Source organism: Tetrao urogallus, assembly GCF_951394365.1.
Source record: "Tetrao urogallus genome assembly, chromosome: 21".
In the NCBI taxonomy this organism is placed as follows: Eukaryota; Metazoa; Chordata; class Aves; order Galliformes; family Phasianidae; genus Tetrao; species Tetrao urogallus.
In genome coordinates, this window is record NC_136834.1 from 4,848,172 (window position 1) to 4,992,350 (window position 144,179).

The 144,179-nt window shown below is 41.6% G+C and overlaps 6 protein-coding genes across 13 annotated transcripts; 2 read left to right on the plus strand and 4 right to left on the minus strand.

Moving 5' to 3' along the window:
- Positions 1-1,094: 1,094 nt before the first annotated feature.
- Positions 1,095-22,417, plus strand: MIB2 (MIB E3 ubiquitin protein ligase 2; the record flags this gene model as incomplete). Its single annotated transcript, XM_079545427.1, has 18 exons — positions 1,095-1,341; positions 1,590-1,761; positions 7,178-7,284; positions 9,830-10,024; positions 10,781-10,923; positions 11,341-11,448; positions 12,496-12,600; positions 13,240-13,402; positions 13,518-13,651; positions 15,241-15,389; positions 15,876-16,032; positions 16,681-16,835; positions 18,100-18,226; positions 18,521-18,751; positions 19,687-19,865; positions 20,264-20,448; positions 21,173-21,238; positions 22,176-22,417. 18 exons carry the CDS (start codon positions 1,095-1,097, stop codon positions 22,415-22,417), a joined length of 2,865 nt encoding a protein of 954 aa, XP_079401553.1.
- Positions 22,418-30,510: 8,093 nt separating this feature from the next.
- Positions 30,511-37,401, plus strand: MMP23B (matrix metallopeptidase 23B; the record flags this gene model as incomplete). Its single annotated transcript, XM_079545428.1, has 8 exons — positions 30,511-30,681; positions 32,553-32,698; positions 32,898-33,037; positions 33,887-34,054; positions 35,052-35,216; positions 35,567-35,677; positions 36,405-36,531; positions 37,227-37,401. The coding sequence occupies 8 exons, from the start codon at positions 30,511-30,513 to the stop codon at positions 37,399-37,401; spliced, it is 1,203 nt and encodes a 400-aa protein (XP_079401554.1).
- Positions 37,402-40,941: 3,540 nt separating this feature from the next.
- CDK11B (cyclin dependent kinase 11B) lies at positions 40,942-53,019 on the minus strand (the record flags this gene model as incomplete). 8 transcript variants are annotated; one of them, XM_079545663.1, is made up of 19 exons in its annotated part: positions 40,942-41,034; positions 41,522-41,711; positions 41,884-42,032; positions 42,318-42,434; positions 42,844-42,951; positions 43,399-43,520; positions 44,123-44,228; positions 44,439-44,560; positions 46,526-46,616; positions 46,888-47,057; positions 47,537-47,602; positions 48,355-48,489; positions 48,593-48,688; positions 49,694-49,816; positions 50,872-51,002; positions 51,130-51,268; positions 51,880-52,004; positions 52,701-52,816; positions 52,909-53,019. In XM_079545663.1, the coding sequence occupies 19 exons, from the start codon at positions 53,017-53,019 to the stop codon at positions 40,942-40,944; spliced, it is 2,310 nt and encodes a 769-aa protein (XP_079401789.1). The 8 variants fall into 8 exon arrangements, with proteins under 8 accessions (XP_079401789.1, XP_079401788.1, XP_079401786.1 ...); XM_079545662.1 differs by having other exon boundaries at positions 46,888-47,063; XM_079545660.1 differs by having other exon boundaries at positions 46,888-47,063; positions 50,872-51,032.
- Positions 53,020-56,342: 3,323 nt separating this feature from the next.
- Positions 56,343-60,769, minus strand: SLC35E2B (solute carrier family 35 member E2B; the record flags this gene model as incomplete). Its single annotated transcript, XM_079545441.1, has 8 exons — positions 56,343-56,589; positions 57,414-57,559; positions 58,173-58,245; positions 58,626-58,679; positions 58,896-59,016; positions 59,407-59,534; positions 59,692-59,827; positions 60,445-60,769. The coding sequence occupies 8 exons, from the start codon at positions 60,767-60,769 to the stop codon at positions 56,343-56,345; spliced, it is 1,230 nt and encodes a 409-aa protein (XP_079401567.1).
- Positions 60,770-75,923: 15,154 nt separating this feature from the next.
- On the minus strand, positions 75,924-87,724 carry NADK (NAD kinase; the record flags this gene model as incomplete). Its single annotated transcript, XM_079545402.1, has 11 exons — positions 75,924-76,071; positions 76,918-77,000; positions 77,492-77,649; positions 78,270-78,369; positions 78,887-79,038; positions 79,810-79,912; positions 80,205-80,290; positions 80,511-80,619; positions 81,165-81,294; positions 84,220-84,303; positions 87,552-87,724. 11 exons carry the CDS (start codon positions 87,722-87,724, stop codon positions 75,924-75,926), a joined length of 1,326 nt encoding a protein of 441 aa, XP_079401528.1.
- An 18,638-nt stretch (positions 87,725-106,362) lies between these two features.
- Positions 106,363-116,876, minus strand: GNB1 (G protein subunit beta 1; the record flags this gene model as incomplete). Its single annotated transcript, XM_079545481.1, has 9 exons — positions 106,363-106,469; positions 108,278-108,494; positions 108,864-109,065; positions 110,225-110,291; positions 110,860-111,022; positions 111,600-111,663; positions 112,704-112,810; positions 114,144-114,182; positions 116,820-116,876. The coding sequence occupies 9 exons, from the start codon at positions 116,874-116,876 to the stop codon at positions 106,363-106,365; spliced, it is 1,023 nt and encodes a 340-aa protein (XP_079401607.1).
- Positions 116,877-144,179: the final 27,303 nt, after the last annotated feature.

Genomic DNA, 144,179 nt, shown 5'->3' on the forward strand with positions numbered 1-144,179 from the left:
TCAGGAAATTGGGGATGTTACACATGTCTTTGGGTCTCCCTCTCGAGCTAAAAGGTTGCTAGAGCAGATTGTTCCAGAAGTCTGAGCAGCAGCTCTGGCCTTCAATCTTGAAAGCTGTATTCTTCTGTTTTCTTCTAGTAAAGAGATCTGAGAAGCTATAAGCTGGGCTTTGACAATCAATTTGATTGACTTCAAAGTTGTGGATGTGCTGCATCCATGTGCTGTTCACCTCATTTACTGATTGTCATGGCAACAGTAGGGAAGGCTGTCCTGAGCTGCTAGTGATCCCTGTCTGCAGTGCACATCTGCTGCCCCCCCCTCTTGTTCCTGCTATAGGTAGTGCTGGTAAATGGCAGCACAGGTGCTCATACCCCTCACACCCAGTGCTCTGCAATGAATCTTCGGGCTTTTTATGCAGATGACTCTGTGTCTGAATGGTCTGGGTAGTTTACACATCCTTCCCATGTGTGTTGAAGCTGCAAGGTGCCTGTTAAAATAAAATGCAGATTTTTCTATTCAGCAGGTCAGACCTATTCTGGAGCCTGGGTCATTTGTGGGGCTGGGGGGGAGAATTTCTTGCATTTATGTATTGAATTACTTTTACAGGGTTGGTGTTAAGTTTACCCTAATACTATGAAGAAGCATGACTTCTGATTCGCTCACCAAATGCAGCTGTCATTTTAAAATCACCAGCTGAACTGCAGTTAATATAAATGGAAGGTAGTCAGATGTATCTCAGTAATGTCATTTCTTTACTCTGCGTTTCTTTTGATGGTGATTACAGCAGGGCGGGGTGGATACTTCAAGGTGGGGTTGGAGTTCTTTGCATTTAGGAAGTGGAATCTAGAAAACCTCCAGGCCTGCTAATTGAACTGCTAATGAGTTTGTGTACCGAGGGTAAGACCTGGCATAGCATCTGCTTGCCTTGGTACAAAAGTTGTTGCTGTGATGCATTGGATGACGTCACTTAATTTTATGTTGTCTTTGTAGGTGTGCTAAAAATGCAGCAGATGATGCTGGGTGCGTTGCTGTTGATGCTGTCCATCTCTAAGGCCCCTTCCATGAAGGAGTTCTGAGGGTTGTTGTGCCGAGCAATGGACTTGGACCCCTATGCCAGCATGCAGGTTGGGATGCGGGTAGTTCGTGGAGTGGACTGGAAGTGGGGCAGCCAGGACAGCGGTGAAGGGAACGTTGGGACTGTGGTTGAGATCGGTCGGACAGGCAGCCCCACCACCCCGGATAAGACTGTGGTCGTGCAGTGGGATCAAGGCAACAGAACCAACTATCGGACTGGGTTTCAAGGAGCTTACGACCTTCTTCTGTATGATAACGCACAAATAGGTAAGTGTGGCACAGAAATGGAGCACAAACTCTAGTGCTGTAAAGCCATCTGTAGCAGGTGTGACACTTGCCTCATGTGCTAGCTGGCATGTGAGCTTTTTGCCACTGTTTGTGGACTGATGTTGAGGAGCAGTGAGATGCAGAGTTGTTTTTCCCCTTAAAATATGCTCCTATGGTCCTAACAGCCTTGTCAGCCTGGTTTCTGTGAACTTCATGTCGAGTTACATTCCTTTATTTCTGTGTGCTAGGCGTCCGCCATCCCAACATCATCTGTGACTGCTGCAAGAAGCATGGCATACGAGGGATGCGCTGGAAGTGCAAGATGTGCTTCGACTATGACCTGTGCACACAGTGTTACATGAACAACAAGCACGATCTGTCGCATGCCTTTGAGCGCTATGAGACGGCGCACTCGCAGCCGTAAGTGATGCTTTAGGGGGAGGCCCACTGGCTGGGTGCTGTGCTGTCTCAGGAGATAGTCTCTGAGCTTTAAGGCTTCTGTTTATCCACCAGATTAGGCCGTTTCCTGAGCTTGTGTTAATATCACAATCCAGGCAGATCCTATTGTGAAATGAGCGTCATGATTTCCACTGTGTGTTTAGTGGAAATATGAGTACATTTTTGACTCAGTATTATAGCTAACTCTAGGTGGTTGCACAGGGGTGTCTGTTTGCTTCTGCTGTTTGAGTTCTAGACTCAAGAGAATCTGTGAGGTGCTGCAACTTTGGGCTGAACGGTGTTTAGGGATGAACACCTCAGCGTACTATTTTAATTTAAAAAAATTTTTTTTAGAGAGGGAAATTGCTGGGCAAGTTTGCTAGGTGATTTTTTTTTTTTTCTCAGAACTCATCCTTTGCTGAAATTATTTCATTTTCTGAGTAACTTGGATGGCAAAAGATGTAAATAAACCTTGAAAAGAAAACTTGCTTTGTATCTGACCTTATCCAGGATGCTGTTTAAATTAGGTAGTATGCTGCTTGCTGTCAGTGTGAGAAGAGAGTGTGGAAGGCTGCCAGTAAACTTGCCAGACCTAGTATTGTCCTGTGTGACTTGTCTGACTTTGCCAGTACACTGCAGCACCACTCTGGAATATTGGCTGTGAAACATCTAAGCACTGCTGGGCTCTCTGGAGGTATTTTTTTCACTAAAACATTGCTGTATGTTAGCAGGAACTATCAGGCAACTAATAAAAATAATTAAGAAAACAATCCCCATAGCTACAAAACACATGGGGGACACAGTGTGAGCCTGTCAGATGCTAAAATGGGTTCTGAGAGACTTGGTAAAGGGGAGAGCAAAAAGCAGAGGTGGGTGTAACTGTGTTAGGTGACATCTTTGCTGACTTTCTAAGTGGCAGGTGTTGAGTGTAGCTGTGCTGGGGGACAGAAATGAGAAATCCATGATGAGGAAGCTTCTGTTCATGGAAAGCTGCGGTTTCAAAGATGAATGAAAGGTGCAGGTTGTTACTCTTGGCAGTCACTAAGCTTTTGGAGAAACTGTTTGGGCAGAAGTGCTCTTTGTTACACGTATTTGACTGAGCTGGATGGTGGAACACTGCGCTATAACTGCAATGAGTGTGGGCTTTGTGCAGGAGCTTTCATACAGGGAGCTCCTCCTAAACCAGTTTTACTCAGAAATTACTCTGTGTGGAAGCAGGAAGGAAGAACACCTTTGTTTTAATGCAAATACAGTTCTGTGATTTGTTGGTCAGGTGTTCATAGATTGCATTAGGAATTGAGTGTTCTGGCTTAAAAAATATGCATATACATGAAACGAACAGCAGTGCTGGTAGGGATGATCACACTTGAGCAATGCTGTGAGGTCTGAGCTGCAAAGACACATTGCCCTAGGCAGTGCAGCATCCTTTTCGAAGAACAAAAATTGCTTGCTTATGAATCACTGAGGCCTCAGTGTTGTGAAGAGACTATCGCTTAGATCATTCATCTCTCTTGGGCTTTTTTTGCTCAATAAAGTAGAAGTGAGAACCTTTGGCAGCTCCCCAAGAGCTTAAAAAAAAAAAAAAGCTGCATATTGAAAAGCAAGGTAACTGCTGTATGGGTTTGGCTTTTCTTGTGGTGTTTTTGTCACCTGCAGTTGTTTGAATGACTCTGAAATACAGCACTGAGATCTCTTAGATCTCATGGCCCTCACCTCCTTTTTCCAGCAGAGAATGGCAATCTTATGGTTACTGAAATGAGGACATGAACAACCTCAAGCACAGTGATAGGAAGGCAAGAACTTTGGCAGAACAGCTGCAGGGTTGGCAGTGTGATGGCCTTGTGCACTGAGCTGCTGCCATCCCTGCCACATGACACCTGTGCAGCTAAACATAGGCATGACCAACAAGTACCTGTTTGTAGCAGCTCACTAATCCTAGGATGTTAAGAGGCCTTAAGTCCAGACGGACACTGCAGAGCATTGTCAATTAGTTTTCTAAAGAGGTTTTGAAGACACTTTTACCTGAAAGCTGTTTTGGGTCTTAAATGACCTACTTTGAACTGCTGGTGGCAGGAATTGGTTTTGTAGATTTTGCCATTTGAATTTCTTTTCCTGACGTCTGCCAATTGCTGGCATTCTTTATTGATCTTATTTGATTTGCAACTTATGACTGTTAATTCTGAGAGTGGCTCTCTTTCTTAATTTAAATGGCTGGATGACTCAATTTCACTGCTTTTTTAAAAATTATCTTTTATCCACTTGCTGAATTTTATATGCTTAATAATTGGAAGGTAAGTCAGGCTCTGTAAGCAAGATAGCAAAGCAAAACTCACCAGGTTTTGTCCTGTCTAGCTCACCACTTAGACTGCTAACTCAGACCCATTAAAAGAGCAAGTGTGTGCACTGAAGGCAGCTTTAGCAGCCCACTCTTCATTCCTTCTATGTTCATTTATAATGAAAGCCTGAGCTGAGTGACAGCTGTTGGGTATTTCATTACTAGACAGTCAAGGGGATGCATGTTTGTTTACTGTGGCATAATAAATAATGTATTATTTACATAAATAACACTTCAAGGTGTGTTATTTATGCCGTGTCACAGAGGACAAGAAACTTTGGCGCGTAACATTGAGCTGAATCTGACCATTGCTTGATCTGTTTGTTTCCTAATCTGTTTTTTAATGTTTAAGTATGATTTTATTTATATGAATTTATTTATAGTCTTATTAATGAATGAGTAGAATTTTAGCTTTAAAAAGAACAGGATTTAGCAGATAAACAGAGGCCTCAGACTTGCAGCTAGTTTTGTGCAGACTGTGCCTGGAGGTGGCAATAGGATTGGAAATGGAAAATGGAAATTTTTGGTGAAGACAGTTCTTGAAATAGGTTTGTGTGATCCTGATCCCTCAGACAGCATCCTTGTCTTAGCCTGATTCACGCAGGAGCAGTCGGCACCCGTTTGCCATCTGTCAGAGCATCCTTTATCCTTTGCTGGAAGTGCTTCAGGAAAGCTCTGTTAGGGAGGATTAGAGAATCTGCAATTTCTTATGCTGGTGTCAGTTTTACCTGTTGGTTCTGCAGGATCTTTCTGCTTTTTTTATACAGTCTAGAGGAAGTGTGGGTGTGCACCCTCTCTTTCTCTAAAGATATGGGATGGTCCAGTTAACACAGTACTAACGGCCTGCTGCCTCACAAAGTAACCATAAGCTGAGCCTGGTAGGAAGCAGCTGCAACTTCTGCAGGGTCTTAAATTGCTACTGCAGATTGAAAGCAGCCTGTTTAAATTTCTGTGAGTGAGTTGTTTAGGTCTTAAACTTCTATCTGTAAAGCCTGGATGATGCCATTTTCCTAGCATAGCTCTCAGTGATGTGGGAGGCTGTGTAAACACCTCAGTGGAAATTGAGCACAGGCAGAGTATCAGCAGGGGGTGGTTCCCAGCGAGCTGAAGAGATGAATAGCTTCATTCTGTACAGAGCACGTTCCCAAGTGTCTTCTGGACTCCACAGTAATTTAATATCATTGGAATTTGTAGGACAGAAATGACTGCAGACTTTGAATGGCTGTAATAATTAAAGTTGTTATTAAAGGCAGTATTGCAGTCATTAAATTTTGTCCCTTGGGTATTTCTGCAACACGCTAATAACTTTGGCTCTTGTCCAACATTTGGAGGAAAACATGCTGAATTTAATTAAAACTTAAGATGTGTTGGCTCAGGGCATCTGTATCTTGTATCATTCTTCTGAGCTGCTGGTCAGCAGCGTGGTTCAAGACACGGTCAGCATTGTAGTGGGACCAGGGGAGGCAGCAGTTATGGTGAGTTGCCTCTAACACTTAGGTGGAATTGGGAATGGTGCTTCTTGCATGAAGATGGTGTTGCCCTCCTGTCATTTGTTTTAGAGAGCTTCAGAGTAGCTGGGTTAAAGCTGGGGATCTCTTAGCACAAAAGATAGGCCCTGCTCAGGCAAGCTGAGTAGAAGCAGAGAAAATGGAAGAGTTCTTGTCCCTGTTTCAGGAGAGGGATGTAGAGGTATGGCATGATGTGGTCAAAGCTGGTGGCAGAACAGGAACTGCATTTAGCCCTTGTGCAGTGGTATTTTCTCTCTTGCTTCCTACTGTCATCATTTCAAGGCAGTGAAAACAGCATGTTGTACCTCAGCTGTTTCAGTCGTAATACACAAATCCATGCTGGTTTTGAAACCAGTCTGTAGCAATTTATCCCTTTTTAAGGCGCAGACCTGACACAACCATTCAAAAAAATGGTCTTTATCTTCCCCATGTAGAGCTACAGTCTGGACAATGTAAAATAAATTATTGGAAGAACATGTGGATATAATCTCCCTCTTTTTAATTACTCTAGGATGCAAAGGGTTGTAAAGCACAGGTAGGAGATATGTTAGCAAGTTAAGAAAGGTAAAAGACTTAGGCTTTTGATGGATGAGTAAACAACGAGTTCAAGCATAAGCTTTTTATCCTCCAGAGTCTCCACCTTCTCTCTGGAGGCATTAGATGGGAAATGAACACAGTATTCTGAGGCCAGCCCTATTCCTGGTAGGCTCCCCCCCTTGCCCTGCAGAGCAGCTGCTGTGGCTGGGAGTTGCTGGGAGCCTGTCAGGACGAGATGGAGAGTGAAGGGTATGGATTGCAGCACCTCTGCAGTCACCTAGAAAAGCAGATTGTATCCTAGGAGACCGAGCCAAGCAGGTCTGCGAGAGCTTTAGTGACTTGGTATCTTACAAAAAGCTTTCTGCTAAGGAACAGAAACTAGGAACAGCACGCAGAAAGACCAGCAGAGGAGTTGCTGTAACACTATGGGAATTGGAAGCTGCTTTAACAGGACGTCAGACCCCCTGTTTACTATCACGTAGGTAGTTCTGTTTTTTTCCTTAAGATCAGTGTGTATGCTTGAGATGCAGACTGCTGGGTAGGTAAAGGTCTTTGTTATCCTGGAAACAAAACAGTCTAGCCATAACACTACTCTAATCTGCTCTGCTTTTCAGAAAGTGAATTAGGCTGCGCAGTCTGCAGCTTAAGTTATGAAACGTGCTGAACTCCTCGCGACTGAGCTAAGAGACTGCTTGAGCCATTAAAGCTTTCATGCAGTGTACACTCCAGTAACACCCATAGACATTGCCCTAAAGTCACAGTGGGGTTTCGGGCTGCTGAAACTCAGTTTATTACTCACTGGTTGTCTTTCTGCTATCGATGCAACAGTACCTAAGAGTTCTGACCTTCCTGGTGAGACCAACTTGTAGCATCAAAGTCTCCATTATTTTTTTTTTAATTGCTTTCTTTCATGCTTTACATGTTTTTCAGAACTCAAGCTTTGTTGTAAGCATGGAACAGATCTTGATGAAGTCTAAGTAGTGATAATAAACTTGCTTTGTCTTATTTTATTTTTCAGAGTCCTAGTGAGTCCTCGACAGAATCTGACTCGCATCACGTTAAAAGGGACTTTCCAGGGGGCTAAAGTAGTCCGTGGCCCAGACTGGGAATGGGGTAACCAGGATGGTAAGCTGCTTTTGAGATGTCCTCTAAAAAGACTGTTAGACTTTTTTCCCCTTCTCTTTGTTTGTGCCATATTGCTAATTGAAAATGCGTGTGCTGAGCAGTAGCTCTTAGGGGAACTGTTCAGATGATGCAGGCCTCTGTTCTTTAGTAAATTAAATATTATTTATTGTATTTCTTTAGAAGTGCATCTGTGACATAGACTCTGTGCATTCACTCAGGGTGTGGGAGGGAAGTTTTGCTGTTCCCATTTTATAGATGTGAATACTCATGGGAGCCATCCTGGAAGATCTTATATAGAACTGTAAATGTACACCATGTTGCAAAGAAATAAAGACCTATCCTCTCCTGAAAAAGCTTCCACTCAGTGGAAATCAGGGTTTGTCTGACTTTGTGTATGGTGTTCCCTTTTCCCTTGGAAGGCTCTGGAATATTCTTATTTGGACACTACAGACTGTTTGTCGTCACTGTTCTTAAGTGTGATGTGGAGCACTAATGAAGAATTTCTGCTGTTGTTGCTGGAGAATGGTTTATATTTTTGTGTGTGAACTGTAACTTTGGGCTGAAAATGCTTGGTATAATGACTGTAACTCACTGATAGCAATTTCTGTGTAGTGCTTTAAGATTATGACAGTTGTACTGTGTGTTTCTGCTCTGAGTTTTGTGCATACTATCCTGTTGACAGCTTCTTTTTTCTCTTGATAATGAAGTTGTAAGTCCAAAGGTTCCGCTATTTATTGCAGCTCTGTGGTTCAGTGGAGGATGTGATTACTTGTGGAGTCTGAGAGCAAAAGAGGCTTATGCTCAGTCCAGCTTATCCATCATTTTGAGATCAGATCAACATTTACATGTCTGAGACTTGTGTTGGTTGCGATGGTCATGACCTGAAAGCAGTGCTGTGTGCAAAACAAGTGAGAGGAAATAGAAGGCCAGGTGCTCAGCTGTTCTCCATTGATGCTGCCTCTTCTTTGACCTGTCCCCATCCACATGCTGTTTGCTGTTCAGAACTTAGCTTCCTGATAGCAGAGCAGCTCTGTCTCCATTTAAGGAACATATAAGCGGTGATAATACGTGGCCTTGTAAACTCTAACACAGGGTCCTGCTAAGCATTTGTATTAATTACCATGGCCTTGTGTGTCTGTGCTAAAGACAGTAGCATCTAGTTGAGGACTCTGAATGAATGATCTTTTATTTGCATGTGGCTTTTAAATAATTCTGTTGCCTGAAGCTGATTGCAGAAATTAGTGTTGACTGCAAAACTTGCCAAATGATGAGAATTTTTGCTCAGCTCTTCTCAAAGTGGACATTTGCAACTCTTCAGTCATTTCAACCTTTTCCTTGCTGCCATTTCTGAATCCTAGCATCATGGAAATGGACACCAGTGCTCTTAAGAAACAGCTGTACAGGGAAGGGGAGATCACAGTAAAGCCCACGAGTTTGTCTGTATTACCCTCTTTAGATCAGTGTGCAGTTAGATGGGGAAGGCAGCTCCTTTGAGTTGAATTTGCAGACAACTAGAGGCAATTAGAACCTCACTGTCAACCCAGTGAGACATACAGATGTTGCTGACCCCATTTGGGGGACAGCACTGGACAAGTGCTGGGACTTGCCCAAGTTCATGCAGTGCCTTGGCAGCAGAATGAGGATGTGAATCTGCAAGTTTTGATTGCCTGTCACTAGATTTGGTGTTGCTAACAAGTTGTCTCTCCTGGTTGAGGGAATGGCCACATGCCTGGACAGATTTATTCTCTCACATATCTTCATGTTCTGAACTATTTCAGTGGTATTCTTCTCTGCTGTGCAGGTGAAGAGAAGCACCAGAACAAACTACATCGACCTCACAAGTGCTTCGCAAGGATTAAAGTTTTTGGGCAGATCTTAGAGCATTGTGTTGATGTTCTGCCACAGTGTGGTGCCATGATTCTGTGCTCCATAGCTAGGCAGTGTTTCTGTAGGCCAAGAGAACGACGTACACTTCTACAGGATTCAGCTTTTCCGTGTTTGTGTTCAAGAGCAAATGGCTGGCTGGCTTTCAGTGAGCTTCATGTGGAGATTCTCTCAGTTGGTCAAACTGAGTAGGTCGAGTTCCTTAATTAAGAAGGTGTGCCTTCTGCAGATCAAGGTGGGACACACCAGGTATGAGGAAGGTGTGTGAGCTGCTGAACGAGTTCTTGTTGGTTGGTTGTCTTGTGAAGAACGCTTGGTTGGAGGGCGCTGCTTCAGGCTGCAGGATGCTGCTGATGATGCAGATCTGTGTGCTTCAGTTCATCATGCAGAACAGGTCTGTGGCAGTGCCCTACAGAAATCCTTCCTGGCAGCAGCAACATCTGTCAGAATTTCATCCTCCCCAGCTACTGACTTCAGCTTTGGGCTACTGCTCCATGGTGAGAAGTTAAAGAATGGGCAGGTTTTCACCTTGCTGTTTTCTTAGGAAAAATGTAATTAAATTTTATCTCAGGAAGCATCTCAGAGTCAGCTGTCTTTTGGTCTCTGGGAAAATTCAAGCTGGACACTTCTTTTTTTCTTCTTCTTCTCTTCTTCCCACCAGGTGGTGAAGGTAAAACTGGACGTGTGGTTGATATTCGTGGCTGGGATGTGGAGACTGGACGTAGTGTGGCCAGTGTCACATGGTCTGATGGTACCACAAATGTCTACAGAGTTGGACACAAGGGAAAAGTGGACCTGAAATGTACTGTGGAGGCATCCGGTGGCTTTTACTACAAAGAGCATCTCCCAAAACTAGGTGTGTGGGTACGGGTCTTCTGTTGAGAAATTGTTACTTGCACTGCCATTTCCTGACAGTAAAGCCCTTTTTGCTTGGAAAACAGGATGTGAGCATGTGGTTTTAGGAAACTTCTGCATAGTGTGTGCTTTAGAAAATATGCATTTGTGAACGTATTGTTTTACTTTAGGGTGGTTAGCAAAGTTGTTTGTCCTCTCCATGGTAAGGTCACATAAGACCATCAGATGCCCAGAGCTGTATCCCACAGGGGAGCCCCAAAGGTCTTCTGTCAAGGCAGAGTCATGATAGTGAAGATTCATGAAATTCCTATGGGGATGTCAGCATCTGAGAGCAAAGAATTTGATTCAAATGTCAGCTTTTTCAATTCAAAGAGAAGAGAACTCGTTTTGAGCACTGTGTGAGTGCCCACTGAACAACAGTTTGGGTGACTGCGTTGCTGAGGACAGCCACTGATGTTTGACACAACAGGACAGGCATCATTCAAACACGCTCTCTTCTGGGAAGGGAGTAAATTGTCTTCATAGAAGTACCTCATGTTTAATTCATACCGTTATCAAGTAAGAACCAAGTCTTTTTGATCTGTCTACATCATGCTGCCCCATAAAGTGTACAGCGTGCTCCACAAGTGGAGAAAGGGTTTTACATTACCTTACACCCATTAGACCTTATGTTAATGTGCAAACCATGTTACAAAGGCATGCAAGACAAAGTTTATGACTGCATCTACACGTATGTGGGTGGTGTCATTCTCTTTAGGAAAACCAGCTGAACTGCAGAGGAAAGAAAGCACAGACAGGCATCCATTCCAGCATGGGGACAAAGTGAAATGCCTGCTGGACATCGACATCTTGCGGGAGATGCAGGAGGGCCATGGGGGCTGGAATCCTAAAATGGCTGAGGTATGCTACAGCTTGCTTTTATTTTCTCAGCACGTTATCAGTCACTGTCTCAGACTGCAGAAGTAACTGCTTGCTAGGAAGCAAGCAGACTATAGAAAGTCCCATGGTTCACAAATAGGAATTCTGTAGTGATAGGACACTGGAATCGCTGAATGTTAGATGTGAGCTTACATCCAAACAAAATGATAACAGCTTATTGAATAAATTTGCCAGTTACATTAATGGAGTATGCCTTGCTGGTGTCATACTGCACCATAGCAATCTTTCCCACCTTTATCATTTGCGAAGATGAGGGCAGTTTGTGCTGTATTCTGAAGCGTTTTTACCTTTTGCATTCTTACTGTCCTGCCTGCTTTCCTCACTGTTAAGCAGTGCAGTTTATGTAGGGATTTCCCTCTGTTTTTTTCTCCTCCAAAGTTCATTGGGCAGACAGGGACTGTGCACAGAATCACGGACAGAGGAGATGTGAGGGTCCAGTTCAACAGTGAAACCCGCTGGACTTTCCATCCTGGAGCTCTGACGAAGGTACGTACTGCTAGGTGAGCTTGGCCAGAGTTAAATACTGCAGGGAATAGCTGTCAGCTTGTCCTGCTGTGTTAGGACACAGTGCATCTCAAACAAGTGTCAAAGAAATATTCTGCTGTAATTTCCTTTGGTGAGAGTGGTAACAATTGATCTATGATAATTCAGCTTTCTGTAGCTACCTTTTTCATCTGAGATGAGCCTTTGTCCACTTCATTTCTATTTGATTTTTTTTTTTTCCCCTTATATCTTCAGGTTGTTCTATTTTTTCCATCTTTTTTTCTCTTGCCTCTCTCTAATTGTTCTGGATGACCTGAGTCTTTTAATCTATCTCTTCTAATTTTGTATCTGCATTTCTAAAGCTGATAGGCCTGGCCTTCCCCCAGGGGAATGAGAGTTTGCAATGTGGATTGTTAGAAGCAGGGCTGATAAGTATGAAGAGAGCTTCTGGAAGAATACAAAATTGTGAAAGTCCTGAATGAGGTCACAGTACAAAAAAACCAACAAACATCAAGCAAAAAGCTGTGCTGAGAGAACATCCCATGTTGGACAGTTTCTGCAGAATTAGTCTGTGAGTTCTGACAGTGGTCCCTTTTTAGTGAGCAGAGGCAGTGTCTGGGAAAGGATCGCTACAGAAAAGAGAAACCAGAGATTTTCTGTTTTAAACAACAGGTTGAACTTCTGTATTAAAGTCTCCTGTTGTGTCAGGTATGGTGGGGAACGGACCAAGGAAAATTCCAAGTACTTCATTCTAGTATTATTTATAAATGCTTTGAAGAAGAGAATTGTTCTGTCCCAAAATATTTCCCTACTTCAATGTGCACTTGGCTTAAAACAGAAATGCTCAAGCCCTTGGACTGTGTTTATTTTGCAGTGATTACAGATTTCTTGGTAGCTGTACTGAGGTTTTGAGATGCCTTATTTTGAAGTGGATGGACTTATTGTTCAGTAGGGATTTCTGGGAGTGGGGGCTGGTATATCATATATATATATGTATACATTTTTTTTGTTGTTGTTTTATCTCCCTTAAGTTTGACTTTTTTCTTGCAGCTCAACACCTTTTGGGTTGGTGATGTTGTCCGAGTGATTGATGATATGGAAACAGTGAAGCGATTCCAGCCTGGTCATGGGGAGTGGACAGATGAAATGGCACCTGTGAGTACGCAGCACTTCCAGGACAGTCCAGCAACTGCCTCAGTTTTTCTCAGCAGTTAGTAATGGTGACTGGGCTTACGCTGCCCTGCAGTATTCCTGACCTTTCTGGGACAGAAATATTGCTCTTAGCTATTGGCAATATAATCCTATCGAAAAGCCTGAAGCGGAGTGGGTAGATGGGGAATCTGACAAATGGTTTGGCTATCAATAAGTCAAATAAGAAGTTTCTTCAACCAAAATCCTCCTGAGCCCTTCCTGATTCTTGGGAATGAAGCAGTGCTTGAGTGTGGAAAATTGGTCAGAGCTGACCAGTATGGCTAAAGAACATGGATGTCCTCCAGGAGTAGTTAAAGGCACAGAGGAAACCTTTTCCTAATCCCAGTTTTATCAGTTCTTGGTTTGTTGTTTCATCAGCTTTTCCCAAACATTTGTAACGTGTCTGGGAAACCCCATTCAGTAACAGAGAAACTGCTGAGAACCTTGTGGTATCCTTGGCTGTCTGTGAGTGTTTGTTTAGTGTTTCTTTTCACACTGCAGGGGTGCTGCCTGCAAAACCTCTCTTAGAAGCATTGCGTTGGTTCTGAGATAAAAAGCATGCTGCATCTTTCCTTTTAAAAATCATTACTCTTTCAATTGCAGACCCTAGGGCACATTGGCAAAGTGATCAAAGTGTATGGGGATGGAGATCTGCGAGTGTCAGTTGGAGACCAGTCCTGGACATTTAACCCAGCTTGCCTGACAGCCTATCAGAGAGATGAAGAAGCAAATCTTATGACAACAGAGAATGCAAAGGAATCAAAAAGTGAGACAATGAGAATGGAAATGTCTGGATTGTCAGGGGTTGAGAAATGCAACATGAATATCCACACATACTCTTTGGTGCTGTTAAGCTGTGGCTGTTTCTTATTCCTACCCAGGCACTTTGATTACTGTGCTGGAGAAACTGTTGTCTCAGAAGACAGAATCAGACCATGCCGGGTGTTTGGTTATTTGGGCAGCACTCAACAATGCAGCCAAAGTTCGGGAGCTCCTTCAGAAGTACCCAGACAAGGCAAGTTTTGAAGGCATCCTGAATGTTTACTTTTTGACGTGCTTTAAAATGAGATCATAAAAATTTTGTATTTGTGTGAGGGGAGGAGCAGGAAAAAATGATAGATTTCTCAGACCTTGTATTAAATTATTCAATACCGTGCTGCAATTTAGGATTAAAAATGTGCATGTTGTATGATGTCAGAGTGTGGCATTAAAGCAGAACTGGAGCTACATCCTTATAACATATTCTCAGGTGTCCTGTATGGATGCTGCAGCTGTAGAATTAGTGCTTCATATATATGTATATGGAGACAATAGCAAGGTGCCAGGAATCTGACTCCTGTCTGAGAAGAAAGCAGCAGGTTGTGTGTGACTGAATGCATCTGTCCTTACATGACCTTGCTAAATAGAACTGTTGGAAACAGGAAAGAAAAGCTGCCCAGATTCTGATGCTGTGCATGTCTGTGCAGTGTCCTTATCTGGTGTCTGGCTGGAGAAGGGAACTGGACTTGACTTGCTGGAACAATTCATATGCTTGCAGTGTGCCAAACTGTTAGGATCCATCTACTCACACAGCTGCTTTTCCAAGCTGTCTATTGGAAGGTTCCATCTCCATCCTTATTTATGAGGTTAATGGGAGTTCTGGAGATAGGAGTAGCTTAACACCTGTGATTGTTTTCAGATAAGAAAGTGCCAAGAGTCGGGAATATTTTGTTACTATTAATTTCTGTTAGATTTCTATTTTATGTTCTATTTCTATTCTGATATTAATGCATTGTTATTTGTGTAAGAGACATGCACCAAGGAAAGGCTCACTTCATAGTGCAAGTTAGAATTGCTTGCCTAGGGCTTTCCAGTTTCAGCGTTGTCTTTCTTGTGTAAATGTAAGAATAACACAGTGGTCTCTAAAGCCTCCTTGTGGAGCAACTCACCCATAGTCACCAGTGAATCAAGGGGAGCCTAGCCTGTGCTGCTCTCCTGATTGCTGCATAGAACCAGCTGCAAGGAAAAAGAAAGCTGTTCTGCTTGCCAGTCAGCTGAGGTTTTGCCAGCTCCTTCATCTCTTCTCTTTAGCCTCCTGCTGATCTCAGTAGCTCCCTTTCCTTTTTTTGTCTTGCCTTTCATACAGCCTCTTTTTATTCTTCAGTCCCTTTAATTTTTGAGAAATCTCATTGCAGCACCTCAACACTGATTTACCCTCTAGCACAGTGCCCACTAAAGTACCTGGAGTAACACTAAGCAATGGGGACTTGGCATTTTCAAAGCCAATTTGATCTCCTCATGCATTTTCCAATTAGAAAAGGAATTGTTGGCTGCAATGTCAAGAAATATTCCGCTTGCAGGCATAGAGGGATTTGGCATCGGTGCTGCAATCAGAGCCCTGGCTTCCAGCTCTGTTTGCTTATTTCTCCCTTCTTGACTAAATGTGCTATCCTTTTCTCCTTTAAGAATAGTTAGGGAGAAAGTCAGCCTTGTAGTTGATTACGTAAAGCAGAGCCACCAGGACACAGATTCTGCTTAGTATTTGAGCACACCACTGTTGTGCAGTGACTGAACTCAAGGCAAGGTCTTTCCTTGCCGTTTGCTATGTCTCTGTCTTTCCTGCAGGTCGACAACAAGAATCAGGGCAGAACTGCACTCCAGATTGCCTCCTATCAGGGGCATCTGGATGTTGTGAAGATTTTGCTGCAGGCACATGCCACTGTCAATCTGAGGGATGAAGAAGGGGATACAGCACTGCACTACGCAGCTTTTGGGTAGGAGATCTTTTCTTGCCCTCTTTGGTACAAGACTGAAAGACTGAAAGGGCTAAAAAGAGGAAACTCATAGATACATGTGAACCATCTGTGTGCAGTGTGTGAGAGAAGGTAAAGAGGGAGACTTCTTTACGTCATTAGAAATTGGCACATGAGCTTCAGGACCACAGACACGCTAATTCAATCCACAGCTCAGTCAGTTTCTGTGCTACAAAACTTGTGAGGAATCAAAACATGTGATAAGGAGCTTTCAGTGATGTTTTCTGGGGTGTGAGGAAAAGTTGGTTGGGATTAGTTTGGTTTGCCTGTTGTAAGCCAAGAATTTACTATTGAGAGGGGGAGGTACCAGTTGATTTAAATTGGAGTGATTTAAGAGGAGATGGAGTGTGATTAAGAGGATGCAAATGCTAAGAAGGTTTGGCTTGCAAGAAGGGAGGATATATGTTTGCACAGCATTGACTGTTTTACTCCTTGCCTTTAAATCAGAAACCAAGCTGATGTTGCCCGTGTGCTTATTGCTAAAGGAGCTGGTGCAGACCTGTTAAACAATGCCAAGTGCACAGCTTTGTATGTTGCTGTCAGTCAAGGCTTCACAGAAGTGGTGCAGGCCCTCTGTGAACTCAACTGTGATGTCAACCTCCCAGTAAGTTTCGGGTCCCTTTTGGTGTTCCTTGTGTGATGATGTTTTTTATTTTGGGGGGAGAAATTGCTGCTTTTCTCTTCCATCATTTGTTGCTTAGAATTTGAAGACAGTTCTCTTTATAACACATTACTGTGTGCTGCACTGGGGAAGCATGCTTCTAAATTCACTGCTCAGAAATTCCAGTTTTGGGTCTACGACTTTGTCATTTTAAATCTGCTTAGCTCAGACCAGTAGTACTCTCTGCTGTGCTCACTTCCAGTGAGAGCTCATCTGCTCCTAACGTGTGATGCTGTGACTGTCCTGTTCCCAGGACTGATGAGGTTGTTAGAACTAACGCTGAGGAACTTGAAGGACAGTGGTGGTGAGTTGGATCCAGCCTGTTTTTTAGGGCTTGTTTCTATGCTCTTAGAACTGGACAGTGCTGGATCAGTCCCTCGAAGCCAGGAATATGAACATCTGTCTGCTGAGCTGCTGATATCAAGCTCTGAGAAACTGAGTTCACAAGAACTCTGAAACTGCTCAGCATGACAGTGCTTTTTGGTCTGGAGTTGATGTGACCTGGAAGACTGCATATGTTCCTGTCTTGCACAGTGTGCTTAATTGGACACTTCTAGGTAACCTATATTCTGTTTTGGTATTCTTTTATAGGATTCTTATGGAGACACCCCCCTGCATTATGCTATCACTGCAGATTACAAAGTCATCATTGAGATTCTCACTGAGGTACCCAACATCGATTTCACTGTCCAGAATTGTCAAGGCTTCAATCTGCTCCACTATTCTGCTCTAAAAGGCAACAAGCTGTAAGTGAATGAACAATAGCATGCGTTCCTGGGAAAAACACACAGATTGGTTAGGCACTCTGAGATTAGATGGTGATAAAATCTTGCCACATGCTTATTGAGACAGCTGTGAACCCCAGCTGGGCAGCACCTAATTGAGGTGGAGGAACTGACTGCCTATCAGGGACTTCATGTAGTGAATTCTTTGATCTAGCAGTAATTCTTTGGTGGATGTAAGCAGAGGCTATGTGCGTGTGGTGCCTGTGGTGGGGGGCAGGTGCCAATTTTTGTGTACGCTGCCTGCTTTTGCAAAAAAAAGAATGATCACCCAAGAACCTGAGACTTCTCTTTTTCCTCCCTTCTTTACTTTGCAGTTGTTCTGGTAATATGTTAATTCTCTGCAGAAATGGTTTCTTGGCAAAGAAGGGAAAGGCTGAGATCATCTTACTTGCTGCACCCAACCTGAGATATTTTAATTGATACAAGTGCAGTATTCTGTCCATTAAATTCCAGCTTCCTGCACTCCTCTGTTGTGTTTCTTGAAGCTAACTCTGCATAGAGCCTTATAGGTATTAAAGGCACATGAAACCAGAAACAGACTTAATGTTTCAAAAGAGTCAGACAAGAAATGAGCATTCCTCACTATTATCAGCATTGAAAGAAGATAACAGCAAGGTGTTTTGTTCTCTGCCCTCTGTGTAATGAGTAAGCTGTATCTGTAAAAAGAGAAAAGCAACCCATGTAACTACACAGTTTTTGGCAGACCTCAGAAGAACTGGAAGATCTGTGCAGGTATCTGCAGCTTGGTTTTCTGGCAGTGGCAAACAGTACAGACAGGCAGTGCCACTTCACTGCAGCAAGCTTCCTGACAGTGCGTGCAACATCTGAAGGCAGCTGAGAAACATAATGCTCTGCCTCATTAAAGCTGCTAGCAAAGACCTGTTATAAATAATCATCCAATAACTAAGAAAGACAAAGGCAGAATTTGCCCTGAAAATACGTGCAGGTGTAGCAGCACTGGAAAGGAGTGTGGTTCTCTGTGGTGATTGTGCTGACAAAAATGATCAATATACATATGTATTGTTTTATTCTTGTAACTGTCTGCAACATAGCAGGAGCGTTCTGCATTGCATCTGCTGGAGCAGATTTAACAAGCACAGTGCTGCTCATTTAAATTTAACGAACATTCATAACTGCTGATCAGAAGAGGCAGGCCTGTTTGTTCTGTATTGTTTTCCTTCTTGATAAAGTACCTTCCATCTCTGGTTTACCTCCAACACTGCAGAGCCATAAAGAAGATTCTAGCAAGAGCTCGACAGTTGGTTGACTCCAAAAAAGAAGATGGCTTCACTGCCCTGCACCTTGCTGCTCTCAATAATCACAAAGAAGTGGCAGAAATTCTCATCAAAGAGGTAAGAAGCAAAACAAAACTGCCAACAAATTTTCTAGCTTTTCCACCCTCAAAATCCCATACTTGCTCCTAAGCAGTGCTGAGTTAATGCTGTGTGTGGTGTGGAGGTGTGTTGGTCATACGGCCAAGGTGCAGGGGCTGATTCACACAGCGTTCTCTTGGAGGTGCTTACATTTCTGTCCTGAAGATGGAGTTGAGAGTTGGGGCATCAGCAAGCACAGCTGCAGCACTCTTCTTCAGTCAAACTCAGCAGCAGCAACAACTCCTCTTGTTTGATGCAATTCTTCTCTTCAAGGGTCGCTGTGATGTCAACGTCAAGAACAGCCGGAACCAAACACCTCTGCACCTCGCTATCATCCAGGGACATGTAGGGCTGGTGCAGCTGCTGGTCAGTGAAGGCAGCGATGTAAATGCTGAAGATGAGGATGGGGACACAGCCATGCACATTGCCTTGGAACGGCAGCAGCTGATGTCAGTCCTGATGGAGAAGCGTGAAGGGGAGATGGGGTCGTCCCTCTTCTCCAAGGTGAGCTGGGAATAGGAGAAATTCCAGCACCGAGGGCAGGAGAATGCTATATTGTGGAATGGACACTAAATGGGTGAAGGAAGGCAGTGAAATAGTGCAAAGTCTGTTCTGTTAAGGAGCATGGAAGCAAACAGTCTTGCTTATAGGAGAATAAATCTGTTGGGAGTATGCTCAGATTTGAAGCATGCAGCTTCCCATAGTCATGCACCAATTTTTCCTGTAACACGTTTTTGCTAGCATAGCGTGCTTCTTTCTTTGACATGGGAAAGGTCATGAATGTGCTCACAGAGCCAAGAGTCTTTGGGTTTAATTCATGCCCCAGAACCACAGAAATTCATTTCTGTCTGATGGCATGGAAAATGAGAGGCTAGCTAACCACAAGCACCCAGTTGCTGCTCTTCATCTGCAGATACGCAAAAGATGAGACATACCAATATATGATGAAAGCTGTGTTGTTGTAAAGCCTGAACTGGATTTAATTACATTGCACCATATTCACAGATATATGAGGAATACTAGGCCATGTCCTTCCTGTCAGCAGAAAATGGTTTTTGACTTCAGATGAGTTTGGACTGTGTGCACACAAGGTGTGTTTTAAATAGCTACCACTTCAGGTTCTGTATGCCAGCTGCCCATCAGCTGATATGTGCTGTTCTTTCAGTATACACTCTGTAGTTCTTGCCCGCTGACTGAAGAAGTGACTACCCCTTACCATGGTTAGTAATGATCAGTGCCAGTTAGGATCAGTTTTATCCCTGCTTGTTCCTGGAACACAAGGTTTGAATCTGCTGTTTATACACTGAAGGATCATCTTGCATTTCGTGAATGCAAAACTGTGCTCTCAGATTGTCAGTGTGATGATTACAATTTTAAATCTGATACAGCTATGTAACAGAACTCCTCCTATTAACAGAGTGTTTCTCAATGCATTTTAGCTGCAGGCTTCTGGCTTTCTTGGAAACGTAGAGCTGAATGTTGGAACTGCAATTGCATGTTACTTAGCACAGGAAGGAGCAGATATTAATTATGCAAACCATCGGGGAAAGTCTCCTTTAGACCTTATTACAGACGGAAGGATTGTCCAAATCATCAAAGACTTCTCACAGAAATTCAGGTAAACCATGCCCTCTGGAATAGCTACCATGTCTAGATACACTGCTGTGGTATCACTGCATGAAGCTGCCATTCCAGGAAGGATGAAGCATCCCTAAAACACTGGCATTAGATGTCAATCTGAGCACTTCTCATTTCACCTGGGTTAGTTGCTGGCACTGTAAATGTTAATCATGCCTGCCTTCTCCATTTCTTTGTAGAAAGATCAGTGATAATCCCAAGAGGAGGCTGAGTTGGTTCTCGTTAGCGCAATGAAGATTGACAACTTTGTGCTACCTGAGCATCTGCATCTTTGTCCTCACATGGAATGTTTGCCAGGGATCAATACGATTTTATCAGGTCACTGAAGAAGGGCCTGGAGTATATGGCTCAAATTTGATTACGTGTTTTTGGTTGCAGGGAACAGCAGGTTTCTTCAGACTGCTCAGCCATCACCTGCAGCCTTCGCCGCGTGCATACCACTCCCAATACGATGACCAATCTTAGTGTCTCAAGTGTGGCAGTCCCCACAGAGTGCCTGGTCTGCTCAGAGCTGGCCTTGCTCATCCATTTCTTCCCATGCCAGCACAGTATTGTTTGTGAGGGTAAGTCCGTTCTGCTTTCCTTTCCTGTTCTGCCACATAGCCTCCCTGTCTGGACTCATAAATCGAGGTCTGTTGGGATACAAAGCTGTATGTGACCTGGAACAATCCCAGCATGATTTCAGCACTGTCACTGTAGATGGAGTGTCCAGGCTTTCTGTGGTAGGCTCAGAGTGATCTGAGCAGTTGCTGATAGGCAGCCCAGGCATGAGCTTACAGATGCTGTGTGTAATTCAGAAGGCAGGTCAGATGTTTCAGTGGTAACTGGTGGTGCTTTCTCCATCAAAACCTCCTGAGAAAGATTTCCCCTTCTCCGGCTGTTGTGACCAATTTGTGTTTCAGATGTTTTAATGGCAGCTTGCTCAAACATAACAGCAAGCTTGTTACCTTGTTAAGGTGCCTTCAATCTGACCACAAGGAGTTTGATAAGAGCTGTAGAAGGACTGCATCCTTCCAAAGAACGAAGAGCTGCACTGCACCCATAGCTCAGCAGTTCTGGCAGCACAGAGCATTGGGAAGTTGTGTTGTGTTTGCTACTGCGTAGGAAAGACTGAAGCAGTGATAAGGGTGTAGCTCAAAAAAAGAAGGCAGTGTCCTCATTTCCATTTCTTAACCATCCAGGGAGTTCTCAGGCCATTTAAAAGCTGATGTTCTCAAGTGTATTTTCTCCCTATTGTTCTTGCACCACTGGGCTTAATTGTAATCACTCCTTCTATCGTTTTGGTAGAATGTTCCAGAAGAATGAAGAAGTGCATCAAATGTCAAGTGACAATAACCAAAAAACTCAAGCAAGGTATGTTTGTTGTACCTACTGTTCAGTGCAGTGAATTGGGAAAGGTGCTTCACAGCATTTGTTCAGCAGCAATCAGTGGTTCTCGGTGGAGGGAAAAAAACCCAAAAACATAAGAAATAGGGATAATTTTTTTTTTTTTTTTTTTTTGCAGTAAGAGTGAGGGAGAAAAGGGGATGTGGTACCTATAGCATCATTCCAGAGTGTTGAGGAAAGGGACAACTAAATTGAAATGTTGAGCTATCTAATCAAAGAGTAAGGAGCAGAAGATTCAACAGCAGCTATGTTAAGCTGAAACTGGAAGGAGTGTTTCCCAAAGCTGGCAGTTGTTAAGTATCTGGGGTTCTTTCACTTCATCTGGTCAAGAGCCAAGGATCTCTGTAAGGTTCACCAAACTGTGTATGTTGTGTTGACTCTGGGACTCTGCTTTGTGTAGCTGTTGATGTAAGCGATGTCAAATGGTTTCTTGTTTTATACCCTGTGTGTCCTGAAAGACTTAACAAATCCAAAGTGTAATCAAGGAGATTGAAAGAACATAGTACTGATAGCACAGTGAGGATTCCCAGACTGTATGGCAGAACATCACAACCAGCTTTGAAAGCTTCTACTTAAAGGTAATACCAACATATTGCAAAGCAGCAAGGCAGGAAGTATCAGACAGCATGGTTTCTTCTTAAAAAAGAAACATGCAGACTGAAAGAGGGAAAAAACAAAACAAAACAAAAAACAGTTGAGCAACAGAACAGAGGAAAGCACCACTGGCCAGTTCATAAAAAGCATCGTCTCGGGCTTTGTGTTGGCAGAATCTCTGGATAAGGCTCACTGAAGTGACTTTAATCTGAATGAATTTCTGCTCTTTGAGTGACAGTCTGGTTAAGGAGACACTGCATGAGACAGAGCACAATAGCAACTGACTCTTCCTGCTCTCCCTCCCCTGCAGACAGCACCGAGGTGGAGTGCAGCCCAAGCTCTGAGTCCACAGATCAGAGGAAGCTGATGGAGGAGCTGCAGAACCGCTACCGGCAGATGGAGGAGCGCATCACCTGCCCTATTTGCATCGATGACCAAATCAAACTGGTCTTCCAGTGCGGACATGGCTCTTGCCCAGACTGCAGCACAGCTCTTACTGTGTGCCCCATCTGCCGGCAGGCTATCCGGGAGAGGATTCAGATCTTTGTCTAAGGAAACACTTGCTTCCCTTCCCGTTCCCACCTCCTTTACATCCTTTTTGTTTGCATTACAGATGAAAAGCGCTGCTCGGTCTGGCTTCCTGCAAAGCCAGTGTGAAAGAGGGGGGGAAACGTGACTCGGGTGAAGGTGGAGGGGAGGGAGCGTCCTCCATTGCAGCGTCATAAGGGTGAGGAGCAGTGCTGGAGGGCAGCCACCTCACCTTGTGCTGCCTGTCCCTTGGAAAGACATAAAGTAACGAACGCTGAACTGTCTGAAGGCAGAAGAGGCTTTCAGACCAGAGACTTCCAAGTGCAGATGTTTGCAGAGGCCTCCTGCTCCAGTGACTGCATCGTGTCTGCTGCCCTGCAGTGTCAGATTTGCAGCCTTGGGATGCTGTAGAAGGATATGTGTGGTACCTCAGCAGGCACAGCAAATGCTTGCACTTTGTGCAAGGAGGTACCAGAGGAGATCAGTCGTGGCCATCAGTCCTTGATGCCTGTCAGTGGTAGGGAGGTAATGTCCTAAGACAGCATGCTCTCTGAACTGGTACTTCAAGGCTCAACGAGATTTGGACTGACAGACAAATCTGGCTGTGATGAGATCCTAGAGACTGTGTGTGTGTGCCTTAGAGATAAAGTAGTGAACACTGATCGGAGAAAACACGTTGTTACAACAAAAACTTCTCTAAGTGACATTCTTCCATATTTTATTTTTTGCACAACTGTGTTCAGAGACTCCTGAGCTTTCTAACCATAACGCCAAAGGCAGGTGTTAAATGCTCCAATCGAAGTGTAAAGTAAATAGAGTAATAATTAGGAAATGAGAAGGATTTCATTTTTCTTTGTTTTGCAGCAGAACTTAATAAAATAAAATTATATTTTCCTGAGCATTAAAATGAATGTACAAACAGTAGCTGAAATATGGATCTGGCTGTACTGTGTTTTCCAACTGTGTGACTGAAGAAATATTATCTGGTGAATCTGTCCTGTAAAGTAACTTGGCAGAAGTGGCATCCTGTAGGGCTAGTGTGCCGTGTGTGTATGTATACATATGTCTGTGTGTGTGGTGTATATCCTTGATGACACAATTATACACAAGTGATGCTGTTTGTTATACCTTGCAAGCACTATTTAAGAAAAAAAACCAACACCAATACTGTGTTCCTCTGCTATCTTTTTTCACTCATAAAGAGATGGCAAATATTGGAATGAATGAATGAAATCTTTGTGCAATATATGGTAGCTACAGACATGTCTGTTACTTCATCATGATTTCTTGGTGCTGTGAGAAAGCTTTGTCTCCTTGTCTCTGGTTCATATGCTCTTTCTCCAAATACTCATTTATAAGGTGTTGTCATTCATGGTGTTTCTGACATAGAGGTACAAAAATGGGTCAGATTTAGCCCTAAGTTGGGCAATGTTTAACACCCAAATAAGCTGGAGCTGAATTTCACAATCAGCTTTGGTGAAGTTTTGGTAAAGATCAGAGTTACAGCTGCTCACTGACTTCCTGCCTGGAAGTTGGTGTTGGAGTAACTTCCTCACCATTAAACAAGACCTGAAGTCTTTGCCGTGCTGTGATGGGGTATCAAGGGAAGAGGAGGGTACCAAGGCTGTTTGCTGCAAGTATGAGACTGAACCATCACTGTAACATAAGAGCTTTGCCACTGTTTGCTACAGATGAATAATTTTCCAGAATGTGTATTGCACACCACGTGCCAAGTATTTTCTGAAATACAGTTCTTTTATAAGCCTCTACTCCACGTCCAAATGTGATTTAATGAAGGTGAAACCAACTGATGCTTTATCGTGTATGTTAAATGCATGTGTGTGTTCTGGCACTTCAGGAGGAGGGCACAGAGGTGGACACTGTTCAGTGCTTGTTGTGTTATTCTCATCTATTATACTTCAGCTTATTCAGGAAAAAGCAGCAGGGAGCACTTCCTTGGGGATTTTTTTGTTACTTCTTTGGAAACTTGATGGAGTGTTTATTCCCCTTAAAAGAAAACTGTCTTAGGATGGTTCCCCTGTTTGACCACCCTCAGGATAACAAAGCTTTTCCTAATGTGCAGTTTGAGCCTCCTCTGGCACAGCTCTGTAGGAAGACTGCAGATTCCTCCTGAGTTGCACAGCTGTTGCAGTAAATTGAGTTGCTTTCTGAGTCTCTGTATTGCTAAATAAGAGTTTTGCAAAGCACGCTATGCCTGCTGAAAGAATACAGAAATTGTTTGCAAACATAACTTGGAGGTTAGGATTATATTCTTTTACTTTCCTGTTTTTGCTGTGATTGGTTTTGGTGCCCAAGGAACAGAAGTTGAGCTGTTAAGCAACATTTTGACCCTTCCCTCCTTCTCACTAGGAAGATGAAATTGCTGCACCGCAACAGAGAAAAAGCAAGATAGGCAGCGGATTTGCAGCAGCAAGAGAGAAGCAGAAGGCAAACAGGTGCCTCCACGTGCCAGGTATGTTTTGTAATGGCAGGTTCAGCCTGTGAGAGGATGAGGGTCTGGAGGGCAGGAGGGGATGCTGCTGCTTTGTCTTTCCTTGTAAGCCTGGCTGTGTGTAGGGCCAGGATCAAAGTGATGTGTGGCCAGCTGAGTGCCAAGCTGGGAGAAATGGTTACTGGATTTATTGCTAACTTGTGTAATCTGTACCATAATCCAGGTCTGAATAATAGTTCTGCTTCAGTACAGGCTTAAATCTGAGGCATGAGAAGAGAGATGTGTAGCAGGCAAGAAAGGAGCCAAGAATCTAGGCTGAGATGATGACAAGAGAGAAAGGGGCAAGATGGGAGAAGGCACTGCTGCCTTTTAGCCTCTTGCTACCAGTTGGTGTTGTTACTGGATGCAGGACAGCAGTGGGTTGGGAAGAGGTGTGGAGATGGCACAGCAGTAGGTAAATGCTCCTTTAAAAAGTAAAAGGCAAACAGAGCTATTAGCTATTCAGCACAGATGGCAAATAATTGTGTGTGGTGTTTCTTATTAATTGGTCTCTCACAAATAAGACTGAAAGGTCTTTGGGCAATCAGATGTGGAGCTCCATGTTTCCCGTGGGTCTTGTGCCACCTCCTAAAATGCAGCTCTGTTCCTCGCAGCAGGGCTGCTTTTGAAAGGGAAAGATTTTGCTTCTTTCTGGGATAAAACTTTAAACACGGGGCAGCAGCTGAGACAGGTTTATGCTAAAACTAATGGGCTTTATGTAATCCTCCTAACTGAAATGTCAGCTCGCATTTCTCAACTGACCTACAAAAGCAGGAGATGGTTTTTCTTTCCATTAAATGGGCTCTTCTGGTTGCAATTTTTCTGCAGTATTTATGGTTGATGTGAATGCTTCTCATGACACTGAAACTGGTAACAGTATTCCGAGGATTACTTGAATCCATTGCAGCATTTGCTGACCAGTTCTGAGAGCTCTGGCTGTGAGAATTACCAAATTTACAAAACGTTCTCTCACTTTGGGCAGTAGGGGAAAACTGTATGTTATAATCCAGTATTTTTGACTGTCTCAGAGTAAGGCGTGATGAACTGATGCCCAAGGTTTTCCATCGCAGTGCTGCAGCAGACTGTGCTCAGTGTCTTTTTGCTTTGACTCGGACTCCTGGTGTGGATGCTTTATAGAAAACGTCTACTGGCTTATGCAGCTTTGGCCATCATTTTCAAATGGACACAGTTTATTTCTTTGCTCTGGTCAGCCTCTAAATGAAGATGCTCTTTCTCGGTCAGTCTCCTATTATAGAGGAATTTATTTGCTTCCTTTACAATACAAAGGAGTTGATGTGCTTCTCTCCCTGTTTATTCCGTTTTAGCAAAGCCTCAGGAAACACTTTGTAACAAATTTGACCACTTTTACTTTGTTAGTTTTTTATGCATGCTGCCACTTAATTTTTTCCTGGCAGGTAGTGTGCTAATCCAGCTGGGAGACTGGTATTTGAGTTGGCAGCTGGTCTCATGAGCAGGCTTTTCATGCAGTTGGATTTTCATGGAAAATTGATTCTGTAAACCTGCCATTATTCTGGGCAAAGTAAGGACACGAGCTTGCAGGGAGCAGAAGCCCTTTACCCATTCTTAGGCCTTCTATAATCTGGAGGTTCTGCCCCATTTATCATCACTGCCGTGATACAACCAAGCAGAGCTGTATTTGCAGCATTTCCTTAGGCATGGGTTTAGTGTGTTCTGAATGAATACAAACAGCCACTGGGGACAGCTTCCATCTGAGCAGACAGAAGATTTATTCAGTGCAACTGGGTGACTTGGCTAAAACTGGAGCGAACTCTTAGTGCAGCCAGTGCTGGGGGACGCTTCCCATTTCATAAGTATTTTAATATCACCTTATTTTTGCAGTTAAAGGAAGATAGATGTATCCTTGCCATCCCTGAAATGAACTGCCCCTGGGTTATCCTGTCAAGCAGAACAATGAGGTTTGCGATTACTGCAGAAAAGAGCTCTGTTGTCCCTCAGAGGCTCCTTGCTGTGGCTGCGGTGGCCGTTAGGATGCCATGGAGGTGCTCTGCACTGCGTAAGGAATTCCACACCCCTCCCAGGGAGCTTCACAGAATGGAAAACTCACGGCATGGTCAGAAGGTTCCTTCTCTGGAAACGTCGTTAATATCGGCAGCACAATGTGAAGCACTGCATCTGAGCCTGGAAGACTGGATTCTCAGGCCTGTCTAGATAAGGAAAATTCCTTGCAGTAGAGCAAGGTTCTCTTTTTGGTCTTCAGTGTTCGTTAGCCTTCCCTTTGCAAACTCTTCCTTTACCCATGAAATAACACTGCTTTATTTCTTTTTTTCTGGTACAGATGCTCTTTCCTCCTCTTAATGTCAAAACCAAACTCGGTTCTGTGGATTTGTAGCCGTTTGGTTTTCTCAAGGCTGTTTGTTTTTAATTTACTTTTCCATTATGCTTTTCAGTCTTTGAGCGTCGTTTTCACCCCCGTCCAGGTTTTCATAGTATGCCTAGAGCTTTTTCCTCTGTTCCCTTCCCTGTACTGCTTCGGTATTGCAGTGCAGAAGTATCTCTTTCAGACAGAGTTTCTAAAGCGCATCTTTTGGAAGCATGGCCAAAACTCCACATTTTACAGACAGCATGAGACTGTGGGAGTGGAGAGAGCTTGTCTAAAGTCAAGAAAATAATCCATCACTCCTTTGATTTTCTTCCCACTAGTCTGTTCTGTTCCCATGTTTTGAGGAAGATGGGTTCATCCACAAATGGATTACAACTGATGAACATAGCCTAGCAAAGGGCAACAAGAGACATACCCCCAGAACCCAGGGAAGTGATTCTTATTCCTTCATGGACATATGCTATTATCTGTACATCAAGAAAAAATTCTCCTTCATTTCCTTCTTGAAGTCCTGATCACTGCCTGGCCAGGCGTGGGATGCTGAGCTCCTAGCTGGGGTCAGGACCACATCTCTTTGGTAACACGGGGTCAGGCCAGCAGAGGCAATTCTGTGAGCTGCAGCTTCAGATTGACACTTGAGCAAAGTATTCCATTTCCTTTGCCAGCTGGAGCAAGCCCTTGTTTTCAGCTCTTTTGCTATTCAGCAGACCATGGATTTTTCTAGGAATATCAGCTGATTGCAAGGGGCTGCACGATAGGAACAGGGTGAATATCTGGGGACTAGAAGGGCTTTCTCATTCTCCTCCTCCCTGGGGAGCGTTGCTTCCTGGTGCAGCAGTCACAGCTCTTTCTAGCGTGTGACCTACTGAAAAAGTACAACTTCTAACTGCCATTCCCACAGGAACCACGCAGGAATTTCTTTTTCCGAGTTGTGAGATGAAGGGATAAATATTTAAGTTCTTTTTAAAATAAGAGCTATACGAGGATTTGCTAATTCTTTTCACATGGGCCACCAAGGAGCCAATATGTGGTAAATCACATTCAGCTGTGTGCATTCCCCCTCCCCTGCCTGTGGCCTGGGTTTGGACCCGTGCCCTGGAGATGAAACACTGCAGCTCTCAGTCCAAGTCACCAGACATGATAAGGTCCTTCTTTCTGTCTTCCCCACCCCTGTGTAGGAGCTCTCTGTTTAGGATGGGGGAAGCTGGTGGGAGCAGTTTGTTCCAATGCTGAATAATATGCACTATCGCAGGAATTTAGATTGAAAAGAGCAAACTGAGACTGCGGTGCCTTAACAAGGGAAGCGTGGTGTGTTGTGCAAATTATCTGCTCCTTTATGTTCCCCAGGGTCTCCAGCTGACTGCTGTGGGTTTCGTGCAGCATTTGTTCCCTTCTGACAGCCATTTAGAAATAACTTTTTAGTGTGACATTCATTGCATGCAGAGATCTCAAGATAAGTCATCCGTGACTGCATAGAAAATCCCAGCTCTAAAAATGATATCCAGGTCCTTCTCACTGCTTCTGACAGCATGAAGATAAACCAAAGCCAGTTCTGCCCCTTGCCTTCCTCTCTTGTTCCCCATTACACCATATGGATTTCCTCAAACTGTAATGTGTTCCACTGCATTTAGACACTGTGCAGAAAATAAAGCCAGGAATGTTTTTTCTGACCAAATATAGTCAGGCTGACAGTTCTTGCCTGTAGTCCAAACCAAATATCCACATTTGAGGACCTGCGACTAGCGAAATTCAGGAGAACTCTGAAGTCACAGCAGTGCTTTTCCGCTCTTGAACAAAAGCAGTCGTTTCAGGGGTCAGGCTGCCTGATAAATCGCAGAGTATTTTCAGCTATTGGAAGAGCCAAAGGTAAAGCTGCAGTTTGGACTGCCCTTTGTGTGGAGCAGCAGTGGCTCCTAGGGAGCATCTGAAAGAGGCTTCAGAAACGGGACTCAAGAATGTACATCTATTCCAGTTCTAGCTCCTAACTTCTGGGGGAGATCCGAACTGAGGCATCTGCCTTTAAAAAATTCTGCTTCCTTTACAGTGAGACAAAGGAAATTCTTCGGTCCCTCAGGGTACTTGGTTGTGTGAGTTCTCAGTCTGGGTTTTAATCCCCAGGTGTGCCAGTCGTGTTCAGAAGCAGTAAGGCACTGACTGGGTGCTTGAGAGACCTGGCTTCACATTCCAGCTCTGCAAGATTCTGTGCTTGAACTCAGGGAAGTCCTCTTTCCTACACTGTGCTATGGTCTTAACCCATAAGATGCAGATAATAGCAGTATATAATAATAGCTGCATAATAATCTGCCCCCACTTCAAGGCAGATGTGAGGCAAAATGCTTGGACACTGGTGAGAGGAGAGGGCATATGGAACGGAACATAAGGTGAGATCACTTTCAAACAGCACTGACTCTTGCTAACCTTATGGAAGGCAGAGGCACTCACTGCGTGCTTCTGCAAGGGTCTGTCTGGGGTGCTGTAGCTGGGGTCCCCCAGATCAGCGTGATTCTGAAACATGTGTCTGTCTCAGCATCATAACCCCTCGTTAGGTAGCTCCCAGGTACATAAGGAATTTGCAGGAGTCAACTGCCAAGTTCCATGGATGGGGGAGTTGATGGCTGCTTTTATCTGAGTTTGTAAACTCCCTGACCAAAATTTCCTGACTGCAGAAAGCATGCCTGCTCTTGCACAGCATCTCATTTTTCATTCTGCTGCTGAGGACAGCCTCTGACAAATGACAGCTCCTCTACCATGAAGCATCCCTGATCAGGCATTCCACGGGTGTGATGCTGGCTTCTGGATTCCTTTCTCTGTCCCCCTCCCCCAATTTTTTCATTACATAAAGCTGACAACTGCAGATTTGTCCTCTGTTGATTATACAGTCAGTTAAAGAGGAGAGTTCATGGCCATCCCAGCTTGTTTCACTTTGCTGCTTTTCCTCTGCCAGCCCAACTTTCAGCTGCAGTAATCTGATACGGTTTGGCAGAGGCCGAGAGAATCTTTGGCACATTGGAAAGGAGCTTAATGTAAAGTCTGCTTGCTTTTTTTTTTTTTCTTCCCCCTTTTTTTTTTTTTTTTTTTTTTTGAGAGAGAGAGAGAGAGCGAGAGCTTTTTGAAACCAGTGATTCTGCACAGCTTTGGCAGTGATTGCAGGACTCCTCAGAAATGCTCCAGATGCATCTGTGAGCAAAAGGATTACCAATGCATTCTGCGAAGGGAATGTCTGAGTATCTGTCTCATCTCCTCTAGAAAGTGTTAAAGAACAACATGGATCAAATAGAACAACTTTCTGCTGACAGAAAGAAGAGCTTTCTCTCAGAGGACAATAAAAAGAGCAATGGCTATAGAACCGTTGTGGGATTCCTATGCATATTCCCCGTGGTGGCTTTGCTGGCTATTGCAGGAGATCCAGCTGGAGCTGCAGTTCAGGAAAGTCAGGTAGGGAAAGGATCTGATTCTCAGGACAGCTTGGGAGGGGGGTGGGGATATCAAATGTGTGTGCATGTGTTCGTTTTACAAGAGTGGTAAATTCAGGAAGCAATCTAATCAATATGTAAGTAACTGTCAAGGCAACCAGATACGTTTGTGTATGTTTGACTCCATTTTTGCAAGGGATCCTAAGGGGTACTGATTCATCTAAGTAAAATTGGATGTGCACACAGCTTGCAGAGATCAGAGCCACAGCTATCCTGAGTACCTCTGCTTTCCCAGCTTGCTGTGATGTGGCATGCATAGATTCTGCTTTCTGTGGCAGCTGAGATTCCTAGGAACTCCATATGCTGGGCTTGTGGTGTAAGATCTAAACTGGGAGTTAATGCTGGACTTACAGAGACTTAGATGGCTGTGACTTTCGTTAAGATATACTGGGACAGACTGGAATTCAGGTTGGAACTGGGATGCTTGGAAGCTGATCTTAATTTTCACTTTATCTTCATTTTAGCTTTCAATTTTATAAAAAGAAAAAATATTCTTTTAAATGCTTTCACCCCTTCCTGCTGTTTGTGTTTACGGTGATCCTGGCAAGCAGCATCCCTCGCTTGTATCACATATTCAGGGCTCTGTAAGTTGGTGCTAAGTCACAAAGTTACATTTCTGTTTAGTTTTGGAGGGGAACTGCATCAGAGAGAGAGAGAGAATTACATTTATTACAGTCAATGAAGTAAATTAATGGAGGCCTGACTGTACATGGTGAGTAGTTCAGAAGAGGGTTGCTGACTGTATCTGCCTGTGTGTGTCGGTGCTGTTGCAACTGTACAGCTCAGACGTGAGCAGAGGAGACTGGTTTCCTGTTGGAGTCTCCTGTTGGGATGCAGTCCCTCAGCCCTCTACCAGTCAGGACTGCAGTCATGGAGCACTTTGAGCAGCATCTGGCAGCTGTTGCTTCTTCTCCTTGCCATTGGTTTGCTGGGATGCTATTTTGCCTCTCAAAGCTTCAGCTGTTCCATCTGTGAAATGAAGACAACTTGCCTTCTGTAGAATATGCCGTGAGGCTGAGCTAACTCAGACTGGTGTTGCTTTTGTAACACTGCCACTGTACATCCTGCTTCGTGCTTGCCACGGTGCCTCTGGAGCAAAGATGAGCCAGAGATGGTCAGTGTTTTATTGCTGAAAGGGGGAAGCAAAATAGGTAAACTTCCAGAGGACCTTATTGGGTCCCATTCTTTTGCCTCTGCTACTCAGGACTAACAGACTGGTATAGTTTGAGTCAGGCGTGTCACCAAATGTGATGGCTTTAAACACACTCCAGGGTTTCCAGAGCTCCAGTTTACTTTGAAGGCATTTCAGATTCACAGTCCAGCTCCATAAAGTGCTCTCAGCACAAAGAGTTGCCTGTTTGACGCATTTATTCAGTATTTCATTTCTTCTGTGGTTAAGCTGGAGAGCAATAGCAAAGTGAAAAGGAAATGAGAGCTTTTCAGGAAGAGCTGCAGCTCTCGCTGTGGCCAGAAGCTGCCGAGCTCTCATTTCTGCTCTGCCTGCGCTGCGCTCCAGGAGGAGAGGAGTGGCAGCAGTGCCCCATGCTGGAGTTATGCAACAGCTCCAGGGAACCCGCAGGCTGATCTCTGATCCAGCACTCAGCAATGCCCCAGGAGCTGCTCACAGTACTGCCCTGCTTTTGCTCCGTCTTGATTTTGTTCGGCACACTCGGAGCAGGCATGCTTTGCAAAGTCTTCTGTCCTGGACGTCTCTCAGGGAGTACTGGTTGTGCTCCCCTGCCCCCAAATGCCCCATATTGGTTGGTTTGACTGCTACGTTCTTCAGTCCTGCACTCTCCCCCACCTTTTTCAACCTCTTCTTTTTCTTTTAAGGAAGATACCACATCACCTGGCCTCCGTGAAGTGAGTGCCTCTGCTTTGCACAGCCCAGCCTTTCCACCTCGGCCTCCAGCACGGAGAAAACGATACACGATCACACCTGGACACTTGAAATGGGACCACTTCAACCTGACCTACAAGTATGGACTTGCATTGATGTTTTTTTTTGTTTTGTTGAGGGCATGGATATCAATCATGATATTGCCAATCCTTTTGTCAGTGACTGGGTAGCTCCTAAAACCATTTTACAGCGGGTGGTAGTCTAATAAAGCCTAGAGAGCATCAGATGATGTTGGGGCAGGGACAGCATTTCCCTGATGTTATTCTGTGTTGTTACAGAATCCTGTCCTTCCCAAGAAACCTCATAAATGCCAGGGACACACGCAGGGGACTGGCAGCTGCGTTCCGAATGTGGAGTGAAGTTTCACCATTCAGCTTCAGAGAAGTGCCACGCCACGTACCCAGTGATCTGAAAATAGGTGAGGCTGTACGGCCTGCTGCACTGCAGGACTGCTGTGTGTGCTTGCTGGCTCCCTTCTGCTGGGTGGCTCAAGTACTGTCTTTTCTCCTCCTCTTCCTTTTGCCCTCCCCCATGACTGTACAGTAGTTACCTCCTGACTTTCTCAAGCCTAGAAATATGTTAGTGCTGAGGTCTTATCTGCTCATTCTCAAACCCAGATGTAAATTCTTCCTGGGATTTATGGCCTGTGTGCAATAATTATTTCTTGTGCAGATGGCCACAATATTGAAATAACGAGCAGACTTTCCATTGTTTCGCAATTTGCTCTTCAGTCTGCTACTTTCAAGCACATGATGTGCCGTCAGGGCCTGTCCTGCGGCCACTTGTGAGCTCCAGGTGGCCCCATTCCAGTGGCTGCAGTGTGAAGCTGTTGTGATGCTACAAGGACAGCAAGCAGCTGCAATTCTGTTGCTCTCCATTTATTTGTGTTTAAAATTGAGTGATTGCATTCTGGGGTTATCATCTCACTGTCCGATGATTATGCTCTGAGGTTATCATCTCAGGGTCCAACTTCACTCAAACAACACCCCAAAGTTTCCTTGTGATGTTGCAAGAAGTGCTCAGTGTTCCTTTCTGCGAAGTAGATTAGTTTGTGTGCATTGAAGACAGCTCCAAATCTGAGGTCTTTGCAGAGTTGGCTCCAGTTTGCATCACAACCCTTGTTCCATACAATTGCTTTGCACTGATTTTTCCTGTTGTGTGTGTAACTTGGAAAACATTTGGGATACAGCAAGAGATGTGTTAGTAAACCACAAGTTTACAGATGTCTGTCTTGCTAGATAGACTAAATCTGCTTCTCTTTTTGCAGGCTTCTACTCCATCAATCACACAGACTGTCTGGAGTCTCTCATTCACCACTGCTTTGATGGAACAACAGGGGAACTTGCCCATGCCTTCTTCCCACCCAATGGGGAAATCCACTTTGATGACCATGAGTACTGGATATTAGGAAATACTCGGTTCAGCTGGAAGAAAGGTAAGACACGTCTCAGAGGGAACAGTAATAACGCCAGCAGCATTTACATCTTAGTCCCACGTGCCAGTTCTACCACAGATTCTTTCTTCATGGCAGCGTAACTCCATTCATTTACATGGAGATAGTTATGCAGTTGATTTGCATACAGTTCAGCCACCTCTGTAAAGCAGCAATAGCACTTCTGCCTTCAAAAGGCAGGCGAGTGTGAGGCTGACTGTTAGTGCTTGTTAATAATGACTGCTTCTCTTCCCAAAGCTGACCTAGCTCAGCTATTGGCTTAAAGAAATTTGGAAACGAAGTAGAACGAAAGTACTGTTCTTCCAAGTCACGTCAGTGAGGTTCAGCAGGAGTCTGCAAGAGCCAAAAAAAATCCACCAAGGATTCCTATTTAATGTACTGATAAATTAAGCACGTATGCAAGCCACCCCCTTCAGATGCTTTCTTCCCATACGCAGTTGGATTTAACAGAGGCATTGCGCAGTATTCCTATGGCCTATAGTTGTGTAAGATATCAGGGTAGGTGTCAGTAACAGCTCCTCTTGTGAGTCATCCTTCAGTTAAAACCCAGCTCTGCTGGATGCAGGCTTCAGGGCGCTGCTGACAAATGTCAGTTCAACCCTGTAAGCAAAAGTCAATCAGAGGCTTTTTCAGACTGGAGCATTCTAGCTAGCAATCTCACTCCCTGTCGTTTCCAGTCCCAGCTCAGGGCTGTGGGAACAAAGCAGCAGCAAGCTGCCCAGAGCGGGCATATTGCTCCATATTTCAATCACTGGTCTTTTGGAGCAGTGTTCCGAGTCTGGCAAGAGCTGCTGTTTGGAATTAGAAGCACAGATAAATAATTTCTTGACCGTTTACACCCAAATAGTTACAGGGAAGTTAAAACTGGCAACCTTTGATAAGACCACACCTTCCAAGTGCTAAAATTCTTCTTCTGGCTTTACACTGGGATTAACAAATGTACTTCACTGCAGTTAGCTTTTTTCCATTTTTCTTCCAGGTGTTTGGCTTACAGATCTGGTGCACGTAGCAGCTCACGAAATAGGGCATGCCTTAGGACTCATGCACTCCCAAAACCCAAATGCTCTCATGCACATCAATGCTACTTTGACTGGGAAAAAGACCATCTCTCAAGATGAAGTCTGGGGAATTCACAGACTTTACGGTAAGGAAATGAGGGCTGTGCTCTGGGCTCCTCTTGCTAAGGAACATTTGCCTGAAGTGCCAGTCAAATCCCATGGAGCTCTTTGTTAGGTACTCAGCATTTGCTGAGATGAGAGCTTGATGCCAGTGAGCCACACTCAGGAGGAGTCTTATTCCTTTCTATGCAGGATATAAAGGTGCTCCTGCATGGAAGTAGCACAGTATGTAGCTCCCTGTTCTTCTAGTAATGGCATCCTATTATACTTCCAGTCCTAGGTTCCTTCTCGTCTCCGCACTACCATTTATGTTGAACAATCTGAACTGGGTGAAATGTCAGTTTGTTTCTCAGAGGATTGTCTCCTTCTGTTTCAGGATGCAAGGACAGACTGTTTATGTGCCCCCTGTGGGCCCGAAAAGGTTTCTGTGAGAAACGAGAGAAGCTGATGAAAAAGCACTGTCCGTTCACCTGTGACTTCTGCTACGGTACCCAACTTTTCTTCTGGGATGTTGGTGGGTCTTGCAGGAGGGAGGAGGTAAAGCTAAGCAGCCTTTGCTGCAGGGATAGGCAGGATCTTAACTCTACACTAGAGACCAGAGGCTGCAAGTGACTGGCTGCACCCAGTTCTAAGGAGAAGTGTAGCACAGGTATCCTCCTATACATCTCAGCCAAATCAAAGGCCTGGCAGTACAGTAGCTAATGCAGTGATGGGACAAGAACTAGCCAAATGAAATCTCAGGCACAGCTGGACTCGAGCTGCTCCAAGAAAAGGAGGGATACAGCATGTTAAACACCTTACCTAGCCTCAGTTTTATGAATTCAGGTAAGGGACTGATGCATTATCACCTCAGATTACTGCAGCTGTGGAATTAAGCTTCAGATAAATGCCTGCTGTCCTGATGCACCATGTAACTAGTACTTCCCTCTCCAGAACAGAGGTATTTTTACAAAAATTTGCAGCTACAAGTACATGTATTGCAGGAGAATGTTCATAAACTGAACTAACTGTTCCTCCATGCACATGAAGTGTGTTCATATGCAAATAGAACAGTGTTAAATGTGCATCCCAGAGCTGTTCAATTAGAGTCATTTTTTAACAAATAACCTTAAGATTACTTAGATTATAACATAATTCTGTGGAAGTGTTTTGGGATGACTCAAGCTTGATAATGAGATATGTTAACTATTGCACTTTCTTTTTCGGGTGGACAGAATTCCCATTTCCAACAGTTCCTCCTACTCTGCCACCTCCAAGGACAAAAACCAAGACTGTTTCTGAAGGCAGGAATGTCACCTTCCGCTGTGGACAGAAGATCATCCATAAAAAAGGCAAAGTTTAGTAAGTGCTCTGTCATTTATTCTAGTCTTTTAGAATACTCTGCAGCATAAATACCCCAAAGGAGAAAGAATAAGGAAGTATGGCAAAACAAGTACATGAGAGTGCAGTTCAGCTTTTGGAACATGTGGCTGTCTTTGATTTGGCACTCTTGAGTAGAAGGAGGGGTGGCAGACTAACTGTGGGAAGGGAATGTGCAAATACTGTTTATAACACTGTGAAGCATTTATTTCAGAAGCAGATCTATCAGATGTAAGCTCAGCAGAAGAAAGATAAAATCCAATACACATATATAGCATAAGGATAATTCTTACCTCTGTCAAAGTCCCTTGGCTGTACTCTGCAAAAAAACTACTGTCTTTACTAAGAATTAACTATTAATTGAATGGATAAAGTTATGAGCATGTTACTTCTAGATGCATCTAAACTTGAGAGAAATATGTCCAAGTCCAGGGGTTAGTTTAGACTCAGGAACCAAATTCTTACTTGTTTTCAGCAAGATTCAGGATAGTACACCATGTTATTACTGCCACCATCCAGGTGAAATCAATGACAGTGAGGTTAAATCTTACTGTGCAAGTCCGTCTGTGCTGCAGTGCCTGTCTCAAGCACAGCTTAACAGCAAAGAGAAGGACAATGCACATGCTGCATGTACTGAATATTTTATAGTTTAATTTCTATTATTTTTCTTACGACAGCTGGTATAAAGATAAGGAGCTTCTGGAATACTCATATCCAGGTTACTTATCCTTAAATGAGGATCACATGAGCATCATTGCAAATGCAATTAATGAAGGAACTTACACTTGTATAGTAAAGAAAAAAGAAAGAATCTTGACCACTTATTCCTGGAGGATCAGACTGAGACATTAACAAGGGCTCTGGCATGAGAACTTCTCTATTTCAAATTCACAATCTGGCTCAAGCATTTTGTATTTAAACGCCAGTAGTGCAAATGAACTCCTAAATCAGCTGCTTCAATACCTCGAGCAAGAGAGACTCTGGGACTTTGTTACTGGATAAAACAACTCTTCCAAATTAGTTTTAAAGGTAAAGAATTCATCAAGTATGTGTTGTACAGAGAATTAAAAAAGAAATTTAAAAAAAAATCAAGTGTAAGATTTTGCAGTTAACCTGGATCAGTGGACTGCTGAAAAACGAGAACATAACCCTTCAGCAAACACATGGATGAACAGACTGATGGCTCAGCTATGTTGCAATGGAATCAGAGGTATTGTGGAAAGAGAATGACCAGTAAATGCGCTGTAAGTGGTTTTTTATCTTTTTTATATCACGACATGTAGGTCTATAAGAACGTTAAAAAAAGAATTACTTTTTCTTCTAGTGGGCAGAAGGAAAATAGAGGGTCACAACAAACCCAAATTACTCCATTTCACACTTTGACACACTCAGTTCAGCTATGCACAGAATATTTCCCTTCCACCCCCCAACTACTTTCCTGTGGTGTGTATTTATTGTCTGTGTAATCTTAGCCCAGCATACCATCTACTTCCATCTGCAGCTCCTCATAACTCATCCTTTTGGTGTCTGATCAATAAGCATCTTGACCCCTTCAACAGAGGTAAGATCATTTCCATCATCACACCCAGTCATTAACAGTGAGGTGGATGCGCCACATCCAGAAGAGAAGCAGCATTTGTTTCCTGGTGCCCAGCGCACTCAAACATCTATCAGTTGGGAATTCAGATGTGCAGTTACAAACCCTGACAGTCATTGTATTTAAAGGGTACCTGAAAGATCCTTATCCAGTATTAAGGCAGCCTACATCATTCTCTGCTTAGGTTCGTCCATTTTTAGTTGCTGTCTTAATCTCTTCAAACACGTTTCTTCCTACCTTAAGCATCTCATGTATTGCAGAATAGGTCAGCATTCTAGGAAGAGCTCTGTACCAGGACAGCAAAAGCACAAGGGAAAAGTAAGAAACTAATAAGAACAGTTTGGTACAATTGCAATAACAGTAATTTTACTGGCAGATATCTAGCATGAACTTAGCACATCTCCATTTAACAGAGCAGTGCAACACCACATGGATCCAAGCATCTTAAAACAGCTCTGTCTATTGGATTTGGAGAAACGAAACAAGAACAGTGAGCTGATCAGCACAGCCTTCAACAGCTCTCACAAGGGGATGTCAGCACTTCAACTGCAAGGATGCTTAATCCTAGGGCAGATCCAAAGTTCTTCATTTCACAACTTAACAGTTTTGTACACATACCATTTATGATAACTGACTTTTGTGCTGTTTCTCCCAATCCCGTTTACCTCCACCTGCCCTGTGCTTCTGGCAGGCACTGTCCTTGCTGGAGTTGCAGTTAAGGACCTGCTTTGCCCCACGAATGTCCTATAAGAAGTCACCTTCCAAAACTCAGCTGACCTCAAGGCCAGTGGAAAAAGAAACCAAGGAAAAAAGTCGCAGTTTAAGACAGCAGGCCATGAGACAGCTCTGCACTGCACCCAGTGTTCCATGACACAGATGGCATGGCCCAGCACTGCTGTGCACATCTGTTCTGGCTGCAATTTCAAGCCAACAACATCTTCAAGGAACTCAGGAAAAAAAAAGGAGGAATTTCTGTGAAGAAGCCAACCAAAAAAAACCTCTCTCCATCTCCTGCCCAGGACCACGGCATGACAGCTTCCATTTGCTGGAAATTAGTATGGAAAGCACCTGACAGATATGGTGATACCCTCAAGGTAAGCAACAAAACTCACTTTCTCTTGGCATACACTTTCATTTTATAAAAGTAAAAATTGCAGTAAGCCAACAACAAAATAAATCCCTAACCTACAACAAGGCTGTGATTACCACACACTTATGCACTGGAACCTCCATGTTTTTTAAAAGATGAATCTTTGCAGATTTTCCCTGGTTGAAATCAGTTATTTAAGATGACACAATTTCATAGTAATTGAGTTCCATAGCTCTGTTCCTGGTGAAACAGTCCTGGAAATGTTTTCACTTTACTTGCCTTTGCATAACTTGTTTGATTAAAAGCAAATAACTCCTATTAGAGTCAGAGGTCCAGATTTGTTAGCCCAGGTTGGAACAAATGCTTTCCAACAGGCAATGATGCACCTGTTCCAGTAAATATCTATCATTACTATTTCAGCTTTTTTGTCCACTTTTCACTTCTCACATCCTTCAGTACAAATAAATAAGCTTCTGCTCTTCACCCCTACCCAAACTTTGCTAAAACCATGCATTACTACAGTTGGTAAACTAGCAGAAAAAACTGTTTCTCCATCAGAGCAACACAACCAGGCCTAATGAGAAAACAGTGCTTCATCAACACACACACATAAAAACCAGCTTTGAAAATGTACAATTCTGGTAGCTCCCAAGAGCAGGTCCAAGGCCTTCACTCAATGCAAACAAAACCAGCACCACCACCACAAGTCTCTTCCAATGCACTGGATGCTCATCACTACGCCTGTTAGTGGGACTGGTGCCCAGTTCTGACTGCATGAACACCCCAGTATTTTCCAAATCTTCCTGTTCCCAGAAAAGGATGATAGCATTGTAAATCAGAGACTCAGAAGACACTTACAAGGAAAGACTGGAATATGGCAATATACAACCAGTAACATGAAATGTTGTTATTTTTGTGGAAAAAGGACATTTTTAAAAGAAGGTTCTCTAGAAAATAAAGCTTCAATATTAATTTTTTTTGAATTATAAAACAATATAGTACACTTTTTGCTCCAGTGCCATTGTAAATACATTTATACAACACATCAACCCAGTAGTTCACTCAAAAATGTCAGTGGGTGTTGAGCCCAACCCAGCTTAGCTTTCTCCAAGTTACACAACAGGAGAGAAGCAACTTAAACATTGTGATTTCTTGACCAAGCAACTACACTCAGACACAAAGAACTTACTTAAAAAAAAAAGAAAAGTTCTTTTGCTGGACTGACAGTAACTACAACAACATCAGCACAGATGGGGGGAGGAAAGAGAAATAAAACAAAAATAAATCCTCACATTTCCACTCTAGAAGACTTAATGCCACCAACATCCACGTTTGCTGCATGTGAGGAAATGACATCCTTCACACTGTTAAACAATCAAAAATGCATTTTAATTCTACAAATTTACAAGGAGAAAAGAACAAGAACCAAAAAAAAAGAAAGAAAAAAAGGGGATCAAGGATTGTACTTCAAGTTTTCCTCTGTCAAATTTTATAACGATCCTTGGCTTTTCCTGTTAATTCCAGTCCTCTAATGGAATGCAGCAGTTATACTCCACACCCAGCAAAAGTCTTTGAATCTGGGATGACATCTGACTTTACCCCGGTGAAAACCATCTAGTTTCCCTGACGTGAAGAACAGAACTGGGGCACTCAGAAATCCACTCACGTGAACGGTTCTCTTTTTTTTCCCCTCTTCTCACTGAGTTTAAAACTTGAGGCTGAATCCGGGCCCAGCAGCAGATGCTCCTTGATTCGTGGTGGTCAGATGAAAACCGGTGTCTTTCAGATCATCGTCGCCCTGTGGAAAACAGACACAGTTCATTTGTCAGTGCCTGTGCACACACATTCACCTCTGCAACACAGAAATCGTGCCTAAAACTAATTTTAAAAAAGTAGAAACAAAGAACAAAACAAAACCTGAAGGAGCTGTAGGAGATGGTAAGTAAATACTTGATTTAGTGGCACTGTAGCTGAGTTCAGTGCAGACTGTTATTCGTGCTCTTTCTGTTGGCATTGCAGCAGGCACAATAGCTGTGCAGTGTCAATTCACCTATGCTGAGACATGGAACTGTCAATAAAGAGCTGATAATAATTAAGGCACTTGAGATTGTACCACGTCCTACTTCTAAGCAGCTGTTTTTCGGCCAGCTTTTTCTTCAAAGCTGGCAGTCCAATTCCCACACATGAAAGAACACCAGCCTTGTCTGTGACAGATTCTTTTCCAAACACTGGAAAAGGAGCAGGTTTGGCTTTGTTTTAGGACAGGGGAAGTCAGTGATGCTCACCAACTGACTGTACCCAAGGCCTCCCTCGGGCGGGCGGGGGCTGGTGCCACGTTTCACCCTTTGTTGTTCACTTTTGGCCGGCCATGTAGGAAACATGGAGGGGTCAATAGGAAGGGGAGTCTCACGGAAATACTCGTGCTTCAACCCATCCTCAGCAGTAATTCTTCTGGCCGGGTAGTACGTCAAAAAGCTGAAAAGAATTCAGGCAGACAATGAATTAGAGGGAAGAGAAGAGAGACGGCCGTGCAGAAAGAAGAAAAACGTTAGCCTAAAAGATATAAAATGTTCAGAAATCAGTCATGTTTTACAACGAGTGTAACAAACAACACGATTTCCCAAGGACTGCAGAAGCTGGCACTTACTTGTTCATCAGATCAAAGCCCTGATCAGAGAGGAGTGCTCCAAATCTCTTGCGTAGATTGTTGTAGGGATATTCTGTGAACGTCATCTTCTTTACTGCTGGCAGCTCATTGTAACCAGGCCAGATTTTTTCACTTGGAGTACCCAGATCCTATAGAATAAAATGTCTCCTTTATAAACCCATTCTAGAGTGCAGCCCTTCTGCTTATTCATTATTTAGCTACAGGAATTGATAAAAGTCCAGAGAAAACAGACGACACACAAAACATTATTTTAGCCTATCACTGATAATGTAAAACAGAAAATCAAAGTAGTGAGCCTTTTATTAAGGCTGAATCTCTATCAAAGAGTAACAAGCATTTCTATTTTCTTACTGCTCTAATTTAACTGCCTCTAAAACCAGCCAGTTAGAATGGAAAGGTTTTATAAATGTTACCTTAAAAACTTTGTTAATCTGATCGATTTCCGACTTCCCTGGAAACAGCGGTTTCTGAGTTAGGAGTTCTCCAAAGATGCACCCCACTGACCACATGTCTATCGCTGTTGAATATTCCTGCAAAGAAAGAATATACCTTATCAAGCCAGTGAAATAATTTAATGAGGTACTGTAGCGATAGTGCAATGTTTTGGGGTTTTTTTTGTGTGGTTCTTGGCAGTGGAGCACCCAGAGGCCCAGTGACTTCAGTAACAGAACAGGTAACCAGGAGGGAACATTGCCAGAACGTTCACAGTCCTCTGTTCTGCTTTTTGTCAGAAATTTTAGACCCACCCATCCATCCTCTGAGGAAGACGAAACCTTTTTAGATTTGTTATTGGGAAAACTAAAATTGAAGTTTCAGAATTTCCACTGCTAAATCAGCATAAAGAATCAAGCACACTTACACTCTTGTTCATGAATTATAAGATGAAGTTAGTCTGAAAAGTCAATCCTTTAGCTCCCAGAAGAATACAGAGAGGCATACCTTGGCTCCAAGCAACAACTCCGGAGCCCTGTACCAAAGTGTCACCACCACTGGTGTGTAAGGCTTCAGAGGAGATCCATATTCTCGGGCCAATCCAAAATCTCCAACCTGGATGAAAATCAGTTATCAGTAATGTTATCAGCATTGAGCATACCTATGGACAGCACCAGTACATGCTGGCCATTCTGGCTACTGCTGGCCTCTGGCATTCAAAAAACAGCCACACAGACTTTGATACAGACAAGGTTAATGGCACTGTCACGCATCAGTAGGAAGAGAACACCGTTCTGCCTTCCAATTGTGCCATAAGGAATTCAGCACTCACATACCATGCTTATTAGTCACATTCTAGTATAAATCTCAAGAGCTGTGGCAAGGCAGTCTCCATCTATTACAGCGTTCACTGTCTTACAACTGTATGTTTGAGGAACTACACTTCATACACTTCAAGATGAATGCAGAACATTCTGCCCAGCTCTTGACATCGCTGTCATGCAGTGTAACTCTGCAATACTAAATTTCTCACAAGCGTGCTGTGTGTCACATAGTTCTTACTTTCAAAATTCCTGAATGACTGAGCAGCAGGTTGGAAGTTTTCAAGTCCCGGTGAAGAATCCAGTTGTCATGAAGATGCTTGACTCCTCGTAGTAACTGGATCATCAAGGTTTTCACTTCACCTGAAGTGATTAAAAAAAAGCCAAATACATTTAAAGTAAGAAATCTGCCTTCAGCTGTTGTTATTTCTAATTAGAGAACAAGGACGGAATTGGGGGGGAAAGAATGAGATGTCAAGTTAAAAACACACTGAAGAGTACGGTGTAAAAATGTGTCACAGAACAAAAACAGATCCAAAGAGCTGCCAGCATAGTAAAATGAATCTGGATAGCTGGAATGCACCCAAATAACGCTCAGAAATTAATGCTTCTCAACACAGGAACTGGCCAAAAATAAAACGCAGTGTTCACAGGGAAAACTCCCCTCTCCATTTCACATCTGAACCTCAGTCTCACCCTGAGCATGCCAGCTGGATTCATCAGCCTATCATCACTGTACCAGCACTGCCAGCTGACCTTCCTCTCTTAACCTCTATCAGTAGAATCAAATTGGACAGTGAGAAAGCAGTAGTCTCCCTTCCAAAGAACACTCAGAGGACATTCCAAGGCAATGCACGTCATCATACAAGCTAGTCCACTGATGTCAGTGCAGCCCAAAGGGAATGGGGTCTTTCTAGGTCAGTTTTCCATTTCAGACAAGTAGAGGAGACTGTGGCAAACAGTACCTGGTAGAAATGGTTGCTTCATTGTTTCCATCAGACTCTTGAGATCATGTTCTACGTAGTTCATAACAATATAGATTTTATCCATATTACTACCTACAACGATTTCCTAAAACACAAAAACAAGTGATCAAAACACAGCTTATTTTTGCAAAACATCCAGTTTTTAGAGTAGAGACAAACACCGCCTATTTATTTTATGGGTGGTATATTAACAAGCTCTGCTAGGAATGCTGATGTTTTTACAAAGCATTTTAAAAGCCAAGAGGCAACATTTCAGGAACAAAAATCTTTGGAAATGGAAGGTTGCTGGTCTTACTCTGACAGTGACGATATTTAGGTGCTGTGCTTTCAGAATAGTATTTATTTCTCTGAGAGAAGTAATGGGGAAGCCTTCCTTTTCCTTCTCCATCTTCAGTCGCTTCAGAGCCACGATTTCATCTGCAAGGAAAAGAGAATTTTTAGCCCATCACACAGCTAATAAAATACATGCCAAGAGGTCACCCAGTGTACTCCTACTATTTTAATGTATCTGAATGAAAACCATTACTTGAGACATCAGCAGAATCAGTCTGCGTTAACAGAGTGAAAACCAAAGCAGACCAAAAAAATATTGCCAAGTTTAAGGAAAGATAAGAAAACCCACAGTAACAATTCAAAAACTGCATCAGGGGTTTTATTGTATCCTAACATAACTCACCTGGAAAGACACTACAAATAAAGCTTATTCGACACTGATTTCCTCCCGAGTCTGGGAGATGGGATGGAAATGTCTCACACACAGTTCACCTTTCCTTAAAGACCCAACTGAAACCCCAAGTGCTACTCAAAGCGTTACCCAAGCCACTTATTTCAATGCATCTGCTTCTGCATGTTACTGTAATGGCCATGTCAGCCTCAGGGCGGGCCTCAAGGAAGATGCAGAAGAGAAAAAGGAGCTGATGGCAGTTATCCAGTAAGTGAGTGATGTCAGAAAAACCACCCCAGAGGAGATCAAAAGGTCACGTAATTCTAAAACAAACAGAAACAGAGAGAACCAAAATTTAACCCCACTGCCAACATCACAGCTTGTCAGCTGGACCTGAGAATAACCACTGTTACTGTCCAAGTCTGCTCTGGAACACAGTTCTTGTCACAGGCTCTCTTCACCATCTGCCACCTCTATTTAAAATTGCAGATATTTAATTTACTGTGCCTCCGCTCCCTGTCGCAGCGACCAGCCTGCTGGACTGTAACATATCACCAGTGATGGCAACACTGGGGGGGAAACTGAGGTCACAGCCAAAGGAACAGACTGTATCTCACATTATTTTTTTCCAAGGGACCAGGGAAGCTGCATTACTGTCACCATTTCTGCTACAGCATCCAACCAAGTATTTCTTCCACTTGAGCACGGACAACGAGAGACCCGGTGTTGGCTCCTGCACTCCTTCTAGGAAATGCAGTCACTTCCACAGGACACGTATCATTACAGCCCAGATAAAAATATGAATCCACTTGTGTATATGAAATTTCTTCCACAGCAACGCAGTGCTGCATGCCCTCATGGCACACAAACACTGCTTCTATGAATTCTCTCACCAGTGGCTGTGCTTAGAGGGGCACCTAGTAGCACACACTTCAAACCAACCGACCAATCCACGTTAGCTGCAGCAAAGCACAAACCAGAAATAATTGCCTAATGGACCAGCAACTGAAATCAAGTTAAGCAGTTCTACAGTGTCATGACCAATACAGAAATTAATTCTGAACTCAAACAGCTGCGAGCAAAACGCTTATGTCAAAATCCATATCCTATTAAAAAGCAGACATTATTCCTGAAAAGGAACAAAGCACTTTAGAGATTTTGTCCATTAATGTGAGATGCAGAATCACAATTTGCATACAACTGCAGATCTGAACCTATACACGTGACAGAAGCAGAAACTGGCTAGAAGAAAAATTATTTCAGCTTTCCCCTTTGTTAAGGCAGAAGGCTGATACAGAACGGACATCAGTTTTGTGCTTAAAATGCAACCTGTGTGACGAGAACCCCAAGCTGTACTTCTCACTCTACCCCAGACCTCCTTCTGCATTTCCTGTAAAGTTACTAAGAAGTTTGTTGGAATTTGTAAAGCAACAGAATGGTCTGCAGAAGTGCACAACACACCAGATGCCACATGCATGCACACCACCTGAACATAACTGCTTCCACACAGCAAAATAATTAGGGCAGTACTGCAGAGGGCTGATTCTGCCGTTTCCAGAACATGCAAATAAGGTAAGTTTTCCAAATCACAACTTCCAAAATTCAACCAATCCCCATGAGCGACAATAGCTGTCACAGTAACACAGATCCTCAGCGAGACGTTTCTAGATGCCACTTAGGACATAATACTTATTTAATGCCATGCAGACAATACGAACCAGTCTTTTTGTCTTTTGCTCTGTACACCACACCGTATGTTCCCTCTTCAATCCTGTTCAAACACTGAAACTCCTCCACACTGCGACACCCCTGAGAAAACAGAGGGAGAACATTCACTCAATGTCTGCAGGAGCACTGCAATCATTTGTTTAACAAGACTTAAGAAAAACCTACTTCACAGGTTTAGTTACAACTAACCAAGAGAAGTACATATTTCACACACAAGTGTGAGCAATAATGAGTCAACAAGACACATTCAGCCCATCAACTCACGCATAAATGTTACTGCAGACACGTTTCCCATTTTAATGAAACCCATTTGCAGGGAACATTTCCAAGCATCCTTCAAGTGATCCCCTACCTGAAGGGCAGGAAGATATTTAGGAAGCTCCTGTTTCAGTTCAATGGGGGAAGAAGCAGGTGAGTCAGGAACGTAGTCTCCTTCCGTCATGGCGTTGGACTGAGGGCTGCCCTCCCCCACCTCCTCTTCCTCAACCTCACTGCCTGCTGAGTCGCGATCAAACCTCGACTCTGTAACTTTAAAAGTCAGAATCAGACATGGAAAGAGGGAGTCCTTTGGAACAGAGTTAAGTTCAGCACTGGACAAATAGGGAAGTGAGAAACATCGCTATGAGATAGAAGATATGCAACTTGAAGACCAATGAAAAGCCTGATTTCTCCTCTGTGGAGATGATAACCCCAGGTTAATGTCAGGCACACACAATTTTCAGATGAACACAGCATGTCAGAAAAATAAGTCTTTACACTAAGAGAATAAAAAAAGAAGGGACCTAGTAAGTCTCATTAGACTGGGATCTCATTCCTACATACAGACCCTGGAACAGAGTTCTGACTCTGACATAACAGCTCTAAGCTGTGAAATGCACGGTGCCTCACAACGATGGCAAAACTGCACCAACAGATCGATTTTAAACAGATTTAAAATACTTTCAGAACTAGATCTGACTGAAAAACAGAGTCAATTGATATATTCAGTATTTGCATTGTACCAACTGGGATGTGGTTTCCATTCTCTCGTTCTTCCTCTTCACTCATTTCTTCTTCGCTCACCTCTTCTGCAAGACAGAATCAAGTTCAGCTGAATCAACTCAACCCTTCTGTAGTTCCTTGCAATGCAGACCACTATTCACTTTCCTCATTCATCATGCCTTCTGCACCACTGTCCAGTTCAGTGACATCACATCTGCTGCTTCGTTTGGAAAACAAAAGCTTCTTCAAACTCAACAGCACCAGTTGGGAGACCACTGAATGTTTTGTGCTTGGTCATTCTGCTTCATTTTAAAGAAATACACCCAGCCAGAGCAGCCTGTTGTGACTTTTCCTTTACTAAATAATTGTAAGAATGGCTCTGAGAATTTTTAACTAACCCTTTTTTAGAAGTATGATTTGTTCAAATATTTGTAACAAGCGTGATAAAAAAATCTGGTATTTGCAACTGAAACTATTCAAAATAGCAGAGAGATTTGTATTTCACCACCCCCACGCAGAGTGCTCTCTACAGAGTACTTGTTACTGTGCAACACAGGGATATTTAAACTGTTAGTGTTACACTACTTATGAAGACAAACATGGCTTTCAGTTTTCTAATCCGGCGTCTTAGACAAATAATTGGTATTACCTCTATATAAAAGGATAGAATATGACTTGTACTTGTTTTTTTCTTTATAGTTATCTTGACCTGTGAGGTCTCAGCCTATCCTAGACTAGGAGAAAAGGAAAACATTCAAATAAAACAACACAGAAGCAAAATAAAGTAAAGCCAGAAGACCCCACCGGCCCACGCTGGGACCTGTGTTCTGTTACTCACCTGCTGACTGCTCTGACACCTCCTCAGAATTGCTCCCTGTCTCCTCCTCCTCCTCCTCCTCTTCTTCTCCCTCTTCCTCAGATCCTTCACTGCTCGACTCTTCTTCCTCTTCTTCTGAGCCTGACCCAGACTCCGCTGAGGAACAGTAACACATGGAACGAGATCAATGACATCTGCTATCTAATAACAGTGTTTCCTCAGCAGACATCTGTACAATCTGCTAACTGCACTGAATTACCTGATGAAGACTCGGCTGAGCTTGTTTTTCTCTCACTGTCACTGATGTCTTGCAAGTCTGAAAGAGGGTCTCTTTCCTCTGGTTTTTCTTCTTTCACTGTTGAGACCATAAGAATCAAAACCAAGGTGCCAACTGAATTTCATTTTTATTTTTAAGCCTGAATGCCCAGACATCTACATTCTCTAGCTATTAAATAGGTGCTGAATGTTCATATACATATATATACTCTGAGCAACCATACCATTTCACAGTGTGCTCAAAAGCCAAACAGTTTCCCTGAACTGCAGTGGTACCAGATCAACAGCCAAACATGTGCAATGCTGGCTTTTTAATTTAAAACATGACACGTGCCCACATCTCTCTGCAAGGAATGTATTAAAAAAGACAAGTGTAACATGATAACAAACATGACCACAACACAGAGTCCCACTAATGTACACTCACACAGCGCTTGCAATCAATGTTTCTACTGCAGTCCATCATTGTGAAACAGCATGTGCAAATAAATGTGGATTGATCAGACCATAAGGCCAAAGGATCACTGCCTGCCTCTGCCTGGAATCTCAGCTGATTGCACTGTGCATTACAACAATTTTCACAGCTACACACTTTAACAAAGCAGACACAGAGCTTTTCTTCTTTAACCAATGACATTTTTATGCCAATTGTGCAGGCTCTCCACCACAGCTGGGACCTTCTCTGTACGGAAAGGACCATTTTCTACCTTAGAAAACAAAACTCACTAATTGGAACACTGCCTTAAGCACTGCTCTTCTTCTACAGTACAGCAATTAGTGACACTTAAACTAGATAGTTCCCTGTAAGGTGGCCCTTAAGGTAACTTATTTCCTAAGAACAAATCCAACTGGAGTTAGTACAAACAATCCCTCTTCAATCTGCAAAGAAATAAAAGCAGCAATTGCTTTAGTAACAGTGCATGTGCCACCCTTCTCAACAATTCCAGAATTATGCCACCACAGCTGAAGCGGACAACACTTCCAGTATGATTCAAGGGATGTAAACGTTTAATACTAAAAATTAAACTCTACCCCAGAACAGCTGCTAGCCCCCAGGCAAAGACACTGAGGTGGCAAATGCTACCTGGTTTCCTGCTATCTGCTTGCTCAGGCTTGTCTCTCTGCTGTCGTAATGGGCTGCGACTCCAGGGTCTCATTTTCACTTTGTCTCCATATTCTTCCCTCACTGTTCTATGGTGTGCAGAAACTAGTGAAAACAAAACCAAAACAAAAATCGTTAAATGTCCCTGCCCTAATTAGAATACTTCAGTCTACCACAACCACCTGCTCTGCATATTTTTTCCTTTTTCCTTACAGAACAAATGGTAATGGGGAGGGGCAAAAGCAGAACCTAACTGCATCTAGGAGAGCAAAGGACTGTGATTTCCCTCATAGCAATGCTATGTGGATTTGGACCAAACAGAGGAAGGTGCTGCCATACTAAGCAAGCAGATACAAGATGCCCCCTGTGCTACACACAGCACACAACCCAAACCTACAGTGTTAAGGCAAGAGAAAAGTGGACAAACCAGGGAGATGCATGAAAAAGTAAAAACAGCTAAGGGTTAGAAGAAGCTGACAGAACATTCAGAGCAATAAAGAGCTAGAACAGAAGGCTAGATTAATTGAGACCAAAACCAGTGTAAATATCAAGCACAAAAAGGAGCAGTTCAGCATAACTAGAACTAGAAAGAACAGCAACAAGTACAATGACTTCTGCTACCCTCGAGCAATCTTTGTAATTGAGCACAGATGCTGGGTCTGACAGCCAGGACAAACAGAAGTCCTTTAAACAACAATGATCTGAACCCAGATGGCAAGAGATCGGCCTTGTCCACAGCTGGAGGACTCACACCATCTATCCCCATCCCCATGCCACTTATTTCCCAGAACTTTACTACGCTTATGTTGAGACTTCAGTCTCTACCAGACTGGCTTAGACTCAGCCAAGGAGTGCAACTGCATTCATGACACACATACACACACAAAGACTACAGCGATGACACAGATCTTGTTTCTGAAGGAAGCCAGGCAAACAAAGACTTACCGACCAGCCCAAAAGCCAGCACACTCCCGGCATCCGATGTTGTTTTATTTCCCTGTGTAGAACTTCAAAGATTTCTTTCCCAGATAGACATCCCACCCGATTTTATTATTTTTATAAGTTCTGGCATTGACCTAAGTGAAAAAGCTTTCTCTACCCCCAATTCCACCACCGCGGCAGATGGCAAATCCAAACATCTTTTAGACACCAATAATCACCTTCTCTTCTGGCTTCCCGCTCCTTACGCCTTTCTTCAGCTCTCCTTTCACGCTCTTTTTGCTCCCTTTGTTCTTTCTGCTGCTCTCTGATTTTTCTCTCTCGTTCTCTCTCAAGCTGCTCCAGGCGATCTCTAGAAAATAATTGGTTATTTTTTGTTAAGCTGCAGTTCAGTACAAACTTAACTTACAAAGTAGAAGAGAACTGTTTTTCTGTAGCCGAGTACAGGGCAATTCAATGTCGTTGCATGAACGATGTACCTCTCCCTCCTGGAATGCTCCCTCGCCATTTCTCTCCGTTTCTGCCTTTCCCACTCACGTCGGGCCTTATCCTGCTCTTCTCTATGCCTCTTCCTACGCTCGTGCTCCCGTTCTTTCTCCTTCACTCTGGCATGTTTCCCTGAACAGGCAAAAATGAATTCTGGAGAGTTACCATTCAAAATATTTTGCACTCCTATTTTCAAATAAGTAGAAAGGACAACACCTATGACAGCATATTCCTATGCTCTCTGTTCTTTCCTTGATGGAAACATCCTGATCTGAAAGGGCATTAAATAAGTAATTGTAAGAGCTCACACAAACACTTGTGTTAAATCAGAAAGAAGATTGCAAGTAACAGGAAGACAAAGCGGATGTTTCTAAACTTTGTGCTCTCTTAGTTACATGGAAGTGGTATTTGTTCTTTTCCATTCAGCTACAAATACCACAGCTCATCTCCCTGACTCTGTGAGGCTGCAGTGAAGCATCACAGAGTTGCAAGAGTAAAAGCAAACTCTGTGTCCCTGTCCCAGAGTGGCTGCCGTCCTCTCAAGCACAGACGTGCATCTATCGCTCTTAAAAGGGCACTGGACACAATTAAAGAGGAAAAAAAAAGAAAGCAAATTTCACTTATTTTATCATATCCATCTGATATGCTTTCTCTGGTCTGCAATTCTTATTCCCTCTCTATGTAGTGCCCATTCAGTGCAACCTTGAGAAGCTACCAGAAGTGTGAACAAGGTGTAACACCACCTTCCGCTGAATGACTGCGGTGTCTCCGTTTCTCTTTCCTCTTCTCATCTTTTCTATGATGGGTTTTTTCTTTCCGTGACATTTGCTGTGGTGGTTTTATAGCCAAGGAATCATCTTCTTCTCCTCTACAATAAAGACACAAACTGATAAGCTCAGGGAGGTTAAATGCACCGGCCTCTTCTCCCAGGCAACAAACAGGACCCGAGGAAACGGCCGCAAGTTGAACCAGAGGAGGTTTAGATTAGACATAAGGAAGAATGCTTTCTCTCAGAGTGGTCAGGCGCTGGAATGGCTGCACAGGGAGGTGGAGGAGTCGCCGTCCCTGGCAGTGCTCAAGAGGAGCCTGGATGAGGAGCTGCAAGATGTGGTTTAGTGCTTGTGGTAGCTGTGCTGATGGGAGGATGGTTTTGCACTAGACGATCTTACAGGTTGCTTCCAACCTTGTGATTCTATGATTTAACAGACTGAACACTACTTTCTCTTTTATCCCTTTTGAAAAAAAAAACAAAAAACCCAACACTCATTTTCCTATTTTCCACAATACCCTTGAACTAAAGCATTAAGGCTATACTACAAACATCACCGAAGTCGGGTGCTAAACCAGTACCTTAACCAAAACATCATGTTACTGTGCAGTGGCCAAAACGGGCTCAGAATGCACTGTTATGCCTGAACCAAGAGCCTCCTGGCACTTGGCACAGCCAGGAGGGAACCTCAAACACCTCAGAAAGTTCTGCGTTCCCCTGTAGTGCTTCAGAGCACTCAGCTCAGGGTTTTTAACCCCCAGGTGCACTCAGGGAGCATCGCACCGCAGGCAGTACCTGTCCTCCATGGAGTCCTCCCTGCGGTACGGTGAATTGCGGATCGTGATCTCCATGCGGTGATCTCTCAGCTCCCCCTCTTCAAGAGAATCCCGCTTTGAATCCCTATCATCCGACTGGGACAGGAACACACAAAGGGCAGGTAAACCAAACCACGCTCGTTCAGGCACGGCAGCACTGAGCAGCGCCGCCCCAGTCGGGCACTCACGTTTTTCATGCGCTTTATCTCTGCTTTCTCCTCTTGCTCCTTCCTTCGTTTCTTTTCCTGAAGGATTTCATCCAAGGTTTTCACTTTCCAAGAATCCTTTTCATCACCCATTGGAGTTCCAAAAACCATTAAAAAAAAAAAAAAAAAAAAAAAAAAAAAAGCTCTGGAAAAAAAAAAAAAAAGAAAGGAAAAAAAAAAGAAAAAGGAAAAAAAAGAACGAGACGTTACGGAAACGCGGCGCTTCCTGCTTTGATCAACGCGTCGCACCAACTCCTTCCCCGCACACGGATTGCACACGGATCCCCCCGCAGCGCCCCGTCCGGCCCCGCCTCAACCCGACGCCCGCGGCCCCGCACCGCCGCCCGGCCCCGGCCTCCCCCCGCCCCGCACCGCGCCCCGCCGGCCCGCTCACCGCCGCCGCGACCGGACACCGACGGGCAGCGCCGCACAAAGCGTCACTTCCGCCGCCGGCTGATGACGTCACGCGCACGGCGCGGCGGTGCGGAGCCGTTCCCGGTGGTCGCCGTTCGGATCCGCGCCCCGTCGCCGGCACCGCGGCGGTCCAACGGCTCGGCCTTAACGGCGTACGAAAGAGCGCCGACCACAGCGAGCCGGTTTATTATTCGTTCCCGATGCGTGAGTGCAGAGCTGACGGCTGTCACGGCGCGGTGCCGGCAGCTGGAGCCCGACCCGTTCAGCGCTCAGGACTCAACCGCGACCGGAGCTGACGAGGCGCGTTACGAGCGCTACGTAGAGATACGGCGTCGTCCGTCCTTTTCGCCGGGAGCGGCGTTGTTCCAGCAGCGTTAACCTCCTTCTGTCAGCCAGTGCAGCCGGCTGGACATAAGCAGCAAAGCTCTGCTTCCCAAAGTGAAGTTTGCTCAGTGCTGAAATAACGCCAGCCTCGGAGGGCTGTGTGTCAAACCTGCAGGAATCCCAGTTATTAGCAGTGCCGTGTTAACGAGGTGTTCAGGCACTGTGTGATGTGCCAGGGCAGAGCTGCACATCCATCCACCAAAGCAATGCCACTGCGTTGTGACTGTGGGTGCCCTCCACGGCGTGGATGGTGCCTTGCTCATGAAAACATGAAGTTTGCACTGTTTCCAACGAGGGATGAGAACTAGAGAGCTGGTTTTGAAGTTTCACCTGCTCAGGGCCTGCTTCTTAATCCAGGCAGTCCCAAAGTGGTGTGCAAAGCAGTCTGCTCCTTTTGGATGATGGGTGGGATCTATAGGCTCTGATACAGGTGCTTCTGGGGAGGAATTTTCCAGGACTTCAAACGCAAAAGCATTTAAAGGGCAGACAGCTCAGGCATAAGGCTGTAAGGAATGCTTAGCATGGAACAGAGTGGTCCTTGTTGGTTCAATAGAAGGAAGAGCTAAGAAGAACGGCTGGAAGAAGAGCCAGATTTGCCCAGTCTGGTAAAAACAGAGACCAAAGAGTCTGCACTGAAAAGTGCATGAGGAAAGCACAGTGCAAACAACCCCAGCACACCTAAACTGTCACCCTGCCACAACAGGTAGGGCTCCAGCTGCTGCTGGTAACCAGGGGCACCTGGTAGGAGTTACAGTTCCAAAGTCCTTCCCAGCTGTGTGGCTCCACAGATGTTCTCCATTAATAGGAAATGCAAAGTCTGCCAGCTTCCCAAGACAAAGCAGTGGTGGTGGAGGGCACTGCATGAAGGCTGTTAGATGACCAGAGAGCCACTCACATCTCAGCCCTCCCACAAGAGTAAAAACATGCTGCAAAACAACGTTTTCTGCCAAATACACAGATTCTTGAAAAGCATAAAGAAAAACTTGAAAAACAGATCTCAGATCTCCATTTCACAGACCACAGGTGGTTTTTTTTTTGGTTTTTGTTTTTTTTTTGCAAGCAATATGAGCAGTGACAACGCACCAAAAAAACCACGCAACAGAACAGACATCACACAATGATGAAAAAATGGACATTTCCCTTCTGCTCAAAGCAAACATCCACAGCCAGGGATAAACCTGAGCTGCTGCTCAAACTGATCCTGAGGCCAGGCTCCCCCACACTGCCTGCCCTGGGGACACGTTTGCCTTCCCCAGGAACTCAAGCTCATGGAATACCTCACATGGGAAGTGTGAGCAGGAGCTGAAATGTCCTAAGAACTCCGCATGCAACTTCCTATTAGAAATTGTATTTTACCCTAAAGAACACTTAAATCCAGGCTTTTAACACCAAGCTACACTCTTTCAAAACAGGAAATTATTAAAAATCAGCTCATTTTGTTAATTTTGTTATCAAAAAGCCCAGGTGATGGGTTCTGTAGGTACACGTGCTTGATTTGCAAAAACATGAATAAAATTTCAGGTTTCCTTAAAGGGAAGGCAAGAAGTTGGCTTTTAACCTCCAGTCAGCCATGAAATGTAACTTCTCCAAAAAAGGAAGAATTCTCAGATTAGCCTCAGCTCGTGGTCCCCTTCCAGCTTTGTCAGATACCCCCAAGATTCCTCACATAACTGGAAATGTCAGAAATATTTTGTACATAGGGTAATAACCCTGAGTTTCTGAAAGGCAGTACTTTCATTGCAGTCCTACAAACAATGCTACAAAATAAAAGCTCACTTCCTCATTAAAAAATACATAACAAAATGCAGGAAATTCAGATATTAAAATGGTTTCTGATAGAAATACAGATATCCTGACTTATCACACCAAAATCACAGGTTTTGGTGATAATCTGCAAGCAACTGCAAATATGTACTTCAGCACTGTTTATACAGTACAACTGTCTGTGCACTTGCATTTCAATACTGTAAATACATAACCAGGATGAAAGATTTCCCTTTTGAGTTTCAGCAAAAAAAAAAAAAAAGACTATCTACTGCTAGTTTTGTAGTTGGAAATAGTGGCTCATTGTGCTTTGAGACATGGACTCATGTCTGTAATTTACTTTAACGAGGGCTTTACCAAAATAAGCCATTTGCTGAGACATGAGCTGGGGGAGGGAGGGGTTCCTTCTTCCAGCTCTGCAACACAGACAGATAATGGAGGATGCAGCATACAGTAACTAACACTTTGAAATTTCATTCCACTGCAAGAAAGCCAAATACAGTGACGGGCCAAAGTTTTCACATTGTTTTCCTGGGCAAGGAGGAAGCAAGAATTTTCCTACAAGACACCAAAGTTCTTTCTCTAATATAGGCTTGTGTGGGTTTTTTTGCAGTCAAGAGATCAAAAAGCCCACGTTCACCACATTAAATAACACCAGGCCCTCTGCTATTTCAGTTTCTCAGAAAAATCAAGGCTTCCTGGGTTCTTGTCATCGTTCTCTTTCTGCTTCAAGTCCCAGGCCTGACTTGCTGTGAACCTCAAGGGAACCACATCAGCATCAACAGTCACACAAACAGTCACTTCTGGCAGGAGTCCCTTTGAGTTGTACAATGTTGTACGAATAAGTGGTCATATCAATCATATGGTTTCAAATCCTTGGCAATCAGTGGCTCAGTATCTTCAGCTGTACTTGGTGCAGGCTGTGGGGCTGCAGCTGCCAGGCTGTGTATAGTTTCTTGCTGATGCTGCTTTGCCTTGTTGTAAAGCAGAACTCCCACCGTCACTAGAACAGTCCCAATGGCTGAGAGGCTTGTGATTTTGTTACCAAACACAATAATACTTAGCCAGATTGACAGTGCGTGCTTCACAGTACTGGCAACACTGGAAAGGAATTTCAGAAGTTAAGGCCAAAGAAAGCTCTCCTGTAAGGAGTGTAGGAACACACAATCACGTCTTCATTTAGGGGATCTCTTTTGCTAGCTTTTTAAATACCAATCAGATTCCACTTTTCCTAGTTCAGTAATCCTCTAGCCACAGTGCTTGTCTACTGGCACTAATATCTTCAAAGACATTTTACTTTAGACTTAGTAAATCACCTCAGAGTTTGGTTTCTTTGTTATTTTTAAGCATGCATTTGCATGCTATTTGCATTAGCGGCTCATTTTTATCTAAAACAGACACTCAGACAATATCAACACAACACCAGCGACATAACTGCCATTTCTGAGTGTGCTGTTACTGCTCAGGTTATAAAGGATTCATCACTGCACCAGAATATGCAGGAGCCTAACGAAGCTGCCCATAACTGACAACAAAGGAGGAGCCATCTTCAAAAGACACAAGTATTACAGAAAGTGTAGCTTGTCGTGCTGGTGTCACGCCTCAGAAACAGTTGTACAGAGCTGATTGACCATTTTCTGTACTGCAATTAGCTATCTTTAGGTATTGCCTTATTATCACCACAGCAAACGTCAGCACCTGTTCCACAGCTTCAACAGCACGTGCCAAATGCTGCTCTTCTCACACTTTGAGCAAGCAGTCCAAAAGCTTTTCATGATGTGGATGTGAAAAAATTTGTTCTAATTTCACACATTTGTGCATTTACTTATTTCTTTGCACAGTACTCTTACTACTTAGTTTCTAAGCAGAAATACTGAGTAAGAAAAATAAACATAAGCCCTCCTGGCACGGAAATGAAGTTTTACCTGAAAGTCACAGGAGAAATTTTTCCCATCAGGGCATAGGCTGTAACACTTTGCAGGTGGAACAAGACTCCATCTATTAAGAGAAGTACAACTACATCTTGGTTGTAGCTAAAACTCCTTCCACTTTTCCCAATCACTGGAACATCCTAAATGCAAAATAGAGGCTCTTAAGAGTTTAGCTTATAACCAAATCTAAAAACCAACATAGCCTTTATTATTATAACCAGATATTAGTTTTACATTTAAACATCAGCATAACAAGATCTGAAACACAAAGGACATTCACGTCCTCCAAAGTTTCCCCTCAAAAGATGAAGAAGCCCTCTTGTATCTGACTGCATTCAGACTGCCAGGGAGATCTTTTCAAACACTGATGCAAGGCAATGAAATGTCAGAATGCACATTAGACTTACTTCAGCACAATTTTGCTTTCAGAGAGTTTGTACTCCTGCGTGCCACATGAACATTGGCAAAAAGTCAGCAAATTCTTAAGATTCATAGTTCAAGTCTTTAACTACAATTTTGAATGCATTTATGTAGACAGACAAAGTAATTTCTCTCTAAAACTCTGAAATAAACTCAGGCTTGCTGGGTCAGCTGCCATCTCACATCTCTGCTAAGCTATTGCTTTTAGCATTTCTCCAGCTCATGCAAACAAAAGACAAAGCTCTGGTGATGAAGTGATTGAAGTAAAATGGGGCGAATTAAAAGCAAAGCTCACAAGTAACATATAAGTTTGCACTAGCAAATTCAAATTACCATGAAAAATATCCAAGCTGGAATAAGCATAACCACTGCAGCAGCGCTTGTATAGAACTGAAGCTCTGGGGCCCTACAAAAAGACAAACAAAAAATGGTTAAGAGTTCCTTATTTCACAGAGCTGAAGAAAGCTGCATCAGATTTACATAAAAACCTCATTGTGGTATTGGTAGACATCAAGAAATGCTAACAAAAAGCAAACTACTAAGCTTTGCAGACAACAAACTCAGCTATCTCTTGCATTCTGTGTTCTGCGTTGGCCAAGACAAACCGAAGATAAAAGGCCAAAGTTTTCAAGACCCAAACCAGCTGTAAAATCCTGCAGTAAAATTCACATTTACTGAGTTGATGAAGTTCACAGCAGCTTAGTCCAATATAATCACAAATGCATGGCTTTCTTATGCAGCCTAAAGTCAATCCATAATCCAACCTGAAATGTTTTAAATACTTACGAAAATCTGTATTTATCTCCACTGAGTAATTTTTTGGAAAAGACATTCTGCAGACTGGTAAAGAAACAAAAACACAATGTTTAAGCAAACTCACAGCAAAAAGGAATCCATGATCACTTGACTTAGTTTATTGCGTATGGAAACATCAAAATAAAAAACTTGTCATTTTCCTAGTTCCAAAGACAGAAAGAACTACAAGCAATGACTTTACTCAATCTATAAGAAACATAACTCCTTCATTCCACACACAGAACAGCTGCTATGACTTACCAGTCCATTATATTAGTAGATAAAGCTGCCGAGAAACCTAGAATGTTGAAGCTGATTTCAGTAGCTGTACACAGAGCTAGCCCACCCATAACTGGAATGAGAGAGAGATTAACCAGCAATCCTGCAAACGAAAAGAAATAACAAATTAACTCCACTTCAATTACTATACTCCTAATGCCAAACATGAGATAACACAGCTTTAAGTTTTAGTTTCACCACAACTCCTTTATTTCGAAGGAGAAATAATTTGATCAGATTTACTGTTCTATCAGAATGATTCTTCCAGCTGCTTGAAACTGTCTGCCATACGTCAGTGACATCTCCCTGCCCACAGCCCAACAAGTATTATTATATTATAGTATATATATTATATATTATATAATAATATTATATTATATAATATATATATATTTTTATATATATATATAATTATATTATATAATAATATTATATTATAGTATTATATAAAACAAGTATTTTTAAAAGGAAACATAAATACTGAAGTGCTCACCAGTGTATTCCCCCAATATCATCCGAGACATGATAACAGTAAAAATAGGTGCGGAACTTTTAACTGTCTCTGCAAATGAAACTGCCACATTTTTCAAGCTGACGAGCCCTAAGACCACTGTTGCAAATCTGAAATTGAAAAACACAAGAAATTAAGCAGAAGATAAAACAAAGCTTTAACAGCTACACTCTGTGAAAGCAAGAGAGGGAAGAGAGCATAAGAACAGTGCTTCTGACCAGAAAAATGCAATGAGCCAATAGGAGAGAACTCCAATTAAAGGTTTACCTCATCAGTCCAACAAACAGCATTATCATGATGAAATTGGGTGGGTAAGAGATGCGTGTTTTGTGCTGGTACAAGCAGCATGGAACAAACATTTTTATACAACCAATAAAGGTGGTTGAAAGCATTTGAACAGCACCTAGAGAGATGGGAAAAAATGTCAGGTGATGATGGGAATGCCACATAATAAGCAGCATGACAGAATTTTGTAAATAAACTGGTCTGTAGTGACTCTAGGCTTGATGAATTCTCACAGCTCTTTACTTTTACATCCACCAGCAAGGCAGCAGAATAAATCAGATAACTCAGTCCACAGATAAAATTTTTAAGTTCTCTTATTAAAACAAATAAGGAAAAATAAGCCCAGTGAATAACAGATGTCACAGAGGGCAGCTTCTGCTCTTTTACATAAAAACTGCTAAACAAGTTAATCAGCACTAGAGACTATCAACAACTGACTCGAATTTATTATATTTTTCAAGAGCCCACACTGCCCTCTGGCACAGAAAAGTGAACATTTAATTACATTTTTTGTTCTCTAAACACTCTTACGGCTCCTGTCCTCCATGTGGATAGATGAGAGGAGAGAAGGCAGGCTGTGATCACACACACACGTTCTCAGCCCCAAGATCCACATCTCCTAACTTGGTCCTTCTGAGGGAGCAAATTGTTCAGCTAAAGGGAACTTTACATGCAAGGATCTGATATAATCAAATATTTTACTGGAACTGAAGCATAAAAGAAAAGCAGGGTTACCTAGCATGCTGGGCTCTCCTTCCAGTAAGGAAAGGATGTATTTGTTAAGAAAAAGAGTGCAAAAGCTGAAGAAAAACCACAAAGTGAGGTAGATGAGAGCATGAGAGTTCCAGATGCCCAAGTCTGACTCGATGACCGTGGTCTCTGTGATAGTTATTTTCAGAACGTTCTCTTCTGGCACACTATCACTCCTAGCAATTACAAATTTTTCACTCCTGTTAGCAAAGAGTGAACCCAAATTAAATAGTGATTTTCCCTTTGGCTTTTCTTCAAGGAGAGGAGGATTGGGTTCCTCCGGCGTCTCAGCACTCGTCACAGTCGACATAGTGACACAACACAACTGCCTGTTCTTAACACAAAGCAACACTGACTTCGTAGGGAACAGTACGTGGAGAGAAGAAAAATATCATGTGATCAATCTTTCATCTCCAGTGGTCTCCAAAAGTGTATTTGGTCCTCCAAGTAACATCCTGTATGAAAATCAACTTTAGATGCCTCTTCATGTGCTCTATTCCATTTTTTTAACCTAAGGATGGAAAAAAAAAAAAAAAAAAGAAAGAAAACCAAATATAGCAGCACGCATCAATCCAATACTACAAAAATATCACATTCATTCTGAAAGATAAAAAAGACCTCACTACCCTCTCTTTCAGAATGCCTTTTGTACTGCTAACTTGACAATGACCTTTACTTTTCTCAAGTTAAACAACCTTTGGCATCATAATGCTAATAATGTCCAAAGAAAGAAAGGGAACCTGAGAAGCTTAACTGCATTATTAAAACATATGATCAGAATTAAGTGCTTTCTATTTTACAGACTGTGTTTTATGAGCAAAAGCAATCAGAATTAATCAGATGATTCTAAAATGATGAGTCATCTTTTGTTCCTAGATAAAGAAGCAGTAGAAGAAATGAGAGCTGACAAATCCAGAAGCACATTTCTTGGATGGGCTGTATGGAAGGCCTTGCACAGTTAAAAAGCAATTACTGGGGGCAGCTGATCACCGGACAGCTTAGTGAAGCCCTCTGAAATAAGACTGTAATACCACAGTGAATCAAAGAATGGCAGTACAGGAAATAATTAATGGCAAGCAAAAATAGCAGGGTTCTAACAAGACCTAATGCACCTGCCCTGATTTTGCTAACACATGAACAGCATCCGTTTTTTTCTTCACGATTTTGTAACGTTTGATACAAAGATGTACTAAGAGTTAAACACCATTTTGTGCCATTCATTCCCATATCCTGCTTTACACTGAAGTTTTCCATTCCTAGTGTAAGCTATTTCTCTTATTACAGCCACACAGGGAACATTTCCACCCCATCACCTTATCCCTTTCCGTTTTAGCAGGAAATCAAGCCAACACATTGAGGTACAACGCTTCTGCAAGCTTGTGCTCAACCATACGTTCACATTTACCCCACGTACAACAAAACCAGCCCACGTGAAATAAATAGGCCGTATGTGGATTTGTTCCAACAACCTGATCTTTGATTTCTCCTCTTTCAAGCTTTCATGAGAAACAAACAACACAAGAATTACTATACATTCAGAACAGTTCATTACCAAAACTTAGCTTTTTTTTTTTTTTCTATTTACATTGCTCAAGTAAAAACAACAACAATTAAGCCCAACAAAACCCCCACTTTGGGCAGCACCACATTATCATATTTGATATCACCAATTCCACTAGTGGTAGGAAGCAGAAATGCAATAAGAAGAATAAAACCACACCTCTGAATTACTGACCTGCTGTCTTACATCAGCTGGAAAGCTTTAAATTGGCTGGAAGAGCATTCCATCTGGAAGTAATTCAATCCTCCTCCCATAAGAGCAACCAGCAGCTGATGTTTACCAATAGATGAAAACGTGGCAGTAGCTGGTAGACTGTTTCTGTTGGATTACACACAACATGGAATCTTCCAGCTCACAAGAATGAACAGTATGCAGTGCATTTTAAACTCTTCCTTCTATCTTCTCCCATTTTAGACTACGTTACTAATGAGAAAAAAAAAAAAGTGTTGTACTAAAGGTGAAAAGATTGGGAGCATAAACTTTGAGAGCATCAAATTTTGACTGATGAGTAGCAGCTAATTGTTTAATACAGCCCAAGTCTTCCCTTAGAACTGAAAGACTAAAATTATTTAAAGATAACACATACAGTGACAAGGGAAAATGCAGTAATGTGAGGAAATATAACTTAATGAGAGGAAATATGACCTTTTTTCTTTTTTTAAAGCTGCACCTACTATGCATGGGTACAATTTATTGCGAACATAAAAGATAACATTTCCAGCACCACAGATGCTGGGGTGGCACACAGCCACGTGTTTGGATGCAGAACTCCTTGGCGGTGCAGCTGCCCTCAGTGCAGGTACCTGTCAGTCCGAAGCTCTCGCTGTGCTGTCAGCAGTGGAGCACATTCTGCCCATCGCTGTTACGCGTCACCCAGCAGCTCCTGATAGCGTTCGTTGGACAGGCAGAGCTTGGGGCTTCAGCACGACCAGCATCTGGCAGAAAGACAAGGCGTTAGGAAGGAGGGGTGGGAAGAACCGCGGCTTTGTCTGTGCATAAAGATGGATGTCTTCTTTTGGTGGTATCCACAAAAAACGCGAGGAGCAGGAACGCTACAAGCGGCCACTTCTGAAACCGAGCTCAGTCGGGCAGCGAGGAGAGGCCGGGATGCAGACACGCCCACGTGCCCTTGGCAGCTCAGCATCCGAGCGAGCAGCCGACGTTATTTCACTGAACGACAACAAAGCACAAAGGCGTACAGACCGCGAACACCATCTCAGAGCTACTAACGTCTCCCGCGCAAAGAAACGCTCAAAAACAGCCGAACGTTTTCCCGCACACCAGCGGCACTCCGCCCGCCCCTCGCGACCCTCGCGGCCGCCCCGAGCAGGGAGCAGGAGCAGCGGCAGCCTCCCGCCTCCCTTCCGCCCGCCCTCATCCCAGAGGGTTCGAAATGAAAGGGAAGGAGGCTGCGCTCACAGCCGGCCGGTCAGCAGCGCTCCGCCCGCCGTACCGAGCCGCCCTCCCGCGTGCGGCACAGCCCGGGCGGCCGCCGCCCAAAGCCGCGGGCGGGAGCGGGCCGAGGGGCGGCCCCGCATAGAGCCCGGCACCCAGCCGTGCCCAGCCGCCCCGCGCCGTGCGGGAAGTGACGTCCCGCCGCCCCGGAAGGGCGGGCGCGGCGCGGCTCAGCCGCCGCAGCCATGTAGCTGCCGTTAGCGGAGGGCGGCGCGGCCGGCATGGAGCCCGCCGAGGAGAGGTGAGAGGTAGCGGCGCGGCTGTGGGCGCGGAGCGGCGCGGCTGTGGTTGCGCCCCGGCGTGACGCCGCTTTGCTTCTCTCTCCCTACAGCGGCCCCGCGCTGCCCAACCTCACCCCGCGGCACCGGGAGCTCGTCCCCACGCCCTGCGGCCCCGTGAGTAGCCGGGCGGTCCCTCGCGGTCAGGTCCTTCCCGCAGGAGAAAATGTGTTAATTACAGTCGTTCGGTCAGACCGAGGCGCCCGGGGGTACCCGCGGTTTCTTCGCGTGTGGTTTGGCTGGAGCTCGTTCCTTGGCTGCTTTTCATAGCTGCTGCCGTGTGTTTATGGCTGCAGAGCAAGCCCGGTACTAAACAAGCACTGCCCGCATTGACTGAAGGCCAGCCTCGCTCCAAAGCAAGCAGCAGTTTCTCAATTACTTTCAGTTAGTTGGTTTGGTTAAATTAAACCGTGTTATCAATGCGGTGCATGGGAAGACTTTGTGTATAAGGATGTTTTGTATAGCAGCAATGTGACTAATGTAAGATGGTAGCTCAGTAACAGTGTCATAGCTGACCTCTGCCTCCAGGTGACTCTCCAGGGCCATGTGCCACTGCCAAGGGAAATCCAAGCCGTTCTGAGCATGGTGCCATTCACCGCCAGTTCATCTCTCTCCAGGATTTAGGCTGCACAGAAAAAAACATCTCATTCAAATCTTTTGTATGTTTTCAAGTGTGACTGTTTCTCTATGATCTTCTAAAAGTAAAAATCTTAGCGTGGGTCCCCAGGAGGTTACTTGCTGAACATTACTGCTTTAATAGGTTTATATCTGGGTATTGCCAGACTTGATTCTAGGAGATGAAATCAGAGTGCTGTGAGAAAAGCAGAATACAGTTTTGCAGGGATGAACCCGAAAAATCGAGGCTGAGATCACTCATCAGATGGAGTTGGAGTTCTCACTCCCTCAGCACTTTTGCAGTTTCAGTTCGATTGCAAAATGTTTCTCTTCCCCTTCTCCCAGGGGAACCCTGCCCTGGTTGTCCATCAGCCCATTTGCTTTAATGCATTTCTTAGGGACAGCAAATAGGTCAAACGGCATCACAAGTTTAAACGTTCTCTTCCTTTACAGATCAAGCCTTGTTCAGAGCTGTCATTTCCTGTGAAGATCTACTTCTGCGTGACTATTTTGTCTCTGCTCAGTGTTATAGGGCTGACCATAGAGACGCTCGTTCGACAGACTGAGGAAGATTTCACCATTTCTCTTATACAGTTAGTTGGAGTTGGTAAGAAACACGCTCACTGTGCTTTAAAACACAGCAGTGCCAAAGTAGGAACTAAGGAATGCAATGAGCACAGAGGGAGAATTGCACACCTGCCACAAACCTCTGGTTTAGGTCAGCACAAACAGACCACTAGAAAGTTAATTCAAGAGGTTGGATTTAATCTGTTATACCTTCCCTTTTTGAAAACAAAGGGATGTCCTTTATTTGTCTCAGAAACGTTCCTGTGCCATCTCTGCAAACAGTGGTCAGGAAAATGTTTGTTTCCAAATTATTTGTACAGACTTCTGTTTTAGCAGGTGAACTTATAAAACAAGGAAATACTGTCTGACATCTTCAGGTCTTCCTGAGGTCATAAGCACACAAAAAACCAAATCACAAGATCCATTCTTTTATTTGCTGACCATTTTTTTCTCCTCTCAATTACTATAATAATAGCAGAAAAGGAAGTAAGCTTACCGTAAAGTTTGCTTGAGCAACTGAAGTTATTATGTTACTTTGAAAACTTTTATGACCCACGTCCCAGGCTAACATTTTTATCTCATGTGCTGAGTCCAGGAAGTACAACTGTGGGAAAACAGAAAAAAACTGTTACTTTGTCTATGGTAAGAATGAGCTCATGTTTGCAGGAGTGACCTAGATAGGAACAGCCTGTCTTTGTGCAAGGATAGCCTCTTCCTTATGTGTGTGATGGTTGCAGAATAGAATACTAAGGTATGTAGCTTGATGTATTTCATAAAAACACCTCAGAACTTTCCTGAATCAGTTCCTTTCTGGACTATAGTTTGGTGTTTTAAAGCACGTGCAGGGGGTCAGAGCCATGAAAACAATCCTGTGGAGGTATGTGTGTGAGCAGTACCTTCCTGACCAGTCACTGGAATTGCTGTCACTGGAAGGATTCTGTAATTTCAGTTCTTTAATAAAATACTGTTACTTAATTTCATTTGCATATACTCAACATATATGTTGAACAGTATAGTTCTAATCCAATAAAGGATACCACAGCTGCTGGTTAGTTTGGATGGTTGCTATTTTCAAACCATTTCCTCAGAAGTGATTTAAAAGTCCAGTGAATTATTTCATTCTTTATATGCTACACACAGGAGAGAGCACTCACAGCATCTGAAGAATCGGATGCAGGCTCCTTGTTGAGAATGAAGATACGCTTTTGATTAAGGAATCTAAGTTGCACAATCTTGATAATTCCACTTTGTCATCTGGATCACGTGTACTGAAAAATAGCACCACTCTGTGCTCACCTGCTAACTGACTTCTCCTTCTCCTTCCCAGTGTTCTGTGTGTACTATGTCACTAGAGGAATCCTGCAGGAGAACCGCCAGGAGCTCATTGTCTTTGTTCTTTCCATCCTGCTAGTGATGTTTCGATCCATTATCAATTTCACAGTTCTTCCTGCTGAGCAAAAGCCAAAACTCCTGGTTAGTCTCCTGGTTTTAATTAACTTTGCTTTACTCTAAATCTTGGATGTAAAAATCTTAGAAAGGCAAGGCACCTGTGGTAAGGGCACTGAAAACAGAAAATCAGGCCAAATTATTCCTACCACTGAATAACAAAACGCACATCTCCACAATGACAAATCTGTACAGTTCTATGGGTTTCTTTATGCAAGTACCTGAAAGTAACATCAGTATCAAATGACATTACTTACACAGAACTACTGCAGAATGTGTTGCCATCGGTTTACTTACCCTGCATCAGATTTTCACCTATAAAATCACTGGCCCAAAGTCACATAAATTCGACTGAATGGAACTGGAATGTCAGGTCTGTATGCAAGGGCGCAGCCACTAGCAACTCCTAACATCCACAAAAGCAACATTGTGTTTTTAAGAGTGATAACCTGATGCAAGGAAACAAAAAGATAGTGTTAAGGCAGGTACTGCCCATCCAGATGACTTGTTTATCTTCCATAACAAAATGTAAAGAAGGAATGTACCGTGTTACTAACTTTAGTAGTTAAACTTTCCCCTGCTGTGCTTCTCTAGAAGTCCTTCCCTTTCATGTTTGCATACTTATCACAAATGTGAGGAGATTCCTTCTTCCCTGTAGTCATCTACAAATATTTTTTGATAGAAGAGATTACAGTCAAGATAGGAAGATTACAGCAACACAGAATTTTCCTGTTCAACTGCTGATCAATTAACAATTAGTTAAACATCTTCAGCAGAGTTGATGGTCAATAAGGAACAGGCATTAGAGATGCAAATTACTTTTGAGGTACATGTCCTAGCTTTCAGTTTATGTATTAAACAAGGATAAACAAGTAAACCAGCAAAATCTGGTCTAGAAGATGCACAGTTAAGGAGATTTTAGTAAAAGTAACCGATTACTCTTCTGCTTGTAACAGTAACTTCTGCTTCCTGAGCAAAATTACTGAGCCAGAATAATGCTTACTAGTTTAAACATTCATATTACATATCAATGTAATTATGAAGGACGTCTTACCACTTCAGCTGTCTTTCACGCTGAGGGTAACGTAGGCCAAAACTGATGTGAGTTTACACTTAGTACCAGGTGCTTGCACCAAATGCTTGATCAAGCTATGCTTTCTGCCACTTAACGGTGTGCAACTGTCATGTTCAACTTATTTATTTTAAATGCTATTAATAGGTAGTTCAGTTCTTCTTACCCTTTTATTCCTTCATTTGTAGTTAGAAGATTTAAAGATAGAACTATCACTGTTTCAGCATGACCAGTCACATGCTTATTTCTCTTTCTCATCAGGCCCGCTTCATTCTCATCCTCTTGGTTGGCTCCTTTGATGTCATCTGTGCCATCATCCTTATTCAGAGTCAAAGCATGATGGCCTTTCGAGTGGGTGGTGCTCTAGAAAGCCTACAGTCACAATACTTCATGCTGAATCTCTGTTTTTCCATGCTGACCTTTGATCTTCAGGCACAGGTATAGAACTCTTCTTCCAGGTTCCATTTTCTCATCCTGTTGAGAATATCTTAGAATTACAGCTAGCTGAACTGAACTGAGGGCTACCTAAAGCAATTCTGTCTGTATCTTACCTGCTAGGTAAGATTAGCCTGATAATGGTAATTTTCCAGGTGTTTTTTGGTGTCAAGTATTTTGGTGAGATATACAGTCTCACGCTAAAAACGTCAGCAAATTTTTGCCTCTTCTCTTTCAGCTCTGCTTGTGTATTCTGCTGATAAGCCTCCACGAGATCACCCTTCTACATAACATCATTTCAGCAACAGGGATTCTCTGGGCTTGCCTGAAAGTGACCGTTAGCATCATCGCGGTAAGTGTGAAGCCAACAGCTATGCTATCCAGGATAATCAACTTCTGAATCTAGAAGTTCCTGCCCTCGAGCAGCAATCACAAGCTAGCAAGTGACAACTGTCCCTTTCTGCATAATATTGCTAAGTGGAAGGGATCTAGAATGGATCCCAATAGAGAACGAGAACACCAACAATACCAAGGTTTAATATAGATCTGTGTCTGTCCCCTGAGTGTGAAGGTGAACCACCTAAGCTATCATTACTCCTTTTTGAGGGACATAGTTTTATTTTCAGTCCTTGACATCTGTGGAACATACAGACAGGATGACAGTATCTTCAATATTTCTACCTCTATGACAAGGTTAATTGAAATTGTCAACTGTCCTCCAAATTACTGCAAAGATGGATATGCAGACACAGACTGCACAGACCTCAAATCCTTGGGAACAACACCAAAAAGAGGAGTGGTCCTTTACTGGGGCAACTTCTTTAAAGATGAATGAGAATTTTCAGTTTAATGTAAGGATTTGTATATATCTGGTCTTATTTTACAGATTTTAAAAGAACTGAAGCCTCTAGTGTGGATTTTTCTCTGTCAGAACGTACCTGAAGTAGTTTTTCTCATCTACCTGCTTTACACGGTAATCCATCAGACTTACTTGCTTGATAACTGGGAACAAGGCTGGAAGCCTCTGCTTTGTTACTGGATCCTTGGGTGCAAAACATGGTGTCCCCTTCCTGAGCATACATCCTCATTGTAGCTCATTTTAGAATCAATGAGAGCAGCAGCCATGTCCAGCATCTTTGGAATGTACTTTCCAGACAGGAATCATGTCAAATTGCTCCTGAACTACTTAGTTAAAGGGAGAGGCTTTGGAACTCACTGCAGCTGGCAGAGTATCTGGAACGATTAGAGAAAGACAAAAGAAAATCTTCCAACACAGGGTACATAGTTCTTCTGAAATGTTTCCTCTCCCTCACAGTAGGTCTCAAGTGGTACCACTGTTTGACCAGCTGCAGGGTCTGAAGTCATATTTTAAAGAATATCTTACACAGTATCCCAGATGCTGATCTTCATGTAGGCAAAACAGGAGACACTGTAAGCTCAACAAAGCTCAGTGTTGAGCATTTTTTGGCACTATAATAGTGATAAAGTACTTATCACTGGAGCAGCCCAACAGCTCCCACAACATGTGGGAAAAGAGGCAAGGAAGAAGAAAGGGTAAAGCTGATTATCCATCATGGGAAGGGCCAAATGCTATTAGCAGCCAGTACTTTGTTTCTCATACTTCACTTCCAGACGCTGACAAAAGTCCATTGGCTGCAATCCTTGTGGTTTTATTAAAGGCTGAAGTCAAATCAGGTTCTTCCAATTATCTACAGACCTCTTTGATTTGGAAAAGCACAAAATGACCACACACTGACTTTGGTGGTTACGTTCGTATTGCAGTTAGGAATGAAAACACGGATAAGAGTAACATAGCAATTTGAAAATAGCTAGATCTACTTATGGTTTTGCATAGCAGCACCTAAGAGTGCCTAGCAAATGAGGGCACTGGCATACATAGTAAAACTCTCTCTATCAGATAAAGCTGTAATATAGCCACTTATCACATGACTTCTCCCAGAAACTTAGTGATTGATTGTATTTTATGAGTTCCAGGTTTTTGATTGTTGCATCTTTATTTTCTTACAGGTGATAAAAGAGTGGGGCAGAGGGAATTCTTACACTCTAGAGGCTGCTTTCATTACTGGCTCTTGCATTTCTGTTGCAATAAAATCTGTTTTGTTCTGGGCATTGATTCACGTCTACCGTGGCTTTGGGCAAGGACTAAGAGAAAGAAGTAAGTACTCAAAAAGGTTAACTTAACTAAGAAGTCTGTGGCCTGTTGGACTCACAAGGAAGTAGTGAGCTTGCCAGGCCAGGAAAATAGTTAGGAATAGTCACAATAAAAGGCAGGTCTTTATTGCTGCAGCCATCAGCAGCTTGGATCAAATATGTGTGATATCTCCTTGAAGAAAATTGATATTTGTTAAATCCACACAAGAACTGCTGCCATCCAGAAAAACAGATCTGTGGGGAAAAAGTATCCTCTATACTAAATAGATGCAATTCTTCTTTATCATGCAGTGTAAATGTCTAAAACAAGAGGGATAAAGGGACCTAGATAGCCACCAGTCTGAAACTACCTTATAAAAGTCTGAAACTATCTTATAAAAGGAGGACATAAATGCGGATAGGCGTTGTTTTTGACTGATCTATCTCTTCCTTTCTTCCCAGTGTTTTCTTCCTATGGAAGGATTGACTCCTGAGCATCCCCTTTGCATCCTAACTGCAGCTCTTACAGAGTGAAAGCATAGCTGAGAAGTTCTGATCAAGTGCATGCATTTGGAACGTAAGATAATGGCTCTGTTTCACAAAGACAGAAGAAGTTTCTTTGAAAAGCGCCTTCACATTTCTTAGCTTGTTTCGTGCTATGGGATTACAGCAGTGCAGCTGGTAACAGCTTATAAAGCAAAGTATGCTCATGAAAACAAGAGTAATCCTCTCACGCTCACTGGGTTCTGCTGACAGGACACTGCACGTTCACTCACGTTCCTGATGTTGCTTTGAACTGCGGGAGGTTCACAACACACATGTGAGTGGGGCACATCATGAATATAAATGCTCATTTTGATGATGCTCCAACATAAGATAATTTGCACGCCAGTCTTTACTTAGTGAGGCTAGAAGTGGAGAGCCCTGCCTCCATTTCTCAGCTCAGACCTGTCACTGAGCAGAGGTCCTAAGAGCTCCACAGTACACGCTTTCTGTTCTGCAGCTCATGTATGACTTCCACGAGCTGTTTAGACAACAGCTGTATTCTCTGATATCCACTGTGTCTGTGTGACTGCTTATCCCCAACATAATAGCTAGAGCTCTTGTCCCTGCCCTGACTTACCCATACTTCACGATATTTTTTTAAATCTCAGCTCACATGAAATCTACACAAGGTCATTTCACGCCCTCTAACATATCTAACCACTGTGCCATTTCACAACAACAGGTGACTGTTGAAATAAGTCTCTACTATTGCAATTTAAAAGTTTGGTATTTTACTGATTGCAACCTTTAGCTACTGGTTATGTATTTTTTAATAAAGTTTAAACACAGTTTGGGTATGGGTTATTTTTTCTTAAATTAATGCAATGAGCTCAATGGAAAGCTGCTTTACAAACTGAAGATGGAAGAGCTTGAAACTGCGACTCCTGTGTGCTGTGAACCGCACTGGATGAAGTAGCTGAAATAGTCTGTTGTAGCTTCGTAGGGAAATTTGTAGGGAGGATCTCAAGACTTGTATGAAGAGTTGAGACTAGGATGGGAAAAATACTGGCAAAAAAACACATTTTATAGGCAGCACAACGGAGACACGAAGAGGTTAATCGTCTATGGTCAGCCTGCACACAGCTGGCACTTTCAAGAGAAAGCACGAGAGTACCAGCTGATGGCTGTGACTTCATTCCACAAGTCCAAATGTGACTATGTATTGTTGCTGAAATGGAGGAAAACAATTAAGCATATTCAGTACTTTTCTAAAATAAGCCAGCATGCAGCAGGTCTTGCCCAGAGCAGTAGCAATAAGGGAATACTTATTTTTTTGCAGAAGGTCTTTACTTGGCCAAAACTACCTGAAAAAAGAAGGCTTGTACCATGGTTTTTTTTGTTCTCATAGCAAAATAATGGCACTACTATTTCCCTGCCTCCTGCATAGGCATAGAATGCCATTGTCACAGAAATGGTGGCTCATCTTTTTGGCTATGGCCTGGAAGAGCTTGTAGCTAGCCAAGCATAAGATGGAAAACTCTTGCTAAAGCACCTCAGATAGCAAATAAATTCCATTTAAAAGCTGCTATATTTACCTGTATATGATATCTCCATACGTTCTTCAGTCATTTGGCCTGCATCAGTTGTTGGAATAGGTTACAGATTACATTATGAAATCATGAAAGAACATTTAATCATAATTGTTAGCCATAAGTTTTATGGAAAAAGTGTCTGGAACTTGATCACAGCATGCAAAGGAGAGGACAGAATGGGCATTTAAACTACAATTTCACTCAAGTTCGTTATATATCCAAATACCTGAGATTATCTCAGATTACTGCCCATGTCTATTTCCTCACTCACTTTTCTACTTTTGGACCTTCATAAAATTAGTTAATGAAGCCCAATTAGTTGGAGGGAAGATTTTTTATTTTATTTTATTTTTTAAACTTGCACAGCAAATCTGGAAGCTTTTATTTTGAAACTTTTGGGAAAAGTCTTGCATCAGACAGACACAATCACAGCAGCCTTACATACATTTCTAGAAAACAGAAGCTACTGTCCCATGAGACAATGCATCAAACCCCACACTGAATATTTCTCTTCCAAGCAAGTAATTGTGCACACCTAACTTATTATCCTCAAAAGTCAAAATTCTGTTAAACAAGTTCAACTTTACAAAAAGATTTTATTGAAAGGATTGAAAAATATTTGTTTTCAGCAATATTTAAAACAAGTTTCAAAGCATTAACAATATGTAACAGAATTTTTCCTCTTAAAAATTAAGTACACTCTGCTTTACACCGTACTACATTGGTTTTTCATAGCTTCTTAAAGTTTAATAGAGAGTGACTTTGTTCTTGTTTTTTAAACACATCAATTTCCAAGCTTCCATTTTGGCCCTCTGTAGTCTGGAAAGGGTTGATAGGTACAGTGATATTTCCAACCCCTCTATTAGAAATACCATTCATAATCAGCAAAACTCTGTTCTACTATCACAGTTTCAACCAGTTCAGTAAGCTACTCTTATTGCCAATATTACCAAGTCTGCATCAGAGCTTTTATCACATTCAGATGTAGTTAGAACACAACACCCACACTTGAAGCACTTAAATAATGCAAAATCCTTGAGTGCTGATCAAACTTTACTAGCCTGCTTGCAAATTGCTGGTTTGCAGATTAAGGGCCTTGAAAAGGGACTTTGTACAGTTAGATAATTTGTAACATATTAACACAATTTCTTTTGTGTTTTTATATGAAGCCAGCATAATTATAATCAAAGGTGTTTTCCTGAAGAAAAAGCAAAAGACTGAAGCCATCTCATGACTTACTTTCCTGTGGTCAGTGACTGTAGCTCTACTAGGCTGAGCAGGGATCCCAGTAACATCGTTACCAAGCAGGAAAAGTTGTATAAGCAAAACTGCAGAAGCCTCAAAGCCAGCAATTCCATTGCAGTATGTGATAAATTTAAGGACAACTCCAGCAGATCTAATTTAGAGAAAGTAGTTAGCTACGTTTTGTCTGCAGCTCATGAACGTGCACTCTGCAAATTAAAGTTCTGCAGTTTAATCAATGAAAGCTTTACATAAAAGCATAAATAAAAAGTGCTGAATATAGTTTCATCTTCACAAAAAAATAAGATAGATAAGGCTCATTAATTTTACCTCACCTTTACCAAATGATTTCCACCTTCCTCGTGTGCCTGGTATTCTGCTCATTTGTCATTAAACAATAGACTTTTATAGCCACTATACCCTGTGCCTCCTCTCAGTTATTGCATGATTAAATAAAAGAATAGTTTCAAAGCAAAAAGTTGGATGATTCCACAGCTCAAAAAGTAAACAGCTATTTAATAACTGAATACCCCACCTAGAAAACCCGTAAGCAGCATCAAAACAGTGATAAAACAATTACTGCAGATTCAAGTGAAAGATAAATGTCAAAAGCTAATCTTGACATTCTCCAAGTTATCACAAAATTCTTCTGTTTAGACCAAAGTAAACCAATATTCTATCCTACAAAATTTACAAACTGAATTTATATTAACATCATTTCATTGTGATTTTTCTCATTAACTAAAGGTTGCTCCTCTTTTATGGAAAAGTGCTCTCATCTCGATTAATAAAATTAGACAGACTAGGGCAGCATCCAAAACACAAGAGACATTATTTGAACCATCAGAGCACAGCACGTTAGGCAGAGTTTGGGAATCAATACATTTCCCACTACCACTTTGGACCACGTGTACGACATAAAACAACCATGAAAAGTTATCATTGCTTCTCGCTCCACCTTCAAGGAAATCCCACCTCGTTCAGCAAGAAATTACCTCTCCCACAGTGCAATGACACAGGCTTAAATTCAACTGATCACGTCCATTCCTTCAACAGCCAATGCAGCAACGACGCAAAAATGCTGAAGTTCAGATGTGTGACCATGAGACTGCACCACAGAGAACATAAATGTAAACATTATACGTGGGTTTGAGTTTTTCAGTTAAATTACAGTACAAACCCTTCTTTTTTTTTTTCCCAAACAAGGTTGCTGTTGTTCTTTTTCATAAAAGCACATACAATAAAATATGTACATAGAGAAGTTAGAAACATTTGAAAGCATCTTAAAAAAGTACATACGAGACTTAGAATATCTTGAGTGTGCTGAAGGCACCATTGTTACTCTGCTGGGAATGTGTCCTCCCATTTATCAGCCTACCAATGCAGTATCCCTGACTGTATTACTGAGCACCCAGAACTGGAAAATACCTGTGGATTTTGAGGGCATTCAGGCCTAGTACAGGACACTGTTGTCTTCAAGACAACAGCAGCACTAGGCAATAGAGTATTCCAGATTCCTCTCAAATTTCTGGAGCTTTTTTCACTATTATTTTTTGTCACTATTATTATACAGTCCCTAACGTTACCATTTGTTCCAGAGCATCAAACAAAAATAAGCACGCTAATGTTTCCCCCCAACAGGAACTGCAGAGCTACAAACAAGCTCAGCAGGAAAAGTGAAGATGACTGAAATAATCAACTCAGCCCAAGCTAAATGCTTGTCCATGCTGTTTGTTGGTGATATTTACGCAGTGCTGACAGCAAAGGGTCAAACACTGTTCAGACAAATGGGCACTGTGCGTATGCATGTGTTTGCACATGTGTTATTTACATATATAAATGTGTGGAGTTCTTTCCCCTAGTTCCATCTACTCAAAAAACATTCTTCTTGGACACAAGATAGAGATCTATCTTATATAAACCTTTTTTTCCCCCTAGATTTGTCTATTAATAAAAACATTCGTGATAGGAGTTCCTTATTCACAGTTTTTGTCACACTTGCAAGAAAGAAGAAAGTATGTTAAGCACTGTTTTGATGGAGAGGTGTTCTGGGCAAGTTGTATTTAAGCCAGATAAAAGAGTAAAGCACTTCTTTTTTAAAGCCAATTTCTGTAGAGCCTTCATGTGCATAGAATTCTTAACAAATGGAATTACATACATACCAAAGTAAACAGACTATTTTAATGCCTCTTTCCTACTGCCATTTTTCTATTACATATCTACATACAGCCTACCACGTTAGTGGTAAGTTATATGTTACAATCACATCCAAGATGCAGTCCATACCAATCAGAAATAACCCATTTTCCAACTGCTCGTTTAAAGAAAATTCAAACTGGATTACAGCAATCATAACCTCACTTCTTCCATTCTATTCCTGCTGGATAGGAAGTAGCAAAACAATTTCCAACCATCAGCAGATCAGACTGATATAAAGTATAGCACTGCGTATGTGTCTGAGATGGCAACCACACCTGTTAGCAAAAACTTCTAAAACAAAACAAATCAAGCATGTAGAAGGGATACTGCCACTTTCCATTCCCAGAGTCATTAGATGTAGACACTCAAAATTCTTCTTCTTCAACAGCAAAGTTATTTTGCTTCTTCCGAACATTCCAGTGTAAACACTCAGCCAAGCTCTCAAACCAGTCGCTCACAGGATCTCGGAAACAGATCGAAGGAAGGGGATAGCAAGAGGTAGTGATGCTAATACTGCAACAACACAGGAATACCTCAGGTCAGTCAGTGGCAACAAAGAGCATTTTAATCTCTCTCTCTCTTATTCACTAGCCAACCTAGTGCTACGTTCAGCAAACTGGGTGAAATCAGAAACCAATTTACATGCACATCTAAACAGAGTGTAAACAAGCAATAAAACAACAGCGTGGACAATAGTTTTTTGATACAGTGAGAACTCATCCTTGACATCCTGTATGGCCTTCACACGCAGCACTGAGGCAAGGGAACATTTAAGCCACCGCCTTGGCCTTGAAATTTCAAGTTTCAGCAATATGCAACATGACTACAAAGTCTTGCTTCTAGCAAAGGACCAAATGCCAAATGTGATGCTTGAAGCCCCAGTCTCTTGATCTGTTCCACAGATCTTTCAATCAATTCAAGACAGTGTCAAACAGGAAGAGAAGAAATATCCCAACCTCTGTCACAGAGGCCTTAAATCCCCTCCCTTTGCAATGAGTCACCACGTTTTTCACAAAACAATTGCATTCTGCTCACTCAATATTAATAGAACTGCAAATGGCCACTGCCATTCACGAAGTTAACATGGCTTAAGCCATACGGCATCGTTCAAAGCCACTGCTTATACCAACACTTGCTAGTTTACATCTTAAGCTAAGATCTTCTAGACAAATCTACAGAAATTTCTGAAGATGTCCATCCTCCATGCCAAGTATTCAATGTTTACATGCTTCAGTCTTACTAATTCATTTGCTTTCAAAGATTTAAAATAACAGAAGAAATTCAACAGTTCTGAGACAAGTGTATGAATTAGTACTTCTTGCACTTGTAAAGAAATGCTACAATCTAGGGAGATCTTACCTGTCTCCATGGCATATTTCCTGTCTCTTCCTTCCATCAAATGAAACCCATGCTGTATTCCTGGCATCTGGGGAGAGCATAATCTGAAAGAGAAAAACTGAACTTCAGCTCCCAAATCTATATTTCTGAGTACAGAATTTACATTAACTCCATATTCAGGTTTTACAGGCTTTTTTTTCCTCTCCTACATGACAGCCTTAACAAAAACAATCAGTGAGTCTCAGATATCTTTAATTATTTACTCAAAATCTGAAATATTTGTTGTTGAAAGTAATTTCACTCAAATTCTACTGGGTTTAAATGCACTTTAGCAAAAATGATCTAGTGTTTTCTTTGTCAGAATACAAACATACTTCAAATTTGCAGAAGCTTACACAACAGAAAGCAAAGTGAAGTCTTCTCCTAGCAGGCATATTATTTTAAGCAAAGACCTATTCTTTCACCCAGACTTGATCTGGTCCAAATGAAAGAACACAGGAGATACACAGCAGTTCCTAAACTCGTCCATTTTGGCCAGCTTTGCACGGTTATTACAGAAGTTTTTAATTTGAAAAGAGAACTAATACAAGCTAACCTTGAGTTCCACTCCAGCAGGAACAACAATAGGTCTGAAAGACAAAGAGTGAGGGCAGATTGGGGTGATCATTATTGCAGGAACATTTGGGTGAATCATAGAAGCTCCTGCAGCAGCTGCGTACGCAGTGCTACCAGTCGGTGTGGAGACAATGACTCCTGTGAAAGAAGCAAAATGTTCACTTAGTTTAACATCAGAACCAGTGCTGTTATATTGGAAAAAATCTAAGAAACACGACTGTTAATGAAAATGAAGCAGAGACAACATCAGCTTGTGTTAACCTGCAGCTCTTCTGTGAAGCACACAAATCAGAAACTCTTCTAATTCTGGCCTGGTGTGTTTGTCCTATGAGCTCACATAAGTTGCATAAACTTCTAAATCTCAGGTTACACTTTTTTTTGTAACACAAACATTCATTTGTCTGTAAGAATTACAGGTTAGCAGCTTTTAAGATGAACTTCTCTATTATATCTCTTAGAAGATATTAGTCATTCAACAAATTCCAGATATCTTCTGAGCTATTTCTTATTCCTTCATCTAACATTATACCCAAAGAAGCTGCCACTTGCCTTCATGAGTGCACAAAGAGAAAGCTTACAACACTGAATGCTTCCTCGATAACTTATGCATTCCACAATGCAAGACCTTCCTATTCTTTGCAACCTCAGTGAACTCAAGCTTGAGATTTAGTTTCCATGTGAAAAAAACAGCATTCAGTAATAATTACAGCAGTCTACAAATGAAGTGAGAAGCAGTTTAGCTCAAGAAGCAAACTCACCATCTCCTTGCACTGTTGTTATCAGGTGTCCATCTAGAAAGACATCTACATTGGAAAGGTAAGAAGAAGGACCACGATCCACCACAACTTCATTTAGGACCTGCCATAACATCAAATATCACTACTGTTGACTTGGGACTGGATTAAATGACAAGCAGAAACATGCTTTCCAGATCTTGGAAAAATTCACCCTGATTTAGTACCTGTCAAATTTTGTTGTCAGTTGAAGGATTTTTATTTATCTAATTATGGGATGTTAAGAATTCAGAGTATTACCAGAAGATAGTTACTAGCAATGTGTGGGGTTTTCCTTTCTGCTTATAAAGTCTGTAAGCTTTTCCGAGCTACATATTTATTTACAAAGTAGAAGTAAAATATCAATGTAGGAAATGACAATATTAGCACTTATGGCTGCAGAAAGTAACGAGGTGCATCATTTTCTCATGACTTAGTGCACGTGCTGTGTACTGTACCAACATGGTGTACATAGCACATCTCTCCCACACTACTGGGCTACTGTAAGAAAATGGTAAAGTGACGACAAAGCACACATCCAGCAAATTACAAAGCATGTATTAGGGGTTTTTTTGAGGTTCTGGTTTTTTTGGGACACTGACCTGATATTGCATAATTTGCTTGCCCACTTCTTTCTCTATATTTGTAGGCACTACTCCATTTTCTTCTATGCCATTCTGTACCGTCAGCTTCTCTCTGTGCTCTTTTACCACTTTCACTTTCAGCCTGCTTCGCAGAACAAGAGCTGCATTGCCTAGAATTGAGATACAGGAGAAAGTATACAAGAATGATATGCTACTATAGTAAACAAAAAGGAAATGACTACCAATCTGTATCAAATACCATCCACCTATCCCCTGTGCAATGATCCCAGCATCATTCACAAGAGCACTGTCTATATCTAGGCAAAGCTCGAAACAGATTTTCAGTATTCATGAGCAAAAATCAAATCAAATCTGAATCTTCCCCTCTTCCCTTACAATTTAAAGGAATGTTAAAGTTTCACATGGATATCATCAACATTAGAAAACACTTAGGCTCATGTGATCCTCACTGAGACTGTGGCTTAGTTCAGAGAAAGCAAGGGCATTACAAACACACTAAAAGAAAACATTCCAGCAGTGTGAGAATTTTATATATCTTTCTCAGAAATTTACTGTGAATTTAAATCCATCTCCTATCAAAGAAACAAAACATTTCTTCAATTGTTTCAAGTGTTGCCTGACTTTTCACTCTTCAAGCACTGCACTGCTTAGAGGAACAAACTACCAAACACTTCACAGCTGTCCTCTGTTACTTGGTTACTCCTCGTAGGACAAAGTTATTTCTTATCCATTTTTCTTTACAAAAGAGCACGGAGAGCAGAAATTGAAAGGGGCAACACAATGCTTTTGTTAGTTAAGTGTAAGTTGCTTGTGACTATGGGACTACCTAAATGAGTTGGTTAAGAAAATTAACCAGTCTTGGAAAAAGCTACAGAAAATGTAACAAAAAGAAACACCACACCTTGTCTCCTTAAATTTACCTTCTATAACCTGAGTGACTTGGGACTGAAAATTCTCAAAATTAAATGGAGTAAGAAATCCAAGGGATCCCAGATGAAAAGCCATAACTGGAGGTACACTACCCTATCAATAAAGAAAAGAATTTAAAAGCTACTGAATAAAAGCAATTCATACTTCAACTAATTGCCTGTAAATACTTTGACTATTAACATAACTTCAACTGTTCATAATAAAAACTAATAATTAAATTAAGCAGCTCATACACACGCTGTTTTCAGAAGGTATAGGGTAAAACATGCTTGATTAAAAAAAGGAATCAACAATGAAACAGTTTCTGACAACAACAGAAAAAATTATCTTCAAATATTTTAGAAAAGAAAAGAGGCCTTTAAGCCTATTTCTAAAATAGACCAACCTGGAAGAGCGAAGAAGCATAAAGCAAGGTCCCATCTCCTCCCAGGCATATGATAAAGTCTATTTGATTGGAGATATCATCATAATCTGGAAGATATATTTAAATACAAGTTCTGAATCATGTTCTGTCAAAGGTCAAATTCCAGATGTAAGATATGTGCACCATGCCAAAAAAACACTACAAGTTAAGATTAACAACAGTGTGCAAGAGACAGATTGGTTTCACAACCTTGATCCAGTACCAAGGAGACATTAAGACCAATAAAGGCTATGCCTCAACTTTATTTTCAAGGATTCGTTACCATACCTTCTCGAAAGGTACAAAATTTCTTCTTCACTGGTCCAAAATTATCATCATTTGCAATAGCAGGGTCTTCCAATACTTTTTTTTCTACATACACTATCATGTTGTTTTCCTAAAAGGAGGTAAGATCAGCTTGTTAACAACCTCTTAAGTATCAAAGTATTTGATTCCCTCCATAATTTGAATCAGTTAAAAACACAAATAAAAACACATTATTTTTATTGAAGTGATCTGCATCTTTGGGTTGCAGGACTTTCTTTCACTATTATTCTTAATACACCACATGTGGCTTAACTCTAACCAGAAATGTGCAGCATACATAGGCCATCTGATACATAAAAATCAGCTCTGGAACTGGAATTACATGATACAGTAAACATTTCTGCTCACTCGAGGCTCTAAGTATTACATTTGCTGTCCTATGTCTCACAATTCAGATCTGCACACAGTATGAAGGAAACAGCTTTGACTTTCCCTCCAAGTACTGTTCCTCTGAAACAAGTTTTAATACTTCAGTGCAATCCTGTTTGTGCTGATGATTTGTTTGCACTACGCAGTTCTGTGGATTTCACGTTTAACAGAATCAATAACTGAAAATAATTTAGATGTAAGATTTCTCATCATGGTTAAAAAAACCCCGAATTTAGATTCTGTTACCTCAGTAAGATACACACAGAGCTCCTTAAAAGGCTGCAGCAGACTGGCATCACGTATTTTTTTAATAACAAGGACACTCTTGGGAGGTTTGTTCCATGTCAACCGCTGGCTTGCTGGATCCTGAATGTGCCTGGAGAAGAGAACAGAATGTAACACAAACCTTCAGGATTGTTAGGTTAAAAACATCATCTTTTTAAATTAGAAAATGTCACTACAAAGGAAAAACAGAGGACAAAGCACTGAGTAACTGAAAGAAGGGGCAGAGATGTACTGCAGCGCCTGTAGATTTACAAAAATTTGTTACTACCTTTTGCTTTGACATCATTTTGGCCAGGTAAGAACATACATCTTATCCCACACACTGCTGAGACAATACAGAGAAGGACATAATTCTAATGATGCCTTCTCCCCTCGTGAAACCAATAAATACTTTCCTCCACCAAGATTTCACTGATTTCAGTATCCAGTCACGGTTTTCCCAGTACAGCCTGAAGTCTGCAGATACAGGAACAAATTGCAATTTTTTAAATATAAGAATGAATTCAAAACTACAGTATCCCCAGAAAAGGGCACATATTTCAATAATTTAGACACATATCTGTACTACATCCTCAAGGGAAGCCTCAACACTACAACAAACTGTACATAACTTCTACTCTAGGAAGTCTGTAGCAACTCTTCCTATCAGAAAAACTCACTCAGCTTCATGTTGCTCTGTAACACACACCATTATTTAGGAACACACAGATGTATTTTCCTTCTTCATTTGGATCCGCTGCTGAGCTACACAATTTTACTGCTATATTTTGCATACAATGAAATCTCATCCTTTTCCATAAGGTGCAGATATAATCCGTAAAGCAAAGTAGATTAGTATCCATGCTGAACAGCCAAATTTAGAGATTTGGATTTAGTACTTCAAGAGTTAATGCAAAACAGATGATGGTAACGGAGGTGGAATAACCTGCTCATTTTGCTGTTATGAAAAATGTTCACATTCTACATAGAGCAGAAACTGTAGTCTAGCACAATTTTGTTCAGAAAACATCTATTTTATAAGATCAAATTCCTCAAATCTAAATACTGCTCAAAGGCAAAAAACACGTGCATGGAAACCACGCCGAAAATACATTTCAGCACAATCAGAATGCCTTGTAAAAGCTGGCAGAGAACTGAAGATTGCAGCAATGCTTTTCACCTAATGAGCCCGGAACGAACAGATTTCCTTCCAACAAAAAAGACAATCTGCCTACTTTAGCTGTACTCACCAATTCCATGTAGCTCTAACTGAAAAATTGTTCGTAACATGCTTTAAGACCTTCATGTTCGTTTCCAGAAGTCAGGCAAAGACAACAGCTCCAAAAAAAAAAACAGGCTGTGCTGAGGTTTTTACTGATTCTTAAGAAACTTCTGCCTCAAAAAAAAAAAAAAAAAAAAAAAATCCCATCCAGCTAAATCTTCCCAACAGTCACAAGAAAAAGTTGAAGCTTCACATTTAGAAAATTCACTTCAGAAAACTCACAGCCTTCAGACAGCAGAGCTCAACACTGTGACTTAAAGAGACCCTGATTAACTGACGCCCTTACATAAAAAGATTTTCTGTTACATTTCCCTCCAGTGAAGAGTTTAATATTACCAGTGGCTGTAGAAAAGGAAAAAAAATAACCAAAAAGGATACGGCTGTTTTTAGAAGCCATAAAACAAACAAACAAAACCTTTAAAGTAGTAAAAACAGTAATTTATAACTTGGTTTTCAAATAGTCCTTTCCTCTGACGACCTGAGGGTGCCCCAACCTCCACAGCTATTCTGCACACTGCACAGCCTTGTCCCTGGCAAGCAGTGTGTTCAGTATCGCCTACAGCCTCTGTGCTCAACTGATCTTGACACTGCCATTATATGGTGCAAAGCTGGCTCAGCCCACAGGGAGGAGCATATGCAGCACAATCAGGTGGGTAAACATGCAACGCAGGCTGGGTTTGCAGGTGAACTGCTGCATACGAAGTCGCCAACTTCAGAAGAGACAGAAAGAAGGAAGTTCAGATCCCCATGTACTGCAAGACTTCTGCCACACCTCTGCAGGAAACACTGCGCCACCACTGCTGTGTTTTGAGAAAATCACTGCGATTTAGGGAAAGATCTAAGCGAAGAAATACTTCATTCAAATACCTTAAGTTTAACTGAAAGCCAAATCAATAAAATAGAACTTTACAAAAGGACACAACTGTTTGCGTATCTGCTGAAAAAAGCCTTATTTCCACAGTAAATTTACCAGCAGAGACTAAAAATCCCTTGCCTTATATTCATACACTGAAAGCATCACAGACGAAATATTAAAATTCAAACCACTCATTCAAACAGAAAGCTTCCCTTGGATGAGATTGCATAGTGCACACAGCCATTCCTCCACCTTTTTCACATTTTTCCATAATAATTTCTGTCCTTCTGTAGCTGAGAAACAATTTTCTTTATGGAATAAAGAAAATGGTACCAGCAGCTTCTCAGCATCATAATTAGATTGCTATATGGGAGTTTGATACGTGGAATTTACTGTCAGCTGTGTTGGAAAGGCTTTGTTATTGTTGCCATTGTTGACCACATTTTAGGAACTGCAGATTATGCAAAATACATGTAAACAAAACCCCAGTACTTCAAACTATTTGCATGCTCTGTTCTATTTATTTTAAATACAAAATGCTTCATTTTTTTTCTTAAAATAGATCCGTTGTGCTGAGAAAAAACTCCATTTGAATCATCAGAACATTGCATGAATTAATAACGTTAAAAGGGCATTCATTCCACTGATTGATGTCTGTTGCCCTGTGAGAAGTATTCCAACTGGCAAAACTACTATAAAACCATCCAGAGAAATACTGATTATATCCTACCAGCCCTTTCAGCATGCAGATTAAGGCAACGTGCGATCTGAACTGCAAGTCAATTTTTGCAATACAGATCCCAGCACAACAACACTGAGTTGGGACGAGTAGCAGGAAAGCAAGCTGATCTTCTTTCACGTGGAATAAGCATCATGGCAGTCACTTGACAGGTACTTACATAATCGTTTTAGGATTTTGCAGCATACAGGCCTTTGGTCCAAACGTGGTCACTGGGCATGGTCCATGCAAGGAGCGTGTCCTCCTGAAGTTAAGAAATACATAAAGGTGATGGCAGCTAGGGATAATTAGCTCCCCAAGCACCAAAACCAAACCAGACATCTTTGAAAGAGCCGCAGTAGGCAATGAAGGACAAAGTCCATCTCTTAAACTTCCACTGGTGGGTGACTAGCCAATATAATTTTATACACATTAGCTCACACATTTCAAAGCTAAATTTTAACTCCTGTACCTCCCTCCTTGACAGAGACTTTAAAATTGAAGCCACACTCACAGCTCATGCCCTCCTAAGGCGAGCATGCACTAAACCCAAGCACAGTACCAGTACCTATTTTTCTTGTATTCATTTAAACTTCACTGTGCACAAAGACCACAGCCTCAGATCAAGGTGGTTCTGTGAACTCATGTCAAGCATGTCAAAGTTTCTGTTTAGTCACAAATCTCCTTGACATTACAGACCAGAACAGTATGTCGGCCTCTCATGGACACAAAAAAAACCTGTAGATAAATTCCAAATTATAAAAACAAACTATTTTCAAGGTCTCACTACAGCAAAAAGGAAAAATGTGAGAGAGAACCAAAAATATTTTGTCTACACATTTAAGGTAGCACAGAAATTTACAAACAAGAAATCAATTGCTACTGACCAAATTTACCAAAGTCAACTATTAAGAAAGACCAGGCTCATAAGCTCAGCCATTTGAGCAGAGGAGTGCTTGCGAGGTTAATTGAATCCCCTGAAAGGTACAAAGACATCCCAACCTGAGACTAATGCTCTTTTTTAATCAAGAGAAAACAAAGCCAGGAAGCACAGCTCAGGCATTTTTGGCTTCTATCGTTCAGCGGCACGCATGAATTCCATCACATAAAGAAACAGACCACACAGCAACCTGGTAGAGCACACAGCCTGCGCTGCCAGCAGAAGCAGCACGCTGCTAACAGAGTGCGCTCAGCACACCTTGCTTTTATGACAGCACTTTGGGATTGCACAGTAACGTTACCTCTCCCAGTGTATATCAGAAATGCCAACTTGCTAACAAGGAAGTGCACCTTGATCACTCCCTAATGAGTGCCAAGGGGCATGTTTTGCAGCAGTCAGAATATTTTACAGTTTTCTTAAGTGCTGAACCTGAATTAGAAGTTCCAGCAATAGGGGAGAAGAGGAACAAACAGGAAGGTACAAAATGCCTGGTTTTCAAGTAATTTTCAAGAACCACCTACAAATATGAGCCTTAGTGCTAAAGGTGAAGCAAAGCAGAAGTGCCACGACACATCCAGGATCTCGTTTCCAAGAGATCTCAAATTCCAGGGAAAAAGAGAAGACAAAACTTAAAGTTCATCAAATAAATTACAACACAAATCTATAAGATAACACCAAACCTTCTTAGAAACCAATGCCTCAGATCGTTAACAAACAATTTCTTTGAGTATGGAGAAAAATCAGTATTTTTTCATGTATTTAATGACAGTTAATACAGTATTAATCTTTAAAGTGATTAGATCTGTAGGGTCATTTATCCTCAGCCTTAAATTCCACCCAGAACACAGGACTGCTGCTGGCTGTAGGATGAGATGATGTGGAGCAAGTCAGAGCTGTTCTGCCTTACCCACCTCCCTCCTCCTGCAGCAAATCTGTATATGGGAGTAAAACCATTGCGTCATGTTGAAACGAGTAAATGCTATTAGAATTATTCCATTAAAATCAAGTGGGAAATATGCCTTTCCTGTGCTTAATTGAATTAACACAGGAACTGGTAATTAACCTATTCCTTGCTAGTAATAAATCACTGCTGCTCTGCCTATTATAGTGCATACTGTGCAGTAGCTCAGCCTGGCCTGATGACTCACTTGCGCTATGAAATCCCACACATCAGATTTCTACTGAAAATCAAAAACAGACGACAGATTCAAGTCATAATATTTTTTCCATGTCTAAGAAAACATGTTTGTGTAAGATTTTAATTATGATAATTAACGTTATTTAATGTCCCATAACAAATACATTAAAGTTTTGTTTAACTTACATTCAAACATTTTTTCCAGGCACATACAACTGTTATTTAAGCATGTTAAAAGTTTACCTTATTTATGTTAAAAGAGAAATATGTGAAAATATGCACATTATTAGAGATATTTAATCTATTTAAGAACAGTTACATGTGAAATTAGGACAGTTAAACAATACTCTGGTAACATCACCTGCCACATTTTGCTCCACTCCTCTACCACTAACTGCCTTTTTTGTCCTTCTCACCCAGAGGTACTTATTTCATGTCACTCTTTAGCTAAACTCCCGTCCTACAAAGAGGCATCAAATATCCACATCTGAAGATTTAAGCAGAGCAGGAAAAAGACATTCCACAGAAGGATTTTAATGTAAAGACTTACCTATTGGCTGTGATACATAACATAGTAGCTAGAACAGTACAGTCCTTTGTGAATATTTCCCAAATACAACGTATCAGCTGAGCTACTTATGCAAAGCAAGTATTTCCAAGTATTAATCTCTTGAGTGAAAGGCTTTTATTACGCCTCCTTTCACCACAAAGCTTCCCCGGGATCTTCAGGTCTCACCCACATCACCTCTGCCTTGCAACAGCAGTCCTGCCAGCAAAGCAGTAACTCTGGAAGAGAATTTCATCTGTTGAGCAACTCCTTTGTGATTCTGTCCATGCCTCAACCTTACGCTGGATCACAATATAAGTAAGGTAAAGTTCTGCTGCCATCAAGACTCACTGTTAGCACAGCACACCACCCAGCCTTTACAACAGGTCCAAAGATCACAAAATCAAAAGTTCCATCCAAGTTGTCCACATGACGAAGGGCATTGCGAATACACCAGGAATTTGGCTCAGTGAAAAAATGGGCGTTTCTCAGTGTTGTGATTAGATTTGCAAGCACCTGCTTATTTGTGCTGCCTCATGTTACAATATAACCCTAATTCTCACACAGCCTTCAGTACACAGCACTATGGCTCCAGTCAGAGCATTTACAAAAAACTGCAGGTGTGCCTCTGCTATTTTTTTTTTGAGACTGCAAGCTCTGCAGATATCAGCTTTGACAGCTGTACCATTTTGATTACAGGTCTGATCTTGGTGTAGCCCCAGCCTTCCCCTTCCTGACTTCCCTTTGGACTAACAACATTTTAAAGTGCATTTTAAGGTTACCTTCAAAGCAAGACTGCAGGTATATAAAACCAAAAGTAAAAATTAAGATCTGGATATCAAAATTTCTTCCATTTTTCTTGAAACTGGGAAGAAACAGAAGCCATACCGGAATTCTTTGGTGCTTCCTAGGGCTGGGGAAGCAGACAAGCTTCGTGACTTCGCTCGCCCCCGGCTCGTACTGCTCCACTCCTCATCATCATGACACGCTGAGCAATGATACGCAGAATCCGAGCTCACATCAGCCTTACTGGTACACAGTTTCTCCCGATTCATCTCCATACTGGAAGTGAAAGAACCTCAGAGAGGGAAAAATTTAATTCCTGTGGAAAAATATCAGGGGAAAAGAGACGGGTAAGGGAGAGAAGAAAAATCCCAGTATTAGCAAAGCTAGTGGAGCTCTTAGGCATGAATTGACGCTCTTTGGTGGACACTTCTCAACAAGATCTGGGCAGTTGAGAAGTTCTTTGAGGTCATCACAAGACACTGGAAGGAAAAACAGACCAGAGCTGAAACTCCAGTGCTCCTAGATTTACAAGAGCCTCCACGTAAATCTGTTGAGTACTATTAGTTCAAGACCATCACGCTTCCAGCTACATCCAGAAAAACAGATATATGTTAAAGACTAAAGAGGCAGAAGAGCATTAAATATTTGCTAGGAATCGAGATTCAGAAAAGTCTACAAAATCTATTAATCAATGCATATCTCAAACAAACAACAAAAAAAACCTACATCGAGCTACAAAGGAAAAAAAAGTCACAGTGAAAAAATAATTGAACAGTGTAACTTTAATAAACTTCAGTCCTCCACAGAACTGAGATTAATACCAAGCTGAGAAGAGATAAAACCAAACCAGAGCAGAACACTGAAGATCTCACACCATCTGTGACAAATGGGAGAGATGGTCCAAACCAAAGAAAATGAAACCTGATAAGCACCAAATATTTCATCCCACACCAGTCAGCACGAGGACAGGACAATGAACAGCTGGCAGACTGCAATTCTGCATGAGTAAAAAGCAACACAATGCATGAATACTTCAGTATTACAAAAGTAATAGGAATCCCTTACTTAAGTTTGCATCGTTATTTGAACTAAGTAGAAAATTTCTCACAATAAAAATAGAAAGCAACTTCCAGTGTGTAAAGAAACACCGAACTATGAACAAATCCTATCTCAGATGAAGCTTACAGGAACAGTATGTTCCTCAAATTATTCAAGCCAGGGAAAAACATTGGCTCGTTAGACATTTGCAGATGTTTCTCAACCAGCTTTCAGCACACTGTATCATGTACAGAACAGTTACTGTAACTGTTAAAACAGACTTTGGCAACAGAGAACACTCAGAATGTTTGTCTGTAAGGTTAACACAAAAGGAGAAACATTAACAATTTAACAAGCGCTGTGCTTCACAGTATCTCAACTTCTACGCAACAACAGCATCAAGAAGAGAAGAATCGGTTAGGAATACCGGCTGGTTACTGGCTCAGACACAGTAATCTCCTAATGGCAGCAGAGCACAGCACAGCTCTCGCAGCAGATCGGGTTCACCCCAAGACAACGTGGTCACCAAGAGGTGCAGTTAGACCCAACCAGTAATAATTGATAAGATCCTGCACTTGTAAAGATATCAGTGTTGGGTTGCTGGTTACACATTGCTTGGCATCACCAGTGACCACGACTTGGGAAATTCCCCGTTCAACACAGTTTTTATTTTAATTATTGAATTTCAGAGATTCAAGATAGAGATGAATGAGCCTTTTCTGATATTTCTTCCCCACAGACAACCAGGATTCTAATGAATACTTTTCCCAGTCAAATAATGAACTAGATTCTAATTCACCATCTGATTGTAGCACTCACATTTGCAATGCACTTGCCATTTCAATCCAACACACCTAACAAAAAATCCAGTACCATAATTTGCACTTTTAACTCCAAGGACTATTCTTTATAGCCAGAAATCACTACGGCAAACAGATAACCCTTGTGTTCAGTGCACCTGTATCACAGGGACCAAACAGGCTTCTCAAGCATCTTTACATACCCAGACTTCCACAGACATTGCTTTCTTGCTGATTAGTAAGGAGTTACAGATCTCAGTAAGTCCTTGCCAGCACACTACGCTTTTAGCTAATATAAACCATAACTAGTATGTTTATAGTGAGCCAAAGTTAATCCCTATGAGTAAATACATTCAATTTCTTAGAACCAACAAAAATGCCAGAGATAATTCCTCATCCATGGCACAGATCTCCCCCACGAGAATAATCTGGATAGGAAAAAAAAAACAGCCACTGGACTGGTAGAGGGGGAGAAAGCAAACAGATACCAACAAGCTATTTATTACCAAAATCAGCAATGAGGTATTTCCAAAAGAAACCCTGTCTGCACAGAATTTACCTAGATAATGATACTCTAGCTAAGTTTAACTACATCTTTTGTTAGTTCTCAATGCCAGCTTCTCAGCTGTTCCAGTAATACTGAGTGCAAATCAGCAGTGAGCAATCTCTCATCATCTCTTGCCAATCCCCTACAAATTTACCTCTCAAATTTACTTATACAGCTTCATCTACCTCAGGGATACTCACATAGCTCCATATACTTGCAGCAAAGTATGTGGAAATTCAAAACCTGTGAAAGAAACTCATGCAAAGTTACTTTTTTTCAGTAACTGCAATTGCTGTGCACCCAGCCTGTGCCGGGATATCATCCTTAACTGAGAGACACAAAAAACAGCAACGTACTTCAAAAGCCATAAATAAGGTCTGTTTCCACATGGCTTTGTTTGAAAAATCTTCATCTGGCAGATGCCATCAGTAAAGAAAATAAAACTAGGAGTAAGACGTTGCACAGATCTACCACTGCACGCAGCCTAAGAACTTGATATTCCTCCCATGTAATGCTTTCTGATTCAGAACGTTTTAAACTGCCTCTTACACCACGTTCTGTTTAATTAACATCCCCTCATAAGACCTTCATTAAATAAGCAGATCTGACATAAGGGCAAAACCATCACCGACCAACTCCCAGGACTGGATCCAAAAACACAAAGCACGAGTCAACAAACTGCAAAGAGGCTGCTCTGCTCAAAGTCATGCCCCAAATTAAGAAAAACAGAAAAGATTTAGGAGTTCAGCATTCCAGAATAAAAGACAATTGCAAGTTAGCATTTCAATGTTTAAAACTGTGATATGCAATAGCAAGTTGAGTCACCTCTCTCTCAGTCTCCAGCTGTTTCTTTTTTAATGTCATATATCCCACAAACGGTCACAAACCACAGCTTCAGAGAGGTTTTGTGAAACCAACTTCAGATGGGAGGAAAGAACAGCAGAACATCCCAGATGTTTTACTGCCCTGTTAGACTATTATTAAGGAATCACACTCCAGATCTACTGCAAGAATCCTGGTTAAAAAACAAGTCTGAAGCAATTTTACTAAGCCTCCATTCAGATGTAACCCACATCCTGTTGGCCAAGAGCTATGCAGACACATCTTAAACCGTGATCTTCTCTGCTGTTAGATAACAGGCAATAGCACACAAACACACCTTTCCAAAGAGCTACGTAAGGAACGTAATACTGCAAATCACTGAGAACTTTCAACCTTTTGTTGAGCTTTGCTGGTCAGCGACTGTTTTGTGAGGAAGTTTCCCTCTGTCAAATGCACAGCCCTAAACCATCACAGCAGAGGGTTACCACAGGGCCCATCCCAACCAAACACTGCTTTTATAGGGCTCCAAGGCTGCAGCAGTTCTGCTAGTTTCTTAGGGTTGCATCAGCTGTTGAAAACTCCTACCTATCAACATTTGTGTGATAGCAAGAAAGGACAATGCTGCATCCAACCACCACAGAATCACAGGGTTGGAAGGGACCTCGAGGATGATGAATCTCCAACCCCCTGCCACACATAGGGCCACCAACCTCCACATTTAAAACCAGCCCAGGCTGCCCAGGGCCCCATCCAACCTGGCCCTGAACACCTCCAGGAACGGGGCATCACCACACCTGCTGTGCCTTGCTACTGGTCCCCTCTCTGCTTAATGCTCTAATTCTGCAGATAAGGTTCTATAACGATGATGTTTTACTTCAGAAATCACTCCAATGGAGCTCACACGCATACAAGTCCATCTCTGAGGCACAAACCCTCCCGCCAGGCAGTGAAAGCAGGCAGCACTGCATGGAGCAGACAGCACTTCCATTTTTTCAGTGTCTGACAGAAAAAAATAAACAGCAGTGAAACTACCAAAAAAAAAAAAAAAAAAAAAAAAAAGAAAAAAGAAGAGACAGTACGACTATCACGTGTCTCGCACCCGGGGCAAACAAGTTCGTCTGTTAACTCTTCGTTTTCGGACCCCGCGGCCCCACACGCACCTCAGGCTCCAGGCTGCGCTCTCCCACCTGTTACCTTCGGGAAACTCCCGCCTCCTCACCGCTCGCGCTCAACGCTGGGCGCACCCACCTCGCCCCGCTCGCACAACGCCGGGTTCTCGGGAGTTATCCGTACGCCTATCGCCCGGCTTTCCGAGAGCCTCCCCTGAGGAGAACGGGGCCGGCAAGCGGGCGGGATGCGTGCACCGCGGTTCCCGAGCGGCCCGGCCCCGGCACGCAGCCCCGCGGGAGGCCGCGGCCCGCCTGTCCCCGGGGGCTCCCCCCGGCGGGGCCGCCCGTCCGCCTCAGCGCCCCGCACTCACCGCCCGCCCGGCTGCTCGCCCGCCCGCTGCTCCCTCAGAGGCCGAGGCGCCGACCGCGGCGGTGGGGGTGGTAACGGTGGTGGCGGCGGCAACGGCTGCCCCCGAGCACTGAGCGGGGCCGGCGGACCCTGCGCGCCTCCATCGTCCTCTCCCCGCCTCCTCAGCAGAGTCGGCCCCGGGGGCGGGGCGGCGCGCATGCGCGTTGGGCTCGCTCCGTGCGCCCGCGCACAGTGAGGGTGTCACCGCGCATGCGCGCTAGGAGGCGAGGGCTTCCAGCGGGCATTTAATTAAATTAACTAAATTTAATTAACTCTGCGGCATTCAGCAAGGCTCGACGGCCTCGGCCGTCCACGGTCGCAGTTCTACAACCGAGCTGAGATCCTAATGCGAGCCGTGTTTCACATGGCGCAAAGCTCACACAGATGGGCAGGGAGAACTGATAACTTTTAGACTTGAAAACAATGTGGAACTGGAGTTACTCTTCACTAGAAGGCTGCTAAAAAAGGACAGAGTGACGCTAACTTGTCCAGCAGCCTCCCCTCAGGTGGGGCTCGGCCCCAACGGCACAGACACTGCCACCCCAGCCTCTGCTGCTCACACGTCACCCACACCCATCCAGCACACAGCTGGCACACACTTGTGTCTCTCTTTCTTACCGTGGTGGTTAAAGATTCCTTCTGACAAAATCCCTGCATAAGAATGCACGTTCCCTTTTGGCGCTAGAATCACTCAACAAGAGACAGAAGCTCCTGAAAAGCAGGAAACCATTTTCTATCGTCCTTAATACAGAACCTGATTTTCAGCAAGGGAGAAATGAAACAAAAATCAACAAGTGATGATTGCAGTATTTGCTCTGACCAGTTCCATCAGGCCCGAGCTGATGATCCTGCAGTCATCAGAACTTTGTCACAAACTTTATGCCAACATAAGCAATCCTTCACAGTCGCACACAGATACCTGTCTCTCACTAGAATGTAGATTGCAGCAAACGTAAAGTAAGAACAAATTATGCCCTGTGAGAATGCGGTAATTTGGGATTTTTCTCTCTTCCTTTTTTTTTTTTTTTTTTTTTTTTTGCATAATGCATGTTTCCAGGAAAGCAGGGAGTTACAGAAGTGATAGTCAGTAAAGGAAGAAGCGATAGTCAGAAGGAAGAACTTGAAAAGAAGTAGTTGCTAGATAAGGGGAAATCCTACAGCACTTTTTAGGAAGTATGCTATTTTGAGTCAAATTTTTTCTTGACTCCTCCTTCTGAAGCACCTTAAGGGCCCACTATGCAAGGAGTGGATGAAACAGTACACAGTTCTATGAAGTCAATATCTTGGAGACTCCAAAGCCTTCAGGTGCTTAAAAGGCACGTTCAAACTGCAAAGGAACAACTGAACGTGGTGCTAGGAAGGAATGCAGCACCAAGATCCATAGAGTCGAGACATTTATCTCAAAAGCAGCAGCAGAATATGTTCCACCACACAGAACCGTGCTCAGCCACAGTGCCTTTGTGACCCATGCCTGTCCATACCCAATTAGTGACTCCAAAAGCTAACTGAAGAGTAAGTGAATTGGCTTTGGGGGTGAATTTGTCCAAATAAAGATGAAAGGACAAAAGCACCATGAGAACTGTTTCCCACAAACATACAGACTGAAATGCTTAACAGATAAAGTGTTTTTTTTTCCCCTAAGAGTAGCATCATGCAGGCGCTCGATATTTTGTAAGAGGCACAAACTCCAGACCTGATGAACACTTATCCTCATTAACCAGTGAAGATCAGATAAGAGCCCTAATCAGCTGAGCCTACCCTATTTATAAAAGAGCTACAGTTACAACAGCAGCTCCAAGCTGCTCAGGTTCACCAGCAACTATGATAGCTCTACTTGCTGATCTGGATGGATATAAGAGAGAGATTGCTAACATCTCTTCCCTTCTATGCAGACCCAAAGTGTCATGAGAAATAGAAGAGTCTTCTGTCACTTCTGAGCATGCTCTCCCTGAGAACGTGATCAGAATAGCATAGTTCACTCTGACAAAGTTGCTATCTCTCAAACCTCAGGAGAAATAAAAAATGTACCAGAAACGTTTAAATTCTGGTGAAAACAGTGCTGTATGAATGTGACAAATAAGCAGTTATCAATAGTGTGAAATTACAAAGCCATTGATACAAGTATAGAGAAATGCACGCCACAGCTTGGCTTTCACTATTCGGGCTGATTACAAACATCTCCAATAGTTACGTAAATGTCCTCATCCTCATTTTAAAGACTGGGAACTAGATTAATTGAATTGCACAAGGGCTGACAAATCTGTGCCATAGCTGAGATAAGCAATCAGGAATGCTGGCATGTAGCCCCACACTCAATCCACTTGACAATACAGACTGCCTTCGGTAACGCAAGGATAGAACTGAGAGCTGTTGGCAGCCAGTAAAGAAAGCTTAGGTAAAAGGGAGTGGAGAGATGTGGGAGAAATCTGACATGTAAAGAGCATGGCAACGGGGAAACATGCAAACTCTGAGTTGTGAAAGGTCAACATTTCAGCACTGTTATTGTATACAAAAGTTAACTAGAAAAACAAAAAGACGTACATGTTTGTTCTAAGTATACTGGCTCCAGTTAATAGAGATTAATGATTTCTTAAAGCTTTCGAAGACATTTAAGCCTTTTTTTTTTCTTTCTAAAGCATTATTCAGTAGAAAATGTTCTTAAGGAAGTTTAAGGAGAAATTCGATGGCAGAACAAAAGTTATGTGAACACATTTTGGATGGCCTGCTAACCATGTGACACAACTGACTGGGATGAGATTGTAGCTAAAAGCATCTCCTCTGTGGAGACACATGTTCACAGTGGGTTGATTTAACCCACCTCTTTGGACTGCCCCTGAAATTTCCTACCAGCACTGAGCTGGCACAGTGTTGAGCAATATCTGAAACTGGAAGTTTTTTACTTAAGTCTGATCAGTGAAGACAATTGTCCCGTCTTAATGAGCAATGATTTGGCTTGAATTCTACGTGCCATCTGAATTATACCTGGGCTGGACGTCCTGAGAAAACTGATGCAAAGTTCTTGATTTTGTCTTCATCACCATTAAGAACTACCCCAAGCAAAAGATTCTTCCACCTCCATACTGTTCTCCATATGAAAATAAAACAATGTAAACAATCATGCAATTCAATCTTGCTCTAGATGAAAACAGACACCCAGGAATTACCTCCTATCTCACAGGATAGGAAGGAACAAGAACTACAGAGAAAGGCTTGGACTACAAGCTGGGGTTTTAGGAGGTGCTTCTGTCTGTCCCTGTGTGACTCAGTGTCTGTTTTTCCGCCTTCAGAGTAAACAGAACTACTTCCTTCTTTTTCAATCTCCTCAAGACTGCAATCTCCCTGATACAGGAACTCTCTCTGCATGTGCCTGAGAAGCATTCGGTCCATGTATTACTGGTGTGTTACCAAGATGTTGTTACTCTAATACAAACATTTAATTAAAAAAAGAGATCTATTTATTACACCACATTTTACCGTTCACAGATCTGGGAAAGGCAAAAAAGCTGCCGCAGCGCTACTTGTCAAATTTCAGGCCCAGTCACTGTTAGATGGGCAGACCAGGCCACCACCTGTCCTACAAGATCCTTCCCAAGTCAAACATCACTTAAATCTTTGCTGCACTAGATTTTCACACTTGATAAAATTAATTCTGCAATTCCAAGTGGAAAAACTAATGGGGACTCTAGGGAAAAATTCCTCTGGTTTTCCATTAGATACTTTCACCCTGAGTGGTGACATCTAAGCAACATTCCTCCTTGAATGCAAACCACCAGTGCCTGCAACATTTGTAATAAGAATACAGGAGAGAAATCCTACCTCAGTAACTGCAGTATTTCAAGGAAACTGACTTGTTTGTATTACCTAAGCTACCCACTTAACAGATCCCATCACTAAAGCAAACTGAAAGATTAGAAGTTCAATTTCATCTACCAGTTCACTCTTGAAAGTGGGGTGGTGCTGTTTGTTCTGAGTCCTTTACTTGTCAGGAACTATCCAAGTCAAACAAATAAGATAAACATGGTATGGTAATAATGGAAGAAGTTCATTTGAAGCTTGTGTAGCTGCCCAACCTTTGAAAAGAGTCACAAGCAGTAGGAAAGAAATAGAGTAAGATGATTCCTCTACATTCAGTTCCATTTTGTTGTCACGGATTACCAGTCACACTGACCTATGGAGACCATTATGCAAGGCACAAAGGCAAGACACAAAGCAAAATGGCCAAACCCTTTTCTTGTCACTACCAGAGGTCACCAAGTGAAAGCATTACACTGCAATTTTTTCTTGTATGTATAGTACCTAGACAAGAGATGCTATGTGCTGATTTTTCAAAAGAGAAGGTAACTGAAAGATTGTTATGTTTAGGTTACTACAACAAAATCTGATCACACACTAACTAAAGTACTTAGCATTCATACAACGCATGGCAAACATGGGCATTCCTTACTGCATTACAGCTGATGCTCATTAATTCTTTATGAGTTAAAACTCAAATGGTTTTGTTAGGTCCATCATCACCCAAGGTATGGATATCTTCTTACTATACATGGCTCTCAAGTCTTTTGAAGTAAGCACTGCTTTGTAGTGGCTGGCTTATCAGACCACTTACAGAAGGCATTCCTGTACTAAACACAGTTTAAAGGAGAAATAAGAAAAGGGAGTCCCTTGAGTTAAATGGTAACTTGTCCTCTTTTTTTCTTGTAATCACTTTTCCTTGTTCCCTTAAGCTCTAGGTTTTGCTGTCCACCTAATAGCACAAGAAATCTATCTAGTGCCCTGGTATTGCTGTGATTTACCCCTCACCCCCAAGAACAGTTGATAAAATTGGTGCAACACAGACGCAGGTGAAAAAAGTTTGGTATTCAAAAGCTTCAGTATAAGGTGGGGATTAATACTGGATAGAAGCCTTACAATGCATCCTTCTGTCCAAAACAGAAATGAAAGCAGGCTAGTCTCTGCCAACTGCTGGCTCATTTGCATTAGAATTCTCGACACCCCAGCATTATTAACATTCTTTTCATGTATTCAATTCCCTTCTATTTTGCAGATGCACAGATAACAGATGCATTTGAAAACCTTCCCATTCAAAACCTTTATTCTGCTTCTCAGAAAGGCACAGAGAGGTGAAAGCCGCCTTTTCCCCTCGCACAAAAGGAAAATGTATCTACAAAATACCCCATATTTAAAAACAAAACAAACAGGTGTGCAGGGAACAGTGAAAACTAAATCCCAGTAACCAGAAAGGAAGACGCAGTAAAAACTGCTCACTCTTGTAGTCTGAACAAGCAGTGCCTCCTAGTGTTTACGAGATGGAGCAAAGGTCTCTAACATACAAATTAAGCTCAAAAATCTCAAGTTTCAAGTACAAAAGGTGAATTATTAAACTCAGTAACCCTGCTTACATAACCTCTGAGACAGCAGAGTGGTCCTCAGACAGAGTGAGTGGGTTTTCTGGGTGTTTTTCCCCAGTTTCCTGCAGTTTATTTTAGGTCAGTCCAGTTTAGAACATGCAGAAGGTTGGCTTTGCTGTACTGTTACATGTTGGCTATAGAGATGAACAGCACAGAATAAGTGGCATCATCTCATTATACACCTATGCAAGGACTAGCACTTTGTATTCTAGGTTCTACAAGACAGTGCTGTCTGTAACAGCATTATCTGATGGTAGCAGGGATCATGTATTCCCACATTGCTGCATAGCACAGGGCTCTCTAAAAGCATGCAGGGGGGTGCATTTCCTGGGGCAGACCTGAGTGTTCCTCAATGCTGTACTACACGTGTTCCCAGGTTGCTCATCACACCGTGGGTAGGGCATAAAAATATTTCATGAATTTACCTCACTGCAAAGCAAAGGTACGCACGTTCCCACGAGGCAATGCCACGAGTATGACCACATTGCAGTATTTCAAATCATCCCAAGCTGCCCCATGCACAGCACAGCAGCCTCCACAGCACGGAATAGCAGCTGCCGTTCTGATTCCTTGGGCCACATCCTGACCTTGAGAGCCTTTCTCTCGCAAAGCATTATGGATGGTGAGACGAGTCCCCAGGCTAAGCCAGATATTAGCACCAGATGGCACTATAAACTGAGGTTTGATACTCTGAAGCCAGCAGACATCAGATTTACACAAAGCCCATTTCATTCTGTTGCTAGACTATCCTAGATGACACCATGTGTTTAGTGAGGATGGCTTTCGTGCTCACGGTAGGAAGATACCTTGCAGAAGATGATGTGGAAGGAAATCCACCAGTTGGCCAGACTGTTCCCCAGCCTGCGTTCACTGGAGTGATTTGTGGAATAAGCCTCCTGATCTTCACGTTCAACCTGTGATTTCTCCCACATTTCAAGTTAACATTCTGCTAACAGCCAGTTATGTGATATTAAATAATAAATCAATTTTAATTTTTTTTTTTTTTGTGAAGCTACAAAGGGAATCAAGATTTAGTTTTACTGGATTCTGCCTGTCAAAGCAATACAATGTGAACTTCATAGCTAAAAAACCCCTCCCCTAAGTCTCTTTGATTGAGAGTCTAATTCCCTTTCATCTGACATTCACTCCCTTTCATAAAATAAATCAGAAGATTTGTGCACATTCAAACATCGTATTGAAACCAAAATTTCAATATAAGTGACCAAAAACCGAACTGCTTGGAAATAATTAACCTAGTAGTTAATTATACAGTTATGACTATCTGATCAGAAGTCAGATGTCATACAAGCCTAGGAAAAGCAGTATTTGAGGTTTACATACAGCATAATCCTCAATTTCCAGCAGCTGAAGAGTCTGAATTTGATCACTCATGCAAGCAAAGCCCCTAAATAATGCATGGCACTACCATGAATTAGTTCTTAATGCACATGCTTTCCAGCAGGATCACAAATCTTTTTATTTCAATCTGCTGCAGTTAAGATAATCTTTCTGAAAACAGAGAGGTACAAACTAGAATCGCTTGCAGAATATTTCACCAAGGGATCCTAAATAGCAGGAGAGTAATGAAAGCTGCTGGCTTTGTGACATGGAAGGGGGAAGGAAGGAAAGATCTAAGTAACTTTCAGATGCAATGCAGCTGCCAAGTTACATAACCTTTCAGGAAGCCTGGACAACTGTTTTATGGGCTTGTCTTCCACCACAGAGCTGAATTTCCATGCTATAAAGTATTAAAGTCTCTCAAACACCACCAAGGAAAACAGGGCTACCATCTGAGTTCCTCACCATTTTCTCAGCTCTTTGGCTCTGCTTTATAATTCAGCATCCTCACATACTTCAGACAGTTCTTTGATGTTACTTCACAGCATGAATCTGGGACAAGTACTGTAAAGCTGTTCAGAACGGGTTAACTCCACATCTGATGCTAGCAGTAGATGGAATATAGAATTATTCAATTAAATAATGCAGTCATTCTTGGAAAAGCTCCCAGATCTCTCATTAGTGCAAACTGGTGCCCATCACTCCCTGAGCTGTCACTCCTTTCATACTTATTATTTATTCAAGAGCTCAGACCCCCACTAGACAAAGAACAGCAGCTATTTAATGGTTACACAGTTCCTATGCACTGCAGAACAGTTGGAATGGCAAGAGGGAGAGTGGAACTGGCATCGCAGTGGGACTCACAGACTAACCTGATGATTTCTCCACTCACATACAAGAAACAAATGTGAAACAGTTAATGCTTAAACACAAAATACAAACCAGAAAATGTTCAATGACTGGGGAAAATGGATGGCCTTGAGCACCTGCAAATGCCGTGAACTTTTTAGTTTCATGTTGGCAGCAGGTGAACTTCATCTGTCTTTCTTCCTTCTGAAGAAAGTGAGATGAAAGATACCGTTTGAGGCTTTTCATTTCCAAGCTTTCCCTACATGATCTGAGTGAGTGCAGACTGATAGCCCCAGCTACAGATCATATTTAAAATAACCAGGCAAACTACACTACTCCTCATTACAGGTAGAGAAGCAGAACGTCTAGACCTTGAAGACATCATCAAAACAGGTAAGTGCATCAACAAGATTTGCACTTTCACAGAGAAGGGTCCACAGCTAAAGAACTCTTAATGCCTAAGAGCAGCGACAATTTCATCATTGTGTAAGACAACTTGTTTATGATTGGTAAAACTTGAGAACCTCTTAGAAACATTTCTGCTAGCTTTCAGAAGGTATATAAAAATGAAGTGTATGTTGGTGTATTACCTAAGGAGTACAATCCTGTGTGCAGAGGTAAACTATCTACGCCACTTCTATGTTTTCTAGATGCTATCATGGTTTTCAGCATTTTCAACGTATGAAGAAAAAATAGCACTAAAACTTTCACTTATAGATTACTTAAGCTTTGTATGTCATATAGTGCCTACCACTCACTCTAAATCCTGTCTGGTTCTTCTCACTGGATTATTCATTGGCAAAAAGCAAAAGCACCAGCTTCAGGGAGTCAGATATCAAGCATGATTATTCCTGCTGGTCCTTGTCTCCATTTTCTTTACAGTAGCACAGGAAGTACATCACTAAAAAAAGATAAGGAGCTACAGTCAAAGACAGTGAAAGTTTAGATAAATATATGTAGTTACATATTATCTCTGTATGACTCACTGTCAAGTACCAACCAGTATAGAAAAGGATTTGCTGCTGCCTACTTGCTCTTCACTCAACACAGAATCCTTATTTTGCAAAGAGAAACAAAAGTCAAATATTACAGTTCTGTAGTTCTGTGGTTTTTCCCCCCCCCTTAAACAAGGACTTGGAACTTATGAGAGCTCTATCTGATATACAAACAATACACTTCCCAGTTTTCTTTTACAGCAGAAAGATGCTTCATTATGCTGCTAGAAATGGACATCATCTTAGCCCCACCTCAGCAAAAATACCTTGTCAATCAATATTTCTTCATTAGAAACTCCAGATCCCAAAACCTACCTAAAAGCAGAGGAGGAAAGCTGAAAAGAACAAGCACTTGGGAGTGGATCTGTGACAAGGGATGTCAAAAATGTTAAGCAGGTGCTAAGGAGTACACGGGGGAGGCAGGGGGGAAGCAGAAAATTACTGAGGCTCATCATAATCTCCATCCATTATTTCTGAAATTGCAGTTGAAACCAAAGCTCGCTAGTAGACCCTGCCTGAATTAACATCGGCCAATTTTAATTTCTCTACCTCTACCAAATGAAGTTTTCACAAGGAAAGAACAAAGCACCTATGAAGATAAAAATGAAAAGAGCCAATCTGACAGCATGCAAGCAGCTGTCATTTGGATACAAGTTTGTCCATCATCAAACATATAGCAAACTTCCATGTGGCAGCACAATTCAGAGCAGGAGTGACGTGGGAATAGGCCAAGCATCCCAGTTCTAGAACAGTGCAACTGATATCATCTTTCTAAACTTCCTCCAGCTCTTCTTCCTCCCTTTCTCTCACAGGTCTGAAGCAGAAAAACATTCAACCTATCACACTTCAGTATTATTATTACACCTTGGATTACAATACTTACACAAAATGACCACTGTAGTTCAGATCCAATGACTAGTTTGATGTCTGAAGCAAAAGCAACCTTACTGAAGGCCATAGAAAGGGGAGAAAAACAGAGCATTGCTACCTGAAAATTACTTGCTGCTGTTCAGACTTGTTCATTACTTCATTTTTGTAGTCCCTTCACCCCATATCTGAATTCAGGACTGCACCTACCCTAAAAACAGCATTAACTGAAATACCATACACGATCCTGATTTCTTTCAGACCTAGTTACACAACTCAGCAAGGGTGACAAGTTTTGTTATTCTTTATTTACTCTGTCACTTCCCAGAAACCAGATCAATCTATCTTTAGCTCTTACAGAGCATGATTCAATCAGTAATTTTAAGAGTGATTCACAGCTGATTTTAAACATACACTCCAAAGCACTTCACAATGGTCAACACTTCAACTGTACAACTCCAATCTACAAGCAACAGTTCCTCAGATCTTTCAAAATGCATCAATTCACTGAGAAATTAAAGGCCCACTGGGAACACAGCATTCTGAACTCCAGCTACTGAGACTGCAAAACCTGACATCTCTTCCTCCACTTGACTTCTTGCCCTCAGCTGCCTGAGGTACACAGTTCCATGGATGCCCATTTTTACTGCATCACTCTTTCCAAGCCATGGCCAGACAATTGTGACTTTTCTCTGCATCTATTCATTACCCAAATACTCATTCATTGGTCCTGCTACCTTTGTCATCTAACATGCTTCTCACACCTTGTTAGTTTTACTCTCCATTTCACTGCAAAGCCACCATTCCACATCCCTTTGTGTTTCTTACATATTTTATTCATCCCCTTGTGTGGGCTCCAGAGCCCACAGTGAATAAGGAACTACAGAAGCTGTCACTGAGGCCAGGCAGAGATGAAGCATTTTCAAACACAATCCTCAACTTACAAAACCTTGCTCTAGGAATGTGCCAGCAGCAGCGTGATGCTACTCTTTTGGAACCATATTCCAGGATGATCTTTAAATTAAAATCTTTTCTCTTGAGTTACAGCTCTCTGAATTACTAAGCACAGAAAAAGACATCTAAGCAATACAGTGTAAAGCTTTGTGTTTAACAGATGCACTGTCTGTAATAAAGAAATCTTCACCTGCCAGCATTTCAAATCAATCACATGACATCAGCCTCCTGACACAGGATTGCTACCTCGGTATCTTACTGCCAAGCAAAGGCATTACCAGAACAGGTAAGAAACAGTAATTTAGTGTATGGATGGAGATTAAGCAAAGTAATACCATAACATCTGCACTGATTTTATTACAGACTAGACAAACTCACATACAAAACATCAATTGTAACAAGAATATTCCATGTGAGTGGAAAGCCAGCTATACCATCTGAAGTTGGAAGAGACTCTTTGAATTCTAACATTTAAGCATTTCCAGCCATAAGCAACTTACCAGTGTTATACAGTCCCAAAACCCAAAGCTCATAGTTATGACTTGTAGTTAAGTAATGCCACCAGCATTTCTTCCATACTTAAACTTTAATACTTCTCTATCAGGGCTGTGAATATCCATGTTTGGAATGAAACCAGGACTTCACATTGGAATTTGTCTTCGTTGGTGTGAAATGAATAAAAATCTGTTCTAATTTGAGCCAGATTATCAAAAGAAATTTTACCCACAAAAAAAAAAAAAAAGGGGGGGGGGGGGGGGTCTGGGGGTCTTAAGTGGACCAATATCAAGTTGCTAAACCAACTGCATTTCAGCATCTCTAAAGAGTTGCTGCAGAACTTTACTTCTGTGGGTACAAAATCAAAAGAGTTTTCTAGATATGGTGCTGTTTTGTGCAGACTTTATTCTTACTGAGCATTAAAATGACAACTACTTACCCTTCTCAATACCTACAGTAAGGACAGCTAACACTGACAATACAGCTTATCTGGCCAGATCCTCCCATGGCAGTAACATAAGATGTTCCACTCAATTCTTTTCCTATCAAAGGGCACAAAAGTTTAAGAAGTTACTAACCATTCTGCTCTCTGATTTCCTGCTTCAGGCATTGCACTCAATATATATTCCACAGAACATTTTTGTGATGTATACCAATGCAAATCACATCAGCTGTTTTTCTTTGGAATCTGAGCTAAGGGAGTGCCAACTGTTTTTAATTAAGCTCTTGAGAAGGCCTAGCAATAAGACCATCCTAAATAATTAAGAATGGAGGAAGAAAAATGCCTGTAGCCACTGAACTCCATACACACACTGTATCAGTAAATTCTGCATTGCCATGTATCACATTCACATATATATTTTCAAATATTGCTGGCAACTTTTAGATACCATCTGTTAACAAAAAGCACGGAGGTTTTAGTTCATCTTGCAACTGTTTTTAGCACTAAAAACACCAAAAACACCGAGTCCTGCATCTTTTCACATGAACACAATTTAGACCTTTCAAACACAGTACATACGTTACCTAATTAAAATACCGAGCAATTAAAGACATGTTTTGACCTCTCAGATTATATTCCATAACTCAAGTTCTTCTGCCAGAAGCAGTTTGGTACGTAGAACAATAAGCTGCAAAACAGATCAGTCAAAACTCATGTCAAACTGCTTTATTACATCTTAAATAACATTACATTTTAATATAGTATCTATCTCGCATCCAGCTTTCTTGAAGTACACTGACTTTAAAATTAAATACAAAAGGTGAAGAGGGATACAGGGTGTGGAAAAAGCTCTACAGAGTAGTTTCATGAAAGAGAGAAAGAAGGAATTCATCTTTTATGCCAAATCCAGGCCTAACGCACAATTACAGCACATTTTTGTACAGAATGTTGCAGAAAAAACAAAATGGAGAAAAGCTACTACTGCTGCTAGGAAGGAGCATTTCTGGATACAGTGAGAAGATAGGAAAGTTTAACAGAACAATCCGCTGTCCAAACACTGCTGCTTTTAACATTTTATTTGAAAAGAAAGCCAGGAAAACCTGCTTGTTACAAAAATGATTCTAATCAGATGCAAAGGACTCATCCTACAAGAGGAACTGGCTGTGAGGAACTGATTTTATAAAGAAGATGGTTTAGGTTCCCTCCTCCCACACCCCAAAATCTTTGACAGCGATTGTTTGAACAGGCTGTTTCTCTTTTCTTTTTGTTTTTTTTAAAAAAAAAGTGACTTACCACGCTACTCCAAAACGTGCATAGCTTTTTACTTGAGTTCTTCATAGATTTATGCACAGAGTAGCAACAATAAATGAATACAGCAACAATGGTTACAGTTTTTAAACAGGTTATTTTTTCAAAGAAAAAAACATCTAAGGACTTAGTCCAATATGCACTTTTTAGCATTTCTACAGCATGCGATTCTAAGAGTAAACCCACCCAATATGGCAAACAATCAAAAAAGGTTTTTTTCTCGTTTAACTTAGAAAGTTCAAGATCATTATTTTCAAAACATTGATTTGTACATCATTTCATACACAAAGAATTGACTCAATACCCAAGTGTAGGATAGGTCTCTTTTGAAAACAGAGATTCCTGGTTGTTGAGACTACAGGATAGTGTTAGGATATATAAACTGCCCTTTCAAGTGGACAAAACCAAAACAGATTAAAAAAAAAATCAGTGTGGTGAAAAGAGGGGGTAGGAGGGACCAAGGATTGCATTTGTTATCCATAAAACGTGAAAGGATTCTTTAAACAAGCATTCATTACCTTGAACAGCATGTGCTTGGTTACCTTACTGCTTAACGTTATCCTATATATGCCAAGGTTTGTGCAACAATTATCTGTGATACTAGAAAATAAAATAAAAAAAGTAGGGACTAAATTTACATCGTTAACAACCCCCAGATGCTCTGGGCTAGGACTCCCTTGTTTTGCTCAATTAAATACATAAACAAATGTATTTAAAAAGGAAACTTGAAAAAAATCCCGCTACAAACATGACTTTAAAATTTGCAAGTGTGTGAGATAAAGTCCTTAACTTCAACTTGGAAACTACAGTGAAAGCTAACTGTTTCACAATTATGCTCAAGTTTATTTTCTGGTCATGCTTTTATGATAGTGTTTGATTTTTAAATTCTCAAGACAAAAAAAAAAAAGAAATGGTCCCAAAAGGAATGCACTATTTCATTTTGCTTACAACACAGAAATTCTTCTTGGAAAGGTAATTGTGCTCTTCAATTTCAGCAACAGGAGACGGAAAAGATCTTGCCCTTTGAAGTTGGGGAGGATGGGGGTCCAAGTTAGTATAGTTGGATTGAATATGCTATCATTTTTAATTTTCAATCGTTGGAAACTTCTTCCAGTCACGGAGTCCGCCACTCTCCTAACACACAGAAAGATGGATTAGGAGCTGCACTTAGATAAATCGTAGTCAAGTTTCAAGTTTCGTTCTCACTACCCACTGATGCATTCAGCCATTATCTCACTGGTTTTAAGACTGCCATTTATTTGCCAACCCAGACTCTAAAGACCATACCAGTCATCCCTCCCAGAAAAGTAAGAGTAGTTTACCACAAAAACATTACTGCATACGTTGAAGAAGCAGCCTTCTAAAAACACACAAACAACAAGAAAACCCACAAGAAACTGTTTTTCCCCCCAGTGACTTTCCTAACTTGAATTACATGCTTGCAGCATCAGTAGAAGACTACTGTTTGAACCCGTGAAAAAGCACTGAGTACCACATAAGGACAGAATTAATTAGTTTGATGCCTACTTACTTCAGTTCCAGATCTTGAGGAAGCTGTCCCATGATCCTGTTGCCACTGCCATACCATCATCAGTCACACCTAAGCAACTGACACGGTTATCATGACCAGCAAGGACACCTGGAAATAAGAATACGCAACAAACCTGTCACTGCTCTGATGCTTCCTTATTTCTGCTCAGTAACAGTGAGGCTGCCACACCACAATTACTCAGTCTCTTCCTTCAAGAATTCTGAACAAGTATGGTTTCGATTTTTGAATGCTTTTGCTTTCTGAAGCACAAACTTGTGTGGGTTCACAAGGAAGTAATGCAGAAAATGCTTGGCTCCAAAATTCTACTTGTATATTCCTCAAGTCATGACCTTACTGATTCAAGCTGTGAAATCACTGCTTTGAGAATCCTGTCAGCAGTATCATAGTAATAAGTGCAACCATCGCTGCTAGCATTTCCTCTCCATAGTGACAAACATCCATTTGATTTTACAGAATTTTAACCCACAAAAAAGAAGCTGAAATATGTTCTGAAAACTGAAATGTTTTCCATCTATCTTTAACTGGCGATGTTTACAAGCACTTACAAGACTCAACACCTACATAGCTTTTGCCAATATGGAGATCTGAATATCAATTATAGTACTATTAAAAAAATAACAGGGACACTAAACAACAAAGATACAGAAGCCAACATTCTCCTCTGTTACATTTAACTTAATGGAACAACTATTTATGCTCAATCTCTACTCAGCCCACTGCACTGAGCTAAGATATTCCTGACAATATCAGGCAGTACAGAAGTATAAGTTCTGCTCAGATCACTTCAATAAGCAGAAAGCTTAAAGCAGTTTAAGTTCAGCAAACATGCCATGAGCACATGGACTGTATTTTCTATTTAATAAAAAACTACCATGAATTCTAGAAGAAAAAACTGTGATCTGTGTGATAAAACAAAGCTGACAGAGAGAAATCAAGAAATCCAACAAAAACTACATGGGCACAGTCCAGAATCGTGTATTTGTTTAGATCTTTAGTACATCCTCCTCTCAAAGCAACAATTCGCACCAAGTACCTGCAGCTAATCCTTACAGCTCCACGTGAAGAGGAATTCTGCTTGGCTGGTGTTTCCTGTTTGCTTTTAAAACAGACCTAGACACTCTTAGGAACACCATACTCAATAACAGAGTAGGTCATTGCAGAACTGGGGATGAGGACAAAGCATCAAATATTTGAGGCATAACTCATATTTTTTCTCCTTTTTTTCCCCCCTAAGAGAAGTCTTGTTTTTAAAGAACTCCAGTTAAATTGACTTAACTTTTGTATTGAAAGAAATCATATTTACTTTCTCAAAAGATAATCTGCAAAATCTTTTTGTTTCCTGTTTGCTTCTGAAGTCTCTGCTTCAAATAAATTTCATGCAAGATCATTCTTTCACCTTAACAGCCACACTAATGAGCAGCAAAACCTCTAACAAAGCAGTTAGAGTGACTGATGTGGGAACATCTCTCATGATCCTTTTATCAGCACGTGCTAAGGGCTATTTTCCATTGATAGTTTAAAAACAACTTTAAAAGTTTACACAAAATAACTAAGCAGTGGATTTTTAAAGAAAAACTTTTTAGAAGTGATTCCTTTACAAATCAGTGTCCAGAAATTGCTGCTGAACAGTTACAATATCATAAAAATCAATGCCACTGTTCAGTGAAATATGAAACATCAGACAGACTGCCAAACGCTGTCAATTCCAGCTTGCAGTATTTCTATAAGCTACTGTGCCAATACTGATGTCAGGCAACTGTAAGCCCTCCACAGAGGAGGTGGACAGTATGTTGCATTGCTTTCAACAGATCACAAGCAAAACAATTTCTATGTCTAAAAAGACAGCCCCAGTCCCCAAAACTCTGCTTTCCATATTTCAAAATAAATATGTTTACCTGCTCTATCAGCTTTCAGTGTATCCCAAACATTGCAGTTGAAGTCATCATAACCAGCTAGGAGGAGACGACCGCTCTTGGAAAATGCTACAGAGGTGATGCCACAGATGATGTTATCATGTGAATAAACCATAAGTTCCTGATCAGCCCGAAGATCAAAAAGCCTGCATGTAGCATCATCCGAGCCTGTGGCAAACGCGTTGCCATTGGGGAAGAACTTCAGCAGAGGGCAGAAAAGAATGGGGAAAAAAGAAAAAAGACAGCAAATTAATTTAAAGAGTGGCCGATAAAACGGGCAAGTTACTCAAAGGCTGCAAAATACGTTATGCTGTGAAGTCAGAAAAGTTCCAAACATACAAAATGTTTTTCATCTGGTATTCCAGGCATAAAGCCCATTGTCTCAGGAGTATCCAAAAACTGTACATCTGGAATAGAACTTCACTCTTGCTCCCAAGCAGAACTTGATGCAGAAAACATTAAGAGAAAACACTCCATAATATTACAGCATACAGTGCACGCTTAAAAGCTGAGACCAACATAACCAAACAAACTGAAATCCTTTGTCCTTGCTCGCGCTGACACTCACACAGATGGCGTTGATGTCCGACTCATGGCCAGTGAAGGTTTGCCGACACATTCCTTCTCTAACATCCCACAGTTTGGCAGAGGCATCGCAGGCACCGGAAACAAAACACCGAGCATCAGGAGCCAGAGACAAACTCATGACATCTCCAGTGTGCCCAGTAAATGTAGTTGTCTGCTGACCAGTTTCTATGTCCCAGAGAGCGCTTGAAAGAATAATCAAAAGGTACAATTAAAAACCTATTTACAGTCCTGTCTTTTGTGCCCTTCTTATTGTCCAACGCACAAAGCAGCAGTGGTAAATGACAGCAAAATTCAAGTCAGCTTTTCCCACTCTTAAAAACTCACTGAGGATGTGTGACTTTGTAAATTATGTCTAACATTTTAAAATTGCATTGCTTTCCCAACACAGCAAAATCACTGCTACTCTGACAATCAAAGAGTATAAAATGATGAAATAGCACTATCATCCCTTCACTTTTAACTTCCCAATAAAGCAGATCCCCCAGCAGCAGATCTGTACTAGGCAAACAGAAGGTCACTGCACTTTGTCATTCTTCTCATAGCTTGGCTGATCCCAGGTGGACAAAGCATTATCCAAACAACTGTCAAGGAATTATGATAACTCCTGAGAACAGCTACATTGTCTCGTATGAGCCTTGTTTTAAGAGATCCTTTTTTTCTTATACATTATGTTTAGGAACACTTTGATATTAAAAACAAAATGTCTACATCCATTAGTTACTCAGAATCAGTGGACAAATAAATGGGCCTTCAAAGAGACTGACACTGTGTAGGAGAACTATTTATTAGACAACCTTTGCTGTAAGAACTGCTGCCTGGGAGATCTGTATTGATTTTAAGCAGCAGATATAATACAAAAACTAATGAAAAGAAGATTGAGGCCTTCTCTCATTCCGAAGCCAGTTTTTATTAAGACATACACCCACATCCACCTCAAGGAAAAAAGCTGTGCCTGCTGTCAGTGTAGAATGTTTTCTAGGAGCTTTTCGTATTAAAAACATCTAAATATGACTTTGTAAAGAAAACTGTAATTAATACTGAATACTAAAGTGTTTTGAGAAAAGTCACTTATTTCTGAAAGGCAAATTATACAAAAAAAGTCTACATATCATTTTTTCACAAAAAATTAGGTCAATTGAGAACACAGGCTTAACTGAACAGCCAAAGGTTAAAGCTTTGAAAGCTCAAGTCTTCCATTACTAGCAAAAATGTGACTTACAAGCAATTATCAACCTTGTTTAAAGTTCTGGATGACTACCACCTTTATGAAGAAGTTTATTTCAACAGACTTGAAGCGTGAGACGTCATTACTAACAACCATGTCAGAGTTTTACTGCTTACCAAGTGGTGTCGCCAGAGCTGGTAACAATTTGATTATCATCCAAGAAACGACAGCATGACAAGTATCCTGAAAGCAACACACAAAGCCAAAGAATAAAATCAGAGATCACTCTGCGTGCTGCATACTGACTTATACACTTCCTCCTCCTCTTGGAAGATGCAGGAAGAACTACTACAGAAGCCTAAAGTACAACAGAATTTTTATAGAGAAACCTCTGAAATTTTAGACAAAAATACTCTGGCTCTTTACTGACCATGTCTAATTAAACCATTACAACAGCATAAGGATACATCAGTATCACAGCAAATTGATCTAAACACAAGAAGTGAGGTGTCTTAACCAAAGCAGGATAGATTCTGCTTTGGGACTACCTTACTGAAACTAGGGGAAGCTAGAAGCAAGAGGGAAAATTATTGAGCAGCTTTATTTACCATTATTTAGCTCCTAAATTACAAAAAAACAAACAGAACAAAACACAGTAGAGGGATTCATGCAGAAAAGAGTTGAAACAATTGTCACCCTACAGCAGGCAGTTAAGATAACCTTCCAACAAAACTAAATGCCATATGTTAAAAAAAAAGAAAAGATTTCACTGTGTGCCTCCATAACTCAGGCCATCTGGGAACGTACTCACCTGTATGCCCAGCTAGCTCACGGCTCACACGTACATTCCCTTCACGAGTTTTCAAGTTATAAATGGAACAGATGTTATCGAGACCACCACAAGCCACGTAGTTTCCAGAAGGCGCATATGCACAAGTCATGACCCAAGACGAACGCAGGGGAATAGCATGCACCTGAAACAAATGCATTCAGCACTTCATCTGCAGAACAACTCATCCAATAATTCAGCATCAGTAGGTTTTCATCTCTCCCCCTCTCTAGCAGCACATCTTTTCATCAAAAGGACAAGAAAATACACAGCTTGCCAGATCAAGTAAACATGGAATTAAAACCTCAGGTTTGCCTTTCCTGAATTCAGCTTAATCAGCAATTTTGAGGAAAAAATCAAATTATTTCAGTGCTCTGATTACTAATAGTTTGCAGTAGGTTCAGGAAAACATTGACTTCCACATACAGTCAGCAGAACTGCCAATTCCAGGCTTAGATGCTATGTTATGAATGAACTAGCGAGGAAATTGTTACTCTCAGAGCCACTTAAATCCTACTTTGAAGCCCACAGCAAACAAAGACTTAATATTTAACTAACTTCCTCTTTGTCTTCTTCTGTTTGCAGTGCACATTTTCACACACAAAACACTGCTACATTTCTTACTGGAGAAATCAAGATTTAGGCTCATGTCCGCATTGCTTTGGTTGACAGAGAGTACTTCTCTCCTTTGCATTAATTATCAACTTAACAGTTAATCTTACCTTGTTTGTAGTATAGCTGTCCCAAATTATAAGTTTGCCATCCTGGGAGGCACTAACTAGAAGCCTGAAAAGGAAACAAGTGGTAAATTCAGCCATTGAAGGAAGACAAGAAGGAATGTATTCTGATAGAACAGCCTATACTGTCAAAACTAAGGTACCATTTAAGTGCAGCATGTCATTACTCAATTCAAGCTACCAGCACTGAAGAAATTATTTTGGAATCATCCATTTTGAATGTGAAATATTATGGAAATACGTAGTAGATGATCAGCATGTCCACACATTCATACTTCAGAAAATCTCTAGATAGGTAACAAGCTTGAAAATGGAGGCAGAAAACTTGTGTGGAATCAGTGACTTTGTGTTCTGTACATAGGCTTCAGATTCAATGAGTCTGACAATCTGTACTGTCTACTTGTTTTCTGTTTTTAGAACAGAAATTACAGTTCTAAGTCCCAAAAAACTGAATGGATATCAGCACTGAAATACAATGGGGAAAAAAAACAGAGCAAAGATGTCGCTCATGGAAAGGAGAACTTTAGGAAGGTTTTTTTTTTTTTTTTTAAGCTTAAATCCACACTCTCCACTCAGAAATTGTTTGACACATAACGCATTAGTTAACTGCTCAGAGCTCTTTTACATACTTTTAGTATGCTCAAAGGTATATTGGAACACTGCCATAAAGCACCTCTCTTCAGTCTTTTCCTTTTACAAATAATTTCAGAGAAAATAGTTCAATAAGGTACTCAGATTTGTTCCATGACTCTTCCTCTGGCCAAACACAATGCACTCACTAGTGCTTTGTTGTCTTGGTGGTGTTTTATTGTTTTATTGGTTTTTTGCTTTTTTTTTTTTTGTTTTTCAAACCCAGCTTCTATCTTACAGCTGTCACAATGCACTTTTGCCAAACAGACCAAACCCCATTTTAAAAATAAATTTAGATTCTGATGACAAAACCACACATACCAGGAAGAAAAGAAGTTACATTGAGTGCTTCCAAGTTCTCTCGGCTGCCTACATTCTTTTTGAACGAGTGGATCCTTGTGGCAGAACAGGTAAATAACAGTTGGATGCACCCAACTTCCCACAGCACAGTGAACCCACCTGGAATCAGTCCCCCAGTGCATTGCATAAATTTTGGCCAGGTGTCCCCGGAGCGTTCTCCTGGTGCGCATCTGAATTCTCCCCACCGGGTCAATATTGGCTGTGATCTGAAACAGGAATTGTACCATCCACTGAATCTTTCACTGCACAGCTCCACAGAACAAAACAAACCATCATACACAGACATTTCAATAAGCACCGCAATGCAAACCAAGAAGTCCTACTTCTTTCTTTTTTAATATTGACCATTTTCTTTTTTAAATGCCTAAGAATAACTTCATTTGAAGCAGTACTTGCTTTCAAGAAACCATCATTTTGTTAGCTGTTTTTTTCCCCGCTCATAGACAGGAAATGGGGTGCACTATTTCAGCCTTTAGACAATGCCTCCGCTTTTGAAAGATGGATGAATAACTCAGTTTCAGATCCAGATGACCTTCCCTTCCAAATACTGGAAAACTAGAATCATATTATTCCTGTTTTATTTAACTTTTGGAAGATAAAAGCAGTCTCTGGAGTGAGTAAATAGCAACATAAGGAAGTAATTAGTTTAGCTGTCCTTATGCAGCTAAGTTTAATATCAATAATTTCTCCAGTCTGAAGAAAAGTACTCGTTAAAAATAAAAACAATAAAAAACCCAGCTCAGCACACATTTCCAGTAATATAAGAACACAACTCAACAAATCCAAAAGTATGCAAGTTTGTTTTATGGATATTGTCTGCATATTTCTCATGTCTCCATGTTACAGAATTATTTAGCAAGAACATTTGAGCAATTGTCTCTGCTTCTTTTCAAAGGCCATCAGCGCTGTGAAAAGAGCACTTCCATGACACAAAATCCTCATCATGGACACATTCCATGCTAGTAATACAAAAGTTTTTTGCTTTTGCTCCCTCCACATTTATTTATTTATTTATTTGCACGCTTTCATCCTGGAAAATATGCAGCACTGTGCCTAAAAATAAAATCACAAGATCAGTACATTCATATGTACCTACCACACCATCCCCAAGAGGTGACAGAATACAAGTTTCCCTCTCCCAAGTTAACAAAATAAAAACAGGACAGCACAGCAGAGGTATCAACTCAGGTTCTAAAGCATGGGCATCGATGCATAAGTAGGTAAACCTCAGAGGTCTCATGGTTCTGAGTCCCAGTAACACAACTGTGCTGCTACCACATCTGCAGCAAAACATCAACGGCTCCCTTCAGCAGGGATCAGCCCTGAGTGATTTCTTCAAGAAAGTACTGCTCCAGGTTACTGCTCTCAGAAACTCAACATCAGTACCATATATGTTTCTTGAAAAAAAAAAAAACACCTGAAGGCAAAATTAAAAAAATAAATACAAAAAAATCCACTCAGGTGTACCTTTTTACAGCACATTTTCTTTCTGTAAAGGGAACATGTTTTGTAGTTCATGTTAAACTCTTGACTGCTTACCTGAGCCAAGGTGGCATCTGCACACGCTTTCCTAGCATCCTGCAATAGAACAGTTAGAGAACTCAGAAGAAGTTCTGTTCAATCTTGGCATTGTCAAGTTAATCAAGTTGTCACAAAATAATGTTTAGAAAGCATTTTGGTTTGTTATTCAGAAGGGACCCATCGTAACTGCAGCATGAACGTAACGTGACAGACTGCTGTCAAAACATGCTGAGCACTTGAAATTTCCTTGTCATGAAACCTCACATCCGGCAAAAGATTCCAGCCATAATGACAGGCAACTTCCACCACGTTCAGGAAAAAGTAAGGCATGAGATGTGTTCATTAATCAAGCTAGTTACATACAAACTATATTTCAGTTAACAAATTGTCCTACGCTAATACATTGTTTGGACAAAATCACTCAAAGGGACTCAGCTACTTTAGTTACATGAAGATTTTCATTGCAGAGGTAAGAGAAGTACATGCAACTTCTAGGAGAAAACAAAACTAAACCTAGTAGCTGAAAAATATGAAGATATGAAAAAAATGTTCTGACCATAGAATTAAGTAGAAAGAACACAGCTTGGAAAACGAAAACATAAGCTAGAGAACTTAACTTTAGCTGTAAGAAATACTGGGTAATAGAACTATCTGCCAAAGGAAATATTTTAAGGCTTATCGTTGAGACTCAGTGGATTTTTTCACCTTGGAAAACCAAATTTGGAGAATTATCCTGAGCTAGCAAGTAGGGAAAATAACTGGCCAAGCCTTTTCAATTGACTCCTGTGAAGCACACACAGTTTACCCATTATCAGTTAGTAGTACCTGGCTGAACTTTGCTTAAAAAGCACAGGTAACCACGCAGCCTGTGTGGATGTGTGCTCCCACACAAGAGTGTAGGAGTTCTGGTAACAGAATTTAGTTTAAGATGTAACCAGTGTTCTGCTTAGTCCCTTGGAAAAAAAAAATTAAACAAGCATTAAATGAAGACTAAAAGCACCAAAAGCCAACTGTCATACTAATAGATCTGTTTATGCTCATTCCAGCACAAACACTACTCTGTAACAGCCGCATTTCACACGCTTTCATGCAGTAGTACACTCTACTTTCTTTTTCTAGGCAGCTTTTATGTCTGAAGGGGCTGGAACAATATATCCAGACTAGCAAGTATCATAACAGAGCACACAGAGATTCCTTCTGTGGAGTTAGAGACTGGCAGTGTGCAGTAGTAGCGACAAATCTGAGCCTTACAGTCAGTTTAGATATTTCCTGTGTGCTGGCTGGTCAGAAAGCTGTGAAAAAAACACAACTTCCTATACATTAAAAATAATAAATAATGCTTCAAACAGAGATGGAACAATGAAGACAAGTACTGTTAACTTAATCTGAGGCAGGCAAACCTTTACTTAGTTTTAACTCCCAGATTAAAAGACCACCTCTTCAGAATGAGGACAGAAGTAGAAAAACTTCACAGTGCCTCTTCTCAGGTCTGTGCAAAATTCAATCATTACCAGGTATGGCTGAATATTTAGAGAACAGGTGATGGAGACTAATGGAAGGAATACACAAGAAGGGATGGTAAAGCAAACAAAATGTAACTTCAGCCAGAGTCTACTAAATAAAATCCCTGTCATAGCCTGCGTTTCACAGAGTTTATCTTGAACATCTTAACTTATCGAGCATAAAAACAACCAATAGGTTTTTATTTCACTTTCTAGAGGAGGTTTGTTGGTTGTTTTTTTTTAAGCTTTCAAGATAGAAGGTTTTTTTGTCTTTAAAAAAAATACATACAGGGAGACCAAATTGAATAAGACAGGGGAGTTTCAGCTGTTCTGTTCTGTCTTTGATGTCCTTCCTACTAAAGCATAAGACCTCTGCAAAGTCCCTGTGAATCTCAGCATCAATGAACATTTAGAATAGGCCTGTATTAAAGTCATTTATAGTCACTGAATTCATTCTGAAAGAACAGATCAAACTGTGTTCTGCATATGTTACGTTTCCCTCCACAAGGGATTACAATACTGACTACACTCCAGTTCACGTTGGGCTTCATAATACATTTTTCAAATTAAATCTAAAACAAATGTCATTTGGACTACATTCTATCCTTAAATAAACAGACTGCTCTCCTTCTTTTGCTCAGTAACAGAAGAACAGACACGCCATTTATTCAGAACAACATACTGACTCCTATAGTCTTCACCTGAATACTGCCAATTCACAAAACAGTTCACAGATGCAGTTTATGTAAACCTTTAACCACGCTCAGGAAGTTTTAATCATCTTCATTCTTCAGCCTGTTCTCTCAGAGTTACTGGAAACTAAACACATGTTTCTGAATTACCCCTTGACTATTTATTCAGTACAAGGTCATTATCTGGAACCAGCTTACTGCCCCAAATATGTTCTCAGGCTCCTCAAAACTACACTTGAAAAGAGCAAGTGAAACACACACTGAAAGATAAACGGAAACACTGGCTCAGAAAAACTTCAGTAACCATTCATCTTGATCGAGTCCAATCTTATCCATGTTGTGGATTTACTTGTGTAAAGGTGCATATACGTGAACTTCATTACGTTAACTCTGACACTGTGGAAAAAAGCATCATGCATCACATTTCTGTCCATCTTTGCCATCTTCAAGACACACACATCTTTTTTGTAAACTTCAAGACCCACTGGTGAAATACATACTCTGATTTGGTTTTTCAGTTGCTCAGCCTCCTGGCGTAACTGGTCGAGCTCACTCATTTTCCTGTGCTAAAGGTGTCCTCTGCTGCCACCTCTCAAACAACCAGAAATCTGAAAGACAAGCAGTAACAGAAGAATCAGCAGAAGTCATAGATTAAAACTAACTGAGCAGACAATCTGAGTTACCTCAAACAGGACTTACAAACCAATCACTGATAGTTTTTTTAATCTTCAAAATACAGGTGACTTTCTCTGAAATGCCTTCAGAATACCCTGTTAGCATACGTGTTCACCATTTTTTTTTTCCACCTACAGAAAACAGATTATTATTTGGACTTATTCCTTCTCCTCCAGGTCTCTTTTTTTGCATCTTTTCTTTCATTAGTGTTTTTTGGATTTAGTTTTTTTTTTTTATAAACTCAATTTCCCAAGAATGACTCTTCCAGCAATTCATATTAAGGTTAGACAGGAAAGCCAGAACACCTCCACAGGACACAAAATTAGAACTTAAAATATTTAGATACTGCCAGGCAAATGCAAAATGCTGTCAAAAGGCCCTTATGAACTCTGTCTGAAACACAGCAGTTATGAAAAGTGTGTTCTATTATCTGGATAGAACATTCACAAGTGTTGTTGAGTTTTTTCTGGACAATTGTTAACATCCCCTGAGATTTCCCAGAAAGGATTCCAGCATTGATATATATGTCAGAATAAAATTAACATTTTTTCAACATTAGGTTAAGAAAAGGAGTTCAAACAAGTGCTGCTAAAGCCACGTCTCCACTACAGCACCTGGATTTCCAGCCATTAACACATCAATACAGTCACTGCACTCTGTGGCCAAAAATGAAGCCTCAGTGAAACAATCATCACCGAATGCCCTCCACCATTCTGCATACAGCTCCTCAACAAATGGGCTGTTCTCTATTATAATGACATATAGACATATAATGACATATAGGTATTTTCCATCAAGCATATTGCTCATGGTTAGAAGTCTGTTCTAGAAATATGCCGGCATTTCCACGCTGGCATTTTCACTAGCATTCTATACTTGAAGAAGTCGAGGTACAGCTGAACTTAACCAAAGAACTTCTGCATACAATGTCAATGTAAGATGCTAAAGAAACTCACTAACGAAGTTCGCCCTTTGCTGGAGAACAACATATTAGACTCATTTCCAAATACTACGTAAAGCACCTGCAGGTCATTAAAAAACACACAGAACACACTACCGGTGGTTGAGAACATTTTATTTGCCAGAACTGACCCTTTATTATTAAATAATGCAAATGCTTTGCTAGCAGCTTTACATATTATTTCGTTAAGATTTAATCAGCTTATTTATCTTGGCAAGCATGAGGGGTTTGGCTTTTTTATCCCCAGAGCTCTGAGGCAGCCCTTCCCAGGGGGAAAGACGAGGATAATTTCTGATGGTCTACAGAGCTTTGACACTCTAAAGAGAACAATTCCACATAACCACACCCAACTCTATGCTCTCTCTTATTGCAATAGCTAGTATTCTAAACTGATGACCTCAAGGAACTTAAGCATCTCATCTTGTCATGTCATAGCTTACAAGTTTATACCCGGTGTATTTTAAAGAAGGAATTTCACTTAGTTTCTTACTCAAAATTTCCACTCATATCTTTAAAGCCCTTTTCTTCAGTGTGAAACCCGGTCTCTTTCTCTCTTCTGGCTCCAGGGTCATCTTTAAGCCCTTTAAGATTGCTTGTTCAGCTTAGCCCAAAATCCAGTTAAGAAAAGACCTGCCCAGACTTTTATTATCCTCTAACCACCTTGCTTTCCTTTCAGTGCTCTTCTCTTTCTCAAGATCTATTGTTCATTCTACACGTAAGACAAACCACTCCACAGTTGGGTCTCCCTGCAATTTTTAAGCACAGTCAGCAGTTTCTCCAGCTGCGGTCCGGTCACACTGTGCAGCAGTATGCACTACTCCCCAAGGAACTAAGAAACTCTCAAACATGTTCTTAAAAATAAACTTCATTAAATTTTCAGATCTTTTAGCTTCTTAATATCTGATTCTATTTCCGCCCTTCTCTAAGTTAATATATAGCCCAATTCCCACTAAGCAAATACCAACCTCTCCAGGCAGAGTACAAGGAACTTCAGATGGTATCACTTCTATTTCAGAGAAAGAAATTACAATCCAAACCTTAAACGTTCTGCTCAAGGACACAGCAACTCAACGATAGGATTAAGATAAAGATTTAGGACACCGAATTCCAGCTGCAGAGCTACAGGTAATTACATTGAAGATTTACATACAGCTTTATTTAAAAATATAATAGGGTGAATAATCTAATGTCAGTCAACGCAGGTATGTCATTGTGCAGCATACAGCTTAAAATAGTGCCCATTTATTCTTACCAGAACTTGTGTGACACAACAGAATTCTCTTGCATTTAAACGAAGCAGAACTTCTATGTATGGAATAAGAAGAGGCCGAAGGAGTGTGTTCAGAGAAGGGCAATGCAGCCAGTAAGGGGCCTGGAGCACAAGTCTTACAAGGAACACCTGAGGGAACGGGGATTATTTAGCGTGGAGAAGAGGAGGCTGCAGGGAGATCCTATTGCTTGCTATAACTCTCTGAAGGGATACTGTGGTGATGTGGGGGTCGGCCTCTTCAATGTAACTAGTGACAGGACTAAAGGGAATGGCCTCAAGTTGCAGCAGGGGAGATTCAGCTTGGATGTTAGGAGAAATTTCTTCTCCAAAGGAGTGGTCACGCACTGGAACAGGCTGCCCAGGGAGGCAGTGGATTCACCGTCCCTGGAGGAGTTCAAGAAACATTTAGATGTTGTACTGAGGGACATGCTTCGGTGGGAAATAGTGGTGATATGCAGATGGTTGGGCTGGGTGATCACAGAGGTCTTTTCCAACCTTAGCAAGTCCACAGTTCTAAGAATACTACCGCTAGAAAAAGTCACATAAAATATTCAATGCACAGAAACCAAACCTTGTAGTTTCATTCCTGCATGTATGCAAATGATCCAGAGTTTAAGTCATACGAGCTCATTTCATGCTTGTGTTTTATAGCTTAACATAGCTCATACTGGAAGGTGCTGCTGCAAATGACAAAGCCAGATGAAGCAGCCCAACTGCATTAAGGTTTTTTGACCAGTGGGAACACAAGCAGCAACACTGATTCAGACATGTAAGAAGCTGCAAGGAAGTCGGTTGTTCTCCGGTTTATAGGGCACCATGGTAACTTCAGCAGAGACATGGCTCCCCTCACACAAGTACCACCCCCAGGAGACTGTCACAAGTCTCGTGCCATAACTCTCTGTTGCCTTGTTACTGAAGAGAAGCTCTATTCCCAACTCTCACATCAAATTGAAAACAGTGCTCTGCTTCAGCACTCTGCTTCAATTTCCTTCCAATTCCCACTTCACAGAAGGTGACAGAAGGGAAGAACAGCCCAAATACCTTCAAAAAGTATTACAACTATGATCAGAACACAACCTTCAGTCTTTTCATGATTGCTTTTAGCCAGACATATGTATATTACACACAACATACCCTGTTTACCGCATACCTCAGCTCCTTAAACACTTTACTCATGAACTCCTTGCTAAAAGGCAGCCATCCACTTAGGTTTCAAGGACAGCTTCCTTTTAATGAATAATCTCAAGATGATTTACCATCCCTACGAAGCCTTTACACCCACACACAAGATAAGTGTCCACTACTGCAGACAGCAGCGAGTCCAAGGAACAGAACTGTAACTATTAAGGCTTCTATGGAACTTGACTATCAATCGCTTGCCACAACTCATGCTTCAGTATTTGCTGCATGAAAATCAATAGCTAAATGCTTATAACTCTCAGTGTCTTGCCAGCCTGTAATACCATATATACAGAAAAACACAGAACAAAAATAAATACTTTTACACTTGGTGTTCCAAGTCAGCCCTTCTGCATTTCAAGCAACTCCAAACTCTGAACCGCATTTCTGACACAGCATCAATGGGAATTGTTTAAACCACATTTCCACATTCCCTTTGTAGTCTTTGTTGCTTGAACATCAACAGGAAGTTCTGATTCCTGTCAACTTGACTGAACTCACTAACACTCAGGAAATGAAAATCCTAATGAAGCCAAGAGCTTCAAAATATAGGAGTGTTCTGAAAGATTTACGGGTCTGTAAAATATATGGGTTAACCAACCAGCCGACTCGGCTATTTCCCTATTTCTTTTACATCAAGTCTTACGCAATTAATCTTGTGCCAAAAACTTGAACCTGTGAGGAAAAAAAACACCTTTCAGTAGCATCTGAACTTCTCAGCTGCACTGTAAGTAAGCAGAGCTTACTGGTACTGCAACCCGCAAACCAAAAACAAAGAAACCAACATCACCGCAACACACCACACACTCTCATCAAGAACAAGAACAGCTAAGGCAAAGAAATTATACTGGACAGGAACTTGAAGTAGCAGAAACTTCAACATATTATATGTAGGCTCATCAGAAGCAAGCACAATTTAATATCATATAATAATACCTTTTTGTTCCTTGGCATGCTAAAAAGGCACTGAAGTACATTCTAGAAGGTTTCCAGGAGAAACTTCAAGTTTAATAAGGATAATACTTCTATTTCTGGTGTTTTGAAGCAAGTCATTTCATTTCTAAGTCAAAGTCACTAATCAAGCTCCACACTGCTTTTCTCAAATTACCAGCACAGCTGTGATGAAATAGGTAGCAGTCAAGCTCAAGCTCACCTCACTTCCCTGTGAACGTGTTACTGTGCTCCTGAAGGCAGCTTCTCAAGAATAACACGTTCACTTTGCTGAACTCACTCAAGACCTTTCCACAGGCTGATGTGCTTAAGTGCCACTGCTCTAAGCCTAATTCCCCCTAATCTTGTTGACAAGTATACCTTGTAGATAATACTCTTCTTGCTAGGGACAATAATACACCTACTTGCAAGGCAGTTGACTATTCTTCATTACTTCAAATGACCCAGGTCTCTAATCTCTTCTTACAAGTTACTCAGAGAAGAATAAAACACTGTTTCCCTCTTTCCCAGCTAAGAAAAACAAGCACTGACAACAGCTAACTTGTTACTCTCCATATATGATAGTTCTGCAATTAAACCATGTTAGAAGAATTTATCATGTCACTCCTCTTGACTTCCATTTTCATTTCCCTTTGTGCCACAGAAGACAGAGAAGATTTATGTCTAGGCAGACATTTATATATTAAACAACTCTACACTGAATCTTTGAAATATGAATAAAAAGTTTATGAAATCTATAAAACTTCCCAACACTTCCTGCAAATGCAAATGTACTCAGGATCCCAGCAGAACAACCCTAATTTAAAGATGAAGCTCACAGCCTGGAAAACAGTGAAGGACAACAACTGAAGTGCTAAGAACTCAAGTCCACCCATTTCAATACTAGATACTGAATATCCTTTCCAATGTTCAAACTCTCTATACAACGAGGCCTAATTATAGGCAAAATTTACTAAATAATTCATTATTTCATTTTTCCATACAATTCTAGAGAAAAGATAAGAGCCTGCTTCTCTCCTAAATAGCCTGTTCTGTGAGTAACCTCCACAGCTTAAAGGGGAACACACACTTTTCAAGGCTCCGTCAAGTATTTATAGAATGTTCTATCCCTTGATGGTGAAGTTTTGTTTGCTGCTCTCCATAAGTAAAGTAATCCCATCAAGCCACTGGTGATGCTAAGTCTGGCAAACACAGAGAGCTTACAATTTTGTTGTTAAAATAACTCCTGAATGCAGCCATTTCACAAGCAGGTCAGCTAAATCACCTTTCTCCCAAAAGAACAGACTATTCCCTATTTGTTCCCTCAGTACCTTTCCTGGTAATACACATCACTCCAGTGTGTGAGGAACAGTCAGAAAAAAAGAGGCATAATTTGCAATAACAGGAGTCCAAAATGTACAGCTGTAAGAAAGGCTCCACATTATGCCTACCCAACAGTCTCATAGCAGGTCATCTGATTAAAAGAAGCTGTGCTAATCTATCAGATACTACAAATCCTATTAGTAACATGTACAGCAGCCCGTACATTTTCACAATGACAAAGGAATTATACAGAATCCACGGGTAGTTCCAGTGTTTTTACATCATGCTGACTTTGGAAAGCTGCTTTTTCTTGTTACTTAAACAGAAGTGCACACTGATTCCTATTTGACTCTCACTCAATAAGTGAGATTGTTAATTGCCTGCAGGACAAACTTGTGTCCTCTTCCCAAAAAAAGATTTAAACAAAGGATTCAAAGGTGCCTTCAGATTGTGAAGCACACATCTACAGACACAAAGAGTTTGAGGCCACCGATCACAGGAAGGTATACAGGGACACAACGTGAGAAATGGATGGGATCACACAGGATTCTGTGAGAGAACCTTTATTTGAAGCGAAAAAACCATACTAAGACATGTGAGGAATAGCTCAAAGACTTACCTGCTTAATACACCGTGCTGGTTAAAACAGAACAACAGTTTACACAAAAAATAGGACAGAAAATACTGGCAACATCACAGTGATGCTGTCTAAAGCAATGATTTCTCTAGACCTGGAACACTGAGTTCAGTTCCAGCATCTGCACCTCCAAAAAAAAGGAACACAGATGATATCTAGGGTTGACCAAGGTAAGTAATTGAGAACACCTCAGGAAATGCCTTTAGAGAAAGAGCATGGGGGATAGTTTGCTTTCTGCAAAAATAGCTAGTATATAGTAGGCAGAAATAACAAATCTAACTGAGAAAACGCTTCTCACACAACTAATCACATACTAACGGGCTTCACAAGAGGTAGAAACACTTCAAGTTAGAGCCTGGAAAGTAATAAAGTTTCACTTATCCAAAAAAATATTAGTGACAATTATGATTGCACAGAACATCTACTTAAATAATACCAAAAATACTGAAAGTGCAGCATGACGAGCTCCTTTGTTCACAAGAAACGTGGCCTCGTTTGTCCCAACATGGCTGGGAAGTAATTTCTCATTCATGAGAATAACTCTTCTAATTTTTTTTTTCCTTTTACTTCCCTGCCCCACTGAGATGAAACAGTTTCATCTATGGTCTCCCTCTGCTTCACGAGTTCCATTTCTGAAGGAAGGCAGGCACTAACATCTATTATTTAGCAAGTTTCCTGACCATTTTTAAATCCTTCCTGTTGACATACCAATCCAAATACAAAGGTAGAAAATGGGTATTTTAGACTTGCATTGACTAAAACAACTAAAGCTGGTTAGCCACTTTTTAAAGTTAGCATTAGTTTCTCAAAAACTAGAAAAAAAGGAACTACCTCATTCTTCTACTTACATTTTCTCTCACTACAGTAGAAAGCCAACTTCTGCTGTCAAACATGAAAATTCTGGAAAGAAAAACATCAAAATGAATGTAATTATTAAGAAACAACATAAATTTTGTACCAAATTCAGCAGAAATTCAGCTACCAAAGCATAGACTTCTTTTGCTAACATAATGGGAACAACTGGTTTTTCTTCATGAAGGAGAGGGGCACTGCTTCAGCAACATTGCTGACATCACCTGAAGACTTGCTCATCTCAACAAGTTTAACATTTGTTAAGAAAACTCTTGGAGCCCTCAGATCAGTTGTTCTTCTCTCCCTAGCAACACTGAAATCCACACCGCTGTACTGCAGAGCTCATGGTTCGAACAGAACAGTCTCACTCACTAGACTGGAATTTTCTGTGCTATACAGCACCCCTCAAAACATCTCCATTCTCTAAGCCCTGAAATTATTTCTGCTCAATAGTGTTTCTGATGTGCACTTGCTTTCTAAGTACAGTTCAATATCAAGGTATCTATTTCATCAAAAGAAGTTACATAAACCTCCTACTAACAAGCTCCAGTGAGAGTACACCACTTTTCTTTCTAGAAGGGTTACAACTCATCACCACAGATACTAAGGACGTAAAAGAATTAAAAATGACAAATAACTCACACACTTCCATTCTGGAAAATGGTAATGATTTAACACACAGATGGACTTCACAACAAGTAGAAAAGACTTCAAGAAGCTTTACAACTTCCTATTTCTTTAACAGCACATAGTAGTGATTATAATTCACTCCATGGTTTGAAATGCTCCTATTCTGACGTTCTGTGATCTGTCTCTACCTCACAGCACAACCTGGGCTATGAGTGATGCCAACGGACACCTGAATACACACCTTCAAAACCACTGCATCAAAACAGTGAAGGATTGCTCTGAACATAAAGCAGGAATGTAACGAAGCCAAGTCAACTTAAATCACAACGTCAACCTGCAGCTTCATATATTTTGAACTGCAGAGCTTAGATGAAATGCGAGTTTATGACTTTAGAGTTCACTGTTAGCTGGAAAATTTTCAAACTACTTCAGTGTCTGGTATGGAGGTTAAGCTACTTAGGATATGGGTCATCCTCATCCAAGCCCATTTATAGATGAACCGTTTAGTGCTGTGATTATGAAACCACAGTGTAAGCAGTTTTGCTCATTAATGCCACAACACACTTTCGAACATAAAACAATAACTCACACTTAAAAGCCAAATTTCTCCTCCCTCCCCACCACCCTCGAGGAAGCAAACACATCTGATATCACCATTATAAGGTCTGGGGAAAAAAAAAAGAAACAGCAACGTTCAACATCCAGAGGTTGTGACAGAAAGATGTACCCACAGTGCAGACATCACGAAATGCAGTGAAATTCTGACAGAATTCCTTGAAAAGTCAACAAGTAAAATTACACTGGAATGCTAACCGCACACAGAATACACAAGTGCAAAGGCTAGAACACACATCATTATTGCCCTGTGCTGCACCCTCATTAATGCAGGAGAGGTGCTGCAGAATTCTTATGCTTTCTGCAAAAAAGAAGAAGAAAAACAAAACAAAACCAAGTGTTTTAACCAGCCTGCAGGAAGAGTCATGAAGCATAACAGCAAACTTCTCTAGAAACACTAGGAGCTGTTTCCAAAAGCAGGTTCCATTTTCAGCCAGGTGTGCTGGAAGCATCCTATGGTGCCTGCAGAATGCAAGCATGGCACTGAGATAGCTTTGCTTCTGCATTACAGATGGAGCTTGTTTAGGAACAAAAGTAGACAAACCACTTAAGAAAGATTTGAATTGCCACAGTTTTCCATTTTTAGATAAAACGTAGCCTGGTAAAAGCAATATGAAAATTACAGGCCACTACATTCCTTCACAGTACTGGCTCAGCAAAAAATCCTTATTGTAATGAACTCAATACACACTCTGCCTTAATCAGCTCTTACAGCCCTGCTTAGCTGAGAGTTTGAGGTTCTCACCATCAAGAAGTGGGATTTCTAAAACAGGAGAGAACAGGAAGGACCACAGAATACTTGAAGCATGGCTCAAGTGGTTAAACCATGACACCAAAGCACCTGGAAGTCAGCCAGCCCTACCAACGGCTGTACAACCAGCGTCCCCATGCCCACAGCATTCTGCACCAATAAGGCATGGCAGCCCAGACTAAAAATACAAAATTGCAGTAACTCTCAGAAGGCAAAAGCACCACCGCTTCCAGGTAAAGCTTCCCTACTACAAGCATGTGCTCTTACTGTTGTTGATCTAAGATGCTTCTGAATTGAATATATTAAGCAGTCATATTGAGGCAAAAACTTAACCTGAAACTTGATCTCAGCTCCAACACCCACCAGACTGCAAGTCTCCATGCCTGAAGAACTTCTACAGAAGAAACTATGGTTGTTTTTCCTGAAGGTTGGTGAAAGCAGGAGAGAAGAGGGAAGGATGAACAAAAACACCCCAGACCTCAATACAGTTACACGTTTAAGAACCACTATCAAGTATTTGCTACTTTGTCCAGTGTAAAACTGAGATGAAAATTAACCTCCTTGGCATTAGGAAGTTCAGAGCAGCACCTTCCAGTTTCAGCTTTCTGGAAAGCAACAGTCATCTGAAAGGAACAGATCCTACACTCAGCAAGGATGGCTGTATGCAGGCAGACATTTACTAATTCAAGGTGCAGATGCTGTGTTCCAGCTACCAAACAACACTTAGCACCACACTAGACATCAAGGTACATGGCAGCTATAACATCAGCTGAACCAGGAATGGCAAGTTATAAAATTACTTATAAAATTACTTCTAACAATTATTTCTTACAGCCTACAGACTGTTCTGCAGTAATAATCAGCTGTCTAAGAGCCCAAGGGATTACACAGCCTTCCCAAACCACTGCCAGTGACATGGAGTTCCAGCTATGCCACTGGGAAACAGTAATTAGAAGTCTGAAATCTGAAGCAGCATTTCAGGGCTATTCTGTACATACAGAAATTATCCTCAGTTTGACTGATCACTCCTCACTTTCAACCTGAGCAGTTTTATCAGATAGCTAGAAACTCAAAGGAACAATAACACATCTTACAGAATACCCTTCAACAGATCATTATTTTAGTTCAGAACTCTGAGTACAAACCCATATTTCAGAAGTTTAGAAGTTAACCTCATGTGCAAAATCCTCAGTGTGCCAGAGGCTATTATCACGCAGCAAGGCCACACAGAACATCTACTGAGCAATCACCCATCTCCAACTGGACCTGCTTTGCATAAACCACCAGCTTTTGCTTGCATACCCAAATTTTCTAACACCTGAGAACTCATCGTTCCCTATGTTTGAAAATAAACCTTTACGACAGTTTGCCATTCCCTGAAAATAGAATACTGCTCAGCAGAGAACAGCAATGAAATCACGGCAGGGACACTCAGAACACACAGCTCTGCAGCTCATGGCTGACTCCTTCTGCCCCCAACAGTGAATAAAAGCTGCCTTCATGGAAGACAGCATAGCATCCCTGCTGCCAAAGTACTCACATTTCCTGATGCTAATCCCGTGACCTACATTTAAAAAAAAAAATCATACTGATGTAATATTTAAGCATAAAAGTCTGGGCTGTAACAGGTCACTTGATTAATCCTTCCCAAATTCCTCTGCAAGCTATGTGTATTACTAAAAATCTCAACTCTAGGAATAGCAGAGAATTCAACAAAAACAAGGGGACTATTGCAAGCACACCCTTCTCAAGAAAGGTTGAAGTATTTAAAATATTAATAACTATTTGAACCTCAGGAATTCAAGTCAAAAAACTTTCTAATTGCAACTTTTCTGTCTCATTCACAAAGAAATTCACATTTACAACACTTCAATGTGAATTTCTTGGTAAATAGCTGGAATAGGAAGTTAACTAATTCTAAGAATAAAAATGACAGTTTTCAATATTTTTTTAACTACGTCAAAAGCCAGTATGTTAGTTTCTACTGTTTTGTTCAATATTATCTGCATGCTATTCTTTCCAAAGAGCAACACATCGATCAGTGAACTGCATCAATTTTACCAAACTGGCCAGCTATCCCAGCTGAGTTCTGACCTGCCTACTTCATAATTACAAATAATCACTGTAACTGCCACAACAACAACGTGGTAATTCACTTATGGATTGATAGTGAGCCTGAGGAATAGATAAGTAGAGCATCAGTGGAATGAAGTTATGCTACACCATGAAGGAAGAAAAGTATTTCAGTGGTCCTTAAAGCAACAAGAAGTATTTTATAGGTATTTTATGCATACAGCAGATAAAAGACGACACAGGGATTAAAATATGGCATGATTTCCTTAATCTTTTTTTTTAAAAAAAAAACAAAAATAGATTGAGCAATACGTTGTTCCCTAGCCCTGCAATCAACATAATCCATCTTTAGTCAACGTGCAAGCAGTTCCATTAGTTCTCATTGCAATAATTCATACCTCCTAGTGCTCATGGATTTCTCCCAGCAATTGCTGTGTTTTGATATGCACTGCTGATACAAAACCAGTTCAGATAAAGAGCAGGAAGACCAAAAACAAGGTTGATGGACTGAAAAGTAGAGTAACACAGGAGACCTCAGAGCCATCAGGCAGCGGAGGGGTATCTGAGACCAGACAATGCAACAATGCTTAATGTGACATGGAATGTAAACTTCAAGTACAACCCAGTGACAGTACCATAAGAGAAAGCACAAAGGTACAACAGGAAATACTTGCTTTCACGCTTGGACATTCCTCGTTCTACAGTACCGCATTAACCCTCATAAAACCTCTGGCATTGCTCTTTGTGTACCAGCTGTATTCCTCCTGACACATATCTAGTGATCAAAGTAAAGAGAAAATACTCAAAAAAAAACCAAAACCAAAACACATTTATGTGGAGCCAGCCATCCAATACTACTGTTGCGCAGAACTATGTGGGTTTTTGGGTGGGGGGAAGATGGGGAAGGCATTTTTGAGTTTGCTTTTACAACAGAAAACACATTAACTGTAACAGGCAACATATCAATCACTGGGGTCCTTTAAAAACAGAAAAGGAGAGGCCTGTCTGAGGCCAGGCCCTATACAGAATATTAAGGACTGCTTTGCAAACAACAAAGCCATAGTTGTTTCCAGCTCCAGCTTCCCTCTCAGCTTGCTTCTAAGTTCCGTCATCTTCCGTAAGAGCTGAGCTGCTCATTAACTAGGAGCTGATCTATCACAGTTTTACAGCACAGTGCCTGGCAGTAAACCATTTGCCATCCTGGTTTGCTTCACATGCAAGATTATGAACTGGGAAGGCAGCAGAACAGCGGATGTCTACGCTACCTTTTGCGACAGAGGGCAGCAATACCTGCCTTCCCCAGAGCGATCCCTTCCGACTTCAACTCACAACTGCAAGGATATAAAAGAAAAGAAACAAAAGATACTACTGGATAATTTAGACTGAGAAATCGGAACAAACTGAAGCAAGTTTGGAATTCCCCCAGGTAAGCATCCAGGTAAACACATCGACACTGCTAGCTTCGTGACGCAGCTTAATGCTTTGTGATCAATTCCCAGAGCAGCAAAGAAGTAACACTGCACAACCCAATTTATCATGAATTCTGCCATCTGAGTTAAGGGAAGAAGTCAGACTAAAAGCAAGTATGAGGATTACTGGGCTTCTTCTCACGACTAAGGACTTTAATTAGATTTCCAAAACGTTTTGAAGAACTCTACCATACTTAAAATACATCTTTTCTTTACTCCAGGCAATCACAGTAGAAGTCAATGACTATTATAGTTTGAAGATTTTTCTTTGAGTAACGCAGACTGCGGTCTTAATGTATACAATTAAAAATCAGTTCATTTGCTGTACAACTGAAAATTCTGTATTTCTTCATCGTTCATCCACAAAAATCTGACCATCCATTATAGGTTTGGATAAACAAGAAATGCAATTCTAAATCCAAGTTTTCAGGCACAGCAGACCAGTGCGCCACTAACCAGATAGCATCTTAGTCAACCTGCAGCCAAAGTGCAGGACTACACAACCTGGGGCACAATCAAATTACCTCAAGCACCAAGCGAATCGTTCCTGATCTCCATACAGACAACTCCCTCACGACACAGACAGTAACATATCTGCCTGCATCTTCAGTGTTCTACCAATTCACAAAGAGCACGCGACAGGAATGCCAAACATATGTTCCAACAAAGAGAGTTCTTTAATTAGTACACTATAATCTTATTTGGAGTACCAAAGGTTGCAGCAGACTATCACGTCTACTTTGTTTTTCTAGACAAACAGAAAAAACCACCACCACCACCGCTCTCCAAACACGTTTCTTGGGCTAACTGGAAAAGACAGTTCTAAGAACTGGAGAAATCCAGCAGGATCACAACCAGATTTCTCCTCAGCACACACATACAGGCCTGCTTCATTGAGCAGTATGGTTTTATTTACTGAAAACAAAACGTGTGCTGAGTCTTGCATTGCGCAGCTGTAAGTCATGACGTTTTACGTGCTACATATACATAACTTATATTTTGAGATTCAAGTATTGCTGTGTTCAATATCCAGCACATACCTCAAACCATTTGGTGTTGACTCAGATGCATCAGCTCAACAATTAAACTTAAAAGGAGCAGAATTAATTCTATACATGGCAGGAACACTCACTGCACTGATTTTCACTATGAAGACTCCACTAGAAATTAATAATATTATACACAGATTAGAAATAAAGTTTGAAGACTTCATGTTAATGCTATTCACGAAGTGAACATTTCTACTTACCTTGAATAGCAAAATTCACAAAGGCAACCAAGAACCAAAAAAAAAAAAAAAAAAAAAAAACCACCAACAAAAAAAGCACATTCAAACCATCTTCTGTCTATTTTCAACCGTGGGGCTTTGCCTTGCATCCCGGCCCTCACTTGCTTCTCTACAACACATGAATACCTAAAATAGCCCCAGCAGCTCCACTGAACACAAAGCATTCTGATTTTAAAACAGAACGTACTGGGGCAGCTCAATTCCTCCGCTTTCGGAAGTTGCATTCCCTGCCAGTTACAGAAGGACACCGATATTCAGGCAGCAGGTTGCAAGGCGTGACATCTGGATAGACACAAGCATACTACATAATCTCCCAAAACATTTATAGGCTTAACAGCCTGCTCAGCAAAGGAAGCCCAGTAACCGTACCCTGCGTTACCACAGACGTTCCGGTAAGAATGAGAAAGTCATTACAGTACCTTGCACACCGCTAACACCAGGTGCTTCTATTTCAGTTTCTACTCACGTAAAGAATTACAAGTTCTTCTTTCAGAAGAGTGTTGGAAATTGGTTTCAGAATTTCACAAAAATCAAACAGCTTTCAGCTTACGCTTTGCCCAAGGATGAACAAAGCCCTCGCTGATACATGAGCTGGTAAAATATTGCATCCAAAATCAGTCTGAAAGACTGCATGCAGGAGTCTCCCAACCTCGGATTTTTTGTTTTTACCCTTTTTTTCTAGAAGGAAGATTTAAAAAAAGCTGTAAATAGTGTCAGAATCCCATACATAGCTTTTAATATTGTAATCCATCATATGAAACTACAAAAAATGATCTGATACCTCCAGTTATGGATAATTAATATTTTCTCTTTTTTGGGGAGAGCTGGCAGGCATTGCTGCAATCCCCAAGACGACAGCAAAATGATATTCTCACGTGAGAAAACACAATTAACATTGGCAAGAAGTTTTAAATGAACCTTCCTGTTTCTCTGGTCAGTACAGGAACATGCAGGAAAAAGCCAAAGTTTTTAGCTATCTAAAATTCAATTATTCTTTAAAACATATAAAGGGTATTTTTCTACTACGTGGGGAACCTTTAGAAACTGCAATGATTTGACAGCCTGAAATCCTAACTAATAAATATAAACACAATTTTAATGAAGCAGTTTCAAGGAAACAACTTACAGCAATGAATAGTATTTCTCATTAAAACAGCAGTTAGATTTTTAATCATTCTTTCCCTTCACTTTAGAACTAAAAATTATAAATACTAACAATGAAAGCAATTTGAAGACGTAGTCATTCTTTACCATCATCACAGCCACAGAGCTACCTCATACCTCACATCCTTGAAGCTCCCCCAGATCACCTTCTTTAGGTCTTCAGACTCACTTCCATCAATACCTTAGGATTCCAAAACTGCCAAGACACAGATCACGTTTTGTCCTTCAATCCCACCAAATCAACAGACACTACAGTTCTTTTCTTTCTAAATCTGAGACAACAGACAAAAACATCATTTTCAACAATCCCCAAGCTAAAAACACTCAGAAAGAGAAGAATTTCAAAGCAAATTTACCTGAATATTCCAGTCAGTACGAAATCTCTGAGCTCTTGGTATCAACCAATACAGATTCAGCCTGCCCACAAGCAAAACAAGGTTCAAACTTACGAGCACGTTCCCAACGCCTGCTGACCCACAGCAGCATTTATACGCACACTGTAAGACTACACTGACTTGGAGATACAGGGATTACTTCTGACCACCAACACGAAGGGCTGTACTTATTTGCATAACCTTGCATTTCTCTTAGGGTTGCAGCCATGGATAATTACCACCGCTAGGCTTACAAGGCTAACCTACCTGTTAATCCACAGACAGGTCTTCTGGAAGGAAGGCTATTTTAAACTGGCTACAGTTACTTGCATCCACTTTCACAGGACTTAAATCTTGCTACATAACTGAAGAATTTGCTCAACAACTGCTTTCTCAAGCACTTTTCTCCTGTGTCCTCTTCTTTCCCACTCACCTTCCAATGAACTGTAATTTCAATAACCAGTCAGCGTGTAACATTTTGTGGTAGGGTCCTTATTTAATAACTAAATAACCTACGTTTAGGACAGCAATAAAAATCCAAGATAGAATTTAGAGTTACTTCCAAGACACACTACAGCTTACACTTCCATAGCATCCCTGTAGATGTACTTTTCCTTACACTTAATCTTCTGGGCAGTTGCATACAGTATCCCAGTGATGCTGTGCAAAAGACACAGGTAGTGCACCAGGTCTTGGCTGCATCCAGATGGCAGATGAACATTCTGAAGTCATTACTCTCCCACTGGGCTCAAAGAAGAACCAGCCCTGGGTGCCTAAGACCACACTGGGGAAAGCAAACCTCTTCCTTTCCACCCAGTATGCTCAAGGTTTCAAATGCAGTCTTCCATGCAATCAGAATCATTGCATTATATTTCAAGAATCTGACATCACAGCACATGCTGTGCCACTTGAATAAACCTAATAGATAAATACATTCAGTACAAATAAATAGATGCACAAGTTATTCATTGGAAAGAACAAAACTTAACAGGCCAACTGCTAAGAAAACATCAATAAAATATCTGATCTTAAAGTCCCCTTCCAAAGTATTTTTTTTAGAACGTGTGACTTCCTTAGAAGGCTTCAGCATCAAGAGATGGTTGAAGTCTTCTGGTGCTTCACTAAGAATGTGATATTCTGCTAGAAAACCTATTCTGGAACGTTGGCATTTTTGTCCTAAGAAGCCTTACTCAGAAACTCACGTTGATTTGGGCATTCCAAGTAAAGGTGCTGCTAGCAGTCAGCCCAGTGCTTTTAAAAGCCTCTTAACATTCTGCTGAACTACCAGTGGGCTCAGTTGCCTATGGATTCTGTGTATGTTTCTGTTCGGTGAGAAACAAATCCAGGCACACAAATCCCTAGCACACAGACACCCTGGGAAGAAATAATACATTGAGATCCTGTGCTAAATAGAAAAATAGGGGCTTGGGGGTATTTTTGTTTTTTACAGTGACCTTGACTAATACAAACTACAACATCAGCAGTGGGAAGAAAAAGACATTTTGAATGTACAATGCACTCTTTCCATTCTGAGGTGGCACTTTGAGCAATCAAGAGACTCCCTTAAAAAATTCCATCTTATTTTCAATCATATTTAACATTCAAAATCTCACTCGAGGTTACAGATATTTTTCCCCACAACATGAGCAGTAAAACACTGTAAAAAAAAAAAAAAACAAAAAAAACAACAATCCTACATACTGCCACGAACACAGGCATTAGAGACTCCAAAGAAGATTTGCCAAAGCATAATTCAACCACTTGAAAGCAGGATTTCTCTTTTCAACTTAGTGGTAACAAACCAGCGCTAAATGGACTTCTTGAAACAATACGGTCTGCCATATGGCTAAAAGTGGATATTAAAATTGAGAATATCAATTACCAATCCACTAATGCTGAGAGCCAAAATCCACGGACAGTAAGAATTTAATCCAATTCAGTGACTACAGCACGAGCCAAGCCTGACATACAGGAGACAAATCTACTGCTGTTCTCCCAGGCAGCAAGGAGCTCCACTTTCCTACTGCAGCAACTACAGAACTAAATAAATGCAATGCTTTCTCAGTATTCCTAACTAAAGCAGTAGGCATAAGAATCTGCAAAAGCAGCATCAGTTCCATATGAACTGCATCTCATTTCACACGATGATTGAGAAACCACAACTCCTAAGAAGAAACAGTTAACACTGAGTTGTTTCCCACATGACCAAACCGAAGCCTCCAAGCACCACGACTTCCTGGTATGACGTACTGCAGTGACATCAGCCTGCTTCATTTCAAGAAAAAGCATCCTAAAAACACAAGAAATATATAGCTACTATAATTAAACGATCTCAGAAGTAATTCCATTAATTGAAACATTTTCTTATTCTCAAGATATTAGTTTTAATTGTTCCAGTTTCAAGTTTTAATAGCTGTAGAATGCTTATTGTTGGATGATATTAAGAATACAGCTACACAAAGTTCTACATTACTTCTTCATTAACCTGAAACTAAATTGCATTTGTTACTTACACATAAAGATAAATTCTCATTAAGTCTAAATACAACATTTTCAGATTTCCATCTCCTAGGATTTACTGTGGAATCCTGGATTTGCACACTGTCAGAAATGCCATGGCAGGATGCCTGCTATGTACTGACCTAGCAGCTGTGCGAGGACCAGACTTGCATACATGTAATTTATCCTAAGACGAGATCTCACTTCCTTCTACCCTTTCCAATCCCATGCTGAAAGGCCAAAGCACTACTACCAAAAAAACCCACACAGTTAATTTCAAGTACATCAGCACCTTAAAAGTACCAAGCAATGGAACTACCAGTCTACTGGAGAAGCACTCTGATTAATATTTCATTCCTGACACACCACAGAAGCAGTATGCATTTGGATAATTTCACCTTTCATTATTCCCCCCTAACAAACACCACCACAAAGGAACCAACCACACAACCCCCAGCTGCAAAGTGGGCCTTCTTTCTGTATGAAGGACAGCAGGGCTACGGCTGTTACAGCAAAGTAATAAACCACTGGTTTATATACCAAGTCAAAGATAAACACTACTAGGAAGCTTGATGTTACCAAGGGTTTGGAGGTCATCTGAATCCAGGAGACAAAACAGACATTTCTTCTTTTTTCCTACTGGGTTCTGTATTATTTTAAGCCTGAGCCCAGTATATATATTCTTTGGGCAGCCTGGTCTGGTGGTTGGCAACCCTGCACATAGCAGGGGGGCTGAAACTAGATGATCATTCTGGTCCTTTTCAACCCAGGCCATTCTAGGATTCTATACCAAATACTAACCAAGCTATTTTATTTAGGTTGCCAAAGTTAAGAAGCTTGGAAGCACGCTGAAATCTCACCAAAATTATCAACTGAAAGTCCTTAAAAAATTTCAAAACTATAATTTCATAAATCTCTATAATATCTTATAATACAGTATCTCAGAGACACAATTTGTTTTAGTATCTCTAGAGCCTTTCTTGCTCTTAAAAATAAAAAGAACATACATACAGAAGTATGGCAACAATTTTGGGCCAAAAACAGCCTAAAAAGCCTCCGCCCACCACGAGCACTGAGTGAGGTGGGAGATTTCTACGTTGCATGAAGGGAACCACCTGCAGGAGACCTGGTTGTTACCTGGCCAGCAGGACTCAGCAGCAGCACACTGCCCTGGCAGGAAAGTCTTTGCATACCTGTCTTCTAGGTTTAAAATACCATTTTTTCAGCAACAGGCTTAGGAAAAATAAAGAACATTTTGATGGTATTAAGTAGGCACTGCAAGGTTAAAAAACAAACAAACAAACAAACAAACACAACAGAACAACAAAAACCTCAAAATTGTGTCACCTCTTTGTCCACGAACAGCCGATGTGAACATTTCACTAAAACTATTTACTCCTCCCACCCAGTTCCTATCTGGAAAGGCTCACAAAAATGAAAAAAATAAAACAAAAACTCACCGATTTCTTGCAATAATCTCCCAAATGCTCCTCCTACCCTCACCCTTCAAAAAAAAGAAGCAAACAAACCAAACGAGAAAGTAAATCTAAATACAATTACGAAATAAGATCGAGTTTGGCCAAGCTGTGGTGAGGAGGAGTTGAAAAATGAGAGCTGCCTTGCTGCAAACGCCATCTTGTTGCAGCTACTGGGCCCAGGCACAGAAAGATCCATTCATTCACGGCGAAAAGAAAATCAAACACACACCCTGGTTAATCGGCAGCCACCAAAACAACCACACTATTATCGTCCCTTCTCTTTCTCCTCTCCTAAGGCACACAGGGGGGAAAAGTCCTTTAAGATGTCACGTTTCAAACAAATTGAGAGCTGAAGAGTGTCTGCGTTTTCTGCATGCCTTTCACACACATCGGCAGCGTTTTGTCTCGATGCACACATCCTTGTGGCTGGCAGATCAGCTTAAAATACGGGATCAGTCTCACGATTAGGGGCAGTAAAACCTTTGATTTTCTGCTCTTCCATTGCCTCTCCCAGCTGAGCCACCAATTCCCCAGAGCTGTCCCCAGGACCCCTCGCATTCAATCCTTTCCTCCCATTTTCTGCTGTGGGGACAATGCATAATAACGTGGCATAAGGATGCCTTATTTTAAACCAGTCCCACCTCTGTTCATACGAAACATCACATTTGTTAATATTCCTGATCTCCTCTGGGAATAATAAAATTGACATCTTTTATATCATTCTGATTTCCTTCTGGATAAGATTATTTCTTTAATTAAAACGGCTTTTTTTTTTTTTTTTAAATGTACTTCACACCATCAGGAGAATTTCACGCAAAGCTGTAGAAATAACAATCCTCTCATTTAAAAACCCTATTAGACGGGTTAAAAAGACGACGAAACAAATAAAGAATCAAAACCACCTCAATAACAATAAACCGGGAGCAGAAACGGCACTCTTAACATCTTCAAGGAGAAAAAGCTCCTTTTTCCTCTCGCAGGAAACACCCTCCATGATCTTCCTGACGGCTGCTACAGGCACAGCGATATGCAGAGCGGGGGGGACGACGACGTGCCAACAAAACGCATCTTCGTTCCCATTTTAACGGGAACAAAACGTTTTCTGCCCGTCCCCCCCCGTCCCCCCCCCAAAGGACCCCACACGCAGGGCTGGAGCCGTCTCACCCCTCGTGTGCCTCACCCTCCTCTCTCCGTCAGCTTTCCACCATTACAGCAGCCACACCACAGCTCCTTTTTCTTCACTCTCTCTCCCAGCGTTCCTCCCTCCGGTTCGATTCCTCTGGAAACTCACCGTTCCCCACCTCCAGCCCCTCTAACACAAGGCGCTACGGCCCTAACGACCATTAAAAATGGAACCCCGCAAAAATCCCAAGCTCCCCTCCCTTGGTGCCACCCCCACCTTCTTTTTTTTTTTTTTTTTTTTTTTTCTTTATTTTTTCCACCTCCTCCTCTCCCGGCTCCAAACACGCTTCTTTTTTAGGGGAGGCTCGAAGGGCGGTGGGGGGGGGGGGGGGGGGGTCGTTCCACCCCGCCATGCTGAGGGCGCCACGCCGCCCTTCCCGCCCAGAGCTGAGGAGACGGCAGAAGGGGCGAGGAGGAGAGGGGAGAGAGAGGCGGAAAACGGGAGGAAGGAGGGAAAAGAGAAGTGCGGCAGCAATGGGGAAGAACGGGGGGAGGGGAGCGAGGTGGAAGGGCGCAGCCACGCAGAGGAAGAAGGAACCAGGGATGGAGCGGAGCGCTGAGGGAAGATGGCCTCAGGGTGGGGCCGCGCTGAGGACGGGGGGCTCGGCGAGCCCCGCGGGGGAGAGAGGAACGCCAAAAGGCTGCTGTGCGGCCGTGCCGCCCCGCCCGCCGCCCTTTCTGCCCCCTCACACGGTTACCTGCCCTTCCGGCCGCTGCTCATCAACAGGGCCGCTCCGGCCGTCGCCCGCGGCTCCTGCCCGCGTCCCCGCCGGCCTGAGGTGGGGAAGGGGCGGCGGCGGCGGAGGGGAGGGGGAAGCCGCCCGCGCTGCGCTCCTGAGGCAGCGGCTCGGGCCGGGGCGTAGACTCGGAAGGAGCGACGGAGCGGGGCGGGGGTGCTAGCAGGTCTCGGCTCCTCCTCGTACACTCGGGCCCCGTTCAGCTCCCCGCAGCCATCGGGAAGCGAGAGCCTGGGCGCGGTTAACCTCCCCCCCCCTCCGCCCCGCCCGTGACTGCCCGGCCGGGAAACCCCGGCTCGGCTCGGCTCCCCGCTCCGCCCCGCTGCCGGCCCCCGGCCCCGCCCCGCTCCGCTCCGCTCCCCCACGGGCGGTGGCGATTAGGGTTGCTGCGCCCCGGGCCTCGCCGCTTCGACGGCGGCCGCCGCTGCTCGGGCGGGAAAGGCGCGCCTGCGCCCCTCAGGCGCGCGCTGCGATGCGGCGCTCAGTCGGGCAGCGCTCGGTCAGTCGGGCGGCGGCCGCGCGGAAGGCTCTACTGACAGGAAGGGGAGATTCGAACGACTGCCGGCCTCCTCCCGCCCGCCTCGCTCTGGTTCCTCCCCGCAGCGCGAACAAAGGGCGCGGGCGGGTTTCGCTTTCTGCCCCTCCGCGCCATGCTGCCGCGCCCAGGCCGCCCCTCACGGCTCCGCGTTTAGGAGCCGGCCTGAGGCAAACGGGGTGTGTAAACGGCGGGAAAACGGAGCAAAAACAGGGCTGGGTTTTTTTGTTTTTGTTTTTGTTTTTTTTTTTAAGCGGAGAGAACAGGGTTTGAAGGAACGGCAGATACCGTTTTACTGCGGTTAAAAGGACATTGAATGTAAGAATTGGCGGCTGTTAAGCATAATGGCAGGGGAAGGGGCTCGGAAAGGCGCCTGGGAAGCAGTGAACCCCCGTTGTGTCACAGTATTTCCCTCAGAGATTTCAGAATGTGGTACAGCACATTCAGCTTACAACTTCCTGGTTTTTATTATCTATTATTTATGAATTCATATCAGAAAGGTTTTTTTGCGTGGCTAAAATCCTCAGGGTTTGTTTCTTCCCCCATTTTCATAGTCCTCCCACGAACGCCCATCTCTGTAAGGCATTGCAGAAAAGAGCAAGTAAAAAAAAACCAAAACCACCACAAAAACAAAACCAAAAAAATCCAATTTCTGTGTTACAGAGCAGACTTCCCCCAGCCTAGGCAGGAGAGATGTTCACAAGATGGAATCACAACAGCACTCACACATTTAAACTTCATTACTTATTGATGGAAAGTGAGTACACATTGCATCTTTTTTTTTTTTTTTTTTTTTTTTTCCTATCAAGCACATCTATATCTCTTTTTTTCCCCCATATTTGTTTATACTTTGTAAAGTTGAGCAGTGAGGAGATAGCCTTGCTGCCTGAGCAAATTTGAACTTCTACTTGCCATCACGTTTTTGGGGAAGGCGGGTGTGATTACCTGTAATTAGTGAGAGGTTTGTCAATTAAACTGTAAGAATGTGATTGAGCTGTTATTCAGGGTGTCTGTTACGAATAACTGTCCGATCCTGGTGTGATTAAGCCTTTGTTTTATAATAATCAAATGCTTAAGTATGCCGTGTGCTGAGCAAAGGTTCTAGTTCTTTGCTCTGAGATCTACAAAAGAAGAAAAATACTGAAATTAGAATAAAGGGCTCTCCAACTATAGCCCCAAATTGATGCTGTTCTATCACCACAGGAATATAACTTCTAATATGTCCCCACAAATAATGGTGCGCATGGTGGCCAAGAATTAGCCCCTCACAACCTGCATACCCAGAGGTTCCATAGGTTTTATGTCTATAAATGTTCCTGAGACTGGACAGAGATTGGTTGAGCATTCTGCAAAATATGGATTGAATTTAACTGCTTATGGAACGAGAAGTTACAGATGCTTTCAAAGTATTCTAGAGATTTCAAAAACAGTTATACACAACCCTGCTATATTTAAGAAAAGAAAAGAAAAGAAAAGAAAAGAAAAGAAAAGAAAAGAAAAGAAAAGAAAAGAAAAGAAAAGAAAAGAAAAGAAAAGAAAAGAAAAGAAAAGAAAAGAAAAGAAAAGAAAAGAAAAGAAGCATAATACATAAAGGATTCTTTAAAAGGCTTTGTTTTACCAAGAAAGATTTATACGTCCTAGGAGAATTTGTGGAAATTTCAGGTAAAGCTGTGTGATCCAGAAGAAATCTGTGTAATGAGCAATAATGGAGTTCTGAAGTTCATAACTAAGAGTAAATCACATTTTCTGCCTTTGAGTGGTGACGTGGAAACATTATTAACCATAACATAATAAAATAATGTATTTCTTTCCCCATTGCACATACGTTATCGTACAAACGCTACTATTCTCCTTTATAATTCTCCTATATGCTTCTAGTAACAGCACAATTTGAATGCCTAAGTGTTTTTCCTTTTTAAATTAAAATACATATTCAGATCATATCCTATCCTAGAAATCTAGTGATTTTTGCACTACACTTTTTATGCATTCTCTGTCATGTGAGAGCTGAACAGAGTCTCTTGTCCCCAGGTTTGTACTATGCCAACTCTTTAAATCCGTGCAATTTGGGTAAGGAATTGTGAAAGGCCAAATGGGTTTATACCTGCTGAGTGACAACTCGTTCTGTTACCACACCTATCCTTTTGTAAAAGCACAGCTGTTGCAGTGGTGCCTGCTTCAGACCCAGAGATTTAATTATGTCTCATCTTCATGAAAACTTTGATTGACAACGCAGTTCTGCTACTGGTATGAGGAGAGCTTATGATGATTGGAAATGGTTGCTTACAGGGTGGAGGGTTGTTTGACACAGGGTGAATTTTTTATTTGGTTCTGTGGTTGGTTTCTTTTCCTGTAAATCCAACCAGACTGATCAGTTCTTCATTTTAAAGTTCCAGAAGAGAAACATTGCACAGCACAGTGTTTCATTCTGTTGTCTTCACACAGCCTTGTCCTGGATACCACTGTGCGTGCATTATAGATGATTCAAAGTGAAAAAAAGTTTCAAATACTTATCAGTATTATTGAATGTGTGAATTTCTCTTTGGTATCACTTTAGCTACAAGCAGTATTTTTTACCTTTAAAATAAAAAAAAAAGCTAAAATTGGCTGGTAATACATTGATGACCAAATACGTGTAATCAGCCAAAGAAATCTGCTTTTTAGTGAATACAGCAAATTAAAATATCCAAAATAGATGGGAACTGTAACTCACAAGTTCACAAAATAGCTCACTTCTCATAGGAGCTTCCTTACATGCTAGGACTAGGCCTGCTGAAGCAAAAATAGTGGTTTTCCTTAAGAAGCTTGATTTAGATCTAAAGAAAACCTCCTGTAAGCAGGTTGCTCCATAGTTCGCAGTTGCAAACTGTCTTCCAGCTTTTTCTCAATCATTTTTATATTAACCCCTTTACTGAGAGCATGCCAAATTAGATAAATCTTTAGGAAGATTCACTACTTTGTATGTTTTTTTCAGTTGTTTCCAACTGAATGATAAAACTACTCGTCTGTCATAGTTGGTGTGTCACCAGGACACCTGTTTTTGCAGGCTGTTCTGTCATTCTAAACCTGCGTGTTTCAGCACACCACAGCACGCTGGTGAAGCCGTGAAAAATCATTGTTTCAAGCCATTTGTAGATCAGAAAAGAAGTAGTTAAAGTGTTCATCCCAGCACGTATTACTGTGAAACTTTCAAATGGAGAGCAATGTGCCACACGGTTTCATATTTCTACCAACTCACAGGTTATCTGCTTACAGGATGTCTGCTTAAGGAGCTCCAGTATCTGCATACACATCAAACCTGCTTTTTGGCTTTCAGCCCCCAGGCTCTGCTTTCACTCTTACACGTATGCGACTGCTATCAACTGATAGAAACGAGGGTTACTGAGAGGCTTTAAAACATCAGTGAAATGCAGAGTTAGGAATCTGGACTGTCAAAAACCACCATATTTCTTCCCTGATCTAAGATAGTCTTGAAACGCATAAGAAGGATGGAGAATTTCCAAGGAATGGGAGTCCTGGGATGTTTCTTACACGCTGTTCTTTTCACATCACAGTCATCAGATCTGTAAAACTCTGTCTTATGCCTGCAGGATGCTGCACCATGAAACAGGGGCCCAGGCAGCCGTGCGTCCTGCTCAGACATTCTGCTGCAGAGGTAATAACCTTGATTACGTGGCCTTGACAGATTGTGTTAATGAAGTGCTTCAGGAGTCTCAGCTACACTCTGTCAAACATATGGCTCTGCCTTTAACACTAAAGAATTAGAAATAAAGAGCTGGAAGGGATAGCAGAGTTTTGAGTTCAGTAGATCACACGACAAGTAACCATACCGTGTGATGTCCCTTGGAAGATGTGGAGACTCCATCTTAAAGTTAGTTAGTTTCCCTTTGCTAATCAAGTCCTCTTGTAAAGTGATTTGCCTTGCAAATTCTTACTGCATTGTTTAAAAACAGTAAAGTTATGATTTAATAATGCCACGATGCAGTATGCTTGGAAGAATTCATACTGGGCATTGATCGGTGTGACAGTTAAAAACAGTTGCTTTCCCTACACTTCAGCAATAAGAAATCTTGTCCAAAAGCAGAAAGGACAGATATCACATAGTCCTGAGAGATGTTCTTGTTAAACAAGAAGGGCAAGGACGTAACTTGGTCCCCAAAGTATTACTGAAGTACAAGTTTTATTTGCAAGTGAAATTGCCTTGCATACTGTTTATAAATGTATTATATTCATGTTTTACTGAATATTTTGTCAGCATTTTTAGGAATTTCTTAGAATCTAACACAATTTTGCATTAAAACAGAATTGTTACTGCATTATTATAATCAGAACATACACATTGTATGAATAAATGTACTGCGTGATTCTTAAAACTTCAGACACTTCTGGACTCTGAAAGTATAACCATCACCAATCAGGTATAAATTAGACTTTCTAGAGAAAGGGCAAAACTCAGCACCTATGAAAATTACAGAGCACCTCAGAGGGTATAAAAATACTTGAGAAGTGGTAAATATAGATATTTTTAGCCTACTTCTCCATTTGCTACTTCCTAGGTGAGTGTTTCTAATGGATTTACCCAAAATAACTCAGAAGAGCACCTCATATTCCAGAATCATGCTATCTCCCATTCCAGGGTATTTTGCCTGCATTTGTGTCCTTTGATTTCAGAACTGTGTACAAAAAAAAAAAAAAATATGCAGAGTTTCATAGAAAATGAAATGAAGCTGATACAGTGTTTGCATTCACTCCGAAATCCTTTGGGAAAAAGAAAATCCATGTTTGTAAGCTAAGGAGAACAGCTGTGAAGGCCTGCACTATTCCTATAGATTTCATTCTGCTCCATCAGTGTGCATATTTATTATTGTGAATGTGATAAACAAATCAATATCAACAGTATATTCTAATTCTTGACAGAGCCAGAGTAAGTTACACGAGGCAGTACACACAGGTGAACATGTCCCAAAAGGCAGTATATGTTTTTTGGTTTTTTATTAATTCTGGTTGAGGCAGTTTTATTTCCAGCAGAAAACTCTGTTCAGTTCCTGTTGCCCTGTGACCCAGTTAAGGTCAATGCTTTATGCATCTCTGACTTCAAGAATCATAAAAAATTATTGCCTACTTCCTGGAGGTGACTGTTACATGTAGCATATCTTTCAGCATTTCCTAAGGCCAAAATATGTCACTACTCTTGTTTTAGACATAGAAAACTGATGCATATCCATGTAAAATTACTTA